The sequence below is a fragment of the Eumetopias jubatus genome, unplaced genomic scaffold, assembly GCF_037043125.1.
Source record: "Eumetopias jubatus isolate StellerSeaLion01/CBP00866 unplaced genomic scaffold, mEumJub1_p1.0 scaffold_7, whole genome shotgun sequence".
In the NCBI taxonomy this organism is placed as follows: Eukaryota; Metazoa; Chordata; class Mammalia; order Carnivora; family Otariidae; genus Eumetopias; species Eumetopias jubatus.
Window position 1 is genome coordinate 35,460,239 of NW_028274813.1, and position 142,648 is coordinate 35,602,886.

Sequence of the window (142,648 nt, forward strand, 5' to 3'; positions counted from 1 at the left end):
TACTTCTTTTAAATTTCATCTCTAGTATCCAGAGAAGCAGAGTATTTTAATTAGTCCTTTCTAGTTATGTGCCTCTTTTTTTCAATTTATCCCCTAGTAATGACATCCTAATAAGTTCCCTTCAGCAGAAATGGGAAACAGCATCTGAAGCAGCCTTGCAGCCAGGGTTGCAAGCCCCCATTGCTAGGTACTCTCATTCTTGCTACAGAAGCTGACTGACTCCAGAAACACACCTGGCTCAGTCTAACGTGTGTGCATATGTGTGTGCATGTGCACGCGCGTGCACACACAGAGCCAGGGCCGTGCCTGGCACGCAGTAGGTAATCGCTCCAGCCAAAAGCCATCCTTGCTGTGGCCTTTCTAATCTGTACTGCTCAAGTTACACTTGTCGGGGCTGCCCTGTGATTTGTCTGGGTACAGATATATTTATCTCCTCAGCTAGATAGTAAGTAAGTTTCTGGGCCAAAGAAGCCATGACTAATACATTTTGTTTCCCCACAGTGTCTGCTCAGTACCTTGCACATAATTTGCCACAGATAAAAAGGATTAAATATGAACAATTTCCTTTTGAGGAAATTGCCTTAAGCATACTATATAAGAGGAAAGCCTGGAAGTTCTGGTACTTGTGAGGAGTGGTGAATAAATCCAGGCCTTGCAAATTTCCCTGATCAACAGCCCAGCCAGAGGTATATAAATTGAGATTGTCAGGATTTAATACAAGTGGATTTAGTTTTGCTAGCCTGAGTGTAGATGTCTTCTTTGCCATTTTCCCCTGTTGTGTTCTGGTTGTTTAGGACCCGCTAGGATTGTAACACCGAACTGTCTGGTGCTGCCCTACCCTGAGCAAGAAGCTTTGCCACTACACTCAACTCCTAGAATTCCCTGCACTGGGTGTCAGTCCTCTGAGCTTTGTACCATTCCACCAGTTTGGCCGGTTAGCCTCCTGGCTATGAGTAACTCTGGCCATGTTTGCAACCTGGAGGAACTTCTTTTCAGGCATGTTGGACCTCCAGGGGCGTGGTAACCTGACATCCATTTTAATGGCTTATCAACTTGTTCCTCTAACAGGGCAGTGCTTAGGCTGCCCATGGCCATGGTCAAGGTGTGGTTGCTTCCTGAAATGGCCCAATCTCCTGCCCTTCCTGTGTTGACATCAAGCTCGGACAGCTTTCACTAAGGTCTCTGCAGCCAGGAAGGCTGAAATAATGACACAGCAGCATGTCTCAGTTGGAAATGTTAATGCAGTCAGGGTTTGTCTGAAATCTAGGGACCTGGATGAAAAGCTTTACACCTACTGCAGTTCCAAGCTGGCTCCCCCTAGATCTTGCTCTTGTCTCTCTGGCCCAGCTGCCTGTATCACTCCCTAGCAGCGAGTGGGCAGCATAAGCTCTCGGTTAAGCACTATTTTAATGTTTTCAGACATAGCCAGGCTGAAGACTCGAAAGCAGCCTAAAGAACCAAAGGGGATGGGAGGAGTACAAGTTCAGGAGTCCTATGGATCCGAGTTTGAATCCCGGCTCGGCCATATGTAGCTGGTGACTTTGAATAAACCAGTAAGGTTCTCTGAGCCCCGGGTTCCTGGTGGAGTTGCCCCGGAGTGCGCTGCTGTGAGGAGAGCCACGAAGAGCCCTCGGCACCTGGGCCGGTGCCGTTCAGAAGGCTCCCAGCAGCAGTTACTGTTTCCTCAGCCCTGTCCCGCCTCACCCTCCTGCTTCCATTCCCCCGGGCTGCTCTTGCAGAAAGGCGTGGTTTCCTCACTGCTTGGACTAGGTCTTTATTTTGTTCCCTTTGCTTTTTCTCCTATTGCAACAGGCATCCCGGGCCCAAATCCTAGACAAAGCCACAGAGTATATCCAGTATATGCGAAGGAAAAACCACACACACCAGCAAGACATTGATGACCTCAAGCGGCAGAACGCCCTTCTGGAGCAGCAAGGTGAGCCCCTGAGCTGGTGGGGCCGCTGGCCCTGCTGTGCTCCGGCCAGGTCAGCGCTTCGCACCTGGGCCTGCAGAGTCAGAACCAGTTACGGAGCGTGTGCTCATAAGCAGCTGCAGCCCTGCTTCTGGGGCCTGAATAGTTGAGTGTTAGAACCAGCCTGAGGAAGGACCTGAGCCGCCAGTGAGGGAACAGTGGAGTCTAGGGGTTGGACATTTGGAGACTTTTTTCTGACCTGATCTCTCCCCTTCTTGGGGCTCAGGTGCTCTGCCTGCATAGGGGTCACACCTGGCATCAGGTGTCTCAAAAGAGCTTTGAGGTCCTTGGATTGGAGTGTGCTTTGTAAGTACCAGAAACTCCAGGTTTTCAGGGACAGTGAGCCCTCCCCGTTGTCAATGGTAGTCCAATCAGGGCAGCCTGTGGGCCAGGCCCATGCTGTTCTCCAATGCTCACACCCGCCTTTTCCTACAACCACAGGGGAAAGCGAGAGCTGATCAAGTTCTTTGTTCCTGGGGAATTCACTTCTCTTCCTCCCTCATGGAAGATGCAAGTAAAAGGAAATGCAAGTAACCACCTGGGTTAGAACACCTCAAATAAAATAAAATAAAATAAAATAAGCTAAAATAAACGGGTTGACCTTCCAGGCTCACAATGAGCTGAACCCCAGGGGATGGGCAGCGGGAGGTGGCAACGGGTTGGTTACTGGGCCGAGCAGCCTGCATGTAGGGGCTGTGTGTAGAAAGGCCCAGGTATTCTGTGTGTATTGGTGACTTGCTTCCAAGTGTCCAGCTTGTCTTTCCAAGTGGATCTTGTACAAGAGAGCTAAGCCAAAACTTTTCTTTGGCTGACACATCCTATGTCATCCTTTCCTACTGTTGTGTGGCCTTCACACCCTTTGTGGAGCCTGGCATGGCCAGGCCAGCTTCCCCTCTGTCACTGCACTGCTGGGTCCCACAGGGAGCTTAGGCTCCTGTCTCTACACTTGGCTTCTGTGGCAGGATGGTGACATCACAAGCCTTCTCTTGAGGGTTGGGTGGCATTGCAGAGCGGCTGGCCATGTCCACTGGGCCCCTGGGTCTGGCTGGGAAAGGAGGAGGGAAATGAAGCGTGTGGGTGGAACAGCCACCAGAAGGGTGTTACTTCTGAGCCTCGGGGGCCAGCAAGCCCTTCGGAAGAACAGGCTGGACCCTGAGCTGAGACTTGGTTACTCCCCCAGTCTCCAGAAGGCTGTAACCCGCTCGCTTGGTTGCCTTTCAGTCCGTGCACTGGAGAAGGCGAGGTCGAGTGCCCAACTGCAGACCAACTACCCCTCCTCAGACAACAGCCTCTACACCAACGCCAAGGGCAGCACCATCTCTGCCTTCGATGGAGGCTCAGACTCCAGCTCGGAGTCGGAGCCCGAAGAGCCCCAAAGCAGGAAGAAGCTCCGGATGGAGGCCAGCTAAGCTCCGCGGGGCAGGCCAGCAATACAAACTGTCTGTCTCCTCCATCGTCCCATCCTCCTTTCAGTTCATCCCTAGAACCCTCACAAACATTTAAGAGACTTTTTTTTTCCTCTTTCAATTTTTTTTTTTAATTTTATTTTTACGTAGAAGCTCTTGGATAACAGCTCTCGTTCTCCTTCCCCATTTCCACAGTTTTTTGTTTTTGTTTCTGTTTTTGTTTTTTTAACATTTCCCTTCAGGGATTCCCTGTCCCCACCAGGAATTTTTAAACCAAAACACCCCAACTTGGCAGCTTTTTCTGTGGAGGACAGACGGCCGGCCGGCCCTCCGAGCACATGGTGTCCTGACCAGCCACCAGCTCCTCCAGCCCTGCCGGGCACTTGCCCGGGGGACTCCTGCCCCTCCCAGGCCTTTCCTCCCAGGCCACCCTCACCTCTGTTTGATAGACTTTGTGAATCTGTGAACTGCTCTACTTTAAGAAGATGACCGGTTTGGAATAATCAGAATTAATCCCCTTCTTTTAAAGGATTTTTTTTTTCTAAAAAGCTATTTATCGCTCCTATTAAAAGACCAGATCCTTGAAGAAGTCTGTGGTATAAAAACAAGTGGGGACAGAGTTGAAGCACAGTCTTTGGCCTGTTTCACTCCTGCTTCTCTCAGCCAGCCTTAGGGAGGGCCGTGTGACACTCGTGCGGTACGTGCGGGGGGCAGTGGGCAGCGGTGAAGTGGTAGCCGCCGAGGGGTGGTGGGGGTGGGACGAGGGAGGATCGGGTCGGGGAGAGGTTTTGTATTGAGGGCCAGTGATGATGTTTTGATATTTATTTCCTGCTACTGAAATTTGAATCTGAGTGAATTGTCCCTATTTCTGATGATGTTGGTATGGCAAAGCGGCAGATTCATAAAGTAATGATCAAATCTTCCTTTCTTTCCGTGTGTATTTCTAAGAAATAGAGCCAACTGATTTTGTATGTAAATACCAAGAGCAATTGACCTGGTACTAAACCCACCCCCACCCCCCACCCCCACCCCCCGTGCGGACCCTTCCCCGCCCCCACCCTGCTCCCGTCCCACGTGTCCTGGAACGCGTTCCCGTCGTGTGGTCCAGCCCTGGTCCTGGCTGCGGTCAGCAGATCCCAGTGAAGGGGTTTGTGTGTTTAGGCCTCATTTCTTTGTCTTTTTCCTACTCCGTTCCTGGCATTTGCTGATTTCTAGTGTGTACTCTGTAGTCTCAGTCCGTGTTTGATTCCATTCCATGGAAATAAAAAGTATGTTGTACATACTGCCCAAGAATTGTCTTGCAAGTTAAGGCTTTCCCCTTTACTATAAGACTATAAATAAAAACTTATTTTATCCTTCTTGGTGGTGGTGTCTTCTTGCCCTTGCAGAGACCAAAATGGTTAAGGGAAGAGCCCTCTGGAGGCCACGGGGCCTGTGGGGAAAGCTGAGAGAAGGCAGAGGCCACTTACGTGGGCTTGCAGAATCTGGAGCTCCTGGAAGTCACAGCAACCCCCTTCTTGTTGTAAGGGCTCAGCTCAGCTGGTCAGGCCAGGGGCTGGGTAGAACAGTGGTGGTGACTTGGCTCATTGGAGAGTAGCTTTTAAAGTTCCAGCAGGGATGGGGTTATCCAGAGCAACATCTCTAGAGACTGTTCCTGTTAAATAAATGACCCTTGGGGAATTGGTAGTCCAGAGCTGTGGGTTTGGGTTTCTCTTGGTAATGAATGCCCAGTTCAGGGGTGACTGGTAGTCTCTAGCTCCTTTGTGTTTCTAGAGAGTTCCACCATGGTAAGGGGAGGCAGCAGAGCTGCCAAGGGCTGGAAGTACAGGAGGCTCGTTCACAGCAACACGTTAGCTCCACTCGGCCTAGGGATCAACACTGGCCTGAACTTGTTTCACCTTGAAAAGAAGAGAATTTATGGCCAGAGCACAGCTCAGCTTTGGTTTTCCTGTCTGGCTGACAGGAAACATTGCTGTTCCTAGACCAAGGGAGGGAGTGAAGTTAAATCAGTTCTTTGATTTGTCCCTCTCTTTAGAATGGTAGTGCTCGGGCTCCCGTCAACTGGATGTCGAGTTCAGAGGATCTCTTTGGTTAATGGGAGTTGATAGGTAGGCCGTGTTTCTACAACAGGCAGTTGGGAACATGATCAGACCAAACCCCCAAAACCATGATTGCAATTAGGAAATCAAGGATGCTGGGAGAACAGCATCCCATTTATTAAAGGCACTCCTTTCCAAGACAGGAATAGAAACAAGAATAAGAAAATGAGAATGAAGTTAGGTGATTTAATAAAGCCCTCAAAGTTCTCATGCTTTCCTCTTTTTGTTGCCGTTTATTATACCTCTTTGTATATCTGGCCTTAATTATAAATCTCCTACACAATTGGCTCAGAAGGGAAGGGGTGGGCCTCAGGAGCAAGCTGGGGGTGAAGCTGTGTTGTTGAGGTGGAAGGAGTGTGCAGCTGGGCCCGCAGGAGGTGGGGAGCAGGGAGAAGGGCAGCTGAGCCGACACAAGGATGGGCGATGGCCCCGAGAGCCAGCCCTGGCTCCAGGATATTGGCTGGACAAGGGCTTGAGTTTTCGGCTCCTCAAAATTTCAACAAACCAGTTGGAAGAAAAGGGCTGGGATGGGAGGCTACTAGTTCCTAGGAAGATCTGAACCACCTGACTCTACATGCTGTGATGGAAGAAAGCAGCTTTCCGGAAAGGAAAACAAGGTAGGAGACCCAAGCTGGAGGTTGTGCTCGCTGAAGGGGACAAATGAGAGTCCTGGCTAGGTTCCTTCAGTCTGTCTAGGATGCCAAGGTATGCATCTCCCAGCACATCGAAGGCTGACCCTGGGGTGCTCGCATAGCGAGTCACTGCGCTGTGGCAGGCGGCTCAAAGCTGGGGAACCTGGTGATGTGCCTGGTCACTGCAGCACCGAAGGTACTGTAGAAAGCCACCGGTTTCTCTTTCACAATGGTAAGCTTGGTATTCTCCTACCTTTACGATTGTTCCAAGTACGAGGGTATTTTAAATGGCCCGGTTTTTAAAAATTGATATGTGGACCCCATATGTAGAGTAGCTACAAGTTCAGCAAAGAATTAGCTCATGGAGCTATCATCTTAGCTGGGAAAGGTTTGAGAAACAAGACTGAGTAGATGAGATGGAGCCCTGACCTAGGACTGAAGAAAGCAGAATTCTGTTTCTAATAATAGAGCGTTCTATGCTCGGGTTCTGAAATCAGACTGCCTGAGTTCAAAATCCTGGCTCTGTCAGTGGCTGCTCATCTCGAGGGAGCCACTTCTCCCAGCCTCAGTGTCCTCATCCATAAAACGAGGATAATCATAGTACTAGCCTCATCAGGTGAAATAATGCTTATAATGTGCTCGACCTCAGGCCCTGGTGAGCACCCAGGTGCCAGCTCATGAGCTACACAAAGCACGTGACCAGGACTGACCAAAAGATGGAAAAATCCCACTCCTGCAACCAGCCTTCCCTGCAGTATGTGAGGGTGGACATGCCGGTGTCCCACAAACGTTTCCCACCCCTTCCAAGGCAAGGTGAACAAAGAGACAGCAAGGGGACCCCAGGAGCGGACTGACACACTCTTTAAAACCAAAGAGGCACCTGTGGGTTCCTTAGGTCTGCTGTCAGCCCAAGCGAGGCGCTGCCGTTCCCTCCTCCCGCTATTCTTCAGAGCCTCTGAGCTTTGGACACTGGTGGCGTGCCCATGGGGGTGGTACGCAGAGTAGGGTCCTTGAGCCACGCCCAGGGGGGCTTGTTAAAAGCATTTCTGGGCTCCTGCCTCTCTGACCTAAAGCATACTGTGGCCCGACAGCCAGAGCCCGTCTGTTCAACAGGCTCTCCCACATGGTCCTCATGCACTTAGGTTTGACTCCCAAAAGTAAAATAATCCAGAGAACAAAAAGAAGCTGTTGGAGGAAGTGTGAGGCACAGCTGAGCCGAATTAGCGAAGTGGGTTTGAGGTCAGGCCCTCTAAGGCTGCACTTGGGAGAAAGGTGGGGGAAAAGAGGGGGGCTTGGGAAGCCATCCGCTTGATAGGACTGCCTTGATGGTGTTTTCCCTTTTCCCAGTGGCGCTCTCACACTCTTGAGGGCTGCCTAGCGCCTGCTTGTGAAGCCCCCAGCAAGGGTGATGGCATGGGGCCACCCCCATTTTTATACCACACACTGGCTGTCCTCTGGTTGCCAGGCAGGTCTATAGGCCAGTCGGAGCAAGGCTGTCTCTCAGGCCTGTTGGCCAGGCTCCGCCCTGGACAGCCTCCGGAAACATGAAACCAGAGCCTTTCTTTGTTCCCAACAGTTTCTCTAGCCTGAGGAGGAAACGCAGGGTAGGGAGAAAGTTTGCCGGCCTCTGCATTAGCCATACAATGGAAACACCACGGGCCCTTTGGAAGCACTGCTAGGTCAGGAATGGGCAAAGACAGAATGCCCTTCACTGTGTGGGGTTATTAAGGCATGGACTAATTTAATTAATACAGTGCCAGGCTTTCCTTGGGAAGGGGATAAACAAAAAATATTTTCTACTTAATTCCTGAGATGGAAATCAAAGTGGCCAAACACCCCATTCCTGGACGAGTTTGGATAAGCAGTCTTAGTTGTACGCTGGGCTGGAGTGACGGCATCGGGCAGGCCCCCACTGGAGTTTCGGAGGCTCTCCCGGCAAACAATCACCAGCTGGTGAGTGTCCTCATCGCTTCGTCAGGGTCCGGGCGGGGCCAGGAGCCCGGCAGCTCCCGGCCTAGTGCCTGATGGGTCAGGCCCCCGGCTCCCCGTGCCTCCTGGATTCGCTCTGGGTGACACTGCCCTGGTCTCCTGAGGCAGAACAGGAGGACAGAGATAGCACCAAGTGCCGTGGTGAGGCGTAAGGGTGTAAGTGTGGAAGTCCTTCATCTGTGCCTGGCACTTGGTAAGTACTCAGATGTTAGCCAGTCCTAGGTCTGTCTGCCATCGTGGGCCCTGGGCTGTGCAACCATTTCTGTTTGAGTTTTGTTGAAACACAGAGTGAATAAAACCCATCCTTCAGTGCATTTCATTTTAATCATTAAAAGAAAGGAAGTAAATGCATGTTGAATACCAGAGGGTGGTAACAAATAGGCTTTCCTTGATTTCTGATGGAACTCAAGCAAGACCACAAATCTTACTACCTTTTGAAAAACTCTGGACATGGAAACGAAATACACCCTTGCTAGCTGGATCGGAGCCATGAACCATTACCGTACTGGTTCCTTCGCCCTGTTCTCCACCCTGGTTTTACTTTGGATTTCTGCATCTCCTGGTGGCCCGCGCTGGGCCACGCACAGAGATCCTGCAAGCCCATCTTGTGGCTGCTCGCTCTTTCCTGTCCGGGCCTGCTTCCGATAGTGGCTGAGTCCTTATTCAGCCTTCCCTCTCGGGGGCCCCTTGAGCTAAGCTGCCTGGAGAGGTGAGGTGGGGACAGACTAACCTGTTTGTCTCCATGTGGACTAGACCCCAGGGCCCGCACCCTCCAGCTCACGCTGACCGACGTGTGTGTACCTTGTGCACGCACACACACCCAGCGGGATGGGCGTGTCTAGAAGAGAGCCCAACAGGTGGCCCTGGACAGTTCCCAACCAGCTGGGCAGGCTCCCTCCTGTCCCCCGCGCTGGATGCCAAGTGCACCAGCAGGCCTGTTCTGACTGCCAGGCCCCATTTAGGATTGTTTTCCTCCGATGTCCATGGCAGAAGAGAGGCCCTTGTATACCGATAGCCTTCTCTGGGCAAAACTGTCCAGCACAGTCTCTGTTAATTTTTCCCAGTAAATTAAAGGCCAGAGGGGCAGCGGGGAAGAAAAATAAAGGATCCAATGTTAAGAAATCTGTGCCAGAACCTTCCACTCCAGTGCTGAACGTGATGAGGGTCTGAGTGTCCTGCCAAGAGAAACAGAAACCTGACAGCTACCATAGCAGGCCAGTTGAGAAAGGTACATACTTCAATAAGCTGGCTCCTGCCAGGGCCCAATGAGCCACGCAGGGTCTGGGCCAAGAAATAACCCAATGGGCGTGCGGAGCTGCCCCCCACCGCCTCAGTCACCCCCAGCCAGAGGAGCCGGCAGTGGGGCTCCCGCATACATGCTTGAGAGCTTCCTTGTTTCCTATCTCCCGTGCCATCGACAGCTCACAGGTGGCAGGGGCGGGTCTGGGGCTAAAGGACAGTGGCCGATGGCTTTGGGCCAAAGGCCACAGCAAGGCCAGCCAGCCAAGAGAAGGAATGTCACGTCCACAGCAAACAGCTACCACAAGGCCAGTGGGAGACTTCAGGGAGAGGAACTCTGGTTCAAAGAGCTCGGCTAGGTTTCCCACCCAGGAGATGAGTCCAGGACTGGCCACTCTGCGCAGAGCTGCTGGAAGCGCTCCGGCAGGCATTTCCGGCTGGAAGCTCCCCCGAGGCCAGGGCCTGGTCTCCGTGCTTTCTGCTTCCTGGCTATCACAGAGCCTGGCCTACCGCGGGGTGCCCCCACCCTCCCACACACACAGGTGTGCATGCCAAGCGACTCCAGCCTCCAGCGCACGTGCGTTTCTGTGCGCTTGCGGGCCAGTTCTGGGGTTGCCTCTAGTGGAGTTCGGCCCCAGGTCTGTGAACAGCACGGATCTTGAACCGAGCACTATGGCAGGCGCTGGGGAGATTCAGGGCAGCTGAGGAAGTGCAGAGGAGGCAGAGCCCAGACTCGAGCCCACGGCCCAGAGGTGCACGTCTGCACTCCAGAAGTCAAAGGAATTCTGAAGCCCGGCCCTCCACGAGATGGACTTGGCATGTGGAGGGGCAAGGAACAGGGCCAGGCCCTCGCTTTCCAAGCTCTGGTGTGCTCACCTTCCTCCCTCCCCACAAGCGCCCAGTGGAGGCTTTGGGTGAAGGGAAGGTGGGCCAGAGCCTCCGCTGCCCATTCTACCAGAGTCACTGGCTGCCTTGGTATATCCAGGCCGGCCGAGGCGGCCACTGCTCCCGAGAGAGAGGGGAGGGACTGGATCAGCCCTCCTGGGAGTGCAGCATAGCTCTCCTGGGTATTGTCACCCCCCTCCACAGCTGCCTCTTGCCAGACCCTCACCGCTATCCTGCCAGGCACTGGTCAGCCTGCCTGGGGGACAGAGCCCCCTGCAGTCCCAGGGTCCCCTGGCCCTGCCCTCGACAAGGCTGTGACATTTAGCCTTCTCTGACTTGGGAGCCGACATCCTCAGCTCCTGTCACCACCTTTGTCCCATCTGCCCAGGCCGTCACAGGTACGCAGAGGACAACATGAAGTCTCACATCCAAGATCACTGGCATGCAGTACTTTTTATTCTGGAAAGAACTGAATGTTATGAATGATTGAGAGAGTAGTGTACTGAACCCTGATGTACCCATTATCCAGTGTCAACGATTATCAACATGCCATATTTCTTGAAAGAAAAGGGATGACAAAATGCATGATTATTATTTTTTTATTATTTTCTAAGTAAGGAAGTGTGGCGATGTCAAAGGGACATAGGAACCAACTGGAAGAGTTAATGGCCAAAGCCAGAACAATCTGAGCAACATAGTATGGAACATAACCCAAAGTATAAAATCAATACTCAGGAGTCCATACCGATATAAACACGATTGAATAAATAAATGGAGAAAAGACAAACCTCCCACAGAAAAATTCCAAATAATTTATGTAGATACTCCACCTTTAAGGATGTGGGGCATAACTCTCCATTCCCGCGGTGTGGACCATGCACATGGACTTCCTACTAAGGGGGACAGACAGTCTGGAAAGGGGAAGAAAGAGGAATCTCACAGTGAGGTAACCAAACACACACTGTTCAGCCAGGTGACCAAGGTTAACGGCCCCAGGGTTAAGCCATGTGGACACATGGCCCCTTGAGAGGATGTGAAGAGAGGGTGCTTGGCCTCTGGGGCCTGCCTTCCAAAACCCACAGCCCCAGTCTAATGGTTTTCACACAAATCCCAATTGAGGGACACTACAAAATGTCTGACCGGTACTCCTCAAAACTGTCAAGGTCACTCAAAACAAGCAAAGTCTAAGAGAAACTGTCACAGCCAAGAGCAGCCTAAGGAGCGACTTGACGCCTGAATGTAATGAGGTATCCTGGATGGGGTCCCGGAACGGAAAAGGGGCATTAGGTCAAAACTAAGTTATTTAACTGAACTATGGCCTTTAGTTAGTAGTAATGTGTCGACATCGGTTCATTCGTTGTGACAAAGGTTCCATCCCAATGTAAGATGCTTACACTAGGGAAACTGGCTTAAGGGGCCTATGGGAACTCTGTCTACGATCCTGGCAATTTTTTGGTCAATCCAAAACTGTCCTAAAATAAAAAGGTTGTTTTTTAAAATGTGTTCCTATTGTTGTTATTTTGCAGGAGTTGTGTTTATGCAGGAGGGGCAGGGCAAGTTTTCCACTAAGCTGGGCTGGCACCGCCTGCCTGGTTCTTGGATGTGCCCAAGAAGTGGGAGGGAGGCATCCGGCACCTGGCGCCGTTCTCTGGCCCCCCCTGCACCAGCTGGTGGAAAGCAGAGGCGAGGTTATTGCCGGGAAGTGAAAGAGGGTGTCCAGGAACCAGCTAGGCAGGCCGGGCCAGGCTGCGGAGGGCGGGCTGTTTTCAGGGCCATGATCTGCTCCCAGAAAGACTGACTCACCACGACCTTGCTTGGGAGTCACGCGGTGTCACACTCCGCACTTGGGGGGGCACCCATTTGGGGCGGGGAGCGTCGCTCTACGCTGAGGACTTGGCAGAGTGGGAGGTGGCTTAGAGGGGTGAGGTGAGCCTGCACCTGCTGTTGGCTGTCACCGTCCTTGTCCTGGTAAAAGATGGGGACAAGCATTTGCGGTCTCAGCCGTCCAGCCCTGGAGGTAACCCATGCGTGTTTAGGTCCTGCCCCCATTCCTGAGACCACCCATCTCACCTTCCTTTAGACACCTGGGGGGATGGGAACACATGGGCTTGGAGGCAGCGGATCTGGGGTCAGGTTCAGACTCCACCACTCAAGAGCTCAGAAACGTGGGTGATTCACTGAAGCTCTCTGCCCTGTTTCTACAGCTGTAAGATGCAGATAATACACCTGCCTCACCCGCCTCATGAGGCTGAGTCAAGGATCAAATGAGACAAGGCAGTAGGTCAGGAGGAACTCTCTTAGTGGTTATTCTTTGGGTGGATGTGGCAAGAGGGGGGTCAGTGTCCTTCAGGCAGCAGGTAAGGACTTTGATGGCCAAGAGGCTAATACGGGACCAGGTTTTGTATGTATTAGGATGCTTTTGGTTGCAAGTAATAGTAAATCCAACTCAGGTTGGCTCACATAGCTGAAAAATCCAGAGACCAGGCAAGCTGCAGGAGCGGTGTGATCAGGGTTCTGGCCATGTTTCTCAGTAATTCAGGGAGTCTGTGTGTACTGCTTTTAAGACCGGCTTCCTTCTAGGTAGGAAAATGGTTGTAAGGAGCCCCAGGCCACACGTTCCACCATCCCTCACAGGAGAGAGGTGCTTTATATATAATGTCCATCATATAATGTCCAGGGCTTCTCTCTCTCTCTGGTCTGTTTTAGGCCACGTGCTTGGCCCCCCATCCATCGGTGAGGCTGGCCCAAGCCATTTGACTGGCTTTGGCTTGGGTTATTGCCAAACCTGAACAAATTACTGAAGCGAAGATGGACGGATTAAGATGATTGGCTTAGGCCAGTCAGGGCCTAGACCTGGAAAAAGGAAGGGGATCAAATCCACACAAGCCTATTGGCCGCCACAGTTGGGGAGGGGAGGAATGGATGCCAACAATGTCCACCACAGGTTTCCATCTCAGTCATAATCCACTGTTGTAGAGAGCAATGGTGATTTGTCTTGCTAGCATCCATGTCCTCCCTTATGCTACAACCCTAATTTGCATTTGCGGCTTCATTCCTTCCCAATTCTTAGACTGTGTGTTTCTGATGGAACCCCATTGCCCACTCATGGGAGAAGCATGTGATCCAAACTTAGGTCAATTGGTGCACTCTCATCTCCTGGCCACTGGGCTGCTTCTCAGAAAGGTCCTTGGCTTGATCAAAACCAATGACACACAGTGACGGAAGACCGGGACAGTGCCAGTTGCTCGTCTGCTGAACTTCACCCTGAGAGGCTGTAAGGTCTGGAGCTATTGCTGCTGACATTTTACACCCACGTGGAGAGAGCCCGAGGTTGGAGCTGATAGAGAAAGATGGAGAAACCTACCGAAGCCATGCTGCCAAGCTAATTCCTGGACGTCTGTTTGTGAGTCAACATGTTGTTTCCTCTTTGCATGGAGCAAGTTGTAACCATGTCTTAAATCGCACAGTTCTCCTTCCTGTTCAAAGGCAGTGAATGCCCTGAACGGCGCGTGTGGGTGGCTGGAATATTTGATACAAACTTTACCAAGCCCATTTGTCATTTGAGACTAGTATGACATGGAAAGCATCTCAGCCATGAAAGATGTGGAAGAATGCTGAATGAATACGGGTGGGATATAGTCTAGATCAGGGGTAAGCGAACTACAGCCCACTGGGTCAAATCTAGCCCGCCACCTGTTTTCATAAAGTTTTATGGGAACACAGCCACACTTCGTCTATGGCTGTTTGTACTACAATGGCAGACTGAAGTGGAGTAGTGGTTTGCAAAGCTTAAAATATTTAGTATTTGGCCCTTTACAGAGAAAATTTGCTGCCCCCTGGTGTAGATGGTAGACTAATAAAATATTAGCAAATACTTCCCCCTCAACTGAATACCTGTGTCCCCAACTGGAAGCAACAGTGAGTAACCCTCCATGATAGACCTCTGTATCATTTACCTCAGGTCTGATTATCAGCATTAGGAAAGCAAACTTTCATTGAACTGAACTTAGCCCAGGAAATGAGAGACATCCTACATCTTTGTTAATATTTGGTCTCTGCAGTATTTGTATTTTAGTAGTCCTGGCCACAGAGAGCCTAGGATAGCCTGCAGACATAAAGAACATTTACTTCCCTGTCCCAGACCATGACCCTTCCCTTGGAGTTGGGATGCTGAAGCTACTAGGAACTCTCCTGCAGGTAGCCCAACTTATATGGGGCTCAAGGTGGATCTGAAATGGATCCAAGGGGGAAGCCGGGGCCCATCTGGATATAGAAATCTGTGGTAGTTTTGTATTTCTTTATTGATGGGGAAATATTTGGGGTAACCCACCTTAAATGCTACATAAATGCCTTCTACTTAAGGATCCACATGATAAATCTGAGAATTCATCTCTAGCACTCACTTGAATGCTGTAAAATCAGGAAATCCTCCAGACCCAACTGGGAGCAGGAAGGGAGTCTCATGATTATGCCAGTGGAAAGCCCTGAGATAAGAATGCCAGCAAAGGACCCTCTCTCCTCTGCCGAGGCACACTTCACCTACCCCTGGGGCCGGCTCACACCCTGCGGCTGGGGTGTAATAAAGCCAGCTCATACCAGAGCAATCCCTTCTGTCTCTTAACCACACCCATTACTGTAACCCATCCCCTACCACTGTGGGAGGCTCCCGGGGTGCGAGGGCTTGACCTTTTGTTACAGTGACGGCAAGGATGCCTCTGACCATGCTGCTCTATAGCCCAAGCTTTGTTGTCAGGGCACTGGGAGCCCAGGGGCAGGGATTGTAGTCCAAAAAGACGACACTCTCTTCTCATCCCTCCACGAAAGCCAGGTGCCTGCGGGATTCTGGCCTGTTCCTATTCCGGTGACAGCCCCCTGCCTCTGGTCAGGATGACTGCCCCCACCTGTTGCTGAATGCTTGCCTTAGGACTCAGGAGCACAGTCCCTGCTCAGAGTCAGCTGGAGGAGACAGACACACAGACGGACCATGAGAAACGGTGTAGAGTGCTGGGGAGTCAACCGAATTGCTCTGGGGAGCTGGGGAGAAACAGCTTCTCCCGCTGGTAGGCCCACTGTGGCCTCGGCTGGAGCGGGTGTCTGAAGATGGGGCCCAAGCCAGAGCCCTGTAACTGCTAACGCACAGGGTCCGGAACCTTGCACGCAGGAGACTGGCGATCCGGGAACGATATTCAATAACGCCAAACACTGGACATCCGGAGGGAATTTTCTCGGTACCAATCACAAATGAGAGACATCATAGAAAATGTTATTCTTTTTTATTTCAAGGAGGTAATACATAGCCCCATCCACCAAAGCAATAGGGAATTAGAGGCTGCGAAGGGCAGAGTTTTGGAGAAGAGCCTCTGCTGCATCTCTGCGCTCCTGTTGGCTGCTTACGTGAAGGCCAGGTCAGCCACGCAGACAGGTGGCCCGACTCAACCCCCCATTGACCAAAAAGGGGTCCCTGCGTGCAGCTGAGGCCCCGACAGTCTGAGCACACTGGGCGGCCCCCAGCCTATCTAGCACTTGATTTTATTTCTGTGAGCCTAGAGTGGGCAGGACGTGAATAAATCCTGAGTCAAATTAAGGTGAAAGACTTAGTAGCGTTAGTACTTGGGATGAGAGAAGACAACACTACCTTTGAGGGGGCCGGGAGTCCGACGGGAGGTGGAAACACGCAGAATGGCCACAGGCCGCCAGTGCTGCATTGCAGACACGAGAGGGGTTTTTTCACGGTACATGATGGGGTCGGGGAGCGGTGGGCACTGGGGCTGCTTCCTCGGGCGCAGAACTGAACTAGAGGTTCATTTGCCACTCGTAATTGGCTTCCTGGGTCGAAGTCACCACACGGGGTGGGTGAAGCAACTCCGCTGGCACACCCATCGGGGCCCTGGGGAGAGGTGTGGCTCAGTTCTCGGATGCGGAGGGGGAGGAGCTCACAACCCAAGACCTTTCTCCCCCTCCCCCAGCTCCTTTCCCTTGCAAATGACCGTGGTGGGAGGTGACAGCCTTGGGCATCTCCTAGTGAAGTCCCACCATGATTTTTTCTAGAGAATTCATTTTGATGGGACCAAAGCCCCCCCTCCCCCTTGGCACAGAGCAGACTTATTTTCACCCATGCGAGGGCACCTTCCTGGCGACTTGAGGGTGGCGTGCAAGCGGGAGTCGCAGCAGTAACTTATAGACACCACTCATTTCAATACGACTGCCCGGGCCGGAGAGCTGGCGGCGAGGGGCTGCTTCTGCCCAGCATGCACTGTTCCCCAGCAACCCTGGCCGGGCCAGAGCTGGGTTCAGGTGCCGCGCGGGCTGACAGATTTTTGGTTTGACAGAAGTGGAAAGAATTTTTAAAAAACCACGCCACTATGTTCTCCAAACCCAGAGACATCAGTTTTGTTTTGTTTGACAAGAAAGGACAAAGGACCACAGCTCCATAGTGGCCAAGGCTTGTGCAGCACAGAGTGCAGTAGGTATCGAAATGTATACACCTTGGTCTGACCGGGGAGGTGGGTGAGCACAGAGCCACGGACCCTTGTCTTCTAGGTGCTGGCGGTCTCTGCTGGTGCCTCAGCCTCGTGCTCTTCAAAGCCTGGGACTGGCTTCTGCAGAAAGTGCATGGTGGCCTGGATCACCTTATCTGGTCCAATATTGTACACAGGGTGAGTGGGGTGCTGCAAAGAGAAGGGCAGATGCCAGTTAATCGCCCCGGTGGTCCTTGGGAATGTGCACAGCCTTGAAGCAGTTAAATGCACCTGTAAGAATTTAGCAGAAGAAGGACTCATCAGAGACACCCAGGGAGATCCGTCCCACAAAGCCCTGATGTCCACCAACAAGGTATTAGTAAAAACATCTAATAGTACATGGGACACAAAGGAATATTATGTAGCCACTTAAAAACATGCTTTCAAAATATTTAATGATACGGGCAAATGCTTATAAGGTATTAAGTGAGGAAAATGGTATGCACAACGTTATCCCAAACTTTTTGAAAATGTGTTTATAGATGTGATTTACAGGCAGAAATTGGACATACACCCAAACAGGAACAGTGATAGGCTTGTTTTAAATTTTCTTAATTATACTTTTATATATATTCCAATTATTAAAACAAACACCATGTATTTACATTTGTAATCAGGAAAAAGGACCACAACCTTATGACGCAGTAAAGGTATCAGGCCATGTTTAAATTCTTTTCTATTATTCCACTACATCGCAGAAACCCAAAAGAAACTTTTGGTCTAAGAGCACAACTGGAGGCCAGTATTCACGACTCTTCCATTTGGGGAGAATGAAGAAGGGGACAGAATTGCAGGAGAGGTTTTAAAACTTTTTTTTTTTTTAACATATTATTTATTTATTTTAGAAAAAGAGCACAAGCAAACCGGGAGGGACGAGGAGGGAAAGGGAAAGAATCCCAAGCAGACTCCACCTTGAGGGCAGACCCTGTCACAGGGCTCGATCTCATGACCCCGAGATCATGACCTGAGCCAAAATCAAGAGTCGGATGCTCAGCTGACTGAGCCACCCAGGTGCCCCTAAGTTTTAAAACTTTTAGGAGAGAATACTATGAGCGACTTAATGCCAAAACATATAAAAGTACAGATAAACTAAGTAACTCTATAGAGCAATATAAATTTTCAAAATTTACTCAAGAAGTTCTTTAAAATGTACATGAATAAATTAAATCAATAATGTAATTGGTTATTCTGCTTCCATCATTCCTGCCCCAGGATACCAGGCCTAGAGGGCTTCTCAAGCAAGTGCTATCAAACCTACAAGAAACAGATAATCTCTAACCTGTACAAATGTTCTCAAAGACTTAAAAAAAGAAAGGCGGGGGGGGGGGGGGGCAGCGCAGCAGGGAGAGAAAATACCCATCTAATTTTATGAGGCTAAGATATTATCCTGAAATTTAAACTGGAAACAGCAATACAATAAAACAAAAATTTTAGATCAGTTTTTCTTATGAATATCATGCAAAAAATCCTAAATAAAAATACTAGCCAAAAAATACTAGCGAACTGAATCCAGCAATGTATTAAATAAACACACACACAGTGTCCTATAACCAAGAAGGGCTGATCCCGAGAATGTAAGGTTAACATCAGAACATTTATTAACAAAATAATAGCATATTCGATTAAAGGAGGAAAATCAGGTGTAGAAAAAACACTCAATAAAATATAATATTAGATTATGATTGAAACAAAACAAACAACCTAGCAAACCAGGAAGAGAGGGCAAGTAACAGCCTTAACCAGATCAGAAATATTTATCAAAATCCCCCTGGGGCACCTGGGTGGCTCAGTCGGTTAAAGTCCGCCTTCAGCTCAGGTGGAGCCCCACATCAGGCTGCCTGCTCAGCGGGAAGCCTGCTTCTCCCTCTCCCTCTGCCCCTCCCTCTCCTTCTGCCCCTCCCTCTGCTTGTGCACTCTCTCACTCATATAAATAAATAAATAAAATCTTAAACAAACAGTAAGGATCCTACATAATGGTGAAATTATAGACGCCTTCCCATTACAACCAGAAGCAAGATAAGGAGCGCCCCCCCCATGACTATCTCCAGTCAGCACTCTCTGTAGGTCTTAGCCAATGTCCCAAGGCAGGAAAAAGAAATAAAACTCTTAAGAATCAGAAAGAAAGGGGTGCCTGAGTGGCTCAGTTGGTTGAGTGTCCAACTTTTGGTTTCAGCTCAGGTTGTGATCTCAGGATCATGAGATTGAGCCCCTAGGTCTGCTTGAGGATTTTCTCTCTTCCTCACCTTCTGCCCTTCCCCCCACTTATACTCTCTCTAAATAAATAAATATCTTTAAAAAAAAAAAAAGAATCAGAAAGAAAAAGGCAAAACTGTCCTCATTTTAAAATAACATCACATTCTAAATAGAAAATCCAAGAGATTCTACAAACTATTGCAACTATTAAGCAAGTTCAGCAAGGTGGCTGGATACAAAATTAAAATATAAATATCATTTCTGTACATTAGTAACAACCAGTTACAAAATATAATGGAAAAAATATTGCAATCACAACAGACACAAAAACTATAAATTTCCTAGGTACAAGTCTAACAAAAGATGTGATAGTCTTTTGTGGAGAAAATGATAAAAGACCACTGAAGGATGTGTAAGATAATCTGAAAAACTGTTCACAAACGGAAAGCCTCAGAAGTCAGTTCTCTCCCATTAATCTTAAATCCAGTGCAAATTCCCATAAAAATTCCATTATAGCTTTTTGTGGAACTTGATAAGCTGATCCCAAAATCCATAGGAAAAAGCAAAAAGCAGAGACTAGCAAGGCAATTTTGAATAAAAAGATCAAGGTGGATGGGACTTGCCTACCTGCATTTAAGATTTGCTTAACATAGTGCAGACAGGTGAACAGACCAAAGGAACAGAAAAGAGTCACCTCAGATATAGAAACTTGAGTATGTGATGTATATGGGACACACATCAGAAGGAAAGTTGTAAACTTCCATTAGTGGTAGTGCTGGTGAACTGGGCATCCAAATGGAAAAAAGATAAAATTATATCCACCCCTCACCACAGACAAAAATCAATTCCAGGAGAATTAAAAATCCAGATGCGAAGAGCAAAACTTTAAACTGTTGGGAAGAAAATATATGTATGACCTCAGGGTAAGAAAAGATTTCTTAAGTACCCCTCCACACCCTCAAAAACCAAAAAGGCAGTAAAATTTTTCACTATAAAATTTAAAATCTCCTATTCAACAACAACAAAAAAACCCCACGAAAAGTGAAAAGACAAGTCACGAACTGGAAGAGATTCACTACACACACACCACCAACACAGGATTACTATCAAGAACACACAGAGAACTCCAACAAATGTACAAGAAAAGGGCAAACAATTAAATTGTTTGATGGCAAGCAGATGGCAGCCAATTCAAGGAAGCCATAACACAAATGGTCAATGAGCTTCTGAAAAGATGCTCAAGCTTACTAGAATCAGGGAAATGCAAAAATAAAACTGAGGTACCACTTCCCATGTATCAAATGGCAGAAAGGAAAGGTCGGACTACGGAGCAGCACCCTGAGTACTGCGTGAGCGTCAAATAACACAACCACGTGGGGGATGGGTAGGCGCTGTCTAGTGAAGATCAAGTGTTTCTCTTCAACCAGCGAGTCTCTCCTAGACAAACTACCACAAAGGACACTACAAGTCTGTCTGCAACAGCACGAACCAAAACCACCTCGATGTTAACCGAGAATTTGGGGTACACTTACACATGGGAATGCCGTATAGTTGTTAAAATGGGTAAACCAGAGCAACACATGAACACAGATAAACATCAGAAGTACATGGTCAGCAAGAAAAGCAACGCACGGTGGATCGTGCTCTAACAGGCATGAGAGCCTACCCTGTCTGTGTTGCTGACGGACACACACACAGTGACAGCACAAAGACACCTGCAGCCATGGCGAGTGTCAGACTTAGGACAAGGTGATGCTGGGGACAGGGGGAGCGAGACAGGGAGAAGGGTTGCGTGGGAGGCAAATATGGAAAATGTTAAGACTTGAAAAAGCTGAGTGGTGGTTACTCCGATTTTCCCTGCTTATCAGTGAGGCTGAGCATCTTTTCATCCATCTACTGGCCATCTGTGTTCTTCTATTGGAACTATTTCGTGACAGTCTGCACAGGCCCCATTATTTGTTGGCTGTGGACAGTGTTGGATGGATTCGTGTCCCAGGCTCACGTCTGGGCTCAGGGGTGTTTCCTGCGGCTGGGCTGCTCTAGGGCTGGAGGCGGGCTGAACACGCTGCCCTCGCGGAGCTGACAGTTTTGGGGGGCAGCAGACAAAAACAAGTTAAACACACACATTACAAACTGCGCTGAGTGCTAGGGAGGGCACACACAGGGCGCCATGGCGGCGCATTTTGGGGGGACCTCACAGAAGCTCCTCTGGAGAGCTGCTACACCAGCTGAGGGCTCCCACAGACATGCGGTGGGGGCTGCGTGACTGCAGATTCCAGAAACGTACTGCCTCTGAGTACGCTGCCCCGGACAAACTAATGGCAAGAGGTCTGGGTCCTGAGGCAGGGGGTAAAGGCACAGAACTTCCATCACAGATGGATCCCCCCACCTGGAAGCCGGAGTTTGCCTTGAGGCAGTTCCCTCATCAGTCACCAGCTCCTCCCGGAAGGCTGCAGATCCAGGACAGGGGGGCAGCGCGCTCACAGGCCTGCGCACAGTCCTGGGGACCCTGTGGAGAAGGGGTGTCAAGCCCCCCATCCCGTCTTACCAGAGCATTTTCCGGCACACCCAGGACCACATCGTGCACCATGGCCCCACTGCCGAAGTGCTGGGCTATGGACAGGCCACTCAGGCAGTAGCAGGTGTGGTAGAAGTCCCGAGACCTGCACGGACAAGGTGGCTCTGAGCAGGGGCTCCTCCACTGCCCACAGATCCTCACAGGCACAGCCTCCAACAAGAGATCCGGGCCCAGGATGCACCCCCACATCCCATTGCCACCCGGCAGCATTTCTCAAAGCCCCATCCTTCCGTCCTGCCCCACAGCAGGAACTGGCATTGTGGAGTCGGCCCCTCCAGGGGCCCTCCAGCTGTCTTCTGGAAAGGGCTCTCCAGGGTGGTGCTGGTGTTAAATTAGTATACTTCTCCAAAAGACTACCAAAATGTTTAGAAATGGGTCAAATTCTTCCTGATCAACTGCTGGGGACTAGCCTTGAGCTGGGCCCTCCCCTGGATGTTGACAGGGGCAGGGTGTGCGCATGCCCAATAGCGAGGGGGACAGGATTTATCTGATGTCCCTTTTCTTTGACTGTGGCACCTAAAGATATTTAATCTACGTGGCAATAGCTGTGACTGTAATTTCTGTTTACGACACTCAAGCGTTTTAAAATCCTGTATCCTATTCTATTTAGATCAGTTTGATTTAAAAAAAAAAAAAAAAAGGAGGAAAGAAAAGCTACACCCCGGCAATCTGTATACCTACCTGGAGAGGCGAGTGCATGTAAGCTCGGAGGTGCCAGGATGGAACTAGAAGGGGTGCCCCCATGGGGGTGCTTCACCCTAGTACTAAGCAGCTGGATAGAAAGGGACCCCCCCCCCCCCACCCACACACACCTCTGCAGAGGTAGGCCTGAGTGGCCCACCCTCTCTCCCTTCCCCGTCCCTCCCTCTCCTGAGAGAAGGCACTCACTTGCCAGGTTTATCCAGAAGCCCCCCGGCGGGGCACTGGCAGCACATAAGGATGTACTCCTGCAGGGCCTGCTGATGAAACATCCAGTGGCTCATGCTGAGAGCAGGGTCGCCTGCAGGAAGGCAGAGGATCAGGGCGGGCCCACGCCAGGGAAACAGCCAACACGGTATCAATGATATCTTTATATCTTATTACCCACTGGGGACAGTTAAGGTTTCCCTCTATTCTTCCTGGACTAATTTTGAAAATTACATTCTCAGGACACTTAACACCTTCACACAAGTCCCATGATATGTCCCTCTCCTGACCTTCGACTCGAGTCAGAGCAGCGGTGCAGAGTGGGTGCCCATCCGAAACCACATCCCTGAAGGTGGCTCGGTAGCTCCGCCTTCCAGATCGACCCTGTTACTACCCCTGACTCAGTCCACAAGTCCCTACTCCTCTTCTTTTTTTTTTTTTTTTTAAGATTTTCTTTATTTGAGGGGCGGGAAAGGGGCAGAGGGAGAGGGAGAGAAAGTCCCAAGCAGACTCCGTGCTGAGCTTGGAGCCCGACACGGGGCTCGATCCCACAACCCTGAGATCATGACCTGAGCCAAAACCAAGAGTCAGACACTTAACCAACTGCGCCAGCCAGGCGCCCTATACTGCTCTGGGCTTCCTAAGACACTTCGTCTAGCATATGTCTCACTCCAATTGGCTAAGGGAACTCGCAACAGGAGTGATGTCTGTTCCTTCTGTTTTCTAAGCCTGAACTTAATCTATCTCCAAAGGGTGTCCTCCAACTTTTCTCTTGGCTCAAAAACTTTTCCTAAGAAGCATTACTAGTAACTGCCAGGATTCTTGCATCATCTAATATGGTAGCAGCAGAAACTGGCAATTGTGGTAATAATACTAAAGTAGGGACAAGCAACTGGGCTTCTACACTCTGAAGCTGAATCCGTACGGTCAGAGAATTCTGTGTACTGTACAGTTATCAAGTGGGGAGGAGAGACAGACTGCCAACAGATGGATGTTTGCAGAAGCACTTACATGGTAACTGGTTTTTAAAAACTATACACATGAGGGCGTCTGGGTGGCTCAGTCGTTAAGCATCTGCCTTCGGCTCAGGTCATGGTCCCAGGGTCCTGGGATCGAGCCCCGCATCGGGCTCCCTGCTCAGCGGGAAGCCTGCTTCTCCCTCTCCCATTCCCCCTGCTTGTGTTCCTGCTCTCGCTGTCTCTCTCTGTCAAATAAATAAATAAAATCTTTGAAAAAAAAAAGAATTTAAAAACAAAAAACTACACACGTGCATTCAGTCCTTGATTAATTTTATACTTTGATCCCTGGGCTACTACAAAGATAGCAAACAATTTGTAAATAGCAATTAAAAGCTAATTTTTTTCCAGTCTTTTTTCGTTTCTATGCATTTTTCTATATAGTTATTATAATTTTGTATTTTGTGTTTTCCATTTAATGCTACAGGCATACATTTTTCTCTGCTGTAATCAATCAATCCTTTGTGATTTCTTCTTTAAAGAAGCCTATTTAATAGGTACAGGGACTTTGGGGAGGTGAGGAAAATTCTAAAATTGATTATGGTCATGGTTGCCCAAATCTGTGACGACACTAAAAGCCAATGAATTGTATATCTTAAATAAGTGAATTGTACGGTTATGTGAATTATATCTCAAGGAAGCTGTTTTTTTTTAAAGCAAATGTCTTAAACTGCATTAAACATCTGTACAAAATATACCTTTATTCTATATCTTATAAGAAATAAAAGACTATTATTTTAAGGTAAGTGCTCACCTATCACTAAAATCAGAATGTGAAAAGCAACGGCTACGTTTACTATTAGACAGATTACAGAGTGGGTCAGTGACGTGCTGTATTACGGAAGTCTGCAAGCTCAAAGTTCACAAACCCAACAAGGAGCTTCCTGGGATCTTGGAATTTGCGCAGCACCACACAAATCACAGATGAAGGTAGATGGGATTACAGGGTGCTGCTGACGGCCCTGGGATCAGCCTTCTAAATCCTTCATGCCTCTCCCTCACCTTACAAATCCCCATCATGTCATTTTGCATCTCAAAGATTCTCTTAGAAAAGTGTTCCCAAACAGTAACGGACAGGTACAGTGACATGTAGCTCAACTTTGGTGGACAAAAACAGGCCTGCAGTATGCCTCCGAGAACATTCGAGCCTCCGGTAACTGCCAATCCAAACACACGCTCACAGGCCTGCTGCTTTCCTACGGCTCCAAGGAAACCAAAGAACTCTCTCATTTAGTCAGCATTTTATAGTTTAAAAATCTAAGTAATTTGTTCTTCTCTTCAACCACTGTGTTCTACACCCACACACCAGCGACCTATGTGGAGGTGGCCAGTGAGGTCCTACTGGGTGTGTGTGCTGCGAGGGGTTGGCCCCTTGTTATCTCTTTAACTAGTAATAGGATCATCGCCTTTAAAAAGTGTATTGTGTCGCTTACTGAGATAAAAGTAGGAATGCACACGGTTAAGAAAAAAGCAGAGTATGGTCCAGAAGGAAAAAAAAATTCAACATATGTCTCCCTCCCTTCAACTCCCATCCTTCTGCCAAAGGTGCCCATTGTTAAAGGGGTTTTACTCGCTTCCAGGAAAAGCTGTGGGGCTGTCAGCCTGTGTGCACACAGACCACACTTTTTACACTTTATGTTGGGTTCCGGAGAGTTTTCCATAGTAGCCCATTGCATGTAACCATGGTATGGAGAAATCGTAATATATTTAACTATTAACCTTTTTTTTTTTTAAAGATTTTATTTGTTTATTTGAGAGACAGAGCACGAGCGGCGAGGAGGGGCAGAGGGAGAGGGAGAAGCACACCCCCCACTGAGCGGGGAGCCCGATGCGGGGCTTGATCCCAGGACCCGAGATCATGACCTGAGCCAAAGGCAGATGCTTAACCGCTTAACCCGTATTAACCTTTCCATGAGCAGTTCGGTTGTTCGCCATTAAACTCCACCTCAATACACATCCTTTGCTAATATCTCTGCAGGTAAATTCCCCTGACCATGCACTAGCCTGATTTAAGTAATTAAACAAGTCTCCAAACTACCCTCCGAAAACCAAAACAGCTGTTTACACCCACACTGACAGTACAAGAGTGCCTGTTTTCCCACACTCTTCCCAACGTTGGGCACCACGTTTCCTCATCTCTGGCAATCTGACAGTAAAAACGACCAGTGTCCCACTGATTTTATTTGCATGTCTTTCACTGTCATCTTTTTGTTCCATTTATGCCATCTGCGGCGGTTACACCGGCTTAGGTGGCGATCGGGTATCATAGAGCAGGTCACTGAGCCTTGCTGTTCTTCGTTTCCTCATCTACAAAATGGGGGTAACAAGAGTACCTGTTTCATGACATTGTTCTGAGGCTCAAATGAGAAAATACGAGTGAAGGACTCCGCTGAGTCCCAGGCTGAGGCTGAGCGCCCAGGAGGAGGGGCAATGGTAGCAGAAGTAACACCACCAGGAGTTCTTTCCCTGCCTGTTCGGAATCTCCCCGTTCAGATCCTCTGCCTGGGTTTCAGGGGGGTTGTTTAGCTATTTCTTAGTGATTTGTAGGAGTCTCTCAAATTAAAGAAATTAGCCCTTTGTCATTTGTCACAAATAATTTTTCCCACCTTGCTACTTGTTTTGTTTATAGAATTTCTCTTCTTTTGTAAAATAACATTTATTTTTCTTTATACAAGAAATACAAATTAATTGTAGAAAATCAGAAGATAAAAATAACATGAAAGAAAACAAATATCACCTGTCATTTCACAACCCAGATACCTTCTAGTAATTTTTTGGAGTCAACTCTTCACTAAAAAATGGAATTATAGGGGCACCTGGCTGGCTCAGTCAGCTAAGCATCAGACTCTTGATTTCGGCTCAGGTCACCATTTCAGGGTTGTGAGATCGAGCACTGTCAGGCTCCTCGCTGGGCGTGGAACCTGCTTAAGATTCTCTCTCTCCTTCTCCCTCTGCCCTGCCCCCAATGCTTGCACTCTCTCTCTCTCTAAAAAAACGGAATTATATACATACTGCTTTGAAACCTTTGATCGTAGTATATTACGAGCAGCTTTCTACACATCGTCTCCTTTTGACTCCCAGTGTCAGTATTATGCCCACTGCTTAAGACATTTCCCTTTTTCCTTTATCACTGTTGCTGAGAGGTGGGTGAGCTTCAAGCCCAACCCAGGGCTTCTCCCAAGCACTGAAAAAAGCTGCAAGGCCCAAGATTCACAGGCAACCTTTTCCTCAGGCAAAGCTTTGCATGCGATTAGGCCTCCAGAGCGTGTGCTACAATAAACAAAATGTCAGCCCCCCGTCATCCCACCCCCCGCCGAAGACACTGGCCGGTGCCGCTCCTGTAACAGCTCTCTCCGGGATGCTCCTGGCGACAGCACCAGGACTGCATCGCATCCCCCCCAGGGGCAGGCTTGTGAAAGGCTGACCATTTTACCAGGGGCTTCACCTCACCAGTTCCAGATAAAGAAATCACTAAAACTCCAAGCTATTTTTGCTTTGAAAACATTGGACTCTTGGGGAGTTCTTGACTTCTCTATTACAATGGTCAAGCCAGAGACAGTGCAGGCTCCAGAGTCAGGGGAATGATATATCTTAACGCCCTGAAACCGAAAGCTCTGCAGCCCCAGGCAAGGAATCTCAGGACAGACTACGACTGGGAGAATGGGAAGATAGGCAGAGGTTCTGTTTACTTCAAGTCCGTATCCAAAGTGGCCACAACTCACATGAAATGAAGAAACCAAAGAAAGGGGCTCAGAAAGAACAACCAAAGAAGAAGAAAAGGCATGTGGGGATGGCAAGGCAGTAGGGAGGAATCTCATCTTCCACATTTGAGCAAGTAATTACCCAACTACTAAGTCCAAAGAAAACCTTCCCTCTGGGCCAAGGGATCTCACTCCAAGAACAGATCAGGACCCACGGGGGCAGCCATGACTCCCCCTCTCCCACTGGTTTCCTCAGGGACACCCTGCTCTCACATAAAATAAATTAGGATGATTTGGGAGTCCGCAGGCAACCTGAGATTTCAAGAGATAACAAAGGAAGGCTCCCAGAAATTTTGCTTGCTCTCTAAGTGCTTTGGTTTGGAATTCCCATTTGAGACTCCACAGAAATGAACACAGGTCTCTCCACTCCAGGCGTGGGGGGGAACAAACTTGCATTTAGGACTCTCCAATGAACTTAAGATGTTTCTAATGGCCGCAACTACATTTCTAATGGGGGCAACTACAAAGTCTGTCAGACATGGTGGATCTTTTCCGCATGGGTTCTGTTTCTCTGCCCCTTTCTGAAAGTGCCTCTGTGGTCACTATTGTGACCGTGACGTGCAGAGCGCGGGTTCTCAGTTCTGATATGACTGGTACGGAACTCTGCACTGGAAACTGTGGCTTCACACCCAGCTAAGGCGACACTCACCCCGGGGCCCAGGACGCACACCCACCTCCTGCCGGCCACAGCCAGTTTGAAGCAGTACCCGTAACGCGACTGAACCACTGGAGTTAAATCCTGGTCTGCGCATGCATGCCCAAGGCAGGAGGTTCCACACCGGGCACTCGAAATCCAGGACAGACAGAGCTCATTTCTGCCCCCCTAAAAAAGCACTCTGGCTTCCTGACTTGGTGAGCAGCCGCGGGACATGGCCAGGCCCCCGCCAGCCACCCCCCGGCCCCGCCACCCCTCGGGCTCACCTTGAGCATGCAGTGCGCGGTGCAGCAAGGGCAGGAGCCCCGCCTGCCAGAAGGAGTAGCAGCCATCCACCAGCTTGTTGCAGCGGCCCTGAAAGCCACCTTCGAAGCGCATCTGCCGGCTGGTCACCCATTGCTGAGAATGACACAGACAAGGGAGAGGCAGTTGTAGGCGAAGGTCCTGTCCCCTGGCTTCTTGGCACCGGCAGTCCCCGTGTGGGGGCTGTTTTTCCTCCCCCTCACTGCTGCAAACGCAGCGTGGAGCACTTCAGCTGGACCCCTTCAGGGCAATGCATCTCGGCTCCGTGCCTAACAGACAATGGACCACCTCTTCCTGGGTTCCAGATGGGTTCTGGTGCTGACAGGATGAAGAGGCCGGGCTGGCCTGTAAGGAGACCTGCAAGTGTCTCTCCATAAACAAGGCTGAACTAGGAAATGTAAAGCAAGACCACCAGGGGCTTGTTTCTAACCACTTTCCCTGCTCAGGGAAGTTTATTAAAAGCAGCTAAGTGGACTTTTGTGCTACGTCTCGTCAGATGATCTCAAACCGTTCCTGACTTTGACTTGGCACCTGAAGAAATCCATCCAAGGTTTCTTAGCAAGTCACTTGCAGGACTGGAAGCAGAAGCCGTTACCCTAACCACCAATGACGGCTCTGTCCAGTCTAGACCCTCTGCTTCTCCAGGGGAACCTGGCTGCCTAACAGAAGAAAATCTTTCACTCTGACCCTGGAAAATGGCTCCTGATGTCACTTAGCAGTCACCCATGATGCCGCCCTTCCCACTTATCTCCAAGTCTCCTAAACACGTGCTGCTACCAAAATCAAGATAGCCGTGGGTTTGGCCTCCAGGAATCAGCAGAACCAACTGGCTCAGCAGATAATGACAGCTCCATTTGCCTCCCAGGCAGTTCCAGCCACCAGCCACCGACTTTCAGAACTGAACGATGCAGAATAGGGCATCTCCTTGTCCCTAGGTTCTTGCTAGACTGAGTTCCCAAAAGGAGCCACCAAGGGCCCTTTTTAGAATGGGGGGGGGGTGGTGTCCAGCCTGCTTTTAGTTAGTAGTTGTGGAGTTTAGATTATATCCCTGTTCAAGGCAACACTCACCCATAAGGGTCAAGTCCCAAATTCTCAGAAGACAGACATAAAAACTAGACTGCAGGTGCAGGTACTGATATGTCCCCGGTGAGGTTTCAATGAGCCAGTGCTTTAGGGATGATGCCATTTAATGAAAGTAGGTGAAGTAACACTCAAGGAAAGAGAAAACAGGTACTACGGTGGGGAGTCCATTCTTCATTTTTTACTTACCCTACAGACTAAGGGTTTTTTTTTTTTCCCCAGACTAATGGTTTTTAAGTCAGACTAAATAATTTTTTCCAATGTCTAAGCCCATGGGTTTATTCTGTTTCCCTTGGCTATATGAATTCATAAAATCCTTCAGGGATGGGTCCTAGGTCTCCTGGGTAAACAGAAGGGAGAGAGTAGTTTGGGTGAGAAGGACACTGGCATTTAGTGAGCACCTACTATATGCCGGGCTGGTTTATAGATTTTTTTCTCCTTTAACTTTCAGAGACCGAACTGCTAATCTCTCCTTTAAGCTTCAAAAAACTGTTATCTCTGCCTTATAGAGGAGAAAAAAATGGAAGCTAAAACAGACATATTTCCTAAGGTCACATGGTTAGGAAGTGGTAGAGACAGGGCTCCAATCTAGAATACTGCCATTGTAACTGAGGCTTCTGCTAATTATATTCCTTATTTCTGCCTGGGAAATGGGACTTTCATATTTCATGCCTTATTGGTGATCAGACTTTTAAATGTCTAACAAACTCTAAGTCCAGTGCACAAAGTTGGCTATTTCAGCATGAACCTTCAAGGAAAGTATACTATAGGAGGCTTCCTGAAGATGAGGACAAAATACTGCTGGTCATGTATCTACAGAGATTACCAGAAACTTTCTTGCAAGCTCATGATGGGTCTCACGACAGTTCCTATGATGAGAGGCTGACATCTGAACTTAGGGAGAGGAGGTGAATGTCAGTTGCAGCTGGTTTGCTTTGAGGTCATGGTTGGGAGTAAATGCTTCCCTGAAGATGGTGGCACTGGGTGTGTGTGTGTTTGTACACTAGGCCTCTGATAATTTCAGTACAATCTAGTGACTCCCTGAAGCTGACTGCTTCCTGAATTCCTCTCAATATTTGTCAGGAGCCTAGCTAGAGTCCAGACACACATGCCAGGGCTCCCTGCTCAATGCAGCCACCCTGCTCTGCCCAGCTCATTTAAATGTAGTTACTACATGTTCACATATTGCAGTCAGTAACAAAAGCTTGGCTTCAAAAGGCCTGAGAGACCTTCTCATGACGTTTTCTCTTAGGAGATTAGTTCTAAGACACACAAATTTAAGAGATTGAAGCTACAGTCTTGAAGTATGAGCAAAGTACTCTGGCTCATGCCAGATGTGTGAGGGACTCAAGACGACTATGGAGTTGGCCTAACACACCACAGAAAGGTTAGGGCAGGAAGATGGAAAGACAGGAAGAAAGGAGCCAAGGCCGAGAGCAGACGTTCACCCCTCCCGCTTTCTTGGAAAAGTACTAAGCGCCCCAACAACTGCGTTGAAAAGCTTCATTACAGGTCATTTAGTTCATGGGCTCAGGGCAGGAACTCTAGGCCCTTCCCACAGCCGAACCGTCCCCAAGCCTGTGAGGCTGAGCAGTCACATCACCAGGGGCCTAGGGCCTGAGAGGAAGAGGGGTCAACAGACACTTACCAATAAGCTCTTCAAGTTCAAGGAACGTTCCTTCTTGAGGATGACCAGTGCAGCCAGGCCACAGAAAGTATAGCCACCGTGGGCTTCCATCCCCGGCACCCCACCAATTCCACCTTCCCAATTCTGACACCTAGGAGGAGATCAAGAAGAGCAGGCTGAGTGGTCAGTGTCAACCAACGAGCGGCCAGCCGGAGTGGGCCAGGCGGCGGGGGGGGGCGGTGCGGTGCAAGTGCGGAACCGCCCTGGACAGCAAAGAACAAGTTTGCTCAGGTCACCACATGAACCGTCACAGCTAGGAATGGAAAGATGCCAGCTAATTAACTTTTGCAAATGCCTGTCCCTCCAAAAAAAGGGGGGGGGCTCAGAAATAGTCTAGTTATGTAACATAGTATCTCAAATCTTTACTTTTAAGGAAAAAGTTATAAAATCATACATAGTATGACAACTGGTATTTAAATGCTGTATCTATTGCTGGTATTTTTCCTCTTTTCTGTATTTTCAGCAAGTTCCTATAATGAACATAAATACCCATATTACTATCAAAATAAACTTTTTTATTTTATTTATTTGTCAGAGATAGAGAGAGTGCATGAGCAGGGGAAGTGGCAGTCAGAGGGAGAAGCAGGCTCCTCGCTGAGCAAGGAGCCTGATGTGGAACTCAAACCCAGGACCCGAGCCGAAGGCAGACACTTAACCGACTGAGCCACCCCGGCATCCCAAAATAAACTTATTTTTAAAATAATAACTTCCTATATATTTAAATTACTAATTTATTATCATAATTGTTATTATTTGGGGTTACACTGTATATTAATAGTGTTTCTCTAGTCATAAAAACATGCCTGATCTTTGGACCAGCAATAGAAGGTCATTTCTAGGAATTAATCCTACAAAATAAGCAAAAATGTATTCAAATAGCAGATTATAAGAATGTTTACCATTCCCATTTATAACAGTGAAATATTAGAAACTCAGGAGCTCAACAGTAAGGGACCAGTTATATAAATTATGGCATATTGTACAATAGAAAACCACTCATTTAAAAACGATGCTATGAAGTATATTTAAAGATGTTCCAAATATATCACATGCAAAAAGTTACAAAGTAATAATGTACTATATAATTTTTCTGGAATTCTAGAAAGATATACACCAACAGAGTGGTTGATGGTAGATTCCAAGTGGTTTGGATGTTCTTCTTTTTGCTTGCCTGTAATAAATGTTTTATCTGTGAAATAAAGAAATTTTCTTAGTGTAGTTTCCTATAACAGTGCAGGACTTTACTTCCCGTGATCTCCATGTATGAACACGGGCTCGTACTCTGCAGGTGTGTCCGCATCCCAGTCCCAGCTAGAGAACAGGTGCACAGGGGGAGGAGCGCTTACTCCAAAACTTGGCAGAACTTCTGGACGGAAGTGAAAAGAAGCAGTAATCCTGCCCGTCTTCCAGGCACCTCTCCCTAGAGGCCTGGCATCTCGGGAACTCACAGGCCTTTTTCAGAGCAGTCCCCAGGCCCAGGGACATCACAGTGTAGAGTGCCAAGCCAAAAACAGGCTACTGTTCCCTGCACTGACTCCTCAGCACCTCTGTCCCAGGACCCTGGCGCTTGCCCCCCACCCCCCCACCCCCCAGCGGCGAATGTTCCTTCTCTCACGTTTGGCCGCATGTAGTGTAGTAATAGTTGTGAAGAGTCTGATGAGTGAGGGACATGCTGGGGACCTCTTAGCATTTTTCTTAACATAACTTATCTTTCAAAAACCGTTTTGAATTAAAAAAAACAGATAGTGTTAAAGAACAAATAATGAGAAGTAAATCTCCTGCCCACCCTAGCCCCCAGTCCCTGTCACCAGCAATGACCGCTGTTGGTTTCTGCACCTCTGCCTCTCTCTCTCTCCAAACACACACACACACACACACACACACACACACACACACACACACACGAACGCACATGGCTTACATTCTGCTTTTCCTCCCTTTATATGCATGGGAGCAATTTTAATCATTGTAAATTAGTAAATTTAGTAAAATTCTTCAGGAGTGTCTTCTAGTTAAATCTAACAGATTGAGCACAAGAGCCCAGTAAAAGGAAAGGAAAGGAATTTCAAAAGGGATAAACCCACAAGGGTAAAAAGCATAGGAGAAGATATGAACACAGACAGGAGATAACAAAATTTCAAAAGCCAGGAAAGGAGAGAGAGAAGAATTAATGGACCTAACAGATTAGAGAGACCTGCCCTCCAGCCCAGGGCAGGCGGCAACAGAAAGCAGGGTGATGTGCTCTGTGGAAGGACCAGGACCTACTGGAGGCACAGGACACCTCGAGAAGCCGCATGAGGTGGAAACAAGTTAACTGGCTGCAAATGTATGTAAGAATCATTTAGACCCCCAGGTACCCAGCAGAAGATCGGGGTTTCAGGGGTTTAATCAAGAGGGTCTGAACTCCAGAATATCCAGCACAGCTGAGAGCAGGAGGGAGGCACCACACTGAGCAGGGGATTGCATGAGAATCTATAATCGGAACACAAACACCCCCCACCCTGTTTCCTCCTAGTATTTCACAAAGTTGGCTGCCAACTCCTACCCCAACCAGGAATCTGGAAGATCCTCCTCAATGGAAGCTGATGAACCCAAGGGAAAAACCCCAATGGGGTGAAAGGCTGAATCCTGGCACACATAGCTCTCCATCAGCTTTTTAGCACTTGGCTCCTAAATACGAACACCAGACATTTCAGCAGTCTCTAATACTAAAGAGAGAGACCAGAACAGACACACAAAAATAAGTTGGAGAAATAACATAGGGAACAGAAGGAAACTTTTTAGATAAAATATTATATGAGATAAAAATACTTCAAGAATAAAATACGCCTGAAACAAGAACAGGAGAGTATATAAAAAAGTGTTTCTTTTATAAATGAGAATAAAATAAGCTCTGGAAAATTTAAAATAGAATTGCAGAAATAAAAACTCAACAGAAGGTTTAGAAAATAAAAGGTAAGGGAATCTCTCAGAAAGTACAATAAGAAAGGGAGTGGGGGGGATGGGTTAGCCTGGTGATGGGTATTAAGGAGGGCACGTTCTGTGTGGAGCACTGGGTGTTATACACAAACAATGAATCATGGAACACTACATCAAAAACTAATGATGTAATGTATGGTGATTAACATAACAATAAAAAATTTTAAAAAAAGAAAGATTAAGAGTCTTGATAGGCAAAATAATTTGAAAAATTAAAAGACCAACCCTACTTATAGGAGATTATAAAAACAGCAAACACAGAAAATGGAGGGAAAGAAATTATCAAAGAAATAATATAATGAAGATTCTTGGAACTAAAGTATATGCAATTCCAGATTGAATATACCTGCTGAGTGCCAAAAGAAATTAAAAAAAAAAAATCCATATCATGGTTCATCAGCATGAAGTTTCTAAACAGCAAGAATAAAGATTCCAAAAAACTTCTAGGGAGGGGGATAAAGTGGGACAGAGAAAAAGAGAAACAAAACATAAGCATCTGCCTTCGGCTCAGGTCATGATCCCACGGTCCTGGGATCGAGCCCCGCATCAGGCTCCCTGCTCAATGGGGAGCCTGCTTCTCCCTCTCCCTCTGCCTGTCGCTCCCCCTGCTTGTGCACGCTCTGTCTCTCCCCGTCAAATAAATAAAATCTTAAACACATCACACACAATGCATTGGGAATACAATGGCACTGGGAGGCAGTGGTTACCATAACAGGTTTTGGCCACTTAAATTCCTTGCATTTCAGGGTGCCTGGGTGGCTTAGTTGGTTAAGCAACTGCTTTCGACTCAGGTCATGATCCTGGAGTCCTGGGATCGAGTCCCGCATCGGGCTCCCCGCTCAGCGGGGAGTCTGCTTCTCCCTCTGACCCTCCCCTTCTCATTCTCTCTCTCTCTCTCAATCTCTCTTTCTCAAATAAATAAATAAAATCTTTAAAAAAAATTCCTTGCATTTCAGCTTAACATCAAATTCAATATCCCACCATTTGACATCCAAGGAAACTATGGCATGGAGAAGAGAAATAACTTGTCCAAAGCTACTAAAAGTGACAAAACTGGGATTCAAACCCAGGTAGTCAGAGTTCCGTGTCTAGTAAGTGCCTAACAAACCAAACCTCCTGCAAATACTAGCTACGCACTCTGGACAAAACACACAGAAACAACTTTTCCCGAGGTCTCAGTAGACTGAAAAGAGGCAGGCGGTTTCTGGTGGGGAATTAACGTTTGGAGCAGACAACAGCAGGCAGGCAGGCTCCTCCCTCCCCCACCCTATTCTTTTCTTCCCAGCTAGCCCTGAGGATGGCCGCGGTCAGCCAGCAGTGGAAGCACCAGGTCCGCCGGGTCAGTGGAGGGCAGCCGAAACAAATAGACAGCCCACCATTTTTCTGGTAAGAAGAACCAGGCTGACAGAAATGGGGGAGGAATACCAAAAAGAGGAGAGCCAGAGAAGGAAAACTCCAAATTCCGTGTTTAAACGTCACTGACGTTTCTACCTGACTCCGGAGCACACATGCACTGGGCAAACTGAAAGCAGCCTGTGACCCAAGAACTGATCAAATTGCTGAACCGATGCCCAGTGCACGTGCGACAATCCACACTTTGGGTCTAACTGAGTTGCTGCTAAAACCAAGCCATCAACACTCTTTAGAGCAATCTAACAGAATCCAGTCTCTACAATATAACACCACCATGTCTAAGATACAACCAAAAATTACTTGACATATGCAGAATCAGGAAAATGTGACATGCCAACTCCAAGATATCCAGATGTTGAAATTACCACACAAGAATTTTAAAGCAGATTTTATAACTATATATTTACCTCAGGAAGATTGAAAAAAAATACACTTGTAATGAATAAAAAGATGGGAATTCTTAACTGAGACAGAGAAAGTATAATAAAGATCCAAACCCAAGCAGGTTAGCTCAAAAACCTATACTCTCAATCTCTAAACTATAGCTACCTTACCAGTGAGAATTACATGCCAGGTCTTCAGTAAATGTTGGTTATTATTATTGTTAGCCTTTTCCACAATGACACTGGAAGCCAAAAGATAATGGAGGAATGCTAAAAAATGCCAAAGGAATACAGTTTATACAGTTTCCAATTTAGAAATCTCTAACCAAATAAAATCTCAATCAAATGTGAGACTAGAATAACTATAATGCACAATCTTAAAAATTCACCTCCTAAGTGCTCTCTTTTGGGATCTACTGGAGTGTGTGCTTCATTAAAACATGTAAGTAAGCCAAGAAAAAGGAGGGCAGAGGCTTCAACAAAGGAGAGAAGTGAAGTGAATTTCAGGCTGAAAGGAAGCTTCTGGATGCCTGCAGTGCAGCAAGCTGAGAGCAATCTGTCCAGACTGAAGCAGGAGGGCAGGGGGCTCCAGGAAGGAAAACCCAAAATACACACACACACGAGAACTGATACATTACCTAAAGTGTTTGACTGTTTTGAAAGTGATTTTATAGCTCTGGCAGAAAATTTGGGAATAAATTCATGATGTATACATTTTAAAAAAGAGGTGATGATTAATTCCAGGGAAATAAAAATTATATAGGAAAGTAAATATGATCATAGTTTACCATCTGATTTACCTGTAAATTATATTTTCATAGTAATAGGTACTACTTTGGTAAGAATAAAAATGTAAAAAACAAAATAATAAAGCTCAGATATCATTCCGTAATAGTACAAAGGTATCTACTATACCTTTCCTTTTCGTTTTTTTAAGTCACAAGATACTTGAAGCATCTAGGAAAGTATAGCAAATAATATACAGAACGTACATGTACGTTAACACCTAGCTTTAATTGAGTCATAAACACTTCGGGTCTTTCTTTTATTTTAAAGAAATGAACCATTACAGATACAGCTGAAGTCTCCTATGGAGATGGATAGACATCTCCTGATTTCATTTTCTCTGCTCTCCCCGAGAAGTTACCACTATCCTGAATTTGGTGCTTGTTCTTTCCATGCATGTTTTTATATCACCACATGTGATTCTTTCCATAAACAATATAGAATTGTTGTGCATGTTTTCAAATTTTAAGTAAATGTGCTAATCTGCATGTTTTAACACCCTTTATTTTAACTCAGTGTTGTTTTTGAGATTTATCCATCTTGATACATACAGCTCTGGTTCGTTCATTTTAACTGCTATTTTATACTACAATGTGACTATACCACAACTTGCTTCTCCATCTTGTGCTTATGAACATTTAACCTGTTTCTGGGTTTTTGCCATTACAAACAAGTCGTATGTTTGTCTCTTCCATGCAGGTGTGTGAGCTTCTGTAGGTGTGGGGTTACTGGGTCATTAGCAAGGGCATCTTCAAGGTATTACCAAGTTGCTCTCCAAACTGGTTAAATCCATTTAGATACCAACAAGTACTGTTGGAGGAAGGTTTTGATCCTTGCCAATCTACACAATACAACGCTGAAGAAAGTTTGGAAAAAAAAAGAAATCTTTTGAAGTATTTTTGAAATGCACAATGCTACAATCCCAATCCATCTTCTCTTGTAATTTTTATATTCCCTTCCACTCCTTCTTCATTTTCTTTATTTTCAGAATCTTGACCACCTGCTTTCTAAGAGGCCAGGACAAATCCCGGCAGCTCTCACCTTGCTATCCATTCGGCAGTGCCCTCAAAGAGGTCTGGAGTGATGATGTTGGTCAGAGAAGCTACGGAGGCGGCACAGTATGCACTTCTGGAAGGACAGAAACAGAGGTGGGTAGTGTTAAACTTTAAGGAAGGGCTGAAATAAGGTTTACTGAACTCGGGCAGACTGCTCTCTCTCTGCCTGGTAAGCTGTAATCCCTTCTTGGCACTTGGTCAGTGCTCCTGGGTCTCCGACTGAGAGCTTTGACATTCTGTTTGGATAGAGTTGCTCACAGCGTGACTTCAGTGAAAGAACATGACATTCTAGTCTCCCTACCTCCACATGGTCAAATCTACATCAGAAGAAATAACAGCCACATCAATTCATGTCCAAAGTGAATTTAGCTCTTCTTTCAAAGACCTATCATGGTTCCCAAACTTCTGCAGTGTCATTTGGCTATTTCTGATATGCTCATTCATTCGATGTCAGTAATGTTTCAGATCCAGGATTTCTGTTTATAGCATGGACACATTAAAGGTCAACTATATATTTTTTTCTGCAACAAACACTCCAAAGCAGAGCACTAGACCCTAATGGCTGCTTAGTCCAGAAGAGAGGAACAGGAATCAATGAGTCCACTTAGACACTTTCCTTAGGCCTTTATAGGGAGAAAAGAGCTTTGATTTCCAGCACCCCACCAGTACGTGTACACACACACACACACACATACACTTTTAAATGAAAAAGAAAGAGAACTTTTTTTTTTTTTTTAACCTTATCCTACTTGATTTGGTACAATTCTTGCCATTCCATCCTGCCAGCCCTAATTCTTCTCAGGACACATTTTATTTCAGCTTCTCCCTCTATTACAGAATATACCTACAAACTGTGTTTTCTTTCCTTCTACACCCTTTTCAAATATCCAGCATCTCAGCTCCATTTTACGATGAAGACAAAAACTGTTTGTTCTAATTCTGCTTACAGATCCCTTTTCTAAGGGCTCCTAAGGAATATAAAAGGGAGGAAAGAGGAGGGCCTAGTTTCCACGTCGTTCAATATGGACATAATTACAAAGCCAAACTTACGAGGTATTCCAAAGAAATCTCCACAGAAGCTGCGAGCGTTGTTATGCTCCAGCAGCCTTTTTATCAGCCTGCTCACACTGGACACGGAACGGCAGATGCTGAGTTATTCCAGCAGGCATCAGAAGCATGCAAGAGTCTTGCGTGCCAAACATTATCACTGACCATAAGCTAACCTCAGAGGTTTGATCTCATTTCTTTCAGATTTTGAGCCTCTCAGAGGGGTTCCCCAGTATTTGCTCTTGAACCTTAACGTAATTTCTGAGGTAGGGAGGCGGCCAACCATGTAGTTTGCCTCTCACAAACGGAAGAACTGAGAGGTGAGGCCAGAAGCCACTAGTCCTAGATCTCACGGGGCGGGGGGGGGGGGACACAAAACACATCTTTTTTGTGCAGTTTCTTCCTCTCTCCTACTATTTGCTCATCACATCTCTCAGATTTGTTCACTACTCTCCATCCTCTCTGCTGTCCCCCAAATCCAAGTCACCATTACCTGGATCAAGCTCTTGCCTGGTCTTCCTCCCTCCGGCCCTGAAGTCAGAGGACTTTGACTAAAACACCACAATCTATTCACTGCAACTAGGAGAAGTTCTAATAAAATGCAGATCAAATCACATCATTCCCTACTTAAAACTGGTCAGTGGCTTCCCATTGCTCTTAAACTCCCACTTCTTAAGATTTCAGGACCCCTCAGTCTGGTCCCAGCCCGTCCTTCCAGCTTCACTTCTACTGCCCACGAGGCCCTCTATACTTTAGCAACACAAAACTGCTTTCCTGAACACACTCTATGCCCTGTCACCTCAATTTCTGCAAATGCTGGGTCTCTGTCTCCCCCCTACCCTCACAGAATGCTCCAGATTCTATAACCTAGATTAGGAGGTCAGTAATAAATAACCTCCTTTCTTGAGAACTGAGAAAGGATGGCACTTGCTAGGAGTTCACTGCGGTCTGATCACCTGTGCCATAAACCCCTGAACAAGCTCATCCCAGAAACTATCAGGAATCGTGACACACAGGAAAGATCAAGAGGCCACTCTGTCTAACCCAGAATGAGACCTGCTAGCCTCCAGATGCCCAAATGCACTCCCCCAGACACACACCCCACCTGTCACTGCTGCTTCTCTCCTGGTCAAACCCACTCAATAAGCACTCTGGAGTCCTGGCTGACACTTTCCGGCAAAGGACAATTAAATACCAAGCAAGAAATGATGGAACTGGGATACTAGAAACCAGGCAAAGCAAGGAGGCGTTGTGATCCTATGCAAATCAGAAGCATGGCTGAAAGGAAGCACATTACCAGAGGAGCTTATAGGTGAGATACAGGTGAGTACAGGTGCGATGTGGCTGCAGGGCTCTTGGGTGGTACAGATCGATTTTACTGGAGAAGTTTACTAGCATTTGTCTAGCAGATATAAATAAGAACACAGAAAAAACTCATGCTGGAACTAATAAGCTAGAGAATAATCACATCTGAAAAAGGTATGTGATACAATGCCAAAGCAACCTGCCTTTGCCTCATAATGTCAGAAGTTTTAAAAAGCTAAATTTTGAGGTTGTGCATATTCAGTTGGACTATCTGTAGAAGAGAAATGAAAATCTAGTGTCTGTGAGGGGGGGAAAAACTTTTAACTTTTTCCTTAAGAAGAGTGAACACAATACTGCTTTTCTTCATTAGTTATATTGGCTTTGTTGGCATTTACAGGGTTAAACACAAAACAACAGGCCCCAAATGGAGTCACTTATGCTAAGCCCCACCTCACCAAACTGAAACTTAGTAATAGTTTCAGCTCTCCAGAAATGAAGTCTTAAACCAGTTAATCAGGAAGCACCTGATCAGCACTGGTTAGGTCATCTGCCTGATAGAACCCCGCTGTCCCCTAAAGGAAAGTAACCTCGCAATAACCCACCTGTTTGCCTAGTATAACTTCCTTGTTCTTGGTCCCTTCTGCCTATAAAAGTTTCTATTTTGTGTAGCTCCTTGGAGCACCTTTCTATCTCCTGGGTTAGATGCTGCCAGTTTGAATAGATTTTTGCTCAAATGCTTACATTTTTTTAAATATGCCTCATTTTATGTTTTAACACCAGATACTGGGGTAGTATGATATAATAAAAATATATATTTGGTCTTCTCCCAGATTCCTGGTACAGCGCTCCTAAAACCCTTGGAATTTCCTGTGTGACAGGGGTGACAGGAGAGTCTCTAGTTATTCAGAACAAGCCCTGGTGAAGCACACCCGCATTATGCTAATGAGGTGACTCCTGGAGGGCGGGTTGCTTGCCAAAGGAACTGACCACATGGTTAGAGGGTTGGAACTTTCAGCCCCACTCCCCTGAGGAGAGGGGCTGCAGATCAAGTTAATCACCAATGGCCAACGATTTCATCAATCATGCCTACACAAGATAATTTCCATAAAAACCCTAAATGACGAGATTTGGGGAGCTTCCGGGTTGGTGAATGCATCCAGGTGACTGCCCGGAGGGTGTCATACCCCAACTTCATGGGGACAGAAGTTCCTGCCCTCTGGACCTTTCCAGACCTTGCCCTATATACCTCTTCATCTGGCTGGCCATTTATATCCTTTATAATATCCTTTGTAATCAAACAGTAAGTAAAGTGTTTCCCTGAGTTCTGTGAGCCCTCCTCGCAAATTGTTGAACCTGAAGAGGGGTCATGGGAACCTCTGATTTGTAGCCAAGTCAGACAGAAGTGTGGGTAACATGGGGAAGCATCTGAAGTGGGGGTGATCTTGTGGGACTGAGCCCTTAACCTGTGAAATCTGAGCTAAATCTGGTTAGTTGGTGTCAGAATTGTTTAACATGAGGAAAAAAAAACACACGTTTGGTGTTGGAAGTGTTGTTAAGAAACCATTTTTCCAGTGGAGAACAGATTTTTGGTTTGAATAGACACGTTACATGATTTTTTTCTCCCCCTTTACTTTCAAACCAATAGTTAAGCCAGAAAATTAACCAACTTGTGTAGAAGCTAAACACATTTACAAACAAGGTAATAGATGGCTTTGCTATAGAAAGCTCGAAAAAACATATTTCTCTGACTAAATAATCAGAATTTGGTATAAAATTTCAATGATCCACAACCTTTGAGAAATGACTTAGTCAGTGAATTCCCCATATGCTTCAGTAATCTCCTGCCAGATGAGTGAGCTACTTGCTAGGTACATTAGATCATTCTAGAGTGAAATAATAATTTTGAGCCAACCGGTTCTAATCAGTTATTGAAATTCTATTTCCCTGCACTCTACTGGCCCCCAAGGGTTTTTGTACCTCCTAAAGCAACTCTCATACAGGTGATAGACATTCTCATGATTTCACCAAATTCATTCAGAAAATATTTACTAGGTCCCTACTGGGCTTCCTTCTCCCTTCCTATCCCAGAGAGATGAAAGATTATATTACACTATACAGTTATTGTATGTTATGGTATGTCATTTTCTACCAACCAAATAAGTTTTTGATTCTTAAAAGCATTTGATTTTGTTCCTGTCTTATATTTTGACATTTACAAAGAAGTCAAGGGACAGTGACACCTGAGGACATCTGTCTCATGTTTGCCATGATTATGAACTGTGTCCCTGACATGTCATTCTATGTGTCATTCTGTGAGACAAAGCAACAGATTTTCCGTGTTGTTCCTTGGGTTTGGCATCTCCAATGGCAGATAAACTCCAGAATCTACTAATGGGGCAGCCTGAGAAAAACCCTACTCACCTCACATCCACCTCACCTCCAACATGCATGAGAAAAGAGCCATCGGGTTGCTTCAGTGAGTACAAATACTGAAGAAGCTTCTCTCTAAGGAACAAACAGGTGGGAGGCAGGAGACAGCAATGGTCAGTGCAGTGTCAGCAGGCGGGGGCCCTCTGGGTGTCCTGTACTGATGCTTTGGCTGTACCTGTTAATGACGTCATAGGCCTCCTCAGTACCAATGATGCAGAGCGCATTGACTGCTGCATACGTGGGTGCAAGATGCGGGTACTGGCCAGGACCCCCTCCAAAGCCACCTTCTGGACTTTGACACAGCTCCAGGAACTGACACACGCTAGGTACACAGCCAAAGGGAAAACCAAAGTCAGAGAGCATTCATTTCAAAACATCAAATTTCACCAGAGTCCATGACTTTCCCTCAAAAGAGAAAAAAAAAAAAAACCTCTCCTCCCAACTACTGAACATATATTGAATATAACCTCTGAAAAGGGCATCTCTACCCTGCTATTTTGAATGCCCTTCTTTCTGAGTTTTGCATTTAAGGACCCACCTAGCTGTGAAGCAAGGAGAAATCCGGGCAGAGACCAACAGCTTTTCATAGAATTGGGAGTAAGCCTCATGCCTCTTGACAGAATCTTTCCCATATTTTCCCCTCAGCTTGCCATGCTAGATCTGTGGACCCAGCCCCTTCTCCTTGCCTCTGAGGTCCCTAAATTGAGTTTTGTCTAAGTTGTGATGGTGTCCAACCTCTGCCCATGCTAACCACTCTGGTCTGGAGCCACCACCTAGGCCTACCCAGGATATTTAAAGAGATGTCTTCTTACTCCTGTTGTCACCTAAGCCCCAGGGGTTTCTGACTTTTATTCCTACTACCACCAAGAAAGAAGCTTCTACAATTGCACTACTGGGTATTTACCCCAAAGATACAAATGTAGGGATCCGAAGGGGCACGTGCACCCCAATGTTTATAGCAGCAATGTCCACAATAGCCAAACTGTGGAAAGAGCCTGGCTGTCCGTCAACACATGAATGGATAAAGAAGATGTGGTGTATATATATACAATGGAATATTATGCAGCCATCAAAAAAATGAAATCTTGCCATTTTGCAGTGATGTGGATGGAACTAGAGGGTATTATGCTAAGTGAAATAAGTCAATCAGAGAAAGACAATTATCATATGATCTCACTGATATGTGGAATTTGAGAAACAGGCAGAGGATCATAGGGGAAGGGAGGGAAAAATGAAACAAGACGAAACCAGAGAAGGAGACAAACCACAAGAGACTTAATCTCAGGAAACAAACTGAGGGTTGCTGGAGTGCAGGGGGGTGACGGATAGGTGGCTGGGTGATGGACATTAGTGAGGGTATGTGCTATGGTGAGCACTGTGAATTGTGTAAGACTGATGAACCACAGACCTGTACCCCTGAAACAAATAATACATTATATGTTAATTTAAAAAAAAAAAAAAAGAAGCTTCTAATGAAGTCTGCCTCCATGGTTAGGAGAACAAAAGAGAAGTGGACTTCTATCACGCTCACCTCAGTTGTGGCAAACGTCAGCACTGCTAACTCACATCACAAAAATGCATCGCAGCCTGTAGGCTTTTGGAGAATTTTTCACACTAATCCACAGAGGCTCCAGGTCCCCCACTGAGGGAAACCTCCAAGCATGGCATCAGGTTGCCCAGAAGTTACATTCTTGTCTGAGGTCAAACCAAGGGAGCCCCTATTTATCCAAGGTCCTCTGAAGTTCACCAGGAAGGGGTGCCCCAGGAAAGTCCTGGTTATTGAGCTCTTTCCCCACAACTCAACCGGGATCACAGGCTTCCAATTCGGACAAGCCTCCGTTTAAGAGAACAAGCTGCAAATCTCTGCCCTGGTGCTCAGGCAGCCTTCTTCCCCTGGACTCTTTGATCTCATTCTTTCTTATCTACCGCTGACAGAGAAACCACATAGAGTCTAGCTCATCTCCCCTAGGGCACAAGCTTATTATTGCTTTTCCACATAATATCTGATGGCTTTTGATTTCAGACCTTCCATTATCTCGCAGGGATAGCAATAGAAAACACTGCTGACTCGCTACTGGAGCTCTGAAGTCTTCACAGGTTAAAAAAAAAAACAAAAACACACACACACACTCCCTTCAATCTGCACCTCTGATTTTACTGCAGGAAACACGAGGATTGAAGTGGAAGTTGATCAGCAGAGAAGGAAGACGGTACTGTGTCATATTTGTAATAGCAATTAATTTTCACTGAGAAAATGAGTTTGTTCCTAACATATTTTCCAAACCTTCATCAATTCATAGCCTATGTCCTGGAAACAAATAGCTAATAAATTCATGTCCTGACAAAGGCTGGCCGCACTGGCATTTTTCTGTATCACAAAAACAAAAGTTTTAGTTGATACAGAACTTAACAGCACATTAAAAAAAAAAAATGAAAAGAAAAAGAGCCACCTAGCTATCCATTCTCTTTCCCAACTCCCAAGATAGAATCGTGCCAAATACAACACCCCTGACCCTGTAGCCTCATGTCTGGAGAGCCGGGATCTGAATGTACCAGACACCTTTAAATCATCCCTCCATGCCAACCTCCCTCAGCTGACATGCAGCATCTGACTGGCCATGGGGCTATGCTGGGGAGCAGGGCTGGGCTTTTCTGGACTCTCAGACGCTTCCATTTTACAGAACATTCTGCTCCAAAGGCTTTCCAACTCACACCTTAAGGAACTGGCAAACTGATCATGAAGCTATGAGCCGTCATTAGCAGAGTTCTTAGCAATTCTGAAAAGCAAAATGTGAATTGAGACTTCTATCTATAAAAAGGGGGAGGAAAAACTTATCTTAAAGACCAGAAATTTACCAACTAGTTAAAAAAAAAATCACAAGCAGGAAACATGGTGCAAATACCAAGAGTGCCAGACTTTGTGAAGAACAAGTTCTCGTGCATCATTCGTTTAGTCATATGACTGAAAGGGCGAGGAGACCTGTTTGCTTTCAAGTCAGCAAGGCGTTTCATTCTAGCTGACGTGACAGCTGCCAACAAAGTGGGGGACTATCTTTACGATTAGGGATTTTCAAACCCAAAATGTGTGTATCACAATCACCGGAGAGCGAGTAGAGACAACAGAGATGCAAGAAATAAGCCTGGGCCTCCATATTTTTACCAAATTCCCAGATGATGTGAACACACACAAAGTTTGAGAATCACAAGTCTTAGCTGAGCAATCACTTAAGGGATGTTTTTTTAAAAACCCAACACCCAGGCCACATCTAATACCAATGAAACCAGAATCACTGAGGCTGGGACCCAAGTGGCCATATTTTTTAAAATTCCCATGTGGCTCCAATATACAGCCAAGTATCGGTGCCTCTCAAACTTGAGTGCACGTGGAAATCACCTCAGAATCTTGTTAAAAATGCAACTCTGATTCGGAAGAGCTAGATGGGCTTGAGTCTGCCCTTTCAGCAAACTCCAGGTGATGGTAATGCCACTGGTCTGGGGAACCACATTTTGGGGAGCAATGAGAAAGATCTGTGCTGTCCGATAGGTAGTGACTAGCCACATGAGGCTATTTAAATTTTAAACTAAATTAATTACATTAATGTAAACTTTAGCTCCTCAGTCACAGAAGTCACACTGCAACTGTTCAATGCTACATGTCCCCAGTGGCTCTCACAAAATAGAGAACATTTCCATTATTGTGGAAAGTTCTATTGAACATCAACGCTCTCTCATTCAACTATTAAAAAGTATGTGAGACCTGTAAGAAGATCAAGTTCAAAGCAAGAGTATTAATGATTTACCGTCAGCCTCATAAGGGATTTACTTGGACTTTGAGGTGATGGTTGAGGACTGACCTAAAGTGGCTGATTCTGGGCATCTCTGTCACCAACTTGGATGAAGTACTCTAAAGCATGTACAGTGAACAAACTAGTAATTCCAAAGGAGCAGAGAAACACCTCCAAGGTGAGAATTAAAAGTCCAGAATATTAAAGAAATCAGAAGCACATAAGAATAGAACAAATAAAACACAGACAAGTAACAGATAATACACTTAGGGATGGCAGGAGTGGGGGATGAGTAAAGCATATAAATATATGATGGGAAAGGACTGGGAATATAGGAGAAAAAGAACCAGAGGGTAGAGCCCGTGAGCTGTGAACAAAAATGAGAACACTTGTTAAGAGCATCATAAATGCAGTGCTGGGGGCGCCTGGGTGGCTCAGTCAGTTAAGCGTCTGCCTTCGGCTCAGGTCATGATCCCCGGGTCCTGGGATTGAGCCCTGCTTTGGGCTCCCTGCTCAGTAGGGAGCCTGCTTCTCTCTTACCCCCTGCCCCTCCACGCCGCTTGTGCTCTTCCCCTCTCACTCCTCTCTCTCTCAAATAAACCAATAAAATCTTCAAAAATAAATTAATTATTTAATACAATAAAATTAACTAACTAAATAAATAAAATAAACACAGTGCTGGTCACAACGGTATCTGGCTCAAGCCTCCATTTTCTAACTCAAAGGAAGTTTAGGTTAGAGTTGTAAAATTGGCTAAATATTAAAAATATTAAAAGGCTTAATATTATAGGCAAGCACAGTGAGGAAGCTACCCAGAAAAATACCTCAAGCACGCAAAGAGTAACTGTACAAACTTTCTGGTAAAGAAATGAACACGGAAGCTGAACCACAGCAGCAGAATTTAGGTCAGATTTAAGAAAACCTTCAGCACCAGAACAGGTTACTGTGGACAGACTGACGGCCTAGAAGTTACAAAGATAAAGCTTTAGAAATAGCAACAGTCATCCTTGAGCAGGATGGCTTGGGAGGGGAGGCCAATACAAGACGGATGTGTGGACACTGGGCTTCCTCTAGGACGAAGTCTTTCCAATTTCATACCATAAAACAACTTGAGCTTAGCGCCAAGGAGAGAAAGTGCTCCCCGAGCGGAGTCCGGCAGCGAACGGGTGAAAGGCAGGTGGGCTCTGCAACCAACCCCAGGAGGCCAGTGCTGCCTGGAGAGTCTGACACGTTGTTTGACTTCACCAAGCGCAGCCATCCGCTGGATGCTGCTGTTCTGGAACTATGGTCAAAGCTGAAGTTGGTCATTTTAAAGCAGGGCTTCTCCACCTTGGCACTACTGACATTTGGACTGCGTAGCTGTTCGTTGTGAGAACTGTCCTATGGAGGGTATCTGGCAGCACCCCAACTTCTACCCACTGCCCAGCGGTGCCTGGCCAAAAAATGCCTAGGACACAAAGGACAAGATGAGGTATCTTCATAGAAAGGCAAGGAAACAGACAAATTATATTTAAAAATTAAAAGGAAAAATATTTAAAGAGCTACCCAGGGGATCAGCTACTAATAACCTTTTGAAAGGGAAATAGTAAAACACTGACACACGAAAATTGAAATTTAATACTTTGAAAAACTTGGTAAGCAAAGAAGTCCTAAAACAATTAAGTGAAAGACCATTTTTAGATCTTACAGAAGCTAAAAACCTAACTTTAACAGTGCAGTGGTCCCCCTAAGACTTCACTTTACTTTGTGTGCTACGTTCAAGTAGTTTTCAATAACAAAACATGGGACTGTCATTGAAGGATGCTTCCTTCCGGGCTTAGATCATCAACAAATGTACTTAGTCCAGTTCCAAGATATTAACTTATTTCGGGTAAACACGCGCAAATTTGTGGATACGGTCTCTCAAGAGTAGCAAGCTAAATTCCTACCTATGAATATACTATTCTTGAAAGGTCTGAGACTAGCAGTAAAAACCTGGCCTTGCTGGCTTCAGTAGGCAGTCACAGCAGCTGAAAAAGTGATTTTGTCCACTAGAGGGAACTCAGCCTGCCATACTGTTCCCTAAACAAATAGAAGCACAACACTGAACAAAATAGGAAAGAGAAACGTGTGTGTGCGTGTGTGCGTGTATGCGTGTGTGTGTGTGTGTGTGTGTGTGTGTGTGTGTGTGTGTCACCTGCACTAGGTGGCGGAGTGGGAAAAGAAAGGGGCAGGAAAATAATAATACTCCAGACCTAAATTCTGCACCTTAATGAAGAAGTGAACAGAAACATGACCACATTTTCTTTGTGCAAAATAAACAAAAAGGCAATAACCTATATCAGATTGTCTTTTTAAAAAATCCCACATTTTTACAGAAGTCATTAAGATTTCTCTGTATCTTACCAAAAATAATTTATTTCCTTATTTGTCAAAGCTACTAAGCTCGTTGATAACAGATATTACCTGCACCTAGAATTAACTGTTTGCTAGGCACAAAACAAAATTCATTATTGGAAAGTCTAAGTAATTCTTTAAAAGTCTGTTAAATCAATGCTCAGAAGAACCACAAGTAAAGATTTTAAGGCAGCTGGGAAGCAGAAATTCTCATTCACTATCACGTGGTTCTTGAAATTAGAACAACTAGCTTTTTAGTTCTAAAGCATTCTTTTAAATACAAAACAATAAAATAAATAACATTTTAAAACATGCAAATACCCCACCATCCAGAGAAAACTACTACCAGGTGGGCATATCTTCCGGTTTTCTCTATGCATGTAACTGGCTATATTTTTAATCTACAGAAGTTGAATTTTTTTAACTACCTTTCTTCACTTAAATCATGAACACCTTTCTACATAAATGTATGCATTTTTAAAGATTTTATTTATTTATTTGAGGCGGGGGCATGAGCAGGGGGAGCGGCAGAGGGAGAGGGAGAAGCAGGCTCTCCGCTGGGCAGGGAGTCCGTATGCATTTTTACAAACAAATATGCACTTCCTATGTATCCATTTTTATTTAAGTATAATTGATACATAGCATTTTATTAGTTTCAGGTGTACGACACAGTCGTTCGGTATTTGTATATATTGCAAAATGATCACAGCAAATCTAGTTAACATCTGTTAACTGCAATTTTTAAATGGCTGCGCAGTATTTCACCGTATGCACTGCACCATGTTTTACTTCAGCTGCAAACACACTTTAACACATCCCTCCTGTGGATAGTGGGGTCGGGTCCAGGTGTTCACTGCGAAAAGCCCTTTAAAGGGGGTCCTCTCTTCCTGTCTGACGTTGCCATGGAAGCCACTCCGACACTCCTTTCCTCAGCAAAGCCTTACCTATACCACACCAAGTCTACAACCTAGAACAAACCCCAGACCGAAGCCGACCCAAGTCTGACCTGCGGTCTTCCTCTTCAGGAACTACGTCCTCCTAGGGCACACCTGCTCCTCCCCGCCCCCAAATCCTCCATTTCTTGTTTTCTTCTCTCATGTGCACCTCTCCCATTCCCCTGCTGTACATCCTGATAGTGTATCTGTGGGGGAGAAATTTCCCAAACACTCCACAACCCCCAACTGGTATTTCAAAAACACATGGGCCTTTGACAATTAAATTCCTGTTATTGCAGAAACTGGGTCCAATTCTACTTCCAGAGCTAGAAGCAATTAGGCTTGCAGCAGCGTTGTAATAAGGACAATGCATATTTTTCCTCTCCCTCAGAAAGCAACGTACACATCACAAGGGTTAACTGCCTAATTCTTTATTATCTTCCCCATCCACAGTCATCACAAGACACCCTGCCCAGGAAGGCAAGAATGAGAGGTTATTGTTAAGACAGAATGAATGAGACAATGTGTGGTTCTGTTCTTCTGACCTGACAGTGTGACCCAGGCAGGGGCACTGGGACCGGGGTGGGGCCCAGGCCAGCCTCCAGCATCCTCATGGGGCCGGCGCTGTGTGCTTCGGGAAGATGACCCCGGCTCACGGGCGTTCCCTCCCGGACTCCTCTCCCTCAGGAGGACCAGGGGAGCAGATGAACTCCAGATGTTTCCAAGGGAATGTGCTCTCTCTCTCCGTCTCCGTGAGAACTGGGGCATCGGATCTGTCCCTGGCTGCCCTTCCCTACCCCAGGTATCCCTAAGACTGAAGTGAGGATAAGGGGGTAAGGTTCTGCTTTAAAATATAAATTGTGATGAGCTTCTAAGGATGAGGTGCCACAGTCATCCCCAGAACACCATCTGTACCAGCAGTCCGGGGAGAATCTCATTTGCTTAGATTTCTACTCATAAATCAGAAGTTTAAGAAAATTGTGGGTCAAAGTATCTGCACACCAAGAGTGTAACACATCTAATACCATCAAGAGCTACACTGTCCCCCAGGCATTGGTGGGGAGGGAGGTCTATGGAGGTGTTTAGGGAAGGAAAAGGCGTTTTTGTTCATTGGGTTGGCACATGCTTCCCCACAGAAGCTATTCAAATTCATACTGTACTTTCTGGCAAAATCATGTCTCTCAGAATTGATGATGAAGAATTTTCTCAAAGACCAGAGCAAGAGCCAAAAGAAAAGGCCATAGAAGAAACCAGAATCCTTCTCTTGGGAGTTCAAAGTCTTGTTCTACCCACGAGCTCACAATAGGCTTCTAAAGTGGAGGAGTTTCAGGAAGTTACTGGGGTCAAGGGGAGGGCAAGGGTATCTTTGTAGCCTGATGTGTTTTTCATTCAAAATCAATATAACAGAAACAAAACAAAAAGAACCCCCGACTCAAAATGGAATTTCAAAGAACAGCCCAGATTCCCTGAAGCTGGACTCACTCTGTGGCCACCATCTGGGGGACGGGTTCATCTAGCAGTTCCAAGCTGTGGAGGATCCAGTAGCAGAGCCACGGGCGGCTGGCATCCAAACACTGCGAAAGGCACAGGGAGAGAACACACCCCTTATTCAGAATCATCCCAAGATGCTGCTGACAAGGCGACATCTGGCTCACCCCAGATGCCTGGAAAGGGGGAGGAGGGCACCCTATGAACAGTAAGTGAATGAAGGACGCTTTGCTTTGTGGCCCCAGTCAGCAGCTGAAGTGACCATATGTGCAGAAAGGACAATGGGACAAAGAAGTTCACCTTGAGCCCACTAGGTCCTCCCCTGATAGGCGCCTCAGGAAGGCTCAGCAGAGGGGTACCCACACGCCAGGAAGCTAAGTGATGCTGCTTTCTCAGTGTAGACCCAAGGAGATCTAGGCTCTCAGACAGCGATTTCCTGGATTAACTCATCCACCGATTCAACAAATATTTGGTACCTTCTTGTGTGTGCCAAGCATTGTATTAGATACGGGGGGCACAATAATGAATACAATTTAGTTCTTACTCTTGAGATGCCTGGGATATAGAATGTGTGTGTTTATCTGTAGAGGAAGAAGGCTCTAGACAGGTGCAGTTAAACACGAGTCACCTTACGGCTTTCTGGAACAAGATGGCACATAACACACGCATGCATGAACCCGAATAACAATATGCGCTACAATGGGCAGGAGCAGAGTCCAGACAGAGCACATGAAGAGCCTAATTCTGCCTCAGGGGCTGGGAAAGGCTTCCCAAGGTGACGCATGAGGTGCTTGGGATCCCAATTCAACCCATAAACATGGATAGAGCATCCAAGGCAGGCAGGCAGGTAGTCGTCCTGCTCCCGTTTTCCAGAGTAAAAGTATATAAATGAGATCCAGGGAGATTAACTTTTTCCAGACGACAAAGACCATCAAATGTCAGAGCCGAGACAAGAAGCCAGGTTTCTGGACTCGCACTCCAGCGCTCCTTCCATTGGCCCAAGCTGCCCTCTTCATGAATGTGCTGACCGTCCCGAGCTGCGGCTAGGCCACCACCTGGGGAGCTGTGCATGTGGATCCCGCCATGCGCTTCCGAGATGACTTAATCCTGCGACTGACCTCCGTCAAGTAGTAGGTGAGATAAGTAGGGGAGAGAGGGCATAGCAAGCTGCAGCACTCCATTCAACTGTTAGCTGGTACAGTATTAACCATATCGGGGCTCACTGCAGCCTAATCAGTGAGGACCCCCGTCAACGGTTGAAAATTTTGACCCCAAAGCCAAGTCTAGCCCGTAGGCATGTTCTACCTGTTCCCTGTAGTGTTTTGTTTTTTAAATTAGAATTAGTTGCAACGTGTAGGCATTGGGAGAGTCACACAGGAACCTGGATTTCTGGCTTAATTTGAAAAAAGCGAGCGAGAGAGAGATCTGGCCAGCCTGGGTCTGCTGGAACAGAGGGAAAGCACAGGGCCTCGGGTGTGCCTCCGTCTCCCTCCCACCTGCCCACTTCTCTTATTTACGCTACCTGCTTGGGTCTACAGGCGTTTCAGCTGGCCAATCCCTGCTGTAAATAATCAAATGCAGACCCCCAAATAAAAAGCAAATTAAAAGCAGGGCTGCTGTGTATAAGGTGAGGCAGGAAGATTGGAGCCCTCCTGTTCACATGCATCCCCGGCCTGCCACCTTCCCAACACCGTACCCCCTCCTCCACCACCACTGCCCTCCCTGAGGCCCCTCTGTGGAAGCCCAGGGCTCTGAGGAATGTGATTTAAAATGCACTCTAAATGTGGGCATTTTTACAGTGTTCAACTGTGGAAGTCCTCACTGGGATTTATACACTGATCCTTTGGCCGGCATAGGAGTTAGATCCGCTTACAGGGCAAAGGATTAGGGATGGACAGGAACTGCCTTTTAGCCAGGTGACAAGCAGTGGCCAGGAGAAAGCACGTGAACCCCTCACCACAATCTAAGGTACAAGAAAGCCCCACCCCATGTAGGGTGTCCCAGGGGAGGACACGACTAGCGAGCTGGTTCTGCCCTTTCAAGAGTGGGAGCGCCGGCTCCTGCGTACCTGGCTCCTGCCGCAGCCACAGGGATCAAAGAGTGACTCTGCAGCAGGTCTGGCCCCTGAGTGTTTCACATTCTAACAGAAAAAAAGGACCATCTGGCTGACCATCCGACTGAGCTCCTGGCAGCATGCTTACCTCATAGGCGTCTGTCAGCTGTCGAAGCCCTCTTTTCAGATAATGGAAGTGCTTCTCCCTCTGCAAAATCAGCCTGGAGAGACAAAGAGCTTGAAAACCCAGTCTTATGCTTCTGCTTCAGCCCCACTAGAGAACACACGTGTGCACGTGCACACACTCTCAGCTTCAGGACAACCCCCCCCCACCCTCCATGGTCAACAAGTAGATAACCAGCATCTTCTTTAGCTCCCAAGGGCAGCTAAACCAGACAGAAAAGGCCAGCACCTGACTGTCCCTAAAGTGTCTGAAAAATGTGCTGGCCAATGCTTTGGGTGAGTTCCTCTCCTTCGTAGTAGGTGACTTTGGGCTAAGCAAAAAGCCACAATGAACACACACAGCCAGGCAATGACAAACCATCCAGAAAGCTCCTCCAGGGTCTAACTGTGAACAGACACCTTGTGGCTCCCCATCCTGTGAGTTTAATTCCAATCTGAGCCTCACCACTTCCCTGACTTGGTGAGCCTCTGTCATTCCAGTCATTTCTTCTAGGGTTACTTCTCCGAGGTGGGTCGTTTGTACCCTGCCTGCTCCTCAGTTGTGTGTCTGTGACTCCCTCCCTGAAATTCCACCTCCTACGTGCTGACCTACTGCCCTGGCCGCAGGATCTTATTTGTATGCTGCAGCCAGTTGGTCTCCTTGGCACTCATGTCTGTAATTTGGCTGTAAGATGGAATGTGCCGCCCATGGCCACCTGCACGGGCAAGGCCAAGGACAGGGGCTGCACTTCTTGCTGGGTCTCACAGCAGAGGCCTGTGTGATTGTGGGAGGAAGGCAAAAAGAGTGGCCAGACAGTCCCCGTGCTTAACTAATTCCACAAATTAAAAGAGAACCATTCTCTTTTCTAGGTGATCAGTTCAAAAACGATTTATTGAACTCCCTCTGTATTATGCTCAGAGTAAGATCATTCACGTAGTCTTTACCTCAAAGAGTCTCCCAGTTCAGTACTGGAAATGAGTTAAAGACACAAGTGGCTACAATGTGAAAAACAAATGGGTAGGTTTCATAAAGGAAACACAGATAAAATACTACCCAGACTCTAAAGGGAAGGAGTGGGGGGATCTCATGAAGAAAGGAATGATCAGGAAAGGCTGTGCGGGAGAGGGGGATACGAGGTGGGTGGCCCTGGTAGAGGGAGAAAATGTTCACAGGTAGAGATGGTGAGTAGGGAGGAGACGGTAGCCAGAAGGAACAAAAACAAAAAGGTTCAGACCAGCGCTGTCCAAAAGAACTTTCCTCGATGATGGAAATGGATCTGTGCTGTCCAGTAGGCAGACACCAGCCATGAGTGGTTACTGAGCATGTGAAATGTGCTAGTGTGACCGAGGAACTAAATTTCAAATTGTATTTAATTTGAATTAATTTCAGTTTAAATAGCTACAGGAGACACATGGCCACGGTATTGTGCAGTGCAAGTATTAAGTGTGCAAAAGAGGTGGGGATCTGGCCTTTCATTCATTAGGAATGAAAGAAGAGTGGTCAAAAAGGCAACCTAAGCCCTTTTATAGGAGTCTGGAATGCCACCTGAGGATTTCCTACTCAATTTAGTAGGCAAAGGTAGACCCTGAAGTTTCTCGGGTTTTTTTCCACTTAAGCTGTGTTGTTGTTGTTGTTTTATTGAAGTAGAGTTGACACACAATGTTAACATTAGTTTCAACCTAGTCATTCAACAAGTTTATGCATTAAGCTATGCTCACTCAAGTGTAGCTACCACCTATCACCATATGATGCAATTACAATACCATTAACAATATTCCTTTTGCTGAGACTTATTCATTCCAGAACTAGAAGCCTGAATCTCCCACTTCCCTTCACCCATTTTGCCTTCCCTCCATCCTTTCCCTCTGCAACCACCAGTTTATTCTGTGTATTTATGGGTCTGTTTCTGCTTTTTGTCTGTTCATTTGTGTTTTAGATTCCACATGTACCTGAAATCATATAGTATTTGTCTTTCTCTGTCTGACTTATTTCACTTAGCATAATACTCTCTAGGTCCATCAATGTTGTTGCAAATGGCAAGATCTCATTCTTTTTTATGGCTAGGTATATTCCACTGTATATATCTACAACACATCTTTATCCATTCATCTACCATATGCTTCCATATATTGGCTATTATAAGTAATGCTGCAATAAACACAGGGGTGCATGTGTCCTTTCAAATTAGTGTTTTTGTTTTCTCCGGGGAAATACCCAGTAGTGGAATTACTGAATCATATGGTGATTCTATCTGTAATGTTTTGAGGCACCTCCACACCGTTTCCACAGCAGCTACGACAGTCTGCGTGCCCACCAACAGTGCATGAGGGGTCCTTTACTCCCAAATCCTCACCAACACTTGTTATTTCTTGTCTTTCTGGTTCTAGCCATTCTGACGGGTGGAAGGTGAAATTCTGAAGGTTTTGAGCTGAGAAAAAAGGTGACCCAAATTGCGCTTTAGAAAGATTATCTGGCAGCAGTAGGTATTCAATATGTGTTTACAAACTGGGCCAAGGGAAAACACTAAGTGTGGAGAGAGGGGAGGTGGGAAGACGGGGAAGGCGGTGCTCACAGTCAACCAGGGCAGAAGTACTTCGAGTACTTAGGGCTCAAATTAGCACGGTGACCCATGGGCAGGTGGGCTGTATGGCACAGGAAGTATACTGAGGTGATGATGTCAGTCGCACCTCTGGAAACACATGTTAAGACTCAGGAGAGGGCCCCAAGCGACACAGACGGACTAGGAGTCATTTATCTGCACAGATGAAGGTGACGGATGAAGCTGCAAGAGTAGAGGACAAAGCAGAGAGAAGAGCTTGAATGCTGGGCTGGGGGAAGACCCATCCTTCCGGGCTCAGAGGACAAGGAACCAAAGGAGAGAATTAAAGAATGTCACGTAAGTGGGAGAAGGACAAAGGCAATACCGTGTCACAGGCAAAACAGCCAGAGAGAACTCCACGGAGGTATTTAACCATCGCAAATGCTGTAGCAAGACTGAGGAAAAAGAGAACAAATGACAAAGTGGCTGGTGACCTTCGAGAGAGTTCAGGGAGCCGTGAGCAGACTCCAGAGCATAAAGAAGAGACGGCCAGACTCGATGTCTCTTTCAAGGAGGTCCAAGGGCTGGGACTCTGAGCGCCCCCTGTGTGCAGGCTGAGTGTCCCGCAGTGGGGTGGATGCTGACTCCGCTCCCTAGAGCTGCGGCCCAGAGGCGGACACAGACAAGTCCATGGCAGCGACAGCCTCAGCCGAGAGAGAAGCGTGGTGGCTCTGGGAGCACACGGCAAGGCACGCAGGATCAGAACAAACTTCCCAGAGGACATAGCATTGCGTCAAGGAATGAAGGAGACCGGAAGGACACGAGTTAGCCAGCCAAAAAGGAGGGGATGGGGTGGGTGTTTCAGGAAGGGAACGACGCGGCACATTTGTGTAGGTTTAGTTCAGCCAGAGCAGAAGCACAAGGTAGTGAGCCGTGAGAAGTCAGCCTGGAGAGGCAGAGAGGTACCAGATCACGCGGGACTTCTAAATGCATCAGTAGTCACTGTGCTATCAACATCAGATGACCCTTGCAAAGTCTATACTAAGTAAAAGAAGCTGTCACAGAAAGACCACATGTTGTATGATTCCACTTACATGAAATGTCCAGAAGAGGCAAATCCACAGAGACAGGAAGTAGCTGAAGTGGGTGCCAGGGGCTGGGTAGGAATGGAGGAATGGGAGGGTGATGGCTAAAGGGGACAGGGTTTCTCTGTGACGTGATGAAAATGCTCTAAAATTAACTGTGGTGGTGGTTGCATAACTCTGTCCATATACTAAAAATCACTAAATTGTACACTTTAAATGGGTGAATTGTATGATATCTGAATTGTATCTCAAAGCTGTTACCAAAAAAAAAAAAAAAAGGCAAGTAAAAAAAAATTTTTGAGGCAGCCGCTGAAGTATTTTAGGCATGGGAAAGACATGGTCAGATCTGCATTTTCCAGATCCCAGGAGCTGCAGCACGCTGACTAGGTTGGGGCGGGGATAAGACTAGTGGCAGGAGACCAAACCCACAACCCAAGCGTGTCTGTGATGTGTGTGAGGGAAGAAAGACAACAGACCGGCAGCCTGAGGGGGCACCGGGGGGAAGGCAGAGGACAGGTAAAAACTGCCTGAGAGCAAAGACGCTGAAAATACAAGTGCCCAGAGAAAATCCACCAAGAACGGTCCCTAAAGAAGAGGGAAGAAGGGGGCTGGGGTGGAGAGTTCAGTAGGAGAGATGAGTCTGGCAATAAGGATGGATGCTCCATTCTCAGAGATGGAACCAGTGGGAGAAAGTGTGAAGTTAGACAAACATAGGACTTGGAAGTGGGGAAGAAGGAAGCTCACATGGGACAGCCTGGAGTTTCTCAGGAGGTAGGGGGCAAGACGGGTCACGGGGGCGAGTGTGTTAGGGAATCTACAAGAGATGAGGAAGGGGAGCACAGAGCAGTAGTGAAGGCCCAGATAAAGCTTGTAGTATAACTTCTGGTGTAGCCACTCAGCGGGCAACGTCACATGGCTTTTCTCCTCGGAAATCTTGCTGGGATCCTTCAGCAGAAGCAGGGATAGGGATGCCATGTTAAGGACTGGGAGGAGAGGAAGAGCAGAAGGGCGGAGGCGGGAGCGACCTGAATGAGAACCGGGAACTGGTGACAAATAGCTGGTGAACCATGGGGGCGCAGGCTGAGAAGCTGGGGGCGGCCAGGATGGGAGTGCAGACGAGGAGAACCAGGGGTGTCCACGAGACCGTCAGTGAGGGCAGGCTGAGAAACCCAAGCCAGGTGAGGGCAAGTACAGAATCTGGAGGCAGATCGCCTGACTTCTAACTCTGAAAGGACCCATTCACAGTGCGGTTTTCTATAGGTCAATTCTTTCCTATCGAAGAAACAATCAAAGGAATTTGAATACACCAAATACCTTGAGAGGCTAAGCCACAGAGCAGAGAAGGGAGAAACAGAAGAGAACACTAGCCACCTCATTTGGAAATATGAGGCAAGACAGTGGTTAAGGGGTCCTGTAAATAAGAATTTGTGATCCTTAGTACAATGCTAGGGAAAGGGACCAGGTGAGAAGGGGGGTGCACTTGTTGCAACCGCCTGGCCAGTCTGCCTCCCTAGTCCACTACCTTGCCACTCTGAGGAGAGCTCCTGCCTGGCTTCCACATCTGTGCCCCACACAGAGCAGGCTCTTGACATCTATTCGTCAAATGAACAGAAGGAAGAAAAAAGGAACACAAAGTCAGGCCAGTTTCTGACCAACCTAACGAGACTGTTCTCCCTGGATATATGTTCCTTCGATTTAAATGAATGACAAACCTCCAGGGGAGTTCAGGTTCACTTGGAGAGGGCATGGGGAGGGGTGACTGGACTAGCTCAGAGGTCTGCTCCTCCAGCTCTCACGCACGTGCTCACACCCTCCATGCTGAGGAGACCCGCCCGCCACAGGCTGCCCTCCCCTATGGGACTGAGAATTCTGCGAGACCCCAATTACACACCTAAGCAAACCTTGCCTCTTACTGGGAAAACAGAAACAAGAAACCTGGAGAAGAAACCCTTTTCCTTGTCTTCTCCACAGTCCTCTCACTTGACAGGCAAGGGGCTTTTCAGTCACTGCAAAGTGACTGACCTCAGGGGCAAATGCTTTTCTGCCTCGAGGTGGGTAAGAGATCTTGCCTCAGGATACCTGGCACCTCACCTGTCCAGAAACAAACCCCTAACTGAAGGGGGCCTCAGTCACCTTTGCTGCAGCTCTGGCTTGGGCCCTATGGGCAGGCTCCCCCATAGCGCCCTCCTGGATGAACCTCACTCACAGCCAGGCCCTAGCAGCCCTGCCGGGAGGGAACTAATAAGTTCCTCTAGCTAGTTTCATCTGAAGACCAGCCATAGGCAAGAAAACAGAAATTCTACACAGACAGCATTTCCACAAGGGAAACTATTAGCTTTCATTTTTGCCCACTTAATCAAACACACACACACACACACACACACACACACACACACACACACTCTCTCTCTCTCTCTCTCTCTCTCTCTCTCTCTCTCTCTATATATATATATATGCATATTAGCATTAGGTTATTCTAAAATCTCGCAAAAGGTCTCTTTGTTTATGTAGAGCTTCAAGGACCACAATGCTGACTGAATTTTAACTTCTCCTCTGAGGTTTATGATTCTTTTAAATTGAAGGGACAAATATCCAGTTTCTTTTGGTTAGCAGAAACTGCACTAAGAGCCTTACTGATATGGAATGAACCGTGTCCCCCCAAACTCATACATTCAATCTCTAATCCCCCAGTGTGACTGTATTTGGAGACAGAGTCTTTAAAGAGTTATTTAAGGTTAAACAAGGTCTGGTGACCTTATAAGAAGAGGAAGAGACACCAGGAAGGAGCATACACAGGAAAGGCCATGTGAGGACACAATGAGGAGGACGCCATCTACAAGCGAAGGAGAGAGACCGCAGGAGAAACCAACCCTGCAAGCACCTGGATCTTGGACTTCCAGCCTCCAAGATTGGGAGAAAATAAATTTCTGTGGTTTCAGCCACCTAACCTGTGGTATTTCATTACAGCAGCCCTAACAAACTAATACCCTTACTATTCCTTTATTCTCAATGCACCTCTGTCCAAAAATCTTTTCTGTGTAAGAGTTAAAATAGAAATGCTAGAGCTCTTTCCCTTTCTTTGCTGAACAATGCAGCCCTACAGCCATGCCATTAGGTGAAGCAGAACAACATAGGCTCTGTGCAGGAGCGGGGCGGTGGGGCGGGGAGTGCAGGGTATCAGTGCTCGAGTGGATGAGAGGACATCTATGTGGCTGTGCAGAGGGGGATGGAAGATGGGGAGTCATAAGAGAAAGGATCAAGTAAGTAAATATGTTAAGGATACTGGGAGTCCACCTCCACTATCTGAAAAGGAACTTTGAAATATATGTGTACTAGGGGCGCCTGGGTGGCTCAGTCGTTAAGCGTCTGCCTTCGGCTCAGGTCATGATCCCAGGGTCCTGGGATCGAGCCCCGCATCGGGCTCCCTGCTCGGCAAGAGGCCTGCTTCTCCCTCTCCCACTCCCCCTGCTTGTGTTCCCTATCTCGCTGTGTCTCTCTGTCAAATAAATAAATAAAATCTTAAAAATATATATATATGTACTAGGCAGCAATGTAAATTATAAATACAATGTAATTTCTTACTGTGACTTGAATCCCTTTGGGTTTCAAGACCCTTTGTGATGTGCCTCTACCTACTTCTCTCCAACCTCATCTCATGCCCTCACTAAACTCCAGTCACACTGCCTTCTTTGTGGTCTGTTCTTTTCAGTCTCAAGACTTGAGCTCATGCTGTTCCCTCTGGAACACTGTGACCAACTCCTACTCACCCCCTAGGTTTCAGCCTGAGAGCCACTTTCTCCGAGAGGCCTTCTGCTAGAGACTGAATGCTCATGTCCCTTCAAAATTCATGTTGAGATCCTAATCCCCAGTGTGATGGTATTAGGAAGTGGGGACTTTGGGAGGTGATTAGGTCACGAAGGGACTAGTGACCTTATAAAAGAGGCTCCAGAGAACTCCCTCGATGCTTCTACCATGTGAAGACACAGTGGGAAGATGGCCATTTAGGAACCAGGGAGTGGGCCCTCATCAAACACCGTATCTGCTGGTGCCTTGATCTTGGACTTCCCAGCCTCCAAAACTGTGAGAAATAAATGTTTCCTATTTAAACCACCCAGTCGATGGTAATTTGTTGTAGCGGCCAGAACAGACTGAGACATATTTCCTAAGTTCCCAACCTAAATTACATCCTCCCTATTATTCTCTCAGAGCACCCCATTCCCTTCCTTGACACCCATCCCATTGGTAACTATGTATTTGCATTTGTTTGTCTAATGGCTACCTCCCCCATGAGACTAAGAGTCCAGGAGGGGCAGGACCTGGGTTAGCCTTGATCACTCTGCTTCCCAAGAGGAAAACGACATGGGAGTATGTGAGAGTGAGAGAGAGAGAGAGGGAGTGAGTGAGTTTAGTTTATGCATCTCAGATTTCTTACTAAAGCTAATGTAATAAATGGAAAAGGGTAAATTCCTAAGTGTGTGGAATAACCACAGGGAAGGGAAAATTAGCTTTCACGGGAAAGCAGGCTACTGACAAAACTGTTAAAATCACGGTCAAACAGGTCCTTTGGGAGGGACTACCTTACTCCAGGAAAGGATGCAGGTTTCACGGTCTTAGAGAGAGAGGAAATCATTTCTGGAATGGGGAATAATTGTAGAAGGTACTGACATTCAGCTTCAGCCGTGAGTTTCAGCTAAATCTGGTATTTGGCTGTGGCACTGGAAGGTTCAAGAGGCAAATGCCTCCCTCAGCATCATTCCTGGCATCCCTGGACCTATGCGCGGTTAGTGGTCCTGGGCGTGTGTGTGATACTATCACACTGATCAGCATCATAACCTCAAAAACAAACACGCCATGTTATTTAGATTTATTGCTAGTATCTGAATATTCACTTTAGCTAAAAATGAAGGTTTGCTCCTCCATTACGTCAGACTTTTAAGATTTGACTTTTAAAATGTTAAATATTGAAATTGTGATAATAATTTAAACTTTGATAAATTTTCAGGTTTATTCTTCTATCCTAGAAGTTAGTTCTATGATGGTGATATTTGGCTTCAGCCTTACATTGATATGTTGATTTATATCAGCCACTCACTCAGCCTTTCTGCCAAAATGTGTAATATCTCTAATATTAATTAGCATGCTGTGACATAATGAGATGCTTATTAGCATCCTTTAAAACACTCACTTTCAATAGGCAACAATGATAAAATGGGAAATGTCAGATTCCTGAAATAAACCCAGAGCCCTGATATATTCTACTTCCAGAAGGATCCAAACCCAAGAGGAACATTTTTGTCTTCCACCTACACCTGACCTAAGACCTACGAATTCAAGGGATTTAATTTTTTTATTGTCCTCTACCACCACTGTCAAAACACCACTTCTTCCTCCCAGACTATGTAAACTCCCACTCTCCCTCACATCTCAGTAAGAATAAAAGAAAGGTCCAAGGGTCTATTCTGATGGTGGGTGAAAAGGAATGTCAAATGATCGAAGGTCCCTTTGGAAACACAGGGAACATGTGTCCACAGAGCCCCAGACAGCAGACAGTGACTCAGAGCCCAGTCAGGTGAGTCACCGGGGATGCAACTTCTACGCACAAAGGCCCTCCTAAAGCAATCATACCCCTCACTACCACCAGGTCCCGCCAGGTCTGGAGAAGCCTCGCCTGTACTGGGCAGAGGTGGTGCCCACCCAACCCCCTCAGCTGTTTGTTGACTGATTTGTAAAAACATTCTGCTTTATCTTTAGCACAATTGGCAGAGTATGACATATTTTTCCGTATTTTTATTTTTCCATTTAATATATCTTGGGGATTATTCTAAGATATAAACCATGTTTAAATAAAAACCTGGAAGAAAATAAATATTTTTAAAAACCTATTTTGTAGAAATGTTATTTAAGTAGAGCTGACATACACTATTATGTTAGTTTCAGCCCCCGAGCTGTTGAAACAAATGGCTTCAGCTCCTAATCTCCAGCTGTGGTTCCTGACAAGCAATAATTCATTTATTGAAGACTGAGCTTTAGGTTAATACAGACATTTAGTTCAGCAGTTTGGAGAAAGACTCCTCTAGTTAGTTCATATTTTCCCTCTTTCCTTTCCCAGGGAAGAAACATGAAGATGACCTTCCCACCTGCCTTTTCCTTTTTCCAATTGTTTTCTGCCTTGGCTAATCAGAATTTTCAGAAGAAAATTTCTTTTTCAAGGAAATAGTGGCAAAATATAATGGTGGTAAAAAAGACACAAAGTGAACTCAGGCTAAAACCATGTGTGATGTTTCAGTAAATCAGAGCACCCAGAGCCTGACTGGCCTGGGGTTTTCTGTTCAGTCTCTGAAGCACGGGGCTCAGGGCTCAGGCAGGACCTCAGGGCCCCCCCCCCACCCCGCCGCTTCTCAGCCAGAGCAAATCAGCCAGCAGCCCAACGGCCCTTGGTCCAGAGGGGGTCAAGGCAGAGTGCTGTATCACTAAGATAAAACCATGACCACACACGGTTTTGGACTCCTAATCCATTCTGATGGCTGGAAATATGACACAGGATGGTTCTGGAGAAACAACTTGGGACTGGGAGAAACATGCTAATAGAGGGATGAAATATCCTCTTGAAATCCTAGTGTGATACATTATAAACTACAAAATAAAGATAAAATAAAGGTTCAACTTAAATAATAAGTTTCTGCTTATAGTCCCCTTTATGGAATTTCTGACATCAAATCACTTAGAAACTTCAACTTGCTAAGTGCCAGGGAAAATAAAAGGCACTGTATTCTCTCCCTGGAGACTTCATCCTTGGGAGCGGCTCCACAGTTACCAAACAAGGGAGGGCCAGGCTGGGAGAAGCTCAAATTCGTCACCTCTTCCCAGTCAAATTACAATATATACCAAAAGAATCCATCCTTTGCCACCCCCGGATGCTACATCTGTTTCAAAGTGTCATATGACAAAGAAAACCTTGAGAGTTCTGATCTGAACACCAGAGCAGCAGGTCACAACTAAGCAACAGAAACTTCCTCTCCCCATCTTCAGACCTCAGAGTTCAGGCCTTGAGGGGTCTCCCCATGTACCACCTGATGGTTCAGTTTGAGGAGAGCATCTCCTCTAAACATCTTTCTAATAGAGGAAGGAGTTGGGGTCATAAGCTTACTTGGTGGCCACAAGGTCAAGAAACCCTTCTCCAAACAGACTTATCCCTTGAGGTGAATAGGTTCAAGGAGGAAAGAAGAAGGGCTCGCACAGGATGTGGTGTCTCCCAGATCCCCCCAAACTCCTAACCACAGCTTACCTTGGTACAAGGTGGTTGAACTTGTAAGAACTGAAGACGTCTTGGATCTTTTCTTCTACTTTTGCCTGGTAAGAATGCAGGAGATGGGAGAGAGAAAACAAATACAGATGAGTCTTCTGTCAACTTTTTCTTTCTGTTGTCACAAATGCCCACTGGCTACAGTTGCTTGGTGTGGTTTTGTACTTCATGGGACTGTAAGACTCAATCCAGGGGCTCTGCAGGATGGCAGGCTCAGGACAGACGAAAAAGAGAGAAGGTCCTGTACCATGCTGGCATTATAATCTACTCCTCCAGTAAACTATCCATATCCAAACTAATGGCAGTCCTGGAGTTTGGCTCACTGAAACCAGTTACTTAGGGGGCAAACAAGGCATTTTGCTTGAGAGATTTATTCTTGCTTGCTCTATGAAGTTGTTTAGGTGTTCACTTAGCTGGCCATTCACAAATACAAAATTAATTCCTGCTAAGGGTCAGACTTCTTATTGTCAGACTGAATCGTTTAAATATAGATTGAACAGTATTAAAATTCCCTAAGGGATTTACAAGAACATCAATCATTGAAACACCTATGAAATAGCACATCTGGTCATTGGTCCTATGTCACACATAGGACTCCATCATCCCGTAATACAAAGGATCTCAGAAAGCCAGGTCACAAAAAAATCCAGACCACCTGTTTCCTCTGAAGACCTACCACAATGTGGTCACACAGTTCAGCTTCTGTAAGGAAAGGATACAGCAAGGCAGAAGTGGATTGGTTAACAGGAGACAGGGTTTCTCCTTCACTGGCATCCCTGTTTTGTAGTGAGGTATGTCCTCATTGAGATTTCAAGATACATAATAATGTCCTCTTTGGGAATTTCAAAATGCATTCTTTATTTCTGAATCACCCACTGAGTTAGAGTGTCTAGGGCCCTTGACGTATGTGCAAGAATTATTTGTGATGATGAGGGGAGCAATGATGTGAATCATCCAAAATGGCAGCCAATCTAAAATTCATTTATACTTGGTTTCAGAATATACTCTGGTATTTGCCTCTGAACATGAGTTTGAGGGATAGTCTGGCTAAGAATTCATAATACTTCAAAAAACAGACTGAAGTCACTGTCAGAATCTGACTCAGGAGGAATTAAGGAAGTTGTCCCGATTCTTCACAATTCTTTTCCTTTCCAGACTCTCACACAAGACTAACATAAAGCACCAGCCTAAATGGAAGACAGATTGAATTTCTCAGTTACACCTTCCTCAGCTGTAAGCTGAAAGGGACAGAAAAATATACAAGAAACATACGTCAGTAAGATCATGCAATAAAGATTTGCCTACAATATTCTGTTAGAGCTAAGTGAATTGATGAATTCTGAATGAAACAAAATCAAGTGGGAGGAAAACTCACTTCCTTTACCCAAATACAAGCTGATTCAAATCCACACAACTTAATAATATTCCAAGGCTGATGGAGGAGCCCATCACCTCCTTAGCATTCTGACACTGAGACCCCTAGAGAAAAAAGGGTCCAGCCAAGAACTCCTTCATGAGGAGACCCACCTTCAGCTCCCCCTCGGACAACATAAGCAGCCAAGTACTAGATGAGGAAAATGGAGTTTTACTGCTAAACTAGGATACCTGACAGACAGAAGGCAGAAAGTGCTTAAAATAGTCCCAACACTGTGTCATTTCTCTTCGGATTTCCTAATCACTCTTCTGCACAATGAACAAGCGATATTCCAATGCAGTTAGTAATGGACTCATGTCTGAAAATCTGTTATGAATTCTAATAAATACCTGAGTGTCATAGGTCAGCTGTTCATAAAAATGGACAAATAACAATTCCCTTTATCTTCTCTTAAGAACTGGTATATTTTTCGAATAGATTCATTGAGATATCATTCACACACTAGTCAATTCATCCATTTAAAGTGTATGATTCAATGGCTTTTAGTACATTCAAAGAGTCGTGCATCCATTACCACAATCAATTTTAGAACATTTTCACTACCCCCAAAAGAAATCCTGCACCCCTTAGCAGTCAGCCCCAACCCTCCATCTTCCCCAGCCCCTGTCAACTACTCATCAACTTTCTATCTTCATAGATTTGCCTATTCTGGATATTTCATATAAATGTAATCACACAACATGCGGTCCTTTGTGACTATCTTCTTTCACTTAGCATAATCTTTTCAACTTCATACATGTTGTGGCATGAACCATTATTTCATTTCTTTTTATTGCCAAGTAATATTCCATTTTATAGATATATCACATTTTTAATCTATTTTTCATCTGTTGATGGGCATTTGGGTTGTCCCCAAATGGGGGCTATTATGAATAAAGTCGCTATGAACATTCTTGTATAAGTTTTTGGATGGACATATGTTTTCATTTCTACTTAAGTATAGGTATATACCTAGGAGAGGAACTGCTGGACCATATGGTAACTCTATGTTTAACTCTTTAAGGTATATCAGACTGTTTTCCAAAGCAGTCATAGCATTTTACATTCTCACCAGCAATGTATGAGCATTCTAACTTCTTCACACCCTCACCAACACATGTTACTCTCTGTGGTTTTGATTACATCCATCCTAGTGGGAGTGAAGCAATATTTCATTGTAGTTTTGACTGCAATTCCCTGATGGCTAATGATGTTGAGCATCTTTCTATGGGCTTATTGGCCATTTGTATATCTTCTTTAGAGAAATGTCTAGTCAGATACTTCTTTTTAATTGGGTTGTCTTTTTATTATTGAATTGTAGTAACTTCTTATACATTCTAGATACAAGTCCCTTATCTAATACATGATTTACAAAAATTTATTCCCATTTATGGGGCACCTGGGTGGCTCAGTTGGTTGAGCTACCGACTCTTGGTTTCGACTCAGGTCATGATCTCGGGGTCATGGGATCGGGCCCACGGTCAGGCTCCCCACTCAGCGGGGAATCTGCTTGAGATTCTTTACCTCTGCCCCTCCCCCCACTCTCACTCTCTCTTTGAAAATGGATGCGTGAACCTTTAAAAAAAAATTTTACTCCCATTCTATGTGTTGTCTTTAGGAACTGGTATATTTTAGAAAAAGATCACCTTAGAGAATGGTTTCTAGAGTACAACTTTAAAAATAATACTTAGCAATAAGCCTGCAATTTTTTTGACAAATAGTAATGGATTAATATAGAAATTAAAAAGAACTCATCTGGCAAAGAGAAAATCCAAGTCATCTTCAAAACATGCAACATCCTTTTTTGCCTTCCCTTCTCCCCATATGGACTGCCAAATGTTATATAAAATCTGAGTAAATTTGTTACTGAGAAGACACAAGCATTCTTTGCTCCGATTTGTATAGCAGAAGGAAAGGAAAAAAGCTAGTTGTATACAAAGGAGTCACCATACCAAGTGTGAGACTGCTGTCCTTAGAAAGGCCAGCTTGAACGGTTGACCCTTGGCTGGTGTCTAGAAACCTGAATTTGGGGAGGGTCCCCACCATTCCAAGAACTGATGCGTGGCTCACTGTGCTGAAACTGCATAAAGAACCTTGTTTACGCTAAACGGTTTTTTTTCTGGGAGTCTGGAATTTTGAGACATGCTAGGCAGAAGGTGCGTATGTGACCAACCCCAGTAAAAACCATGAGCACCAAGTCTCTAAGGAGCATCTCTGGTAGACAACACTTTGCATGTGTTATCACAATTTGATGTCTGAGAAATTAAGTATGTCCTATGTTGATTCCACTGGGAGAGGACTCTTGGAAGCTTGCATCTGGTTTCCGCCAGACTATACCATGAGCCTTTCACTTGCTGATTTTGCTTTGTAGCCTCTTGCTGTAATAAATTATAACCATGAGTACAACTACAAGCTGAGTTCTCTGAATCCCTGTAATGAATCAACTAGAGGTGGTCTTGGGGATCTAATACATTAGTAGACTTAGAAATTTAACCTTTGGGATAGAATTAAGAGAAACAGTCATAACAACTGCTTAATATCTATAGGCAAGATCTATAGCTAAATTCCTTTTTAAAAATTTATCAAAACCCTCACTTTAAATATAAGAACTGATACTAAGTATTAAAAAAACAAAGTTACCTCAGTCAGGAAAACTCTGAACACTATATAGCTCTCAAATCAGAATTTTTTAAAAAAATCAGCTTCAATACTGCATAGGGATGGTAAACAATGCCCACTTTCCCTGAGCTCTCATTTTATCTTGGATTTCCATGCTTCCTTTCCATCCCAAAGGAACGGACTATTATTCTAGTCAATCTCTCCTTTCAGCATGAGAACCCCAAGGCAAGGCAGTCATCAACCGGGTACAATACAAAGGCTGATTAACAGCCCCATAACAACAGATAATTTTCTTTTGTATAAATACCAAAGGGTCCATAGGTTCATTTCCCTTGGGTACAGGGCACACAGCTCATGACCATGTTAACAAAATGATATGACTCTTTTGGGAGGAAGATGACAGCCTAAAGCATCTGATCTGTTTCAGAAACATTGCTATATGAAATGTTATAAGAAAGGCAACCAGGATTAGTCACCAGAAGATTTAGTCCCAAGAGATTAGCTCTTCAGAATTCTTAAACAGCCTGGAAAAAAAAGTAACTTTGACTAGTTCAAAACACACACACACACACACACACACACACATACACACACACACAAAGAGACAGAAAGATTCTTGGGACAATTGGGGAAAACAAAAAATTTAAAATGGGATATTAGATGATATTATAGAATTATTTTTTTATTTTCTTAGGTGTGATGCTATTGTCCTTATGTAGAATAATGTTATTCTTTAGAGATGAATGCTTATTATCTTATTGTCAAAGATTCAGAAAAAAATATTAGTCATATACATATATACACATGTGTACACACACACACACACACACACACACAGAAAAAATTATATCCTGGCTAGATGATCCATTGGCTTATCTCCTTTTTTGCCCTTAACTAGGCTGTTTCACACTCTGTAGATGTAGAAGTTAATTTGTAGAAAACTGATAGTTATGCAAATAATTTCTACCCATAGATATGAATATGATATCTGGTAAAATGCAATTAATGATCACTGTATGTATACTGACCAGTTTTGCATGCATTTGTAAATTCACCTCAGCATTCCTTACCAGACTGTGAATGTGTGGCACTTTGAGTTCTCCTCTGAATTAGTTATATCCTATCAGTTCCGTGAGTTAAATAAAATCTTTGATGTGTTCATTTTATATTTGTATGAGTCTTGATTTTATCCTCTTGTAAAATTTATCCTTTAACAGTTTATATTTATACGAAGGATAAAGATTAGGTGAAAGGTAAACAGATGCTGTCGACTGTTTGGTATATTTGAAATTTTTTTATAATAAAATGTTGGAGGGAATTATTAAGAAATCAAATCAAAACAAAACACTTAATACCCAAATTTCACCATGACTACTGTATCTAGGCATAAGAAAGATTTCTGAAAAGCCAAATCATTTGCAGATACACGTACAAGGCATCCATATCCCAACTAAGCCTTGACTTTTGTACTTCTGTGGCCATGTTTGCATCACCCAATTTTAGCAAGAATCTCCCTACCAAATTGGCTTAGCTAGAATCCCCCATCCTTAGTATCTGATCATCCTCAGTATCTGACTGGGTTCCTCATCCTCCATCATCCCCCAGTGATGTCTGCTCACACTGGCCTGCCTTTAGGAGGAAGCCTGTTAAATTGGCTTAGCCAGAATTCCTCCTTTCCTCTGACCCTTCCTCTTAGTAAGTTTCCATCCAACAATCCCTCCACCTTGCTATAAATTCTCACTTTCCCTTGTCGTATTCAGAGTTCAGCCCAATCTCTCTCCCCTATTGCAAACGTCACTGTAGTAATAAAGTCTTGAATAGAGACTTCCTTTGACAAATGTCACAAATAACTTTTCCTTAACAATACCACCCACAACCGCCAGCAGAGTGACTAAAGTTGAAAAAACCAACAACACCAAATGTTGGCGAGGATGTAGAGCAACCAGAACTCTTAATATACAATGCAAGTGAGGGTATAAAATGTACAACCACTCTGGAAAAGGATAGCAGTTTCTTATAAAACTCAGCATACACCCACCCTATGATCCAACAATTCTGCTTTTAGGTCTTCGCTCAACAGAAATGAAAACATATGCTCATAAAAAGACTTCTACAAGAATGTAGCATTTACAGCCGTTAATATCCAAAATCTAGAAATAGCTCAGTTGTCCATCAAGAGGAGAAGGGATTAAAAAAATCAACAACAGTGTTAAAAAGAAAACCACAGGCCCATAATAAAATCACTTATGCTAGGTCACCAAACTGGAGCTTAATACCTAACCCTAACTGCATTTTCAACCTCCCCTGGAAATGTAATCTTAACCAGTCAAGAATTTTCTGGTCAGTGCCAATAAGGTAACCTGTCCCATGGGCCCTCTCTATGGACATGATCATGGGAAGGGGTAACTCACCCAAAATAAACCTTTTCTTCTATGTGCCTTTAAAAACCTTTCCCTTTCTGTACCCCTTTGGAGTTCCTTTCTACTTGCTAGATGGGATGCTGCCTGATTAATGAATTGTTTAATAAAGCCAATTAGATCTTCAAATTTATTCAGTTGAATTTTGGTCTTTAACAGATTAGGTGGCAGCACTGGGATCCAAAGCAAACTTGTGGTGGCATCTGGAGACAACAAGAAACACATGTGGTGCCCTGTAAACCCCTCTGAGTTCACGGTCTTTCTCGCCATTTCTGAGGGCCGCTGGTGAGCTCCTCTCGGTGGAGCTCCCCATCTGACTGGTCTTCCAGTCTAGGGTTACTGGTCGGTCTAGCCCCAGTCCTTAGCTCTTGGTTGAATCTACAATTCCCCGTTGGAATCCCTTCCCCAGTTCCAGCCCACAGTCCCCATTAACGGAGTCTGCCAGTTTAATCCACACTGGAAATTGCCGGTGGTGCACACAGGGCCTTCTATTAGCCAATCTGAAATAACTTCTAAACACCAGCCCTCAGTTCTGTCTTCAGATTCCATGCTGGGAACTGCAGCTGCAGTTCTCCCTTTGTTTGGAATCAATCCACGGTCCCCCTTCTTTGAGGTCTGCTGGTTCAATCTTTTCCCCAGTCCCTAGTTCTTTGGTTCCTGCTGGTGTCTACATTTCCATTTCCTCAGTACTGTTGGTTTCTGTTAATGTGCACATGAAGTAAAGGCTTAACTAAAAGAAAAATAATAAATTAATAACAATAGAATGGCTTCCTTAAAATCCAAAGAATTAAGTTGGCACATCTGCTTATTTTATACCTAAGAACTATGGTCCCAGAAGCTATAAATGTCTACGAGCCTGTAAAAGAATCATTAGTAGATTAAATGTAAGGCAAGGATTTCCCTTTAAAAAAAAAAAAAATACCCTTAGGAAAAACAAGTCACTTTATAAGCAATCCTTACAATGTGCCTCTTCCTATACGGGAGTTCTTTCAATCCTTTATTTTAAATATAAAATGCCAGTTGGGGTTGACACAATCAGCCGAAAACAAACTCAGTCAAGTTTGTTTTGGCTGCTTATAGAGGTAAGCTGATGGAACCAAGGAAAGATGACAAATTAAGCACAGATTTAGCAATTATTCCTGAGGATATGAACTCACACTTCTACAGGTTAAGCTGCCCTGTAAACCCTTTTAAAGATCACTTAAAAAAGTAAATAGTAGTTAAGTTGTGGTGATCACAGATATACACCAACTGGACATGTTGTAAAAGGATCCTAATGTTACACAAGTGGGTATCTGTAACTTGGGATAAAATATTCTTACCCATATTGAAAAGGGATTTATCTCAAAAACTGAAAATGTGATCTGGAAAAATATACTGGTTGACCCAAAATGTGGCTCCAGCGAGATGAAAATACTAAGGTCAAAGTTGTACGTGAAGATTTTGGAGAAAATTTTTTTATAAACAAAGAGGAAAAACAATATTTCTAAATTAGTGTGATTTTATGAAGTGTGTGATTCTAAACAGGTACATGTACCTAAATTTAAAATGTAAATTTTGTAAGTAGGGATTTGATTTGTTCACCTATGTACTTAAAAGTATATGTATGTTCAAGTTGACCAAAAAACGGGTTTTTTTGGACTTTTTAATAGGGAAATTGGGTGAAATTTGATATTTGGAATTGTCTTAGAGTTGAGCAACACGATACATGCTGAATTTCAATAAAGCAAAACTGATTCACCATAGCTAGCCTGTTGACCATGTAACCAAGCAGAGCTCTGGTCTCTTTTATCAGAGCGCAAAAAAACCAGTAAGTTTGATCATATATAGTGACTTGTTTCACCTCCATTTAATAATCTTTCAGAGATTATAACTTGAAGCAAGTCAACCGCAGGTGTCCAGGATTCATTCCTGGACCCCTGATGTTCCCTCGGTCAGGAGCTGCAGTGGCACAATGCTCAACGCTTGAAGCCAGCTCCTCAGCCTGTCTCCATCCCGCTCCCCGCCCCACCCCGAATCCCACTGGCTTCACCCGTCCAGCTGACCTAATTTCCTAGCACAGCCCACGGGCCTCCTCCATGCCCGGGAGGGTGGAGTCTTCCCTCCTAACAGCTCCTCTGACTGGAATGGCTACCCCCCAACTCCATCCTTTATAACCCGACACTCTCCCTGAAGTTGCCCTGACCACCTCAGTCCACAACATATGGCTTCTGCTCCCCCAAACCCTCGAGCAATGCAGTCATAATTTAGCACTTCCATGCTCTTGTAAATTATTCTGTGGTTGCTTCAGGCATGTTCTTTTTTCTAAGAGAAAAGAATTTTGAGGGCAGGAACTAAGACTGATAATCCTTCCAGATCCTCCCCACAGGTGACTGTCACTTGACTGAACGCTGTCTAATGACCTCATGCCATTTCAAGTGGAGGATGCTTTTGCCCCTGTTTCTAAGGGCAAACTAAAAGAAAAACAGGAGGAGTACCTTCTGTAAACAACAGTTTTTGGCAAACCTGCCTCTTCTGAGACTGTGCTGGTATTAACCTACTGGCCTGAATCAAAGCGCATTTGTAAAGGGGTGAGTGCAGATGGCACAAAAAAGGAAGACAACCACATCTTGTTTTCTAGAGTTGTAAAAGGTTCTCCATGCACCAACCCATCAGGGAAACAGCTTGTCAAGGCAGAAATCTTTACAAATACCCAGAACTTGACCACTGCTTATCACCTCCACCACCACAGCCCTGAGCTATGCTGCCATCATCCATCACCTGCAGTGATGGATGCAAAGGCCTCCTACAGGTCCCCCTGCACCCCTCCTCACCTCCCCACAATCCCAACACTCACCCACACGGGCCTGCTAGAATGCTAGTCAGATTGGGTCCAAACTCTCGGATCATGGATCAGTCTGACTCCTGGCAGGAAACAGATGGCACATTCCAAGTGGGGGATTTGAGGAGAGTTTCTAAAGGAACTAGTTACAGAGGTGTAGGTAGATGTAGGGAAACCACAAGAGAGAGTACAGAACTCTAGGGCAGGCAACATGGGTGTGCTCGATCTCCTCCTGGGCCTGAAAAGTGTGAAGAGAAGGAGTGGAGAGGGTGCCAAAGAACCCCAGTGAAAGGCACCTGAGAAGACTTGTGACCTCAAGTCTAGAGACCCTCCAGACCACGCAATCTGTCAGGAAAGGAGTAAACGTGCTGATCTCATTCTCCCTCTCTCTCATGCCCTATCAGTACGCCCCATGGCCAAATACACCTAGAAGCCATAAGGCAAGGGAGCCTTGTCCACCTCTTATGGCACATCGGCAGAGCGGCATGGAAAAGGATACTGCGGGTCTGGGGAGGTAAAAAGAAGCCATCCAGCCAAATGGCTCCCCATCTCAATCAGGGCAACTGAAAGTATACTTACAATGGTCTGTAAGGGCCTACATGATCCGACTTCATCTCCTATTCTCCTGTTTACTAACCTCTCTCCTCACAGTGACCCTTCACTTGCACTAGGGACGCCTCAGGTCCTTTACACTTGCCACTTTCTCTGCCCAAAATGCTTCTCCCCCAGACACACCCATGGCTTGTTCCCTCACTTACTTCGGGTCTCAGCTCAAGCGGCAGGCATATCATCAGACGTTTTCCCTTACCACCTGATATAAAAACCCTTCCTGCTCCGACCCCACCCATTCCTGGCATACTTCATCTCTCTTATCCTGTTTTTCTCCACAGCACTTCTCATTAAAATTAGACAGACAGACAGATGGATATTTAGATAGATATTCAGATAGACAGCTTTTCCCCCCTTTTTTGTTGACTGTCTCCCTGGCCTAGAAGAAAAGTTTCATAAAGGCACCAACTTGGCCTCTTTTGCTTATTGCCTTATATCCAGTGCCTTGAACAGAGCCTGGCACATAGAAGACCCTCAAGTATTTGTTGAACGAATAAAAATGTGAATGAATAGAACAGAAGAATCCATAGCTAAGGGCTCTTTCCACTGTTTATAGGTTTAATTCCTATTATCAAATTGTTGCTTAACAAATAAATAAGGTTTCCTGATAATCAGACAGGAAACAGGAGATAAGCATTTGTTCTTATTGGCAATGGCACAAAACTAAACCCTGTCAGTAAATCCCTATGAATAAATGGACAGAACCAAAAGAATAACTAGTATCTTCTGTAGACAACTCCTCCTAACAAGGTTGGTATTTTTTACGCATATATATCCTTATTAACCTACCCACCTAGTACCTCTAAGCCTCAGTTTTCTCGTCTGTGAAATGGAAAAGGATTGAGTGATACAATGTATGGAGAGCATTTAGCACAGAACTGGGACTCAGTAAATGGACACTACTATGATTATTAGTAGTGTTGACACTGAGGTAACCATCTGTATGAGATACTACATCATCTTCCTACTCTCTGGAACTGTTTATCCCAGACTTTTAAAATGTGAACTGGAAGAATGACATGGAAAAGACAAACAAGATGCTTTACTATCTATCTACATAGTTGGGTCTACAATTGAAAGACACCCTATAATAACAGTGTTCCATATCAGCGCCTAGCCTTGGCCCTGGCTGACCTTCTGGCAGCCCAGAATCTTGTTGCCTCCATTTTTGCATCACTTATTATGCCTAGACATTTAAAATATAAGTGCTAGTATTTCCTGGCAGGAACTAAGCAGGGGCATTCGACTGAAAAAAATAAAGTAGTACAGGAAAAAGAGAGCAGATCAGCAAAACTCCTGATAATGTTCCTGTTTTTGACTTGCCCCTTTAACCATGGAAGTCTCTGTCCTGGTCTCTAAATTAACAGACCAGCTTCTGATCCCCTTTTCTCCACTAGTATTCTGTCCATATCCTTATCTGCTGGGTCAGTCAATTACATAAAAAGGAAAAAGGAAAAGGCTTCACCTGAATAAACTCTACAGTCCGTCACTTAGGAATACTACAAAGATCCTGTAGGTTTTTCATTGATGGGAGATTTCTTTGCAATCTTTTGCAAAAGACTTCTGTAGAAAGACACAGTGGTGGGCTAACTAAGCTGGGGAGCTAGATTCAAAAGGTAAGGGCTAAAACCCATGTAGCATAAATCTCCAGTTATAATATTCTTTCTGCTACTATGTGTATAACTGTGTATTCAAGTCCTTGTTTTTTGTTATACATTTATAATTATATTCATAGTCATAAATATAAAATATGATAACTATCACTACTAATTTTGCCTAAATGGCAGGCTTTCAAGTTCAGGTATGAAAGTCAAAGCAAGTCCCTCCAATGTTAAGCCTGGGAACTGATCTTACTACTAAGAGATCTTATTTTATTTGTTAGTACTAAAGCCTGATGCTAATTTGTTAGTACCAAAAAGAATCATCTCAACCACCTCTAGTGACGGATGGGCAAACATTTCCACAATAACTTGGGAACAATTCCAAATGGAGAATGAAAAGAAAAACAAAACTAGAGTTCACTACTCATTCCTCAAGCACTTTTCAAAGTGATAGGTTCGAAGCCTCAGTGAATTAAGGATAAGTCATCTAAAAATGTATAATTTTATTATAGCGCTTTCCAGACAGTATTGCTTTCCTCAACTTGGCTGTGCCATGCTCTTAGTCAGAAACTGGTTTATTTCTTTGTATTTCCAGCGTTTAACATTGTGTCCAATACTTTGCTGGTGCTCAAATGATTGCATGACTACTAAAATGCCCACCCACGAGGCAGGCCCTACACCTAGCACTGTAGGTCAGAAATTAAACAGATCCTGGAATGGCATGAACGCCGTCTGGCCGCTTCTCTTCCCCTCTATGTCCCAAAACTACGAGCAGGGTGAGGAAAGTGCACTATCCATCTGAAAACCTCCCGATGTCCCGGCAGAATGAAACCGGCTGTCTGACCCGCCCAGGCTGCTTCAGTCGTCCAGGCACAGAACACGATTCTCTTCGCTTCCTTAGGCGGAGAGGACCCGGGTACTGTCTTCCCCTCCAAACCCAGCCCTGACAACGACCCCTCCCCAACCTGGCCCCACAAATGAAATGCTCCATTCCCCAACCCAACCAAGCCTGGGCGCCCAGAGCTTCCCAGAGGAAAGGTGCCGCGGTGCACTGTGGGAGTAGTAGTTCCCCGGTAAGTTCCGCACGCCTACGGCCCTGCGGACAGAACTCCCGCTCCCAGAAGCCCCCGCGTGGGCGCCTCGCTCAGTCCGGCCACCTCACCTGTTCTATGGACGTGACTGTTTCCACCGAGTCGTCCTGCAACCGCTCCCGCGCGTGCTCGGGCCTCAGACTGTACAGCGGCTCTGACCAGATAGGGGCGGAAGATGGAGGGCAATAGTAGGTGAAGGAACTCGGAGAAGCCATAATCAGGAGAGCAGCAGGCGGTGTATAGGACTCCCTTCGTCAAACAACAACGCGCATTGAAACTCAAGCGGGCTAAGTAGCTACGGAGAGCGGGTAGAGTCAAAAAGACTTTGAACGCGAGTGTCTCTCCACCCGCCTACACATCTTCAGGGAGCGAGTTACTAGGATGCTGCCGCCCCCCATTGGGCATAGGAGCTGCTGCAGGAGGCTCGGCTTCCTGGCGCGCAAGGAAGGAAGGAAGGAAGGAAGGAAGGAAGGACGAAGGAAGGATGTGTCTCTCCATCTGGGTTTCATTTCAGAGAGATGGTGTAGGACGCCTCGGTTCGTTATGCAAATTAACGCACGCACGCACACTTCAACATTGTGCTAATTGTCACCTAATTGTAATGGCAGTAGTTCGCAGTTTCGGGTCCCCAAGAACCGTGAGTGGAACTGTAAAAACCTTTTTGACAGTTCTCCTGACTCACACGCTGTCGCTAATAGAATTACTGTGCACCTTTGGGTGCTGCGTGACCGCCGCCCAGGAGAAGCCTTTGGCTTCTCAACAAGGGAATTGCCTTCTCGGTACTCCCTGATGGAGGGAAGGGGCATTGTAGCTGTCTCCTATCCCCCAGGGAGTTAGCATGCAGTAGCAGGAACTAAAGTGCAGCAGAAGGAAGAAGTGTAAGGGCAACGACAAAGGGAAAAGTCGTTTATTCAGCAGTTGTTTAGGGAGCCCCCTACTGTACGTCACACGCTGTGCTAGGCTCCAGAAATACAAAAGTGAACAAAACAAACAAGGTCCCTGCCCTTGGGAACCTTACCGTCCAGTGGAATAGACAGAATTAATGAACGAACACAATGAATATGTGAAGACTTGCGATAAACGGTATGAAAGAAAATAACAGGGTCTACGAGAGAGTGGAAAGGAGGAAGGGACTCATTAGATTGGGTGGTCAGGCCAAGCCTCTCCGAGGCCTCTCGGAGACCCAAAGGACGACAAGGAGCCGTCCACACGAACGATGTGGGGAAGAGCTCCACGAGAAGAAGGAACAGCAAGTTTGAGAGAATACTGCTACAGATATACGTATGTATGTGTATTAATTCTGATGATTTAATCTGAAGGTGTTCAGAATAAGTAAACGCATTGAGCAGGGTTAACCATCACATATGCCTACATAAAAATGTTAAAGTTGTGATTTTCGGAAAATCCTGTCTTTGGACAAGAAATAGAAGAGAATCTCTTCCAGGGTCCTGAAAGGACTACATCAAAATTGTATACCAAAAATTGGGGCAGAGGGACAGAAGATACCATAATAACGGGCTTCCCGGAGAGACTTGGACAACTTCCTGCTCAGAGTATTTTACTCTGTTCCCACTCAATTCCAAGGCACATGTCTTGAACCCAAGGAACTGTGCTGTGGTATTTCACAACCAACCATTATCCTCTTACGCATCTCTGGTGTTAAATAGAAGCTCTCAGATTCTAAAGATGAGGCTGGGATGCCCTAAAGGCAGGTAAACACTATCACCATGTCCATTTTAGTGGTCCTGTTGCTGAGTTAAGTCCTGTAGGTGGCTGAATGTTTCTGAATCTGAGAATAAGTGACACTGTGGGTTAGGGTCATGGATATGACTGCACTGTACTTCCCTCTCTATTTGCATCTTATTGTCTTTCCCTTGGTTCTGTTTTGGGGAAAAAAAGGTCTGATAAGGTCTGAGTCACATCTAAGGATTCTTTGTAAAGAGTTGCTTTGCTGGCTAGAAATTTAAGTTGAGCTACTGAAAGAGTAGCTGGAACAGTTTTGTAACAAGTTGTTATATCTGTTACAGGTGCACCTAAAGCAATTGCAAATTGTATTCAAGAAATGGAAATCCATTTCTGAAATGCAGTCTCTTCTGCGTTGGGATCTAAAAGGAGCATGGCAAGAGTCCCCTGCAGGATACCGTCTGTTCATTCAATAGGCATTTATTGAGTCCCCATTATGTACTGAGCACTGAGCTAAGTGCTGAGGAGACATTGGTGAAAAAGCCAGACACAGTCTCAACCCTTAGAGGGCTCATGATTTACCAGAAGAAACAAGACATTAAACAATCGTTACAAAATTGACTATTTCATTACAGTTGGGGGAAATGGCAGACCCATAGGCCATTGTGAGATTATATAACAGGGAAATTTACGGTATGGAAGATCAGGAAGGACTCACATAAGGAAATGAGTTAATTAATTCAGGGTGAGGAAACCCAGGCAGAGGAAACCCAATGACAACCAAAGGTCAAGGGAAACAAGGAATGAAAAATATGAGGAGTTTGTACTCTGTGTAGCATTAGAGAGGACTGCTTAGTCTTGGATCAGCAATGGCCCACCAATTGTCCTTCCTCTGGGTTTGATAAAACCACTGGTTCAAGAAGCAGAATGAACATAAATATTGGCAGTATGGCAAAGAACGATATACTTACAGGAGAAAATAATAGCAACTGCAGCTTGGACTGCAGATGGTTTGGGTTTATTTTACTCAAATGTCTGGTATTTTTCTAAATTGAGCTGTGAGTCGTAATTGTTTCTTTAAAAATAATACAAAATGTAGAGAGTACTATTTTGTATGTTGAAGAGCAAGAAAACAAGAAAAAAAATTAGTGACCTAAATGAACCACTAGAGGTCGCTCCTGACCCCAGAGTAAGCTTACAGAGTAGGCCTTTTTTAAAACCGCTCTCACTGCATTACTCACAGAAGCCCATATGTCGGCATGAATTGTTTCTTTTAATATCTTCTGAAAGTATATAATATACAAGTACACATCTTGTAAATATTAGAAAATGGAAAGAACTCATCCATTATCCTGCTAGATAATTAATTTCCTGCCCACATTTATGCGTCTACCCACAGCTGTGGCCTCCGATCCTGGCTTCCCTGTCCCTCCTCTTTCTCTGGACAGAATGACTGCCCTTACTGAGGGCCAGCCCCACCCCCTCCCCTCATGCCCAACCCGTGGATGTTACTCCAGCAATTCTCCCTTGTCTCTCTTAAAACGTCAAGTACATTATCCCTGTACTTGGTTATGCCCATCACCCTCAAACAGGCTACTTCTCCACTCTTGGGGGAAAAAAGACATTGTTAACCCTCTTGATTCCACCCTCTTTCAGCACCTTCCCATCACTCATTTCCTCCCAGTGTCTCCAATTCCTCTCCTCCAAATACCTCTTGAACCCATTCCCATCTGGCTTCCCCATCAGTTCTTGTCAAGTCCCTGTTCAACTCCATGTTGCTAAATCCAAGGGCCAGTTCTCAGTCCCCATCTGTCTTCCTGCTTGACTTCCTAGCAATATTTCTTATTAGCAGTTCCCTTCTCTAGAAATATTTTCTTGTAGTGTCCAGTACTAGCCTTTGCTACTTCTTCATCTTCCTGACACCTTCACTTTGGAGGGCTCTGTCTACACTCATCACCTGTGAGCTCATTTAGTCTTGATGTTTTAAATACTACCGTTGGGTTGAAAACTCCTTCATTTATATCTCCAGCCTGGATCCCCTGAACTCTGAGTTCATATCTAATATCTAATATCCTGTTTGCATTTCCACTTACATGTCTAACAGGCATCTCCACACCAGAGCTGCTGGCCTTCCCTTCCAAGCCTCTGCACTCAGTCTTCCCCATCTCAGTTGTGCTAACTCCATCTCTCCACTTGGAGTCCATCCCTGATGCCTCTCTTTCTCTCATTCCCCATAAATCTTGTTGAAGACATACACAGAATCAGACCAGTGCTTATTGATTCCACCGCTAGTGTCCTGGTCCAAGCCACCACCATGTTGCTTGGATTCTTACACTCATCTCTTAACTCCCTGTTTTCCATGTTTCGGCTCTTGCCTCTGCAGCCAAATACAAGCTCAAAAGCCAGAATGAACCTTTTCAGTATAAGCAAAGTTACCCTTTTGCTCAAAGCCTTCTTCTCATCTCACTCAAAGTCAAAATCAAGGTCCTTAACCATGGCCTAGAAGGCCCCAACAACATGGCCTTTACTCCTTGTACTCTCCCGCTCGCTCACACTGTCCCCCCGCCCCGCCCCCGCACTGGCCCCATGCTGGCCTCAGAGTGCTTATGCTTGCTACCCCCTCCCTGCGATGCTCTGCCCTCAGGTACAGGCAAGCCTTGTCCACCCACTTCTTCAAGTCTGACTCAAGTTTTTAGCTTAACTCAAATTCCTTTCCCTTCAGGCCTTTCCTAAGCTCCCCCTACAAAGCTGAAATGCCACCATCTCACACCAACACACTGTCTTTACTTTTCTCCATTGCACTTATCACCAGCTAACAGACCTTACCTTTAATGTATTTATTTTATTTACCAAAATGTAAGCTCTCAGGGCAGAGATTTTTGTACTGGTCATTGCTTATTCTTTGGCACATAACAGGCATTGAGTCGGTTAAATGATGTGAGTGATTTCCAGTCATTGTAATACACATTTTGAGGACTCGTTTCTAGAACGCGCTGTAGAAGATAAAGACAATGAACATAATACTGGCCTTACTCATCCGGAGTTCACTAGCTAATAAAAACAGACACTGTATACATACAAAATAAATAAATGTATTTGAGTAAATATACAATAAAATATTTAAATACATACAAACAAAATAAGACATATATGCAAAATGCAGTGGGAGAACAGGAAAGGAGTAATTAATTTTAATCTATTTAATGAGGATAGCACCTTAATATGTAATATTTGTGCTTAGCAATACTTTCTTTTTTTTAAAAGATTTCTTTATTTCACAGAGGGAGAGAGCAGGGGACTGGGGGGAGGGGCAAAGAGAGAGGGAGAGAGAGAATCTCAAGCAGACACAGGGCTAATTCCCACGACCCTGAGATCATGACCTGAGCCGAAACCAAGAGTCAGATGGTCAACTGACACCACCACCCAGGCGCCCATTTAGTAATACTTTCAACAGAATAAATATTCTCTGGTAATATTTTTAAATGACTACATTTAGAATTTGGAAATTGTGAAATTTTATTTTTTATTCTTATTTCCTGTAGCACACAAAAGGAAATATAAAGTCTCAAATCATTCAAAGAATAGTTTTCTGAATACAGTGATTTTATGGCACAGGGAAAAACTGTACTCAGAAATCAACAAATCATCAATCACACATACCTGCATTATTTTATTGTGTCATATGTTGATATAAAATTTATCAAATTATGTATTATTCATTACAGATACTCCATTACTGTAAACCTGTCCAAAGTATTGACTCTTAGTCCCCTTTGATCATGGCAAGAACTATTTTACCAGCAGATACAAAATAGAAGCCAATTAAAGAGCACTGTTCCCAATGAGAAGGCTGAGAAATTAGTTTAAAACCTGTTGAGAGACAATGTCAGGGGTACACACTCCAGAGCATCCCCGAGACTCTCAACCCAGTCTGTGCCTTTGAAAATACAGATTCTCCCAGGCACCAGCCCCGGCCCACCAAGTCAGAATCCCTGGGGCCAGAGACCCGGCACCCGCGTTTTTTTAAAGCACCACACGTGATGCTCATACACAGGGTTGAGAGCTGCCAGGAATCTTTCTGCACAGCAGAAATGCTGGCTGTCCACCAGAGTTCTGTTCCCCTTCCAGAGCAGGGAGTCGCAGCTGGGCGCTGATTGCCCAGCAGTGCCCCTTGCATTTAGGCAGGGCCTGGTGACTGAGCTCTGACCAGTGGACCGTGGGCAAAAGTGATATCTACCAAATCCAGGCCTGGCCCCTCAAAACCTTCTTGATTCTCTATTTCCTCTCTCCCCCAGCAGGATGTCAGTGCCCAGGGCAGCCCTCCGTATTCAAAAGGACTTCATGCCCCGCGTTCTAAAAGTTCAAAGTCTCAAGTGACAAAGAGATCTTCAGTGTTTTCTTCCACTGGACAAATGGCCATAATCCCTTTAGAGATTCCCAATTATTTTCCGGGCAAATATTGTGATCTCTTTCAAATGTGTATTATTACTACTTCAAATAGCCTTTTCGAAGTTTGCTAACTTGTTTTTTTTTTAAGATTTTATTTATTTATTTGACAGAGAAAGAGAGAGCGCGCGCCCACAAGCAGGGGGAGCAGCAGAGGGAGAGAGAGAGAGAGAGAAGCAGGCTTCCCACTGAGCAGGGAGCCCATAGGGCTTGATCCCAGGATCCTGAGATCATGACCTGAGCTGAAGGCAGATGCTTAACTGACTGAGCCACCCAGGCGCCCTGGAAGTTTGCTAACTTAAGACTACAGGGTAAACCTTCCCCTCCCCTGTTCAGTGTCCCAAAATTTCATCTTCCCTAGAGAGTGTCACAGGCCCCCTTCCCCCTCCCCCCCGCTGTGTACAAGGCAGTCTTAGAGGGGGGGCTCAGGGGTATAGTTAGAAAAAGAAAGCCTGTAACCTTGAAGTGTGAGGGACTGGAGGGTTGTATTTCCCAATCCTTGCTTGGCGGGCACTTTCCTCGATCCTTCCTGCAAAGCAGAGCCTATAAAGAGCATCTCTTTTAAATTGAGTCCCACAGTGGGAGTCCTTATTGAAGACAGCAGAGCCTCTGCCACCCTGGGTGCCTTAATGACTTTGTAGCACAGAACCACCCCCATTCCCACCTCCTTGCTGCCCAACACACTTCACATGAGAGGGAAGTCTTTATATGTGAGTGCCTGAGACTGAAGTGTTTATCTGTTACAGTATCTAACATTGCCTTAACTAATACATATAATGAATGATTTTATTCCTACATAGATTCCTAAGTATGGGGTCCCCACTATCCTAATCTTTGTAGGAATGATTTTATTCCTACATAGATTCCTAAGTATGGGGTCCCCACCCCACCCCCCCAAACATAACTTTGACAGTAAAAGTCTGACATGACATACATTGCCTGGTTGGTGGTTACTAGTTATGTCTTCTCAACTCTAGTCTCATAAAGGGAAGAATCTTCTGAGGTTTTCCCATCATGAAATCCTCCCATCGACAGTCTAGACCACCTATTAGGAAGCCACAGGAAAGGTTTAACTTTTACTTCCTATTCCAAGATAGTGAAATCATTCCTAAAAACTATCTGTGCACAGGAAATATCTGATGAGGCTCCTGGATTTGTTCTTCATCACGGGTTGAATTGTGTCTCTCCCCACCCCCCAATTCATATGTTGAAGTCCTAACCTCTAAAACCTCAGAATGTGACTATGTGGGGAGATAGGAGCTCTAAAGAAGTAATTAAGGTAAAATGAGGTCATATGTTTGGGCCCTAATCCAATCTGACTGATGTCGTTGTAAGAAGAGGAGTTGGACACAGGAAGGCACAGAATGTGAATAGGAAGATGGCCAGCTGGAAGGAGAGAGGCTTCAGAAGAAACCAACCCTGCCAACACTTTGACCTTGGACTAATAGCCTTGAGAACGGGGAGAAAATAAACTTCTCTTGTTTAAGCCACCCAGTATGTGGTACTTTGTGATGGCAGCCCAAGCTAATCCAGTCCTGAAGGTGGTGGCCAGGATACCAAGGACAACCTGAAGTGGTACTGGGGGTCCTTTTGTGTTAGCTTGACTTACCATCAGGATTGTTTCCTTTGGTCCCCAACCCCAAAATGCATGTGTCTCTGAGAACTTGCCTTCCCCCCTTCTTCCCTTGTCATTTCAGTCTTTCTTCCCCCCTTTCTCTGTTTATTAGAGATAGAAAGGAAAAAGGATGGGGGCACCTGGCTGGCTCAGTAGGTAGAGCATGCAACTCTTGATCTCGGGGTGGTTAAGTTCAAGCCCCATGTTGGGTATAGAGATTACTTAAAAATAAAATCTTAAAAAAAAAAAAGAAAGGAAAGAGGATACTGAGATGATGGGGAAGGGGGTTCTGTCCTGTTTAGTCTAGTCCTGAGATAAGGTGGGACTCCTTCTACAAGGTGAGCATATCACTTAATGTCAGTCAAGATTGGAAACACGGGTATGAATCTGGAAGACACCTGGAGTTTTGCTAACGAGGAGCCCCATGGTCCAGCTATGTTGGTCTCAGCAGTGGGATGTCCTATCAGGACATCTCTCCCATTATTCAGCTCTGGCGATGGCAGATCCTGCTGGCTGCTTAAACAGGGAGGATGCTCAGTGTGTTTGGGCTGGGGGTGGCAGGAAGCAGGGGCAGGCCCTTGTCTCCCTGGTAAAAGAATGGGCATAACATAACTGAGAAACTGATTCTTGGAGGCTTCTTGTGGGAGAGACATCCAGCAACCATTCTTAGATGTCTCCCAGCTCTACTGAAACCTGTCCCAGTCCAAGTTGACCTCAACTGGGGAGGATGCCAGAATGTCCCACTGAGTGCTGATGTAAGGAGGTGGAATTAGGTATTTCAGTTATAAAGTCCCTGGTTAAAGCAAACTTGTTGTCTTCACTAGTTTATATAGTTCTTTTGCTAACACTGTCCCCAAATCATAGCTTCATAGCTCTTCCATCTCATAGTGTGTGAAACACACACACACACACACACACACACACACACACACATTTCTGAAAGCAGCTGAGCCAGGATGTGAATGGACAATCCAGATGTCTAGCTTGGACTTCTAGATGATTCCTTTTTGCTTTTCTGCTTTTAAAACAATATAAGCTACTGAATAAAGCATAATGAGATATCCTTAATTTTTTTATGAGTATGAGTATTTATTTCCCCAGAGTCATTTAGGAAACCTCACTTCCTTTTCTGTCTTGCCTAGGGAAAGCCATTTCCTTCAAAGTGAAGTTTCTTCTTGGACTAGGCACTTACCTCCGGTTGCATCTTCTTTCCTATTTCTTGGACAGAAGCAAACAGAGAGCCACTAATGGTCCCACTAAGCAGGCCTGCAGAGAATATTTATCACTAAGATGCCAATCAATGGGAAGGCAGCTGGCTGTGCCCAGAGGGGGTCAGGCTGAGTTGAACCTGCACTCCATACTGTGTGTAGTAGTGTGGATAAGAATCACAGCAGGATGGCTCGAGTTCCTGGAAAACATCCCTGACCATCTGTGGGATACACTTACCACCCATGTATGCATAGGGAAAACATTACGTGGTTTCTGTCCCTCAGCACTTATTGAGTACTGTCAAGTGCTGTGCTAAGTCCTCTCCACACATTATATCATCTTTCCAACAATCCTGTGAAGATATCCCTATTTTACAGATGAGGAAACTGAGGCATGGAGGCATACAGTAACATGCTCAAGGTTGCACAGCCAGTGAGTGGAGGAGCTGTGGCTGGAACCCAGTGTGCCCAACTCCAGAGACCCCAGCACACACCGGAAGCCCAGTTGAATCCAGTGAAGAAAAATACACCTGGAAATCTTAAAAATGTTAATGGAATTCACAGGGTCCATTTTCTCAACTTTTCATGTCATCAAAGTAGCTATCAGGTTCAGGAGTTTTTCTTTATTATAAATTTAGACACGTTGCCTAAAATACAACTCTTCAAGCCAAGAAGATGGACTTACTGCTTTCCTTAACCTACTACTGAAAAATATATTCTCTATCCAGTACTCAGATACACACTTTTCACCACTTTTTAAAGATCTAATGAGCTGGGCTTGTTCACCCCTAATACTGTTTTTAGGAATACACAATTTTCTAGACTCCAGAAAACATGCATTTGCCTCTCTCTGGTGCTAACACATTCAGTGGTAGTAAATTAAGTCTTGAAAGAGGCCCATGCGTTCTTTGGTGTCACGGGCGTATACCGGCAGAAATACTTAGTGGTCTGAAATAATGTAATGGCATCCTGAGCATCCTGGCATCTAAGCCGCTTAGACCCAAAACAGATACTTTTGCCTGTCTGAAGGATGGTGCATTCGTAAATGTTTTTACGATCACTATGCTCTCACCCTAGTGGAGGAGGTCAGCAGAAATTTTACCCGTTTAAATTAAAATTGGGATGAGGGGTTGGAGGAGGGCAGACACAGTCACACAGGGTTACAGGCAAGCCAGATGGCAGAGAGAGAATTCTAGCAACACTCTCGAGTGTTCCTGGAGACAGCGACTTCAAGAATAGATGGGAGTTTGAAAGCAGACCCCGATCAAGGCCTTCCGACCCGGGGTGAGCCCAAGTGAGGACCAACTCTGGGAGGCCCGACCCGGCTCCAGCAGGGGAGAAGTGATGAGACCCGAAAGCCGAGTTTGGTAGAGGTGGGCCGGGTGGGAGCTCACCTCAACTCCCGCATTCAGAACGTCCGCACCGTTTCCCCGGGCTCGCGGGTCCTGCACACGGGGATTGGGAGGGCCCGGGTTCCAGCCCCGGCGGCGCACCCTCGGGCCGGGGAGCGCGCCCGCCTCGCCCCCGCCCGGCCCCCGCCGTGGGGTCGCCGCGCTCCGGCGCGCGCTCCCCGCCCCCTCTCCCGGGACGCGGGCGGGCGGGCTGGCGGCGACGGCGGCGCAGGGGAAGGGGCGGGCGGGGGCCGCCGGCGCTCTCTCCTCCCACCCGCGCTCCCGCCGCGCCGCGCTCCCCGGCCCCGAGCGAGCTGGCCGGCCCGGCTTCCTCCTCGCAGCCCGCGGCGTCCCCCCGGCGGAGGCGCGCCGCGATGGCAGCGGCCGAGCGGGGCTGAGCCCGCCGCCCGCCCGCAGCCCCCAGGCCCGCGCCGGCCCCAGCCATGGCGAAGCAGTACGATGTGCTGTTCCGGCTGCTGCTGATCGGGGACTCCGGGGTGGGCAAGACCTGCCTGCTGTGCCGCTTCACCGACAACGAGTTCCACTCCTCGCACATCTCCACCATCGGTAAGGGGCGGTGGCCGGAGGGGCACCCCACCCTCCCCACCGCCACAGCTGGCCCGCGTCGTCCCCCCCCCGCCACCTCACCCCCGGCCCCCGGCCCCTGCCCCAGCCCGGGAGAACTGCCCGCCTCTCCGGCTGGAGGCGTTGGCGCGGGAGGCCAGGACCAGGGGAGAAATCCCGGTGAGGGGCCGCCGCCTAGGGACTTGAGCCGCGGGTCCTGGAGGTGGGGGCGTCCCTGCTGTGGTCCCTGATTAGGGATAGGTTCTCCGGCCTCGCACTGGGGGAGCATGCCCATCGGAGCCGAGACCACCGGGGCGAGTGTAGGCCTGGGTACCCCGAGCTGGGGCAGCGAGAATCCTAGCCACCCAAATGACTTCCCCACACCCCCAGGTGGAGAGGGGGAGGGGAAGTAAAGCCTGTGCTCTGGAAGAGGGGTTCAGGGTGGGGAGCCGCGTCACTGAGGCACTGGGTACGCTCAGTTCAGGGGTGACCCAGTGTGGAGCCAGGAGGGGGAAGACAGGAGGAAGGGAGGGGCCAAAGGGACTGAGTTTGCAGAGCACAGTTGTGAAGGTAAGCCACAAGGTGGGACACCTGGAGGAGGGCAGAGACTCGGTGAGCGTGTTTGCGTGGGAAAGGGACACTTATTAACCAGCTCCAGAAAAACAGCTGGCAAAAGGTTCGTTTTGAAGGAAGCTGAGGAGGATGGGGAAGGTCAGGCCTTACTGTCCACGCCTTGGGTCAGATGGCTGATAGGACCCACCTTCCAGTAAATCGCTTTGAGCTGGCAATGCTGGAGCCTGTGCTTTAGAGGGACAAGATCTCGTGGCTTCCCAGACTGGACTGTGATGCCATCTCTTGTTCTGGGAGGGCGTGGGTGGCCCCCCTCTGAGGGGGGGTTCTCCCCCTTGAGCCCTGAGGGGCCTCCTCCTCTGGGAGGCCTGAGCTGAGGGAATTCCACCACATCTAACAGCTTCCCCTGCTGTTGCCCTGGAGGAGCCTCAGCACCGCCCAGGTTCCCCCCACCCCACCGCCCCCAGCACTAAGCTCCCACTCGAGGCTTCCACCCTCCCTCCCAACGCACCTTCCCTGCCAAGAGAGAAGAGGGAGCAGGTAGAGCCAGGAGGGACAGAGACCCGTGGTTAAGAGGCAGTCTGTGTGGTCACATAGACCTGGAGACCTCACTTTGGGACAGTGTGACCTTGAATACCACTTAAGCTTTGGAGCTTGCGTTTCTCATCTGTAGAATGGGAATAATAACAGTACTTACCTTGTGAGGTTCTGTAAGGATTAAATGAGATTATGTTTGTAAAAGCACTTAACACAAAGTTGGACACGTGTGAAGCTGGATAAACGCTAGTTATTACTGTTGCCATTGTCTTTGAGTTCCCAGGGTCTCATTCTCTCTTTGCTTCATTATCTTCAAGGGACTTAAGGTGAGAGAACAGACACATCCATTCATACAGGCTACGAGGAGTTCTGGAGCTCAGGCTGGGCCGCTGCCTGGTCGTGGGCTATCTCTCTGGGAGGGATGGGCAGGGGACCGGAAGCCAAGGGAGGACTGCATGCCTCTCGCGAAGGCTCAGGGAAGAGGAGGCATTGGGGAAAGGCCTGGGAGCGAGCAGGGGAGGGGCTGAGGAACCAGATGGCATATGGGGACAGGTTGCTGGCTTGGGGACGAAGGGCAGCAGGTTAGCACTTAAGGAAACTTTCAGTGGCTATTTTATGGACGGGCTTGGTGCCAGGAACTGCTGAGGTATCACAGAGGGCTGTGGGCTGCTGCTGGTCCCCAGACTTTGGCTGATGAGCAGTTGTTTGCACCCTGGTGTTCTGCCCACATTTCAAGTCCAAGGAGTGACCTAGGTTTTTTCCCTGGAGCACTTTATTCATCCACCTCATTTCAGAGGCTCTTGGGCTCCTGCTCAGTGTTGTTAGGGGAGCTAGCCTCCCCTAGGAAATGTGTCTCCTCTCCCACAGACGAATGAGGGAAGCGATGTTTCTGAAATCCCAAGATGGCCCTTCTGAGGCTTGTGTTTTCCTTAAGTCCCATGCCCTCAAATTGCTAACCACCAGCCCTTCTCCTTTTGTCTCTTCCACCTCTTCTCCCTTTTTGGACACCTCCTTCCTGCCAAAGGGGCAAATGTGCAGTTTCCCCTCACAGGTCACAGGGACGTCCTCAGGGTCCCCCTGGGGCCGACCACTTTAGAGGTGGTGAGTCAGCGAACTGAGTGGGGGTCTCTCAGTAGCACACTCCCCAGCCCATCCCCTCAACGCCCTTGGTGTATTGACCTAAAACCTGAGCAAGGGCTTCCTCTGCTTCTGATGGTTGGGTCCACCTTTTCCCAGGACGCAGAGGACTGTTTAGGAGTTTGGGTTCCATGGGAAAGAAAGAAACCTGTCTTTCTTCCCACTGGCCTTTTCAAATCTGCCCACTGGGCTTCTTGACTGCATTCTATTCGACACTACCTAAGGCACTTGTGATTCTACCTGGTCTTGGGCATGTTTTTCAGTAAGAACTACGACGTAGGGACAGAGCTGGATGGTCAAGGAAAGCTTTCCCTGCAGGGTTCCAGAGAGTGTCCCACAGAGTTGGAAAGGGCAGCCAGAAGGCAAATCAAGGAGCCAAGAAAATGGGTACTACCAATTCATAGTCATTAATTTATCCATTCAGAAAAAAATGCACAGGTGCTGTAGCCGGGCTCAGGGCTGAGACCTGGAGACTGCAAGATGAATAAGACACGTCGTCACCTCTCTCAAGCTGCTCCATGTCTCAGACACATTCTTTTACCATGCTGGACACTGATCTAGGCACCTTTCTCCGGAGTGACTTTGGTGAAATGGGGAAAACAAGGCATTTCACTAGTTATTGCCAAGACGGAGTTCAGATCCTTGGATCATGTTGATGTGACCCAGGCTGGCACCTTTGTGACTTACTGATGATGCCCTTTAGTCTAAGAGCCCGTGACGTTCCGGAGAAGGGCCTGCCAGGAGCAGTGAGGAGACCTCCCAGGTCGGCTGAGGCACTGACTGCCCCTCTTGTTTTTAGTCCGCAGGTAGAGAGGTGGCCGTGGGCTGGATCTGTGCCACGCGGCTGTGCCGACCCGGACAGGGGTCGTGTGCAGGTGGGCAGCCCGTGCCTTAATGGCCTTTGCTGCCTCCTCACCTGTTAAGCTAATTAATTAAGGATTCACTACAAAGCACTGTGCCAGGCATTTTAGCAACCTATTCAGGCCACCTTTTCCTGCACACAGGCAAAAAGAGCTAAGGCCACAACGAGATCTGGAAGCACTTGGTGAAGCACTCCTCACGTGTGGGGGATCAATCCGGATCATTGTTACTGTTCCGGAGCTCTTGGGGGGCGTTACCAGCAGCTAGATAAGGATGTCCGGGTGCAGGAGGCAGCCAGTGACTGGGGAGGGGACCGAGAGTGCTGTTGCTGTGACAAAAGGCTAGAGGAGGCCAGCCAAGAGGAGGCCCCGCTGACTAGAAGTGGCAGGGAAGGCTCTAGAAGGAAGGGAGGCTGAGCGGAGGCCTCGCAGTGTGGGCTGCTTTTCCGTTCCTGGAGGGGAAGGAGCAGATGGGATAACAGGAGCAGAGATGACAGAGGTGGGAATCCAGGGGGCGTTCCTGGGATTCTGGGCAGTCTGGCTAGAACAGAAGGGAGTTTTTAGGGGAAGAGTGAGAACATTCCTCTGTTTCTCTCTCTCTGTCTCCCAGACTCTACTTTAAGGGCATGAAGGTGAAACCAAATCTTAGTCCTCTTCGTTTTCATCGTCCTGGTATGAGGCCAGGCTCGAGCTTCATACATGTTGTTGAATTAATGGATGAACGAGGGCAGAGGACATTGAGGGCCTGGCTAAGGAGGTGGGCCTTGGGCCTCCGCAGTGGAATAGAAGGTTCCTGGGCCGGGGAATGACATGGTGACAGCGGCACTTAGGGTCCTGGCTGGGAGTGGGGGTTAAGACCCTCAGCGGGGAGACAGGTCAAGGGCTGCGGTAGCAGCTCAGTTCTTCTCTCTGCCATACACCCCTCCTGTGGCCGCCACACCAAACTCCACAGCGGCCCCAATTCTCCTTTCCCTCCGGAAGTGGAGAGCCGTTCGAACCAGTCAAGCTGGCAACTTCTGAAAGGGCCTCATGTGTCCTGGGCTGCCTGCCCTGGCAGGGAGACTGTGTCCCAGCCTACTGGACATCTACGTGCAGGGGGCCTTTGGTTCCCTTTCTGCACGGTGGCCAGGAATGTCATGTGAGCCACTCACGAAGCTGAAGGAACACCATCCTTGCTCTTCCTGGAGTACATGTGTCACATGGCCTCCAGACCTTCTTGTTTTAGAGGCCACCTGGGTTCCAAGGTGGCTGCCTGGTGATTTTCTGGTTTGACCGGTTGAACCACCGCTGTAGCTTCAGGGCTGCTTCCTTGGGCTGGCTTTGCTGCTGCCGGATCCCCTTTCTCCGGAAAGTTCAGTCTGAGCTAGCTTGGGCTGCCTGGGGCTAGGGCCTCGGGCCTCGGGTGACTGAGGGGCAGGGCCAGAGCCAGGGAAGGCCCCAGGGGCATGGATCCACCTGCTTGGGCACTGGGCGCCGCCCCCCTGCAGCTTGGGGAGCTGTGCACGCTGCGGGCCCAGGGGCGCCTCACTGCAGGAAGGGGAGAAGCCATGGGGAGAATGGAAAGAGAGCAGACTTGCAGGAGATCCCCCATGGCCTTACCCGGCTCTGCCACCCTCAGACGCTTATTAACAGCTCTTTCCTTAGTCTCCACATCTGTAAACTGAAGAGAGTAACAGACTCTTTCTTAAAGGTCCTTGTGAAGATTACAGAGGCTAATGGAGCGCTTGGCCGAGCCCTCAAATGAAATGGTAGCCGCTGTGATTCTATTACTATGACCATTCTTGTTCTTATTATTTGTTATTCCTAGCTCATAAGAAAGTTGTAGAGATTAATATACTGTCAGTAACACGTTTTGAGACCAATCACTCATGCATCCAGGGATTTGGGCACTATTTACTGAACACCCCCTGCGCTAGGTGCCTGTGAGGAGCCGGGGACCAGCGGTGGACCGACAGGAGTCAGGGCACCAGCTCCCCTCCGGGGGTCACAGGAGTAGACTGCGGGTTTCATGTCCGATTCCGTGCCAGGTCCCCACCCTTGCCCGAGCAGTGCGAGGCTCTGGGACGGGAGGGTGAGGTGGGGAGGAGCGGGGAGGAGCGGGGAGGAGCGGGGAGACAGGTGGCCTGGGAGGATAGGACAGGGGGCGCTGTCTGGTGTCACCCTGCCTCAGGCCCCCGTTTGGCACACCCCGCGCCCCAAGGATGTGATCCCTGAGAACAGCTCTGAAACCCTCCGACGCTTTTATTTCAGCTGCTCTGCGCACCCGTACCACCTTCCCGGCCTTCCCGGCTCCCCACAGCCGCCCCCCCCGCCCCCCGCCCCCCGGGCTTGGAGGGCCCAGATGCCTGCCCCTTCCCCGCTCCCATTCTCCTCCTGTTCTCCTCCCATCCTCCCCCGCTCCCCAGACATCTTGGTGATGAGCTTTATAGCACAAAAGTCGATATTTGGCCATTACCCTTCTACCCTGATTGCCAGTTCTTCTCAGAGGGCCTTCTTCTGTAATCTAATATTTGTGCCCGTTTCCTTGTAAAACTGCCAATTTTCTGCACAGGCGTGTGACCTCTCCTTGGCTCTCCTGCCTGGGCAGTGTGCTTTGTCGGGGGCCATGGAGCTTCCTGGACATTTTCATTCCTCCCACTGAGGAAGAGAGGATTGATCATCAGCCTGGTTTTATAACAGGGGAAACAAAGGCCCCAAGAACACTGATGGCTCACATCTTGCGTGCAAGTGGCCCAAACTTGAACCACTTCCTCTGCAGTTTCTCCAGACCAGCTTGGGGCATGCCCTTGCTCATCCCAGAAGACCCTTCCACAGGCTGCCAAGCAAACTTCTCTCCAGTGCACCAAGGGCTCTGGGACGGAGGAACATTTGTGCCTCTGCTGTCAGCCAAGTCTGCCTCCTTGACATGACCCACTGGGGAACTGTCAGGGGCTAGGATTGGGGAGTCTGGCTGGGGGACCTTGGAGGGTGAGATCTGAGTGTTGCCCTCCCATATTACTATTTTGAGAACATATTTACTGAGAACTCAGTGACTAGGGCCCCGTAATCTGTAGAGAAGGCTGACAGTTGGCTTCAAAATGTGGGTCATCCCCCGATCACTCTCAAAAGTTTTTCTCACTGATCTTTTCTCCTGGGATGTACTGACTTCATTCATTCACTCATTTATTCTCTCACTCACCCACACATCCATTTTTTCTTTCCTTTATTCCATTTTATTGAATAATATGTATTATTATATCCGCCTTCTGCCAGGCAATGGGAAAGTGAAATGAGTAAGAGGCTATTTTGCCCTCTGGGAGCTCATAGTGCAGACAGTTGGGAAGTCAGGCATCCAAACAGACAAGCAGAGCAGTATGCAAAAGCAACGTCAGGACGCTTGGGAATCACAGAGAGGTGATAAACTCCTCCTGGGTTGGTTGGTGAAGGCTTCACAGAAGAAGTGGCATTGGGGTGGTTCCTCAGGGGGCAAAGGGTGGGGGAGGAGGTGCTGTGGAGAACACCTCATAATTTGGGGCTTCTACTCTTCTGCCTGGCTGGGCCAGTTGGTAGTGGCGGGCCATGGTCGTACCAGCTTTTGTTCAACTAGATCCTTGCTAAGAGTTAGCTTTGTTGGCTCTGTGTGAAGGCAGACACATCTGGAGGCCCTGCCCCCTACAAGACGCTTGCTCCTGAGGCTCCCAACCCCAGTCTTTTTCTCTGGGGACCTTCTACTGCCTGTCAACGTGGCCCTGCCTAGGAAGAGGCTCAGGAGGAGGGCGGAAGGGTGAGTGGTCCGTAGCTTGGCAGGTCTTGGCTGCCTCGGTGGTGCCCACTGACCACTCAGGAGCAGGCTCAGGGAGGCAAGGCCCAGGTCAGGGGTCTGCCAGAGGGGAGCAGGCCAGGGTTAGCTGGAGTACATGGCATGTGTCCCAGAGGCCCTATGTAGGTTTGTGCACGTGGCAGTGGGAAGGGAACTGGCTTGCCCTGAGTACCTATTCAGTGTACCTACTATGTGCACAGGAACAGATGTGCTTTACATATATGAGCGATTCAATATAGAGATCCCATCATAAAGTGGGGAGCAAGGAGTCCCCAAGTTGGCCCCAAGTTTGAGAAGTTTCTTGGTACATTCTTCAGGTTAGATCCTCCAAACAAGTGTATGTGTATGTGTATATGTATATGTATGTGTACATGTAGGTGTAGGTGTACATGTAGGTGTATGTGTGTATGTAGGTGTATGTGTACATGTAGGTGTATGTGTACACATATATGTAGGTGTATATGTACATGTAGGTGTATGTATATGTGTAGGTGTATGTGTAGGTTTATATGGATGTGTATATGTATGTGTATTTGTATGTGTAGGTGTATATGTAGGTGTATATGTATATGTAGGTGTAGGTGTGTAAGTATGTGTATTTGTATGTGTACATGTAGGTGTATGTGTACATGTAGGTGTATGTGTACATGTAGGTGTATGTGTAGGTTTATATGTATGTGTATATGTATGTGTATTTGTATGTGTAGGTGTATATGTAGGTGTATATGTATATGTAGGTGTAGGTGTGTAAGTATGTGTATTTGTATGTGTACATGTAGGTGTATGTGTACATGTAGGTGTATGTGTACATGTAGGTGTATGTGTATATGTAGGTGTATGTGTAGGTTTATATGTATGTGTATATGTATGTGTATTTGTATGTGTATGTGTATGTGTAGGTGTATATGTAGGTGTATATGTATATGTAGGTGTAGGTGTGTATGTGTATATGTAGGTGTAGGTGTATATGTATATGTAGGTGTAGGTGTGTATGTGTATATGTAGGTGTAGGTGTATATGTATGTGCATTTGTATGTGTATATGCAGGTATATGTGTATATGTAGGTATATGTGTATATGTAGGTGTATGTGTATATGTATGTGCATTTGTATGTGTATATGCAGGTATATGTGTATATGTAGGCGTAGGTGTATATGTATGTTTATGTGTGTATATGTGTGTGTGCGTGCACACACATGTGCACACATGAGGCTGGATCCCTCTGAGATCCCAGAGAAGGGAAGGGTCTTGCTGTGCTTCTCCCCCCACCCCCCTTGCCCCCCCCCCCCGCCCCAGGCTTTATAACAAAGGAAAGAGTAATGTGAATCCCTCTTCCTTTTCTCTTCTGAGGAACTTCAATTTTGACTGAAATATGTTCCTGCCTGAGGGATATTTGCTGTTTTTCCTGCCTGGGGCCCTTGTCTCTCAGATCTTTGTGATAGCACCTTCTTGTCACTCAGGTCTCAGCTCAGATGTCACCTACTTTAAAAGGTCTTCGCTGACCAGCCAATCTAAAGCAGCTTTCACATGGATCTCCTCAGTCTCTATTCCATTATTCTGCTTTTGCCCCTTAACATCACTCTGAAAGTATTGATTAATTTGCTTATTATCTGTCCTCCCTACTAGAATGGAAGCTCTCTGAAGACAAGGATCTTTCTGTATTCTTCATGGCTGTGCCTTCTAGTACCTAGCTCAGTTCCTGGCACATCGTAGGCATTCAATAACAGCGTGTTTGAATGAAGGCATAAATGAATGAATGAATGCACGCATGCATTTTCCTTGAGGACTTTTGCTCTTCCCGAGGGCAGCTGCAGCTAGTACTGGTGTCTTGGAACTCAGAGACAACGAGAAACTCACTATGCTACCCGTGTGTTTGGGACTGAGAAGAGGGGGAGAATTCTGCAAAGGGCAAGCAGTTTCCAGTAGCGTCTAGCTCTTCTGCTCAGATAAATGTCCTATGGGGAAGCTCAGACATAGCAGGCAGCCAGAAAGCATGAGCGGGGTACTCTTTGATGAATGCAGAGATGAGGGGGCCGGGGCTTAGACTAAGGTCAGTATTGTCTGTCGCTCGGAGTCACTGGGGGTGTTAGACAATTCCCATCAGCTCAGCCTGGCTGCTGGAGTGACTTCCAGGACCACTCCACTGCCAGGGGCTCTGGAGTGGAAAGCACCTAGGGCTCAGGCACTGGGGACAAGCATTCCTTCCAGCCTCATGGGACTCCGTGTTCGACTGGAAAATCCTTCTCCGTGATAATAGCCCCTGGGTTTCTGGGCCCTGGGTTTCCAAAGACTGGCCCTTCAAGATTTTATTGCAGGTGGTAATCTCTAGAGTTGTCCTGGTCCCCATGTCACCTCTGATCACATTGAGAGAGAGAGAGTGTGTGTGTGTGCATGCTTTTGTTTGCATCTTAAAAAAGAAAGGAGGGTTAGAGTATCACTCTGAAATCTGCAGTCTTTCTTGTGGGTGGCATCCAAATCAGAGCCACTGACTCAGGGTCCTGGAGGTTAAAACACGGCCTTGGAGCTCGAGGATCAGGATTCTGTCTGCCAAACACCAGGGCTGCTGCTTTTACTGCTGCCTCCCACCCCTCCCAGAGCGAGCGGGTGCAAATGCTGACTAATGCATTTGCTGAGAGAACCTGGTGCCTCTCCTCCCCAGAGCGAGGCCAGTGTGAGGGACAGTCAGTCTGCAAGTGGCTAAGAGGAGGGAGTCAGGTGGCAGCGTGCAGCCCAGCAGAGAGTGAGGCGGTTGTCCCCGGACAGAAGGAAGAGGAACACAGCAAGTAGCAGGTCTGGGGCAACGACGCTCTCCCCTCTCCGCGCGCCTACGTGGTAGGAGGGACTTTGGTGTGCCGGGAGCCTTTGTCTTGAATCTTCTCATGAGATTTGTCTCTTAGCTCACCTTCTGTGTTGTTCTTGTCTCCCTTCCTCCCCTCATCTGGCCCTCAGTTAGGGGGATGATGGTGTCATTGGTCTCTTGGTGTTACGGGTTTTCTCCCCTGCCGAGGGAAGTGGGTTTTGAAATGGGGATCACTCTGATGCCTTGTTTGGGGTGGCATCTCCCCACAGGGTCTGCCTTTCCCCAAAGCTTGTTTTGGGGTTGCTCAGGGTGACCTCTTTGGAGGTGACCTCCTGCCACAGCCCGCGTGAGCCCCACATGTCCAGCACATGCTGGTTGCCTGCCAGCAAGGGGCAGGGGGCCTTCCTGGGCCCTGGGCTTGGTAACTGGAGCCAGCACAGCTCCAGGGATCAGGTGTCTGCCTTGAGTTTCAGGTGTATTAAGTTGTTCTTGTTGTGGTGTCTCATTGCTAATGAAAAGGCTCGAGTCTCCCTGCTGGTCCTTTGGGCTGTGGTTGATCACAGTGATAACATTTGGCACCCAGAAAGAAACTTATTTCCACTTGAAACATGTAGCACTTGGCAGACAGGCAAGCTGGCACCTGACGTTAACCCATTAGGTGCTGGCCTGCCAGTGGGCACACCCGAACGTTGCCAGAACTTTGTAGGAAGGGGGACATCTGGGCTCCACGGTGGGTGGCATTCTCTCTTTTTGTTGGAACACTGTGGCTGAGCGCTGGCCCCTTGTGTCACCTCCCTGCCCTCCTCCCCCTCTTCCCTCCCCAGTGTGAGCCCCTCCTCCTTCCCAGAGCTCTGTCTGTCTGTGCCCCGCACTGTGACCCTGGGCTGCCTGATCTCCTCATCCCCTCAGGAGCTGACAGCTTCTTCAGCTAACATTTCATAAAACTCTGTGTGTCAGGCCCTGTGTCATGGGCTTTGCACCTTCTCCCACAACTGGGATTGTCACTCCCATTTTACAGGTGAAGAAACAGCCAAGAGGGAGTAAGAAGACCCCACGGGCAATGTGTGGGAAAGGGGGGATGGGAAGCGAACTCTGACCACACGGTTGTGTTCTTACCCTCCCCCTCCATGCTCCCCAGGGCTCTCTCTGGAGGCACACGGTGATGGGAAGGGCTGTTCTTTCCCCCTGAATGTGCCCCGTTCCCTTCTTCCCAGTCGTCTCAGCCCCTCACCGCCAGGCTGAGGGCGCGGTAAGGGAGCTGCGGTGTTACCGCCCCCGGTGAGCCATCCCCGCTGTCCTGTGCCTCTGTCCTGCTCCAGCCCCCAGGACCCGCAGGCCAACCTCGGCCCCTCCTCCTGCTCTCTGCCAGCGGCCCCGTCACCGCGCTCCACGCTCTGCTCGCGGCCTCGTGGTCTCCGGGGGTGGCTGCTGGAGAGGCAGAGGCTGTCCGCACCGAGCCAGGAAGAGCCAGAGGCCGCCAGTGCAGCGAGGGCAGCGCGTCCACAGTCCTAGCGGGAGGCACTGGCGCTGAGGAGCTTTCCTTGCCGATGCCTGTGAGGCGTTCATGTGGCAGGACGCGCGTCCCTGCACCCGGGCCACGGGCGCCCACCCTCCTCGTGCTCTGGGCCCGGCGCTCTGCTGGGTTGGAGGCAGAGCTTTTCAAAACAAAAAATATTGTCAAATACAAAATATACTCTCTGGCCCTTAGCTACTTTACACCTGGTTGGGGCTAGAAGACAAAAACTAGGAGGCAGCAACAAGCAGGGAATTTGGGGGTGTTTCCCTCCCAGCCCCAAAGTTGAAACCCCTTGCCCGCCGGCCTTGGTGCAGCTGGGCAGACACAGGCTGTGGATCTTCAGGCAATCCTGAGGTGCCTTCGGGCTTCCCTAGGGAAGGCAGGTGTGCTCTGAGGATACCCAGGGGCTGGAAGGTGGGGTCTGTGCCAGGATCCAGCGCCCCCAGCCCCCACTCTGGCCACCGTGTTCTGTCTTTCGGCATCTGTGCTTCTCTGCACATCTGCCTCATGTTCTTCTTGTTACCAGCTGACCAATCCCCTCAGCACCGTCTGGAGGGAGCTGGTCTGATCGGCTTAGCTAGATCCCCTTGCCCATGTTGGCCAGGTCCCCTTGGGGGTCCCCAGCAAGCCCACTGATGGACCAGCCTTCTGTGGTCAGATATCCACCTCTGGTCCAGTTAGGAGCTGCTTTGCCACAGAGAACACACTGTACCCAGCCCTGCTTCCCTGAGCAGCTTTGCGCCCGGCAGTTGCAGCCGGAAGAGACACCATGACTGGCACATCCAAGGTGCTGAGAAAAATGGTGAGCGGCCCACTGTGCTTTCAGTACTTGGTTGGCAGAGGGCCCCCTCTTCCTGACTTTCTCCGCCAGGGCCCCCCGTGTCCTCAGGAATGTCTGCTGGAGCGGTGTGGAGGCGGTGAGGCTGTTTCTTCACACCACAGTGTTCCCTGTGCCTGGGGACAGTGATGTGGCTCTCTGCAGGGTGATGCATCCGGGCTGAGTGCAATCATGACCTGTCTCAGAGAGCCAGGGGTCCCCTGAAACTAGCCTATGGTGGGCTTGCTCCCCCAGTGCCCAGGGCCTCGCTTCTAGATGCCTTATCAGAGCAGAACAGGTATGGGGCATGCCAGGGCAAGACAGGAAAGGCGGTAAGATTCCGCAGCCGCTGGTCGAGGGAGCGGCACCCACATGGCTGTCAGGAGGCCAGTCCTCCTCTGGTTCTGGCTCAGCCACTGGGTGTGGGAGCAGGAGGGAGTTGCCCGGCCTCCCTGTGCCTCCAGTGGTTATCACCACTCTTCCCTGCTTCACAGGGCTGGCACGAGGACTGAGGCCTCTGGATTCCTTAGCTGAGGGGTGCGAGGCAAGTATAATTAAGAGGATCATAGATTGGGTGTGGTTCTGCCTCGAGATGGGCTAGACAGTGCTTCTCAAACTAGTCTGGGTGGACCTGGAGAGTGGCTTTTCTGACATGCTCCCTGATGATGTTGATGCCACCGGTCCCTGGACCAGCAAGGGCGTTTGGGTAACCCTTTCCACAACCAAGGTTCTCTGGGTTGGTTTGCCTGGCCGCTCGCTGGGAAGCGGTTATTCAGCAGAGGGAAGGTAGGAAGGAGAGGAGTGCTTCCTACTGTGCACAGGTGCTTCACATCCATGGCCTAATCCACATCACACAACAGCCCCAAGGAGGCCAGTGGTATTCTCATTCCACAGGAAGAAAACTGAGGCTCAGAGAAGTTGAAAGTTGCCCAAAGTCACACAGCAAGTGCCAGAATCTGGATTCAGACCCAGGTCTTTCTGATTCCAAGGCTGACGGATAGCTCTTTCACTATATCATAGCTCAAACTTTCTTCTAAAAATCCCCTGCCACCCTGTTAAAAATATAGGTCTCTGGCCCTTGCCCTCAGATTCTGATTCAGTGGGTCTAGGCCAGTCAAGGTAGCAGCATTTAAAAAACAATCAGCCCAGGGGATTCTAAAGCTGAGCACCTGCAAAGCACGCTGGGAGAATGGCGGGAGAATGGGAGCGCGCCCATGCCGCCTCAGCTGGCACTTCCGGTGCAAAGCTTCAGCCCACATCTCAAACTGCAGCATGCATTAGAATCACCTGGAGAGCTTGTTAAAATGCAGATTCCCGGGCCCCGCCCCCAGAGTTTCTGATTCCATCGGTCTGAGGTGGGACTCAAGAATTTGCATTTCTACCAATCCCCGGCTGATGTTGATGCTGCAGGTCGGGGGACCACACTTTGAGAACCACTTTCTAGAAGCTGCATCTTAACACAGTCCCCGAGTGGTCTGCGTGCACTTTGGCGTTTGAGGAGGGCTACCCTGGAGGAGCCGGAGGGAGAACACACAGGGGTTGGAGGTGGGGGGAGTGTATCTCTCCTCCTCAGCAGAAAGGGGCCGGACCGTTAGGACGAGCACCCAGAGGGGGCTGATGAGGAGCTGAGAGCTGAGGCTTGAGAAGGATAGAGGTCTCTTCCCCAAGGAAGGTGGAGAGAACAGAGGCCCACTCTGAGGAAGTGAGGTGGGCCTCAGGACCGGCTTCATCAGGCCGCATTCGGCTCACCCCTGGAGCGTGGAGAAGGAGCCCTGTTGAGTGAGTGGCCCTGAGGAGGGGGGCGCACGAGGGCTGAGGCCTTCAGCGAGGGGACGGTGGCTGTGGGGAGGGGTATGGGCACTCCCTTATAAACGGGGAACCAGCAGCTACAAGGGCCCCACTGCGGTGAGAACGCAGGAGTCTGTGGGCGACCATCCAGGCCAGCATCTTGACTGACCTGCAGTGCTCAACAGCAGGAGAAGACTAACAGCCACGCAGATGGAGGGGCCACGGGTGGGCAAAGGCATGGTGGGCTGTGGACTGGTAGGTGGACACAGTGGGAGATCCAGGCTATGGGACCAGGGAGGGTAGAAAGAATAGAGTCCACTAGAAGATCACTGGGCTGTTCATCTTTTTTTTATTAGAGAAAAGTGGGGGCGCCTGGTGGCTCAGTCGTTATGCGTCTGCCTTCGGCTCAGCTCATACATAATCTTGGGGTCCTGGGATCGAGCCCTGCATCGGGCTCCCTGCTCCATGGGGAGTCTGGTTCTCCCTCTGCCTCTGCTGCCTCCACTGCTTGTGTGCGCTCTCTCTCTCTCTGTCAAATAAATAAATAAAATCTTAAAAAAAAAAAGGTGGGTGGGAGAAAGAAAATCCCTCAAAAGGCCTAGACTTACCCTGTTTCTTGCTTCGTACCTGTGAATAGCCAAAATGGAAGCACTTTCTTCAAGCTCCACAGATTTTACTGGGTGGTCAGTCAGGAAGACCTAAGTTGTGAGAGGATGGGTGTGGGGGTGCTGTGGGCCCCCCAAATCCCTCAGCCTCAGTCCCTGGCCACACCGGTAAGAAGTGAGGGAAGCAGGAGAAGGAATCCAAGCCCAGCGCTCACTCCCAGGGTAGCTGCCTCTTCTAACACCTGCTTACATTCTCCGGTGGAGTCCCCTAGTGGTGGGAGCTCCTCCCTGGCTGAGCCTCAGGACCTACAGAGAAATCAGCATAGATAAGTCTCCGCGTCTCATTAATACACAGCTCTCATTGCCCTGAGAAGCAGTGCTGGGGGTCGCACGGGCTCTGGGACCTAACAGGCCTGTGTTCGAATCTCTGCCGCCTGCTGTGCTGACCTTGGGTTAGTTATCTTACCTCTCTGGGCCTTTGTCTCCTTCCCACTCAGCTCTGTAAGGTCAGGGATCCTATGTCCTTTCTACCACTCTGCACCTAGTCCTGTGCAGGGCACATAGTAAGTTCCCATAGAAGTGTATGGAATAAAGGGAAGGTAGAACCTTCTGTCTCCCTCCCTGCCACCTTGTGACCCCTCTGCATAAGGCACTGTCCTGGACCAGGCCTGCTGGACTAGTATGATAATGAGCTAGGTTGATTGTAAGATGAACCAAATTGCTGGTTCTCACTGTCCATGAAAGAACAAGAATTTCCTGATTCCCTTCTATGCCGGGGAGGGCAAGAAGCAAATTCTTGACAACTGTCTATCTGAGGAGAGGGTGAGCACGCCCCTGCCCCCACCAAGGCCCGGTGCTCCTCACCCTCGCTTTCTCAGCACACTCAGAAGAATGGTGGCCAGACATTGCCCATTTGGAAGAGTGCAGCTCAACAGCCATGAGTCAGCTCGGGCAGGCGGAAAATGATTCCTGTCTGACCACCCTGGTCCAGTTTGGGTTGCCCGTTCGGAATCTTTCTCTCCCCTCCGGTTAAACGATGGTTGGTCCTGACGGGGAGAGGGAAGAGCCTGAATTGGATCCGTCTGTATTTGTGGAAGCCAGAGAAGGGGAGAAGCACCCCCAGTGGTGAAGAACTAATGCTGAGGGGGACAGTGGGGTGGTGGGGACTCTGGTACCTGGGGGGGGCCCTTTGGGGCTGGGCCGTGCAGCCTGGTGACTACGTCCATCTGGAACTCTGCCTTGACTGTGTTCTCCACCTGAAAACGGGTTAATGCTGCCCATTCCTGACCTGTCTCCAGGGAGTACACTGAGACTTAAGCTTAATTAAGCTACTCGATAGAGCTCCTGCCTCACTGGGCACAGTGCCCGGGCACAGTTGGAGCTGGGAAGAGGCGTGGTGATGAAAATGTCTCCCCTCCTCTCTGTCATCACTCAGATTAAAGCTTGCCTGCTGCAGCTGCTGCTGACTCGTCCTGCAAGTTTCCCCAAATACGTTTCTGCCTTGGGCCGCTTTACCAAATGCCTTATGTTTCCTGGGTCTTGCGGCAGCTGAGTTCCTTGAGCCTTGGGCCCATGAGCCTGAGAAGCCTGTCTGTCCTCCCCTCTCTCCCCCAGCAGCATGCTGCGTCACTGCCTGGTCCTCCGGTCGCTGGTCGTCACTTACAAGCACCCACAACAGACCAGGACTGTACTAGGGTATAGTGGTAACTGGCAGTCAACGGAGTGTCTCCCAGGTCCTGGGCCCTGTATCTCATCTGGTCTTCTTATCCACCCTCTGAAATGATTGGTGATTTCCCCATTTTGCAGATGAGGAAGTGGAGGCTCAGAGAAGCAAGGTGCCCGAAGTCATAGCTATGACCAAAGTGGCAAGAGTCAGGATTCAAGCTCAGGCCTGGCTTCAAAGCCCATCTCCTTCTAAATAAAGGAGTACAGTGCCTCCTCCAGTAAGTGGGGGCTAGTTAACAGCAGAGCCACCAGGCCTTCTTGGTGGGCCTCTGCTAGGGTCCCTGCGCCTTACCCACATTCACGACAGCACCACATCCCCTCCTGGTTATTAATAAGGCAGAGAAAGAAAAAAAAAAAGACAAAACAGGCCAACTAGGTAGGTTGCTATTCCTAGGGGTTTGAGTTCCAGGGGGAGATAGATAAATACCCGCAGTTCCCTCCAGAAGTGTAAATAGGAAGACCTCACACTGAGGAGAGGGAGACACATCTGGGGGTTGAGTGAGGCAGTAGATGGAGTGGATTCCCCCGTACTCACTCTGCCCTCCTCCTGTACCCGCTCCCCCTCCCACCCCTGCCCTTTACTGGCGGCAACTCTCAGGCCAAGGAGGAAGGGAAGCCCCCTTCAAAGCCCCAGATACTTCCTTAGGGTCAATCTTTGGCTCAAGAAGGCCTTTACCTCATGCCATCTTTCTGCCATATTAAGCCATAGGGAATCCCTTCCAGTACGAGTGCCCTGGGCCTTTACTATTCAGTCTCAGCAGTACTGTTCCTAACCTCCTTGCTGTCTTCCTTTCCCCAGGCGTGGATTTTAAGATGAAGACCATAGAGGTAGATGGCATCAAAGTACGAATACAGATTTGGTGAGTCGGGGAGGAGGAGAGACATGGGGCTGCTCCCCTGGCCACCACTGCCATGTGTGAAAATCCCGAGGCTGCATCTGGGATAACAGGCCGCCTCTTCTACCGAGAGAAGCAGATGTCTCAAAGCCCACCTCATGCTCCTATGAGCCTTAATCTCTTTTTCTTAGGAAACTGCATGGGATTGGCCACAAGTCACCCAAAGGCAGGAATTAGAAGGAATTGGCAAACTAACGAGTGTGGGTTTGTTTTAGGATGAGACTTTGCCCCTGGGCCATGCCACAGTGCATGGGAGGGAGAGTTACACCCCACACTGAGGATGGACCCTGGGGAGAGATCCCCAGGACGGCATGGTACACTTCCCACCAGTAGCCACAGGGGGCCGCTGTGGCTCTCTAAGCCTGAGGTTTCTGCAAGCGCAGCCTTCGCCAGCCTTTGGAGCTGCTTCCAGTTTGGAGAATGCTATGGGCGTTGCCTTGAGAGGCCCCAGAGGCCCCACAGGGACGGGAGGTGGAGCAGTCCAACCTGTCTGAACACAATGGCCCAATTCTAAAGAGAGTTGCCCAAGGCCCAGTTTTGTTTGGGGCTCCTGGCCCTGATAGAGTTGACAAGGCCCCCGTAAGCCCTGTCAGCACCAGATAATCAGGCCTCTCTCCTGCAGAGTCGGGTATGTTCAGACCCCTTTGGGGATCAAAGCTCCTGATTTTTCACACTGTAGCTCCCCAGTCTTTCCTGCAAGGGCACAGGGTCTCCCAGCTCCTGTTCACCCCTTCCCCTCCGGCTCCATGGTCCCTGCTCTTCTGATGGCCTGGCTTTCTACGGCAGGGACACAGCGGGGCAGGAGAGATATCAGACCATCACAAAGCAGTACTACCGACGGGCCCAGGTGAGCCACCATTTTCAGGGTTGGAGGTGGGACGCTGGCATCCACACTCCCAGCTCTGGGCGTTTGAGATATTTGTGCCACCAACTCCCAGAGTAGGGCCCTCGGAGTGCCTGCTGGGGAGGGCCGCCATCACGCACTCATCAGTTACTCTCTGAGCACACACCGCAGGCAAGTCCCCCAGCCTCATCCCCACCCTCCACCCTGGGCCAAAGACCCCAGTCCGAAGATTTGGTGCCTTCCTACCTCAGAGAGTTCTGTGATAGGCCTAGGGCACAATAGCTTTGGGGGTATGAGAGAGAAGGAGAAGTTTCTGGGTGCCGAAGGATCCTCATTATGCTAAGCAGGGAGAAGGGAGAGTGGGACCCAGCATTTAAGGTACCACACGTGCTTCTGGACCCATGCCTGTACACTGTCTCTGTGTGCAACTACCTCCCCCATCTCTCGCTCCTTCTCTCCCTCGCAGGGAATATTTTTAGTCTACGACATTAGCAGCGAGCGCTCTTACCAGCACATCATGAAGTGGGTCAGTGATGTGGATGAGGTAGGAGATGCTGCCTCACCGTTGGGGGTGGGGGAAGGGTGCCTCAGAGGGGAAGGCGAAGTGAGGGCCAGATGGGAAGGGCCGAAGCTCTCGGGGTTGGTGAGCAAACACTCCCAGGAGACCTTGCCTTTCCCAGCCCTGGATGAAGACCTCTGGGTGAGTAAGACATGGGGAAGAAGCCCAAGCTGCCACGCCATCCATGCCCTGCGCCCAGCCAGGCCTCCATGGCTGCTGCTTCCTTGGAAATAAGTTAGGTCAGAACCTACCCTGTGACCATTGTCCTTCCTGAAATCTCAGGAGCAGGAGGAATCGTGAGACTGGGGTTCTAGTCCTGGCTCTGGAGCCTTGGGCAAGCCATATGAATTTGCGGAGTCCCCAGTTTTTCACCTGTAGAATGAGGGGGTGGACTTAAGTGCAACGTCCTTGCCAGTTCAGATACCAGCTATCTAACCCCAGGAAGTACCAGGAATAGCCAGAGTGTCTCCCACCCTAAGCTGTCCCGTGACAGCCCTCTGGGCCCCCTGGGGTTAGCCTCGTGCCTGCACCCAGTCAGCCTGCTCTGTCCCTAGGGCTCTGGATCTTGGTGCTGGTGTGGAGGCCAGAAGCCTCTATGGTGGAGGCCGGCGGGGGGGGGGGGGGGAAACGCAGCACTCACTGGTGGTTCTGCCTGTCCTCTGTCCCCAGTATGCACCAGAAGGTGTCCAGAAGATCCTTATAGGGAATAAGGCTGATGAAGAGCAGAAGCGGCAGGTGGGAAGGGAGCAAGGGCAGCAGGTAAGTGGAGCAAGCTGGCCTTGCCCGTCGCTCACGTCTCCTGCGGCCAGGGCCAGTCCTGAGAGCTGGGAGCCAGGATTCTGTCCCCGTCCTCAGGAACCCTGCACCTCCCACAGTTCCCCGAGGCTCCGGGCCAGTTGCCATCCTTGAGAGTTTGCTTTCTGTCCTTTGGGACAGTGATTTGGGGCCCATCCTAAAACAAAGACCTCTCGGGCAGCCCCTCTCCCAACTCTAAGGGCCCCAGAGAAGGATTATCCTCTGCTAAAGAGGTCATTCCAGTGTTCATGGGGAGGAAGGGCTCCGAGTCGCTGGCTTCCCCAGCAGCATCCTGGCACGGCTGCTATCTACAGGTACCCCACCCCTGTCCTGATACTGGGAAGGGGTAGGGAGGAAAAGCTCACGGTCGGAGAAGCCACGGAGAAGGGAGGGTAGCAAGGTGGTGCCGAGGGACCCAGCCCTCCCAGAGGCCAGAAGGATGGATACCATGGAGACGGGAGTCATCCACCCACTCTGAGGGCCTCGAGAGCTTTTTTCTCCCTCTTTCTGTCCATAGCGCTTAAAATAAAATGGATTTTTTGGTATACAAAAATAATGCAGGATCACTGAAAAATCTGAAAGTAGAGGCAAACCCTACTAGAATAAACCCTCCTAGAATAGTATTTATCGAGCACTGTATGGATGGCCGGCACTAAGCAAATGCTTTGAGACGCATGACCTCTTTCAGTCATTCCGTGACTTTGGTTGATAGACACCCTCATCCCCCTTTAACAGATGGCAGCGCCGGGCTTAGAGTCTGTGACTTGTCCAAGGTCGTCCGACTGCTGAGTGGCGGCACTGGCCTCTTAAGACTGGGTCTCTTTGACCCCAAAGCCCGGGTTTGTCATTAATTCCACATCCTGCACAAGATTGGGGGATCTTTGCCTCCCAATGTATGTGTGTGCGCCGGGAGGTGGCTGGGGGTGTGGGTGGGGCTTTGTGGAGTGTCCTCTCATTCTCGGCTGGCCTGTGTCTTGGAAGGAGCTCCCGCCTGGTCTGAGAAGTGACAGCTCAGCATGGGCCGTGAGGGCTGTGGCACAAGTGTGTGCCAGATGCTGTGGGCACCTCCCTTCCCTCACTGACTCCCTTTCAGGAATGTTCTTTTCTTGCAGCTAGCTAAGGAGTATGGCATGGACTTCTATGAAACAAGTGCCTGCACCAACCTCAACATTAAAGAGGTGAGAGCCCCGAAGCCCCGCAGCCCTGCCTCTGTGGCCCAGTCCCGAGGAGTAGCACAGAGCGGGGAGGCGGCGGGTCAGAGGACGAGCCCCACCCCCCACCCCCCGGGGCAGCCACCGGGCTGCAGGGGAAAGAGGAGGCAGCACCCCACTCACCCGCCGCCCTTGGTTTCCCAGTCTTTCACGCGGCTGACGGAGCTGGTGCTGCAGGCCCACAGGAAGGAGCTGGATGGTCTCCGGACACGCGCCAGCAACGAGTTGGCATTGGCCGAGCTGGAGGAGGAAGAGGGCAAACCTGAGGGCCCAGCGAACTCTTCGAAAGCCTGCTGGTGCTGAGGGTCCTGCGTGGAGCACCCACCAACCCCCCTCCCCTCGGGAGGCCTGTGGCAGACAGGGAGTCCAGGCTTTGCCCTGCTTCTCCTCTCACTCGGGTGACCCTGTGGAATACCAGTAGCTGCTACTCCCCTGCCTGGCCCTGAGAGCAGCCCCGCTGTCATCTCAGAACAGCCTCTGCCCCCGCCCTCCAGCCTGGAGGGGCTCCCTCCTGCCTGTTTGCCCGCCACAGGCCTGCCACGAGCCCCCCCGGTATGCTGCGGGCGCGGTCTCACCGCCCCAGGCGCCCGGACAGTGGCCCCGTCTGGAGTGAGGCCACTCCAAGGTTCCTTCTTTCTCAGTGCATCCTGTCTCCTCGCTGCTTTTCCTCTCTTCCTCCCACCTCTCTTTCTCGTCCCCTTCCCCCTTCCAGTGTGTTCTGTATCAAAGCCCCTCACACCTCTTTCCCTCACCGTACTGCTGTGTGGCTGCCGGGGCAGCTTCTTCCTTTCCTTTCTTCCTAACCCTGTCCAAGGGAATGGACTCAGGCTCATGGGGATGTTCCACACGCTTCTTCTGGGAGAACCCCCCACCCTGCTTTGTGAAGGGGCCAAAGCCTACGGGGTGCTTCTTCCTATCTTCCCCACCCCACCGCCCCTTCCCATGCTGTGGGCCTGCCTCACCAGTGATCGGGGAAAATGGAACATCAAGGTAGGAAGGAAACACCAAACTGGTGGTTCTCAAGACTGGGGCTGTCCCACCTTTCCCTGCCTGCCCCCCAAGTCCCCCCTCCCAGCTTTGGCCTTGCTTGGCCGCCTGCCCACCTGCTTCTTGCGGAAAGTGAGCTCAGAAGCAAGTGCTTCAGAAAAGAAAAAAAAAATGTCGAGAGGAGGCAGGGATAAAGGTCACCTCCATTCTCTACCTCCCGTGCAGTGTGTACACAATTTCTCTCCACCTGGGCTCCTGAGTTTAAAGATGTGTACCAAGGCCTCAGGGCACTGCAGGAAAGGCAAGGAAGGAAAGAGGGGGCAAGGCCAGTGATGTTGATGCTGACGAGCCAACCACACACCCCAGAAAGGGGAGAGTTTGGACCTAAAGTACTAGCCCCTGTATATCAGGTGAAAGTGAGGGAGAGGAGGCCAGAGGGGAATATGGCAGCAACTTCCATTTCTGTGTAAGAAGGGCGTTTCCCCACGACCCCTCGGCACATGAGAGGTGATGTAACCACTGAACCCAGCCTTCCGTGCTCAAGGTTTTCCTGAGACTCAAAGTCTGTGGGAGAAGGGCAGGGGCTTCCTGGGGAGAGAGAAGGAAGGCCCCGGGTAGAAATGCTTGGTGCTGTTCTCTTCAGCCTTCTAGACAAAGTGCTCATCTTGCCCCTCTAGCTCCCTGAAGAGGAGCCACCTGCACTGTGGCTGCAGGGGGAGGGAAGTGGACTCCTTCCTCCAGAGCTCTTTGTTCAGGAAGAAGTTTCTTTAACCCCACATGGCCCAAAGGTGGCTTGAAGGAGGCGCTTTAAAGAAGGGGCAAGTCAGTGACGGGCCCTGGTGGGGTTCTTCCCCACCTTCCCAGGGTTGGAGGCTCCTTCTTAAGCTACATATTAGCTGCATCACATGGCTCGGGCTGGAGCTAAAACAAGGACTTGAGCACTGAACGTTCACCGACGAAGGGCCGAAGTCCAGGGCCCATGTGTGTGAAGGATTAAGAGCCCTGCTTCCTTATTCCTCAAAAAAAAAAAAAAAAAAAAAAAAGGTGGGGAAGAAATCACCAAGCCTTTCCTCCTGACTCTTAGAGTAGGAGAGGGTAGCTCAGGATGTAGGACCAGGGATAGGCTAACATAGTGGAAGGAAGAGGAGGGCAGGGATAGTTATAAATTGTTAGCTGATGAGAAACTTAGATAGCAGACTCTTTTGGATGAAGTCATGATATGGCTGGGATGCTTCCTTGAGGACTGACTCCTCGGTGTCAAGACACAGCATCGCACCAGGGGTGGGGCGACGGTAACGCCAGCCCTCGGGGTGCCGGCAGCCAGGGGCTTCAGAGAGCAGATGTTTTGCTGGGCACTGGCTCCAACCTGTGGACCCATATCGCAGTGTTCCCTGAAGGTCAGGCAGAACATGTGTCTTTCTCTTCCAGCCCCCTCGGGACAGAGGGACTAATTTTTACTATACCTAGGGGTTCTGGAAGGGAAAACACAGAGTGGAGATTTTATGAACCAATGAGCCCCATCCACCAGGGCCACAGCTGGGGAGAGGTATGGGAGCAGCAGGGTTGGAGCTTTAGGGTCAGCTACGCCCACCGGGTATCGGAGTCAGCCTCTCACCCCTAAACTTCTCCAGTCCGGGAGGTGGCCTGGGATCTGGCCTTAGGCCCAGACTGTTGAGCAGGCGCTCCTGCCTGTTTACTCCTCACCACCTCTGCACCTGCTGTCTTGAGACTCAGCACAGCCCCAGGCATTCCACATGCTCCCAGGCCCCCACCATCTCCCTGTGATGGGTGAACTTCGTGTACCGTGTCTTGGGTCCAATATATGAATTGTGAGCAGGGTTCATCTATTTTAAACACAGATGTTTACAAAATAAAAAATATTTCAAACCACAGGTGTGGCTGCCTATATGAGCTCCCAGGAGGAGTTCTCACTTGGACCTTGACAGTTAAGGAGGGAGGGAGAGGCAGTGCTGGGAGAGGAGGCTCCAAAACCTTATAAAGCAACAGCAGAAGGATGACAATGGAAGCAGCAAAGCGTCATCCTCCTTACTGTACCTTTCCCAACACCACCTGCAGGGGAGCCCCAGCAAAGCCCCCAGTGCTCTGCGGTGGGCCTACAAGTGCAGGAAGAAGCCTGTGTCGCTGGGAGAATGCTGAATACCTATGTCTGAGGGAGTCTGTAAAGCCAAGAAGGTTGTCCTCTATGTGGGATGGAACAGGAACAGGTCTCCCTGAAGTCATGAGGAGGGATTAAATCTTTCAGAAGTTTGTCCTAGCCCCGTGATCAGGTACTCCAGGGAAGCAAGGCAGACTGTAATCTCAGGGGCCTGGGGGATGCCAAATACTATACTTTGGGGCACAGAGTTGATGGAAGAGGCAGAAAATGGAAGTCAGGATAAAGGAAGGAGTCAAACAAGATGGGGCAATGGTAGCCTAAGATCTTAACCTGCACTTTACAGTTTATGGAGAACTTGCAATACTTTACCTCTTCCACCCTAACACTCATATCTGTGCGAGATAAGGAGGGTGATTACACAAATTCAGCTGGCAAGGAAATGTGCCTAAGGGCCTCAAGTAACAGTGGCAGGGTCATGGCCAGAAACATCAGAACTGAAATCTCTGGAGGGAAAAGCTTTAGTGTCTGTACTTTTTAAAAAAAATCTCCATAAGCAATTCTCCTTTGTAGCAAGAGTTGAGAACCACCTACCTAGACTTTCTGCCTATTAAGCCAGTGCAGTTTCCAGAACAACTGTCCCTATGGAAAGCCACGGGAATCCCATACCTGTTAGTGCATGTCCAAAGTAATAAGGTTCTGGAAAGTGGGCTAGTTTGAGGTCAAGTTGGAGACAGAGGTATTTTAAGAGAGCCCATCAGTTTTTTTCAATCGTGAAAGGCGAGAGCCTGCATCACAGAGGGTCCTAAGTTGTTCTTAGAGAAAAGGGATGGTGTGGCCCTGAGGAAGAGGGAACCCCCACTTGGTCCCCCAGCTCAGGAACTTCCATGGTCTTCCTGGACAGAGGCCCCAGAAGGGCAGCCAATAAGAGGTGTCCAGATGCCTGAGAGTCCTGGGGAAGCTCTCACCATGCAGGTGAGTCTGGCAAGTTCGCGCTGAAGTTCAGCCCACTGTCAGGGCCAAGTTCTTCTGACTCAGTGGCCTGGTAGGGACATTTATTGGCTGTTTCTAGGAACTCTACCCAGTCCAATTGGGGGACACACTTCATTTGCATTTCCCACCACCTCTTTTAATGGCCAAAGATTCTATTCACTCTCAAGTAATGGAGGCTTGTTTTGAGGGAGCGGCCAGTGGGGACATGGGTTCCCACGTGCTATGAACAGCCACAGAACAGGCCACAAAAGACAGAAAAGCTGGGCACTCTCTGGTGAGTAGTTCCTCCATCTTCTCAGCAAATCAGATTTTTCAATACCAGCTGCTCCCAAGCCTTGCTTATTCTTTGTTCTAGAAGACAGTTCCCAGTGGACTCGAACCTGTGAAAACACTCTCTAGTAAACAGTTGCATTGTTATTGAAATAACACCAAAAATCCCCAAGCCAGGTCAAGCCTGATTGCCAGTCTTCCTAATGGAGAAATTCTGCCATTTTTTTTTTTTAAATCGGATTTATTGAGCTGGTGGCGTTTGGAATAATGAAGTGAAGCACTAGGCCTTTCCTTAGGTCCTCAGATGTCCCGCAGTACGTTCCATGGCTGGTGCTGAAAACCTGGGCAGCTCGGCTGGGTTTAGAACCATAGCAGCTTTGACTCCCTGCACACTGCCTTCGGCGGGGCGGGGCGGGGCGCGGAATGAGCAGCACAAGCCTGCTGGGAGAAGTCTCTGGGACTGAGCCTTTGTCTGAGAGGAGGCAGGTGTAGCTCATGCCCTGGGAGTTACTCCCCTGCTCTGTGACTCCTCACCATCACCCTGTCCCCGACTGACGGCATCCTCCTGAGCCTGTGGAGGCAGAGTGGAGGACCCATAGTATTGGAGTCGGTGCCATGCAAGGGCACCTTGGGGGGCAAGGGCAAAGGTGCTCTCCAAAAGAAGTAACATCACTTACCGAAAGACTGTTCACGACAAACTTCATCTCTGCAGCCTGGGGCACGCTGAGCCACCGAAAGCCATTATTTCTAGAAAAATCACACTGTCCTCCTAAGGATCCCTTTGATTGTATACTTGTGGAAAACAACAGCCAAAGAAAACTATGTGCACAGTCATATGTATATTTCGGTTATGGTCTGAGTTAAGGGGACATGCCCCCCGATTCTCTTCCTCATCCTTCAGATCTTGGCAGACCCTGACCTCTCAATGGCACAGATCAGAGCTTGGCCTTCAGCCAACAATACACGTTTGTGCCAAGTGAGAACGACTTGCTGGGGCAGGTCGGAGTCAATCCTGCATCCCTCCCTCCCTTTTTTCCTCCCCATTTGACCTTTGGGGCTCTAGTTTCCTGCAAGTAGTGAATTATTCATGTTTGTACATAGATATCAAATTGGCCCTTCCCAGGTTGCCAGCAGGGTGGGGCAGGTAGGTGGCTTTGTTAGAGTCTGTAAATAGGAGGAGCCACCTCCCTGTTGAAACAGCACCTACAGGTGGGTGACTGTTTTTTGCTAAGTCATCCTGGGGATGCTCAAAGCCCCACTGTGAAATCCTTCCTGTCCTTCCAGGCTCCTCCTTCCTCCCCACCCCTATAACAGACCCAGCGTGGGTTCCCGCCACTCTGCAGGCCTCGCTGTGCCCCTTCACCATGGCTTACATAGCCAAGTCCTTCTATGACCTCAGTGCCATCAGCCTGGACGGGGAGAAGGTAGATTTCAACACGTTCCGAGGCAGGGCCGTGCTGATTGAGAACGTGGCCTCGCTCTGAGGCACGACCAGCCGGGACTTCACCCAGCTCAACGAGCTGCAATGCCGCTTTCCCAGGCGCCTGGTGGTTCTTGGCTTCCCTTGCAACCAATTTGGACATCAGGTGAGGGGTGCCTTGTAGTGTGCCCAAGGAGTTGGGTTGCCGAAGCTTTGGTCGGCTAAGGGGAGGGGGAGAGGGACTGTGTGTGTCAGAGCGTCTGGAATCGTAGGTATGTTTTTTTAATCTAGGTCTTGGGTACACGTGAATCCCAAGAGGAAGGACGTACGGTTCTAACTGTCTGGGCTTCAGCACCAAGGGTGGGGTTTTGTTGTCTATTGTCTTCCCATTATGCTCCATGAGGGCTGGTACCCGGTCTGCTTTTCTCTCCACTGTGGAGAAAGTGCTTGTTAAATATCCGCTGAGTGGATGAGTGGAGGAAATAGAAGATCACCAATCAAACTAGGATGGAACTGACCCGGGAGACCTTAGTTCCAGCTAGACGTGGTTCTGCTATTCCGTGGCTCTGTGCCCTCAGAAGAGTCCCTTGATTTCTCTGTTTTAGTTTCCTTATCTGTAAATGGGGGGACAATGCCAGTTATGGGATAATTGTGAGGTTCAGAGGGTAAGATACACAAAAATAACTTGAAAAATATAAAGTAATATGCAAGTGAAAGCAAAAGCAACTGTATTATTTAGGTTGAAGGACTTTGTTTTAAATCAGCTGAGGGGAGAGTGATTTTGGTGGAAGGCTCAGGGTTTACAATGTGCTCGGATCTCCTCCGGGCCTCAAACGCACCGCTCTGTCTCTGATTTTTTCCTTTTTTGGGTGTGTGTATGTGTGTGTGTGTGGCCCATATGGGGATCAAATCTCTGTCTCTGATTACTGGGTCAAGTTCTAGATCTTCAGCCCACACACCTCAAGTTGTCTTTTAGGGATTCTTCTGTTTTCACTTATTATTTTAACAGCACCAGCAGACAGAATGTCCTCAAGTGAACCCTCTAATTATAACGCCCTCAGTTCAATTCACAGTGGCATGAAGGCAAGGAATTGGTTAGCAGAGAGACAGCAGGAAGGCTGAAGTGTCATTGGCTGTGACAAACGTGAGCCCAGACCATCCCTGCTGTCACCGTCAGTCTGTTTCTAGGTTTGGCCAGGGCAGGCGAGATAAGAGGCGAAACCCCAGAGGTGCCTCCACCCTTACACCATCAGGGTAGTTAGTGGCTGGAGGGAATCCATTACCAGTAGCTGGCCGGCCATTTGCATTGAGAGATAAGGAGTCTAATAGAGATCACCTTTGGGCTCAAGATGTCATGATGGCCTGGAACTGACTGTACTGATTGGTTCTAGTAGGTCAGAGGCAAGAACTTTCTCCCACAGGGAGATATCTGACTCTTAGACCCCGGGGGAGGGATGGAAAATAAGGGTTTCCGTGGGCCTTTGGGGGTTGTCAGGGGTGGAGAATGCCAAGAGGGGATAGGACAGGGATGGCAGGGGGGAGGGAAAGACCGCTAACAGGCTCAGAGCTAAAGCCTTCACAGCTGAGTCCAGTGAGTGAGTGTGAGGAATCTTGGGAGAGCAGTCTGGAAGTAAACGGAATGCTAACTACACATTCACAACCTTTAGCATGCACTTAACTTTCCTTCCCCTGGCCTGTTCCAGAACCCTAAACACTATCCTGTTTAATCCATCCCTGTTGGTCACTGAGCAATTCCATTTAGAGTAGATCCACTGTCGTCTCTAACTCACTTTGCCTTTGTGGCACCTGAAAGCCAGGCTTCCTTGGATGGCGTCTTCCTTCTTCAACGCTTCCTCCTACTTACACTTCAGATCTAGGACGAGGCAAGACGACAGCAAGAGCTGTCAATCCTATCTCTCCAGTCCTCGATTTCACCCTTAGCTTGAGGAAGTGAGCGGAACAGAGACAGAGGCTATACGCAACATTTACGTGTAATCGGAAGCAATGGAGGCAAAATCAGGGCAGAGGGAAAAGAAGGTTGTGGCTGGACATGTGTGAGTGTGCGTGTGGGCAATGGAAGGGAGAGTTCTAGGTGGCATCACCTGAGCCGCCTTTCCCTTTCTTTCTACTGTCCTGAACTCAAGGTTCCTTGAAGTTTCAGACAGATACCTCAAGAACTGTCCAGGGCAGTTTAGAGAGAGAAGCAGCAGGTCGAAAGTGCTAAATCATCCACTGTAAGAACAGCCACGCTAGGAACTACAAGAATTTTCAGGAATGGCCTAGCAAACCATTAAACAATAGCTGTGAGTGGGGAATCTCCAAGTCAAGAGTGAGGCAAAGCTGGTGAAGAAGGAAAGAGAAAGAACAGAGTCAGGGGAGGGGGGAGGCTACACAGAAAAGAATGATCCTGGGAAGGGAGGGTGAAAGATTTTTGTGGATCCTTCATTTCCCCCTTCCCTCTTCCATGCTCTTTGTCTTCTTCCTCCCCCAGGAGAACTGTCAGAATGAGGAGATCCTGAACAGTCTCAAGTATGTCCGCCCTGGGGGTGGATTCCAGCCCACCTTTACCCTTGTCCAAAAGTGTGAGGTGAATGGTCAGAACGAGCATCCTGTCTTCGCCTACCTGAAGGACAAGCTCCCCTACCCTGATGATGACCCATTTTCCCTCATGACCGATCCCAAGTTCATCATTTGGAGCCCGGTGCGCCGCTCAGATGTGGCCTGGAACTTTGAGAAGTTCCTTATTGGGCCCGAGGGGGAGCCCTTCCGCCGCTACAGCCGCACCTTCCCTACCATCAACATTGAGCCTGACATCAAACGCCTCCTCAAAGTTGCCATATAGACACAAGCTGCTCAGCATGCATATCTACTCCATCCCACCCCTGGTATCTTTCCTTAGGGTCAGTGTCTCCCGCAGGAGACACTGCTGGACCAAAGCTTCCCCTTGAAGAGCCTTGCCCTTCCAGTCCCCCTGTCTCCCTTCCTTCCCCCAACCTTCCGGTTGGTGATTCTACTTGGAGCTCCAAGACTTGGGTGGCTCTGGGCCTTCACGGAATGATGGCACCTTCCTAAACCGTATGGGCGGTGTCTGAGAAATGTGAAGGGCTTAGAGCCAGCCTGCTAGATGTGTCCAATAAAGGGCAGGTATGCAAATGGCCAGGCTCTCTGTGTCTTCTTCCTTGATGGAGGGTAGAGGGATGGTACAAAACCACAGGTGGGACAGAGAGCTGGCAGCACACAAAGGCTTGATAGAGGGAGGCTGTGATCGGGGGACACCCTAATGACTGTTGAGAGCAGGCTCTGGCTAGGGTCTGTGGTGGCGGGTGGAGCTGCAGGAAGTGTGAATTGTATTATTACTTGATGGCTCCTCCAGAACGGAGGATGGGGGGGGGGGGTTGCTCGGAGGTGGTAATGTGAGGTAAAGGAGGGAACAGACAGCGGGCCTTTCAGTGGAGAGTACTGGGAGGTTCGTTAGAGGACTCCAACCAGGAAGATGTCACTATCACTGCAGGTACTGGGCCAGCCAAGCATTAACTGCATTTTGAGTTATTGCTGGGACATAAATTTGGTCAACTTCAACTGACAGCAAGGGCATGGAGGATGCAGTTCCTGGAAACACAAAGAGTACTTATTTTCCTGGTCACCTTGCTGAGTCACATTTGTTTTTGATCCTTTGCTAGACTGACTCCCTCCTTTTCACAGTTCACATGCTACCCTTATCTTTCCCAAACTCACATATTCACAGATCCAGGCACAAGACAAATCAGTGTAGGCATGAACGATTGATTTCATTTTTTCTTCCATGAGGGTGGGAATGGAAGAGGGCCTCCCTTTAGACAGTCCGACTATTCATAACCTGCCAACAGGACAGCCCTTCTCTGTGAGAACAGGGTTCTGCCAAACGGCTTTGTAAGGACGGTGACCCAGATTCCTCAGCAAGTACAGGCAGACTCCAAAGGCACCAACACCACCAAGGCCAGGTCCTATCATGTTCTGGAAAAGACACCTACTGAGAGGCCACTGCCCTGTCACTTCGCCTCATAAACTCTTCCTGGAAACTGCTCACTTCACCTTTCCTTTTTTGACCATTAGTTGGAACATTTTAACTTTCCTTACTGAAGCCCTGAAGGGACAGTTCTCCAAACTGGACACACTGATTACGAACCCCAATGCTGAGGGGGAGATCCCTTTCCTGTGGTGTTCCTATAACTATTTTCCAAGCACCTGCATCATCTGAGAAGTCAATGTGGAATAGGCTGTCTGACCTTCAACTAAAGCTATGCTTTCCATGGTGCTTTATTTCAAAAGGAGTAACCTGAGCGTTACAGTGGGAATCCCCTGGCACCCTTTTGCAGGGCCTTCCGCTAAATTAAGGCTACCCTTCACTTGACTCTCACAAACTCAAGCCTTTCAAGATTCCTGCTCTTAAAGCCAACAGCTGGGGTATGGGTTTTTGGAGGGCAGGACCAAGCACTGATTTTAGAGCAGTAACTGCAGACAAATCACTTCTCTAAAGAAATGAAATACAGAATTCATACTGGATGCTAGCATGATTTGTTCATCATCTCCATAGTGCTAAAGGCTGTTGCTATGTCTAATAACAGAGCAGCTGTCCTGGATGTTGGCATTATGCCACAGGCAATTTAGGGCTGATATGCCAGTACGATGTGTTAGGTCTTTCCCATGAGGCTCAAGATGAAGGAATTATTTAAAGATTCCCAAAGAATCAGGAATTAACAGTCTAAGTGATTTTGCAGAGAGTCAATAAGGGTCATAATGCTAGGAAAAGGGCTCCTCACTTGGGCAGGGAAAATGCTACATGCTTCAGAAGGGACCTGACCAGTCTGGCTCAGGGGGGAACAGGGAAGACAGGGCTGGAGGAACTTCTTTTACAAGGACATTCATTTTTACTAAATCTTTGGTTGTGCTGTTGTTAAAATGAAGAGAAGTGAGAAATGTTTCCTTTATTCCTCATCTCGTTTGTCTCCCTTTACATCCTCAGCAGTATCAGCTTATGGTCATAAACAGACTCGGCAAAGCTTAATATAATCACCCACTTTCAATCTTTTAATCAAATTTCCCTAGGGCACTCACGAAGTAGGAAGGTGTCTCATCAACAAGCTTTTCCAGAGAGCTGAGAATGCCACTCGATTTAGAGGAGGGACAGAGACAATCACTTCTGTGAGGGTTCTAACTAAAAATAAAGCTTGGGGTTGGGGCACCTGAGTGGCTCAGTGGTTAAGCGTCTGCCTTCAGCTCAGGTCATGATCCCAGGGTCCTGGGATCGAACCCCGTATCGAGCCCCGTATCGAGCCCCACATTGAGGTCCCTGCTCGGCGGGGAACCTGCTTCTCCCTCTCACACTCGCCCTGCTTGTGTTCCCTCTCTTGCTGTCTCTCTGTCAGATAAGTAAATAAAATCTTTAAAAAAAATAATAAAGCTTGGGGTAAATGATTTTAGGGAACCAAGGTACACAGACTGAAATTTATTATTTCTATGACTATGTTCCCACAGCTATACCTCCTTAGTTTCAGAAGCACTGAGCCAAAATCTAATTGGTGATTTCAAATCTGATTTCTTATAATCACCATCACAACTGTCATCCAAACTATCATTTATTATTTACTACACTCACACACTGCATAAGTACTTTATATATATTAGGTTACTTAATTCTCATACTGACCCTATGAAGAATTTTTCTCTCTGTTTAAAGGTAAGTGAACAAGACATCTGCCAAGGACAAAGGGCTCCAAGTAGCAGAGTTGAAAGTTAAACCCAGGTCAGTCGACTATAAAGCCTGTACTTTTTTTAAGACTTATTTATTTATTTGGGGGGGTGGGTAAGGCAGAGGGAGAGGGAGAGACTCTCCAGCAGACGCCCCACTGAGCACAGAGCCCAACATGGGGCTTGATCCCACAACCCTGAGATGATGATCCGAGCTGAAATAGAGAGTCAGACGCGTAAGTGACTGAGCCAGCCAGGCGCCCCAAAGTCTGTACTCTTAAATAAAACACAATAGTTCCTTCAGAAAGACCACTGATAGCTGCCTGTACACAGCACTGCACAACTTAAAAACATTTTCACTTACGTTATATCATTTGATTTAAAAACTGTGCAGGAGGCATGATTATTTCTATTTTTCCACTGAAGAGCCGAGGTGCATATAAGTTACCTGCTCAATGTCCCAACATGAGCAGGTGGCAAAGCTCATTTCAGACCTAGGTCTGTTGGTTTTCCTTCTATACAACCATACTGTACCTCAAAATAGAGACTGTACTATAGTCAAGAAACACACAACCTAAAAGGGAGAACCTCAAATTCAGTGAAGTAACTTAACCTTGCTCACAAAAAAAAAAAAAAATGAAACAAAGAATTCTTGATAAAGAGCAGCGAACATACATTTCTTAGTAATTCCTTGTAAGTAACGAACCATATCTGGTTGTGCCCCCAATATATCATATATCAATTAATTAGTACTGGGAGAAGCCAAGACCATTTGAGAAAGACTGGGCCAGCTAAAACAACAAAACAAACATGCTGAGCTTTAACTCCAAGAGCCTAAGTATGCAGACTCCAGATCTATACATCATGGAGCAAGTAGACAAAGAACGAGGAGCCAGGACAAGCCCCCTTTCCCAATTACATCTATCGATGATTCCTTTTCTTTCTTGTATCCCAGGAAGGAAAGTAAACTGATATTTTTGCCTGGCTCCCCTTTATTTGAAAAGAAAAATTTGGATTCAGTAGAACTGGGTTCAAGAGGTCTTTATTTGATTAGATCCATAGAAGAATTCTAAAAAATAAAGTGTCATAAAATACTGCATAAAGTTGGTTTAATAATGACAAATGTAGATAGGATCTTATCTTTTAAGTTTTGTAATATATAGTCCAAAACAGATAATTATACAGTCTATAATAGACAAAGGTATCAGTTGGGGCTTATAAAATCATACTCTTGAGCTCCAAATGACTAAGTTGGAAGCATTAGCAAACTCCAAGAAGGGACAATTCAGAGGCTATAATTGGCTTGGTGCTGCTATTTAAAGTAATGAAGCATTTTCTCTGCTTTCTGGATCCATTTCACCAAACGATTTCCTCAGCAGGTCAGATATAGATTTGCAGAAAAGTGGAAAACATTTTCCAGGAATAACACAACCGATCCCTAAGGAGCAGATGACTTAACTTTTCTGAATAATAAATCTTGGTCTGACATGCCTAGATTCCTGAGTGTTGTCGCTGACATTCTCAACTTCTTCCTCACCTTGCCAGACCCTTATACTTCATATGTTGTGAACAACAGTGTTGAGACGGAGTCACTGTACTAGTTGTGTGACCTTAAGTTCCTTAACTTCTTTGTGCTTTAGTTTCTTTGGCTCTAAAATTGGGATAACAATAGTACCTACTTTCTGGAGTTGTTAATGAGGATAAAGTAAGTGTTTAAAAAGGCCTTGGCACGTAGTAAGTACTCAATAAACCTCAGCATTATTTTTTTTTTAATTTATTTATTTGACAGAGAGAGACACAGCAAGAGAGCGAACACAAGCAGGGGGAGTGGGAGAGGGAGAAGCAGGCTTCCCACTGAGCAGGTAGCCCAATGCGGGGCTCGATCCCAGAACCCTGGGATCATGACCCGTGCCAAAGGCAGACACTTAACAACTGAGCCACCCAGGAGCCCTAAACCTCAGCATTATTATTATTCCTGTTATATAACAAAACTTCCCTGGTATCAACAATGGACATTTTACTCACTTTTTTCCCTTATAAGCAAAGCTTTAGTTTAGAATTTCCAAATTTCTTAGATATAAAGAGGAAATAATTTTGTTTCTAATGTCTGACCCTTTAAGTTTTGGTCTTAGAAGAACTAACTAAAGCCATCTCATTGCATATAGTACTTTATATGCTTTCTAAAGCATTTTACATTCATTATTCATTTGATCTTTGAACAATACAGTGAATTTTTATCAGCCCAATCTAATAGAAATGGGACAATAAAGACCAGAGTTATGCTTTGCTTAATGGTTATACTGCTACCAAGTGGAAGAGAGACCTAAATGCCAGGGTTTCCGATACCCAAGCCAGTGTTCTTTCAACTATACAAGGTGAGATAGTCTAAGATTTCTTTGGAGCAGTTGAAATCATTCTATTTACATATATTAATTAAAGCCCATATTCAGATTTTGCTAGTTTTAACCAAATGTCCTTTTTCTGTCCCAGGACACTTCATTACATTTAGTTGTCACATCTCTTTACACTCTTTTTGGCTGTGCGAGTTTCCCAAACTTGTCTTTATGGCCTTGACAATTTTGAGGAGTACTTGTCAGTTATTTTGTAAGCTGGCCCTCAAGTGGGATTTCTCTGATGTTTCTCTCATGATTAGATTGGGGTTATGGGTTTGGGGGAGGAAGACCACAAAGGTAAAGTACCCTTTCATCACATCTTATCAAGGGTACATGCTATTATTGATAGGGTTATCATTGAGGATGTTAATCTTGGTCATTTGGTGGAGCTAGTGCTTGTCAGATTTTTCCACTGTAAAGTCACTTTTCTCCCTTGGCATACCCTACTCTACTCTTTGGAAGGAAGCTGCTATGCATAACCCACCCTTAAGGAGTGGGAAGTATCTACATATATTATTTGAAATTCTTCTGCATGTCTATTCTTCCAATCTTTGTATTTATTTTTTCAATCATTTATTTTTATCAGTAATGACTAATGAATATTTAGTGTTTAGGTTATAATTCAATACTACTTTATTTTGTTGCTGAAACTATTCCAACTTCAGTCACTGGGAGCTCCTTCAGTTGGGTCTTTTGTCCTTTTGACATACTTCCAATCATTGTGTTTTATGGGTTTTTTGTTTTGTTTTGGTTTGGTTTTTTGGGGGGGTTTTTTGGCACTTTCCTTGTGGCACAAAATGCTCCAAGCTCATCGTGTATATTTACTGCCCCAGTCCTAGAATCAATCATTTCTCCAAGGAGCCCTGGTTCCTTTTATTGGGACTAAGACCTGGGCATTAGGTATGCTCCCATTCTAGTTTTATTTTCTAGCCACATAACTTCTAATAGAGAGTCTTCATTTTGATGTGAACTGGGAACTTTAGCAGAAGAGCTCAGCAGAAGAATATAATCCCCTAAATTACTTTTTCTTTCAAAGGATAGTTAAGTCTAAGCAGAAAAAAATATGCAAAATAGTTTCCATTATAAACAAAGTAAGACAAACCATGAGGCTTGCTGTATTGTAAACCAATACAACATAGTTACTACAGAACTGCAGAAAGATCCTAGAATAACAGAGTCATTTGTTGAGGGTCATCAGGGAGAATACTGATAGTATCTTCAGCTTTGCCACATAACAGACACAGCATGGTGTACTCCTAGAATAAGATAAAGTGCATAATTACACTGAGGAACAGGAGAAAGACACTTCATAACTTACTCTGGTAAAGCTATTCTCTATAAAATGGAACGGATATTCCTTCTGCACATTAGATCCATTTCTTCAACACCTATCAGGGATGTCTTAGGTTTATTCTGTGTATCCTGGAGTCTTTTGTTCATGTAAACTGAATACACGCTGATACTCTATTTACTAGGTACACAAGAATGTCATCTTGGAAATGCATGGCTATTTCTTGGACTTAAAACACATATTGGGCTAGGGGAACCTGGGTGGCTCGGTCAGTTAAGGGTCCAACTCTTGATTTCGGCTCAGGTCATGATCTTGGGGTCGTGAGATAGAGCCACACATCAGGTTCAGTGCTTGGCGTGGAGCCTGCTTAGGATTCTCTCTCTCCCTCTCCCTCTGCCCCTTCCCACCTTCCTTCTCTTAAAAAAAAAAAAAAATCCAAACACATACTGGGCTTGATTAGTGCTATTAATTATTTGAGAGAGGGTGTGCATGTGCACATTAATGGGGGTGGGGGGAGGGGCAAAGGGAGAGGGAAAATTTTTTTTTTAAGATTTTATTTTATTTATTTGAGAGAGAGAGCAAGAGCACAAGAGGGAGTAGGGTTAGAGGAAGAAGCAGACTCCCTGCCGAGCACGAAGCCCAATGCGGGACTCGACCCCAGGACTCCAGGATCATGACCTGAGCCAAAGGCAGTCGCTTAACCAACTGAGCCACCCAGGCGCCCCAGGAGAGGGAAAACCTTAAGCAGGCTCCACACTCAGCATGGAGCCCCATGCGGTGGGGTGGGGTGTGCTCGATCTCACCACCCTGAGGTCATGATCTGAGCCGAAACCAAGAGCCAGATGCTCAACTGACAGCCACCCAGGTGCCCCTAGTGCTGCTATTTAAAGTAGTGAAGCAGGGCACCTGGGTGGCTCAGTCAATTAAGCATCTACCTTCAGCTCAGGTCATGATCCCAGGGTCCTGAGATCGAGCCCCGTATCGGGGTCCCCGCTCAATAGGGAGCCTGCTTCTCCCTCTCCCACTCCCCCTGCTTGTGCTAGCTCTCTCTCTCTCTCAAACAAATAAAATCTTTAAAAAATAATAAAATATGGGGCGCCTGGGTGGCTCAGTTGGTTAAGCGTCTGCTTTCAGAAGCTCAGGTCATGATCCCACGGTCCTGGGATTGAGCCCCGTGTCGGGCTTCTTGCTCAGTGGGGAACCTGCTTCTCCCTCTCCCTCTGCCTCTCCCCGTGCTTGTGCTCTCTCTCTGTCAAATAAATAAATAAATTTTTTTTTAAAGATTTTATTTATTTGAGAGAGACAAAGAATGAGAGATAGAAAGCACGAGAGGGAAGAGGGTCAGAGGGAGAAGCAGACTCCCTGCTGAGCAGGAAGCCCGATGTGGGACTCGATCCTGGGACTCCAGGATCATGACCTGAGCCGAAGGCAGTCGCCCAACCAACTGAGCCACCCAGGCGCCCTAAATAAATAATTTTTTAAAATAAAATAAAGTAGTGAAGCAATGAGTGTGGGTCCCTAAGGACAAATTCCTATTCTTAGAGTTGCTCCTTTCTAGATTATTTAAGACTACTAAGCAACAGAAATGATTTTTTAAAATGAAAGAAAGATCCCAAACTAAAACAACTATTTTTATCTACTCCAGGAAAATAAACAATTAAGTCAAATCTACTTGTATGTCATGCCTCATATTTAGATAGCTAGCTGTCTGGATTTGATCTATTTCGGGAATTTATGTTTCTTGGGATTAACAAATGTCCAGGCTGATAAAAAAAAAAAAAAGAATGAAATCTCGTCATCTGCAATGACACAGATAGACCTAGAGTATATCATGCTAAGTGAAGTCAGTCAGTCAAAGAAAGACAAATACCATATGATTTCACTCATATGTGGAATTTAAGAAACAAATGAGCAAAGGAAAAGAGGGAGAGACACAAACCAAGAAAAGAGACCCTTAACTACAGAGAAGAAACTGATGGCTACCAGAGGGGAGGTGGGTGGGGGAAAGGGGGATGGGGAAAATTGGAATAGGGGATTAATGAGTGCACTTGTTCTGATGAGCACCGGGTGTTGTATGGAAGGGTTGAGTCACTATCTTGTACACCTGAAACTACTCTAACACTGCATGTTAATGATACTGGAATTAAGATTTTTAAAAATGTCCAGGCTGGTGATGGAAGAGATTTTGTTTTAGGGAAAACTCCTATGGCAAAGTTCTGTTTTTATAGTTACCCTTTCTAGAATATTTAATATGGGTCATAAACTATACACACATATTTCAAGATTTGCTTTAAAATTTTCTTATCTTCTTTAGGAAAACAAACTTAATGCTAAATCTATTAGTATTTCACACTTCAAACTGAGATTGTTAGCTGTCTGGGAGTTGGTGAGTCAAGGCAGTTTGTGTTTCATGAGTCTGGATAGTCACTAGACAGAGGGTCACAGAGATAAACAATGACTATGGTTCAAAGACTCAGAACCCAGACAAGTGCATTTCTGTTTCCTACAAGTGAGTTCAGTGGGGGAGCTTAGTTGTGGCAAGAGAGAGATTGTTTCTTTAAGACCACACTTAATTTCAAGGTCTCCTCTACACACACAATAGAGATATTTTAGTATATGTGCTGCTGAAGTGAACACTACACACACAATAGAGATAAATAGGGGCTAAAGCTCAGAGAACAAATACAGGTTTCATAAATTAAAAAATGAAATAGGGGCGCCTGGGTGACTCAATCAGTTGAGTGTCCAACTCTTGGTTTCGGCTCAGGTCATGGTCTCAGGGTCATGAGATCGAGGCCCACAACAGGGTCTGCACTCAGCAGGGAATCTGCTTGAAAATTCTCTCCCTCTGCCCCTCCCCCCCAAAATAAAGAAATCTTTCTAAAACAATGAAATAAAAATCCACCCTCTAAAAGACCTCTACAAGGTCTTTTACTGCTCTCAAATACTTCTGCTTTCACCTGCCAGACATTACTAGTAGGATGTGAACCTCTCACTGGCAATGAAGAAGAAAACAATAATGAAGTCAAAACGGGAAAACGTGTGAAGCTAGACAAACATCTGAGTTTTCACCCAATCTATCCATCGACAAGTTTTTATTCAGTGCCTAAATGCTTTGCAATGCGCTAGGTGCACTGGCAGACATGAGAGAAGGCAAGGACAAGGTCTGACCTTGCAAAATTTACAATCTAACTTGAGAGTAAGAAAAAACCTAACACATGGTATAATCTGAAAAGGTTATTAAATAAGTAAGACTTATTACACTTGAAATCTTTATAGTTGGTCTGGAATCCAAATTTCACTGTAGGTCAATTATGTGTAATTCAAAAGCAGTCTCCCATAGAAGCAATGTTGTACACAGCAGTTAGGTTTCCCCAGGAAATTCCAGGGAGTCTTTCAAACTCATACTGTACAAGTACTATAGAATCTAACCATACATCGCAGTGCTTCTGTGGGAAAACAAGTCTAGAATTCTAACTTGGAATGTCAGGAACACATCCTCCTGTGCCGCCAAGATCAGGACACCTTTTATCAAAACTGGCCAAGTTGGGACAGTAAGAATTCCCCCCCAGGGCGCCTGGGTGGCTCAGTCGTTGGGTGTCTGCCTTCGGTTCAGGTCATGATCCCAGGGTCCTGGGATCAAGCCCCGCATCAGGCTCCCTGCTCCGCGGGAAGCCTGCTTCTCCCTCTCCCACTCCCCCTGCTTGTGTTCCCTCTCTCGCTGTGTCTCTCTCTGTCAAATAAATAAATAAAATCTTTAAAAAAAATAATAAAAAAAAAGATCCCCCCCCCTAGTCATTCATGTAAAACCTCAAAGGCTCCATGGGCAAAGCACAGGGATAGAGATTTGGAAGGAAGGGTGGAGTGTGTGGAATCACCTTTGGGAAGACCAGATCCTCTGCTTTGTTCTGAAGGGCCCACAGCCTTTTTCTTCTATTACTACCTATTAATTCTGACCCCAAGTCCTCTCCTTCCCTAGTCCACAGAGGAAATGAAGGCAGTCTCACAGTTCCCCTTTGGTTTCCTGAGGCAAATACATAGTCCTTTCAGTGGCTTTTAGGGTGATACAAAAAATAAAGGATATCTATAATCATTTATAATGTATTTTCTGTTTAAACTCTGTACTTCTATCTCCCCCCCGCCGACTTATGCCATCAGAAAATCTCACTTTAACAATAATATTGTGGTTATTTTTTTTTTAGTTTTTATTTTTTTAAAGATTTTATTTATTTGACAGAGAGAGACACAGCGAGAGAGGGAACACAAGCAGGGGGAGTGGGAGAGGGAGAAGCAGGCTTCCCGCAGAGCAGGGAGCCCGATGAGGGGCTCGATCCCAGGACCCTGGGATCATGACCTGAGCCGAAGGCAGACGCTTAACGACTGAGCCACCCAGGCACCCCGATATTGTGGTTATCTTAAAAACAGAATTCTTATCTTTTAGAGATATGTACTGAAATATTTACAGAAGTAGTGAGTGATATATTTGGGATTTGACTCAAAATAATCCTGTAGGGAGACATGGGAATGGTGAGATACCAAATAAAGCAAACTGAAGCTGGGTGGTAGAGGTTAAAACACTATTCTGCCTACTTCTGCCCATAAGACGTTTAAAACAAAACATTACCAATGTGGGGAATTCCACCTTGAACCTGAACTACTGCTAAAGTGAAACAGGTGCTGGGGTAGGGTGGGGACGAGGAAGTAGGTTGTCCAAGCTGAGAACAAAGAGTTCTTGTGCCCATCAGGTTGAGAAGGAAGTTCCCAAGGGGCTATTCACATGAGTCAGGGGCCGCTGTAGGTACAAGGAAAGGGGGAAAGCAGTATGGGCTGGACTATCAAGAGCAAGGAGGAGGGGTGCCTGGGTGGCTCAGTCCTTAAGGGTCTGATCCTTTGGCTCAGGTCATGATCCCAGGGTGCTGGGATCGAGCCCCGCATCGGGCTCCCTGCTCCGCGGGAAGCCTGCTTCTCCCTCTCCCACGCCCCCTGCTTGTGTTTCCTCTCTCGCTGTCTGTCAAAGAAATAAAATCTTAAAAAAAAAGAAAAAAAGAGCAAGGAGGAGACAGAATTTAAGTTCTGCTTCAAAGAGGTAAGATTTAGTTGACTTGAAGGTAGAGAAAGGGACTAGTCAAGTCAGGGAAAAAGCACGAATAAGGACAGGGATAGGGAGAGAGCAAGCGTATCCCATTTGGAGTAGCGAGAGTAGCAGTATGACATATCTGAGCAAGATTCATTTGACGGCAGTGTATAGAACTAGAGTCTGGGGGCTGCTGCAGTAATTTAGGTTTGAGTGGGTATGGTCCTTGCCATGAGGTGTGGCAGCAAGGCCAAAAAAGGCAAGAGAAACAAAGGAAGAAAGGAGGGCAGGCAGAGTGTTAGTGTTAAAGAAGGACACTTGGGAGACAGCTGATAGGTTTCAAGTGAGCCTGAGTGTGTGTGTGCTCACTATCTGAGAAAGTAAAGAGAAGGTTCCGGACCAGAGACCAAAGCTCAGGGGAAATCAGTTAGGGAACAATAGTAAAGGAAACCAGGGAGAAGGCAAAAGAGGACTCAAAATGACTTAAAAAGAAAGAAGAAAGTCTGGCACTATGGACCTCAAGGGAAGAAATCCTTCAAAATCCACAATGGTTGACACAACCAGACCCACGAGAGATGTTAAAAGAGCTAAAAACTGAGGCAAGATCATGGCATTCGGTTACATGATAGGAGACCTCTGAGAGAATAGTTTCAGTAAAGTGAAAATGAAAAGCAGTTTGCAGGTGGTTAAGAGCAGCACAGGGAAATAAGGAGAACAGGGTAAAGACTTATTCAAGTAAAGAAGCAAAAGGAAGGACAGAGATGATTAGAAGATGAATCACAGAGGTAGCTGAGTGAAATGAAAGGATTTTTAACTTATTTTTTAACAAAAGAAGACTCGAGTATATTTACTGTAAGAAATATTTTAAATCCCAGGGACACAAAGAAGATGCTGGGTAGAGAGGAGATTGGTGAGGAAAGGCAGAAAGGGTAGCCTTAGAGAGGAAGGAATAAAAGTCTTCCTCTCTACTGGGACGGAGAGAAGTCTGAGGTTGGACAATGCTATCTGTGGTGAGCCAAAGAGACTAGTGGGAAAGAAGAGAAAGGGAAGGTGGCCAGCCCCGTGATAACCCCGAAATGAGGTCAGATATTACACTGTAGCTAAAATGAGCTATGGAAAGGCCAAAGCAGTGGTCTAAAGCATCACTTCCAGGAAATGAATCTGATGGAGGGATATAGAATACAGGTGGAGGGAAGCAGATGTTGAGAGAGAAGATGAAGTGTAGAGCCCGGTTTAAGAGTTGGGTTTTTTTCCAAGAGAATTTCACTAACTAGGCATCGTGAATACAAGCCATCTTCCTTTATCTTCTTCTTCCTACCCCAGAGTCATTTCTGGGGCAGCTTTGAAAATGGCTGTATTCAGTCATAAAGGAAAACCAGCTAGACTTGGCTCACCCAGCAGTAAGAGACGATGGCTTCATTACGGCAACCTTAATACCCATTTAGGGCTCTGAAAAACTCACGGTGGCTTCAGGAGCTTCTGCAAAATGGCTCTAAGCCCCCCTTTCCTCTCATGGAAGGACAGAGCTGCTCCTTTAAGTCCATGATATGCTCCCTCCCCTATTTAGCCACTACTCATTCACTGAGATCTTGATTTTTGCCCTAAGTTACACATAACATATAAACATTTTCCGAGGCATAATTTTTGGATGCTAAGAAGATGTGGTCAAGATGTTGTACAGATTAACCACAACGTATCAGACCAGATTTTGACAGGTGAATAAGTGCTTTCTTCTACACTAAAATATGAATGAATGAGAGTGGTTACACTGTAAGATTCTGTTATGGAAGATTATAATTTTTTTCTCATTAAAATCCTACCCAAATTTGAAGGACTTAAAAAAATTCCCATCTGTTAAAAGCTCTAACATGATATTTATATCCTATAGATGAATACACAGTTCACTCTAAGTAAGTAACTCAATCTGAAAGCTTGAAAATGGGGGCAGTAAGGGACAGACACAGGTTCCAGTGTGTCCTTATGGTTTCCAGTTTACCCTTGGCTCTGCCCCACTGTCCAGCTTTTCTTCCCGACCACCAGATCTGTGAATCTTCAACAACTCAGGCATACAGTAGCCTTCTGTACAATTCTTCATGTGCTCTCACGATTGTACAAGGCCTCATCCTTACAATACTTATTCTCTACCCTTATGGTGGTCCAGCTTCTTTCCTCCAACCTTGATACATCCATCCTGTCATTTCACTTAATGAATTATATTAAAACGTCTTACCACAACTGAGACTACAGAGTTGCTCGAGTCTATATATCTGCGGGGGAAGACAAAGATAACCTCCTTATCAGAATTTCCATGCTCAGCAAGTATGGGGGCAGTGGGCAGGCCAACACTTATAAAACCAAAAACTGTGCAATTACATAACTGGGCAGGGAAAAAAACCTCATAAGAGCTCACAATGTGCTGTTCTTCATAAACAAACAGGACAGGCCTGAGATATCATTTGTAAGGCATGCATCTTGACTTGTGACTCTTATGGAGACAGGTTTGAACAGATACACTCAGGTCTAAAGTGTCTCTCTTAACGTACACAAGTAGAAGAGAAGGATGGTCTCCTTTAATATTTACTAGTACTTCATTTATTAAAACTATATGTAGATTTACAAAAGTATTTTTATTATTCCCCCTCCCCCACAATAACATACCACATTTATACATTTACCTGAAATTCATCCATGATACTGAATGTGTACTCATGCCTGGCTATTACGTGATGACAATTCTTACACAGATCTGCCGAAACACAGAGAGACTTAAGTTATTAAGTCTTGGAAGGTGTCTTAAGACAGTAAAATTTCTATTTTAGCATGGTATTGCTTTAAAAGAATCTTAACTGATTTATTTAACGCAGCAGTGGGAAACCCATTATAATATCTACCTGGATAAGAAATCCAAAATCCATCACATAGCAACACTACATAATGAAGGGCCTCAACTCAGAGATTTAACAGACATATATTAATTCCCATTCTCAGGACTTATAGAAACTGTGCTACTAAAAACAATTATAAATAAAAAAGCAATGCTAGACATTAAAGTGAATTTAATAGTAACAAAAGACTATAGTAAAAACATATAATAACTATGATTTATTGAGTGCTTACTGTGTGCCAGATACCTTTTAAATACTTTTTATCTGTTTACTTAATCTTCTGAAAACCCAAAGAGGTAGATACTATTGTTACCACCTTTTTAAGATAAAGAAACAAAGCCACACACCGTTAAGTAATTAGCACGACTACTGAGGTAGGAAGTGTTGGAAACAGAATTCAAACCCATGCATTCTGGCTCCAGAGCTCTTGCTCTTAACCGCTATGTCCTACTACCTCTTTAAACTAGAGTTTAAAGGGTTATGCCTAAAATAAAGAAAAAGGATTATTCTACTTTAGAACATTTTCAATAGTCTGACTCAATTCTAAAGGCTTAGTATCTTTCATATTCCTTTTTAAAATATCATTATTTGCACATTTATTCCTCATATTTCAGAACATACCAACATACTCAAACCAGGAGACAAGCAAAAAGGGGATGTGAACAGTTTAATTTCTGGTCACCGTACCTGGGGACTAAAATGTACATATACTTAATTTACTCATAGAAATTCTTAGAGTGCCAACCTCAGAACAAATTCATTTTTATTATACCTAGTTTATTTGGTTCCCCAGTACTGAGGATGAGGAGCAGCAGATGAAGGTAGCACAGCAAAAGACACAACAGGCGGATGATGAGACAGGAGACAAAGAAGGTTACGAGAGCAGAAACAAAACTAAAACACCATAACAGCCCAGGGTCATGTAGTATGGCAGCGAACAACCCTAAACACTTCAGGAGCTGTTGGAGAACAACACTGTACTAGACTACGGTCAAAAAAGAAAACTAACATGAACGATCCTAAGGTTAAAAAAAAAAGTCTCTCTTGTTTCAGAAGGCATAAAGACTTTTAAAATAAACAAAAAATGGTCCCTGAATCATTAGCTTCAGTTATCTACAGAAGTCACTTATGCAGTCTGATGATGTCAGCATCATCTTTATTTTCCTCTTAAAAACCAAACTAGCAACTCTGTTGCAATACAATATGGAAATGGCCTTATAAAACACAACGTATCAGTAGGTACAACCTATTAGCTTTCAAAAGCTGGTATCTGCTCCCAGACTTGCACGAAAATAAAAAGTCTACTTACGATCATAGGTAACTATTTCTTCTCCATCTTCCTCTGTCAAAGATTTGTTTGTGATCAGCATAAAATCCCGCTTACTGCACACTGCACAGCCTGTAAAGTTCAGCAAGAAAGATCCATTCTCCAGGCAGATGTTACCCTAAAATATTAAAAATAGGAATTTAATTTTCTTCTATTTCAAAACCCTTAGTGAAAATAATTAATAGACTAAAAATTTCTAAAGGCAAAAAAACATGGCCAGAATTTACTTGCTTGAAGTCTGTACCAAGTAATTTTTGAAATTACTAGCTTTCCTCTAGAAGGCTATTTATGGCAAATAAAACTGAAGCAGTGTTAAGCTGTAAGTCTCTGAGGATTGCAACTGTGTTTGAGAGGACTAAATGCAAATGGATATTGAGAAACTTAATGAAGCTTTAATAATGTAAAATGTGAAAAGGAAAAATTAGAAAAATCTAATAGCCAATAATATTAAATGAGGCATAGCATAAAACTAGAATTAAAATTCAATCAAAATGGAAATACTGAACTAATGATAAAAATGATCTTTTACAATGTGATGCTCAGTTGACTGTTGAAATAGCATTTTCTGATGCCTTAAAAAATAACACAAAATAAGCAAACAAGAATAAACTCTCATCTCTACAGATGCCAATCCTCAAGGGTATGTGTGATTCAGGCAGAGAAGATAAGCTCTGCAATTCATCAGACTGACACCATGGCATTCAAAAGAGAAAGGGATTTGCTTCATCACTAAGAAACTGTAAACAACTTATGCTCCTAGCTCAAGGGAGGTCTTTGCAAAGGCTTACTAATAATTGTTCAGAAAATCATTTTATAAATAATCTAATTCAACCTCATTTCTGACCAATACATAGTGTATTTTTAACAGTTGATGTGACTAAAAACCAATCAAATCAACATTTCTCCAATGCAGCTATGTGCCTGATACTGTGCAAAAGCACTGTGAAGGATCAGAGGATGAGTCACCTCTTTCCTCCTCCGAGGAGCTTATGAACTATCAGGAAGACCAGCTTTAAGTGATGCCACAGTGAAGTCTTCCTGGATTCCCAGCACCACAGTTAACCTCTCCCTTTTGAGTGGCTCCTTGATGCTATATATTAAGGAAGAGATTAACTCTGTAGGGGCGGGGTGGGTGGAAGCGAAGAAATCAAACTAACTATATAGTTGGGAGATACTAAATCACAAGCACATCAACTTAACTACTAAAGGGGAAAAAGGGCCTTGGGGTTAAAGTATAAATTTCCAGCTATTGAGAACAGGTGCTTGGCTTTGATTTTCTTAAAAATAAACATCACTGAAGTGCAGTTTCTATATAGTAAAATACAATGTAAGGGTATAGGTGAATGACTTTTTTAAGATATATGTATCAATGTAACCACTATCCCAACCAAGATATAAAAATTTCTGTCTTCCTAGGACATCCTTCAGGCTTTGCAGTCTATCTCCAACCCCTATCTCACCTTAGGCACCCCTTGATCCGATTCCTATAAAATTTTATATAAATGGAACCATGCAGTATACTCTTCTGCATCCAGTTTCTTTTGTTCTGTCCATATTAATCATCTTGTTGTATTGGTAGCTCATTGCTTTTCATTGCCAAACAGCAATTGTAAGAGTTGTAAGAGTCATTGAGTTGGAAGAGTTCTTGATCTATCTTAGATATAAATCCTCTGTCAGATTTGTATTACAAATATATCTCCCTATTATCGGTGTGCCATTTCTTAAATAATGTCTTTTGAAGAGCAGATAGTTTTGATTCTTGTTAAGTCCAATTTATCAAACTTTTTCTTTCACTATTTGTGTTTGTCTTCTAAGACTAGTATTCCTCATCTGTGAAAAATATCTACCACAAATCTCCAGAAAATTTTATGAAACCAAAGGTAATTATTTATTACCTACTCATTCCACACTTAGAACTTGTTGATATGCTAATTCATTATTTTTCTCTGACAATTTTTTGGATGAATACACTATACCTGCTACCATCATCTTACTGTCCTTTCCTTTGCTAAGCTCCAAGTGGCTTCTGTTCTTACTGCCCTCAGAAATATCACGACTTCGAAAACTCCCAGAGTTGGAAGGACCTTTCAGATTTCAAACGGTCAGTCTCTACTGAACAACGGGAAGAGAGTTCAATTTCTCCAAGGGTTGCCCATTCCACTTTTGAAAATCTGTTAGAAAGTTCTTTGTTCTGATTCAAAGCCTACAACCCAATAACATCCACCCACCAATGATTTCTAAATCTGCCTTCTGAAATTCCAGAATGACAGCCCTTTAATTATTTTAGAACAGAATAAAGTCAGAAAGAAGTGCCAATGGAAGGCACTTTTCTGGTTTCCCAATCACCTCAATCCTTTTCTAACTCATCTGTCTGAATTTCACACCTAAACTGCAATCTTGTATTTTCACTTGACTCCCTAGATGTTACATTCTCAATCTTGGATGAAACATGATAAAAACAATCTGACCATGTGCACCCCAATTTTCGTTCTCTCTCCCATATGCCTCCAATTTCTGTAATGATACTTCCAATTTCCCAATTACGTAGATTGAAAACCCTAAGGTCACCTATAGCTCCTCCCTCCATTAAATTGGCTGAGTTCTAGTAATTCTTTCCTTGAGATAAGGTATTCATTATCTCATGCCTACACTACTGTTGCCATGGCTCCCCAAATATTCTGTAGGGCTCTCCCTTTTACATTTCCCCCCTACCATAACCTAAATATACAGTCATAAGATTCATTCTCCTAAATAACAGATTTCAGAATTATTTCCCTATTTGATTTTCTTGATGGATGCCCAATGCCTGAAGTGTAGAATCTAAACTTGATACAATTTTTAAGTCTTTTGATTAGCTCAATTCTTAAGAATCCAACCTAATCCCTTTAATACTCTTCACTACAAACACCTCCCACGTGTGGTTTCTGGAAAGTGCAGTGTTCATTACTGGATTCATAAAAATTTTTTACACTTTTAAAAAAGTATGAAATAGAACATAATAAAGTATATGAAACATAAATACACAGTGTAATGCCTCTACCTACTAGATGTCAGTAGTACCCCCAGGGTGACAACTAAAAACGTCTACAGATAGTGCCAAGTGTCCCTTGGGAGGCAAAATCTCACCTAGTTGAGAACCACTGCTCTAATTAATTCACTTTCATTATTTATTCATGGTGTTCCATTCTGTGACAGTATCACACTTTTCCAGTGTACAACTACAAAAATTGCTGTTATGAGCATTCTTATACAAGTCTCCAGGAACATATGTAACGCATTTACTTCTCTAGAATGGGAAATGCTGGGTCATTCAGTATGCGTATCTTCATTTGATACTGCTAATCCTTTTTCCAAGGAGGTTGTACCATGAGTGTTCTTGTTATATATCCTTCCCCAAAGACTACTTACTACTCAGGATATTAAGAGACAGAAACAACTAGAGATTTTCTACCTTCCAATTACAAGAATTCTTGTTCTTGTTATATTCCCCAAGCCTCTGGCTCCTCCTTTCCTTCTTTTCTACCCTAGTCACAGCGAGCCTTCAAGTCCCAAAGGAAGTTCACCTTCCTTTTGGGAGAACAGCGCTATTTCTCTCCCCTTTCTCAGAATTCGAACAGAATTTATGAACTGTACTACTCATCTTTTGTTAATCACATACTCCGCAGGAGGCAACGAAAGCTGCCTATTTCCTCTTTGGTATCCCTTTCTGGCCTAGCAAAGTAATCTAGCTACACACATAAATGTTCAGTAAGCATACCTTCAATGCATGAGAGTAAACAAGCTTCGGCAACCTCCCGAGCTTGAGAGGAGCCGAGATTTTTCAAAAAGTAACTGCCACGAAACCTGAATTCTGGCCTTGGCTCTCCTGTTAAGAGAATGTGACCTTGGGCAAGTGATTTCCCCTCTGGGCATTAGTTTCATCTGCAAAACTGGGTTATAACATATGGCCTCAGATGTCCCTGCCAGCGCTAGAGTTCAGTAAGAAAAGTGAATTTCACCAAATCAAGCTTGAGAATGAGACCGGGGGGGGGGGGTGTCCCTTTGTCGTCGGACTGGATTGGTGGGGGGGGTCTCCCTTGTTGTCCCCCCGGAGCTCAAGAGAAGCGGGGTGACGGCTGACGTCAGCCGCCAGGGCGGGGACCGGCGGGACCTACGGCCACAGGCCGCCCCCGCCGTCAAGCGCCTAACTACAGCTACGGGGTCACTGGAATGGGCAGAGCGGCTGGGTCGGCCCGCGGCCAGCCTCTCAGGGAAGGCCAGCCGAGGGCTACAAGAAGCCCCAGGGGCTGGCCCCGAGCCAAGGGAGCGAGAAGTTCTCGGCGCCCACTCGCTCACCCGGTTGGGATACTCCTTCTCCACACATCCCCCACACATGCCGACGCCGTTCACGAAGACTGTCCTCCAGGGCTTCCGGGAAGACGAAACCTCGCGACAGCGAAGGGGAGGTTGCCGCATGCGCCCGAAGCAGTCGGCCCTGGAGTATTCGCTCTCGGGAGCCGACGCGAAGTCTCCGCCCCTTAGCCACTGTTGTTAGGGCAGGGCCTGGTCTCCTAGGCAACAACGCCGGGGCGCAGAGTGGGACGCCGGAAACCTATGGAGGAAGAAGGGCGGGACAGTGGACCCTGCGGCGGGAACGCGAAAGGGGGCTCCCACTGAGCAGAGTTCTTATAGGCGCCCTCCTGAGTCTAGGCTGACAGAAGGGCGAGTCACAACACACACGAAAGGGAACTGTTTCGCGCTGCCTCGGCTCACCCCGTACATAAAACTGAAGTTATAATAATTTATATACCTTTCCATATCAGTGAGAGTGATAAATCAGCTCTCGGCAGGTGAATAAGCAATAACCGAAGCGTTGGGGAAGAGGCACTTACAGCTCTGCAGAAAATCTCCTAAAACTCCTCAAAAGAACACTTAAAATGTTAATAATAAATGACCATTATTTATCCCATTAGCGGTGGGAAACGTGTTTCTGTTTCACAGAAGCCCCTCCGGGGCATGCACACACTATGCAAACGGAAAATGGCGGGTCGATTCTGCAGAGCTGAGATGCTTTTGACTGGAGCCCCTGCCTTTTCCTTTTCCTCCGTATTGAAAGCAACTTACTTTTCACCATCACATAATTAACCTGAATACGAATATCCAAAATCTGTCTTTGTGTTTCTGAACAACCTGTCTTCATCATACCCAGCTACTCCAATGAAGATATTCAATAGGAGCGACAGCATCCTCCCTTAACCCTGCCTAATAGGGAGTCAAGTCAGTGAAGAAATCAGGGAGCATAGGAGACTGTGGGATCCAGATTCTTTAAAGAAGAGATTAATAACTATTTCGAAGTTCACTCTATTCTTGGAATAATTACAATGCCTTCCACTTGTATGACATTTTCAACCTCCCAAAGTGTCCTCATTTCAGCTTCTAATTTTATGCCTTTACAACCCTAGAAGAATGGTAAGAAAAATGTCTCCCCTTTTCGGGTGAGGAAACCAAGAAATAAACAGTGGAAAAGGTCTTATCTGTGGTAACAAAACTGCTAACAGTCACCCAGGACTAGGACTTGGTTCCTATCCCGGACTCAACTTCTTTTTAATACAGTAGCCAGTAGCCACATGTGGCTATAAAGCACTTTTACATGTGGCAAATTTGAACCGAGATGTATCGTCAGTACGCGCTAGATTTAGAAGACGGGGTAAAAAAAAATGTAAAAAATTGTAAAATGTAAAATATTTCATCAGTAATTTTTATATTGATTACATGTTAAAATAATTGGGCTAAAATATATTATTAAAGTTAATTTCATCGATTTTTAAAATCTGGCTACTAGAAAATTTTAAATTACTCAAGTAGTTTGTATTGTATTTCTGCTGGACAAGGCTGATCTATACAATTCTCTCTCTTGATCCATTTTTAAATGTGTCCTCTGTTTTTAAAACTTAATGCTCTCCTACACTGTTGGTGGGAATGCAAGCTGGTGCAACCCCTCTGGAAAACAGTATGGAGGTTCCTCAAATAGTTGAAATTAGAGCTACCATTCGATCCAGCAATTGCACTACTGGGTATTTACCCCAAAGATACAAATGTAGGGACCCGAAGGGGTACGTGCACCCCAATGTTTATAGCAGCAATGTCCACAATAGCCAAACTGTGGAAAGAGCCAAGATGTCCATCGACAGATGAATGGATAAAGAAGATGTGGTATATATACACAATGGAATATTATGCAGCCATCAAAAGGAATGAGATCTTGCCATTTGCAACGACGTGGATGAAACTGGAGGGTGTTATGCTGAGTGAAATAAGTCAATCAGAGAAAGACATGTATCATATGACCTCACTGATATGAGGAATTCTTAATCTCAGGAACAAACTGAGGGTTGCTGGAGTGGTCGGGGGTGGGAGGGATGGGGTGGCTGGGTGATGGACATTGGGGAAGATATGTGCTACGGTGAGCGCTGTGAATTGTGTAAGACTGTTGAATCACAGATCTGTACTTCTGAAACAAATAATGCAACATATTTTAAGAAAAAAGAAAAAGAAGAAGATAGCAGGAGAGGAAGAATGAAGGGGAGTAAATCAGAGGGGGAGACGAACCAGGAGAGATGATGGACTCTGAAAAACAAACTGAGGTTTCTGGAGGGGAGGAAGGTGGGGGGATGGGTTAGCCTGGTGATGGGTATTGAGGAGGGCACATTCTGCATGGAGCACTGGGTGTTATGAACAAACAATGAATCATGGAACACTACACCAAAACAAATTATGTAATATATGGTGATTAACATAACAATAAAAAAATTTTAAAAAAAAGAATAACAAAAAAAACTTAATGCTGACTTTTAATTTTACTAACAGCTGTATCTACTTTATTCAATTCTATAGACATTTGTTGAGGCCTTTGCTCAAGGAACTGTGTGGACAACAGGAAGATGAAAAAGACATTGTCCCTTCCTGTTCTCCAGAAACTCACAATAGAGTGTGAGAGATAAGATGGGCATAAATACCTATAATTACTGGCAGTTGTGGTTTAAGAGCACAAAATGGAGAGACTGCTTCTAGGTGGGGATTGGGGAAGAGGAATTTGGGCCTTGAAGAATGTACAGGATTTCAAAAAGCAGATAATTTTAATATAGGGATTTCAGGTGGACCATGGCAAGGAGTTTGGATTTTATCCTGCAGGTGATAGTGAGCCACTGGAAGTTTGAGCAGGAGGGTGATATCAGAGTTGTGGTTTAGGAAGATCATTTTAACAGTGTTTTATTGGGAATGACTGGAACTAGAAGAAATTGGACACTGAAAGGCAAACACTAACAGAAACCACAAGGGGGAGATGTATAGCTTTCTGCCTCATCACTGATAGGGAACAATAATGATTTTAAAAATTAAATAAATTAAAAATACAGTGCAATCAAAGATCTCAAAGAGTAGGTTCTTTGGCATGAAAGACAATCTACATGTTTACTTTTTTTTTTAACTTCGCAGAGTGATATGGTATCTTTTTATTAAAAGGAGCACCTGAATTAAAAGGTCATCTATGCTTAGGTATGAACTTTCAAGAGCTAATGGCTATTCACCCAATGAAATTCTCCATTCAAATCTAAAAATATCCAGGGCAGAGAGGCAGCAAATGAGATGAGAGGAGGTGGGCAGCATCAGAAATTGAAGTGTGATTCTTCTTCTTTATTTTTTTAAGATTTTATTTATTTGACAGAGAGAGAGAGAAACACAGTGAGAGAAGGAACACAAGCAGGGGGAGGGGGAGAGGGAGAAGCAGGCTTCCCGCCAAACCGAGAGCCTGATGTGGGGCTCAATTCCAGGACCCTGGGATCGTGACCTGAGCTGAAGGCAGGTGCTTAACGAATAAGCCACCCAGGCGCCACAAAGTGTGATTATTCCTTAAGGGAATATGAAGGTTTCTGAGTTTGACAGGTGGAAGAAAGGAAAATAGAGGCTACAAAGCAGGAGATTAGCACTGGAAAGGAATGACCAAGTAGTGGTGTAAAATAAGTAAAAAAAAGGTTACCAAAAAATCTATTTTCTTTTCTCTTATAGGTAATTATTTAAAAATAAAGTTTGTAGGAATCATTTAAGGATTACCTTCTAACAGAATTTTCTCTGGGACAGTACCCATAGGAATCTTTAGTAAACATATGATGTCAATAATGTATATGAAGTATGCCGTGTGTTGCAGTTTATGCATGAGTTTGTTTCTTGGTAAAAAGAATCCGTTTAAGAAACTAGATGTTAAAACGGTTCGATTACATATGCTAAACTACATCCCTGGGGCAGGATTACAGTTTTCCCTTAAGAGTGCAGTTTGAATCTTCTTTTAACACCCTCTTTCTAGTACCTTTTGTCTTTTATGATGCCTGAAGCCAAGAGGCTGGAAGGATGCAGTGCCTAGAGCATACCTATCATTTTCATCCTTTGTTTAAAGGGGTAAGGAAGCACCCTGGAGCCTTTATGGTACCACCGTCAGACCAGTTTTCACAGATAGTGGGAAACTTATCTCCAAAGAGAAGTTCATCTGCCTTGTGAAGGTATGTGTTATTTTTTCCATTATCTCAAGGGAAGTGTGAAACAGGAGTGGTTGTCTTTACCTGGTTTCACCTGCCTGGGGAGAAATGAATTAGCAGCAATTCTGGTGTTTCACTGTGAACACAGGTGAGCCTGATTTGGGGTAGGTACACCAAAGCACCTAAGAGGTCAGAGCCAGCTTTTTTTCTTTTTTTCTCTTTTTTTCTTTTAGTTCAGTGGCCAAGTTGGACTTTCTTTTATTCAGGGTTCTCATGGCTATTCAGATATTAAGCTCCAACTTCCAAATACATGACATTTAAAAAAAAGAGAATTGCTACTGTTCCCCTTTGCCTCTGATTCCTCCAGCTAAAATCCAGCTGAAATATACAGATGATTATTTCCATATACGATTTTCATAACATATATGAAAATCTCTGATTTTCTTTGGGGGAAATGTTATCCTTCAAATCTTATATGGATCGGGATAGATTTAATCCAAATATAACTGGGTTTTAGATATACTTTTACTTTATTTTATTCCATGTCTAATGTGTGCTCTAAAGGATATAGTAAAACTCAGAGCAGCCTTTGTTTTCTACTGTCTATATCAACTCTGAAAGGTGAAGGAGTTTGGAATTTTCAGAGAAGCCAACAACAGAGTGAGGAAATGGAAGTTAAGAAGCTCCTGTTTTGTCCTAGAGAATGGCCAGCAGAGGGAGGTTTACTTCAAGGAAATTCAGGCACAAAATCCATAGGAATCAAGAAGGTTGGGTAGTTTTGAAAAGAGTAGTATGACTTGGAATGGAGAAAGGTTACCTAGAAGCTGCAAGGAATATTTGGGAAATAGTATGGTGATTTAAAGTTAAAATTTTAAATTCCGGGGCACCTGGGTGACTCAGTTGGTTAAGCCTCCAACCCTTGTTTTCAGCTCAAGTCATGATCTCATGGGTCGTGGGATCGAGCCCCGGGCGTCAGGCTCCGCACTCAGTGGGGCGTCTGCTTGAGGTTCACTCTCCCTCTCCCTCTACCCCTCCTCCCCCTCTCAAATAAATAAATAAATCTTTAAAAATTTTTTTTAAAAATTCCATCCTAATTGTATCTTAGTAACAGGAGGAGGACCATAAACAAGTCACTTATTGGCTGGGCTTCAATTTTCTCATCTGTAAAGTAATGACAATAATAAATATACCTATCTCTCAGGGTTGCTTTATGAAATAATACCCAATGTTTTAGATATATGAGTATATACATATGACTCAAGGATGCTAAGAAAAATAATTCTGGCCATAAGCATGAGGTTACCACCGAAGGGTAGAAAATAAATTAGGAAAAGGGGATTGGTAATAATGGCTAATAGCCTGCCCAGGGTGGGAATCTGTGTCTACTGAACTGGATATTTTGAGACTGTGTTCCTTAATTTGTATAAGGTGGTTTTGTGCATTTGAAAAGACTGAGTGAGCATGCTGTCGTAGAGAGAACACCATGGGGAAAGAGTTGTGTTAGGGAGGGAAAGCATGAGGTAGAGAGAGAGCAAAAAACCAGGCTCTTCTAGGAAGCTGACTTGGAAAATATCCCAAAGGCACCAAGAGGCAGGGACCCCTACTTTGGGCTCCTACTGAATTGCAGGTTCCCAGTCCTTTTTTTTTTTTTAATTTCATTTTAAAAAAAAGATTTTAT

General features: G+C 46.6%; 5 protein-coding genes across 6 annotated transcripts in view; 3 read left to right on the plus strand and 2 right to left on the minus strand.

Moving 5' to 3' along the window:
• MAX (MYC associated transcriptional regulator X) overlaps positions 1–4,301 on the plus strand; it is a 24,706-nt gene extending 20,405 nt beyond the window's left edge. For both annotated transcript variants that reach the window (XM_028116943.2, XM_028117052.2), the window contains 2 exons: positions 1,813–1,936; positions 3,194–4,301. In XM_028116943.2, coding sequence (XP_027972744.1) covers positions 1,813–1,936; positions 3,194–3,381 — 312 coding nt within the window. In that variant the 3' untranslated portion in view covers positions 3,382–4,301. The remainder of the gene's footprint in view (positions 1–1,812; positions 1,937–3,193) is intronic.
• Positions 4,302–15,478: 11,177 nt separating this feature from the next.
• FNTB (farnesyltransferase, CAAX box, subunit beta) lies at positions 15,479–77,088 on the minus strand. The gene is made up of 12 exons (XM_028116363.2): positions 76,688–77,088; positions 64,027–64,091; positions 53,103–53,175; positions 50,896–50,987; positions 42,493–42,639; positions 42,309–42,392; positions 37,522–37,608; positions 30,881–31,010; positions 28,116–28,248; positions 22,400–22,511; positions 21,482–21,596; positions 15,479–16,890 (listed from the first exon to the last, which is right to left on the minus strand). The coding sequence occupies exons 1-12, from the start codon at positions 76,829–76,831 to the stop codon at positions 16,759–16,761; spliced, it is 1,314 nt and encodes a 437-aa protein (XP_027972164.1). The 5' UTR covers positions 76,832–77,088; the 3' UTR covers positions 15,479–16,758.
• Positions 77,089–87,402: 10,314 nt separating this feature from the next.
• On the plus strand, positions 87,403–108,286 carry RAB15 (RAB15, member RAS oncogene family). The gene is made up of 7 exons (XM_028116590.2): positions 87,403–87,526; positions 104,478–104,538; positions 105,361–105,421; positions 105,885–105,962; positions 106,647–106,736; positions 107,885–107,950; positions 108,128–108,286. Exons 1-7 carry the CDS (start codon positions 87,403–87,405, stop codon positions 108,284–108,286), a joined length of 639 nt encoding a protein of 212 aa, XP_027972391.1.
• A 5,424-nt stretch (positions 108,287–113,710) lies between these two features.
• GPX2 (glutathione peroxidase 2) lies at positions 113,711–116,608 on the plus strand. The gene is made up of 2 exons (XM_028116472.2): positions 113,711–113,932; positions 116,258–116,608. The coding sequence occupies exons 1-2, from the start codon at positions 113,711–113,713 to the stop codon at positions 116,606–116,608; spliced, it is 573 nt and encodes a 190-aa protein (XP_027972273.1).
• Positions 116,609–120,597: 3,989 nt separating this feature from the next.
• On the minus strand, positions 120,598–136,922 carry CHURC1 (churchill domain containing 1). The gene is made up of 4 exons (XM_028116702.2): positions 136,799–136,922; positions 132,446–132,581; positions 130,927–130,997; positions 120,598–123,142 (listed from the first exon to the last, which is right to left on the minus strand). Exons 1-4 carry the CDS (start codon positions 136,916–136,918, stop codon positions 123,050–123,052), a joined length of 420 nt encoding a protein of 139 aa, XP_027972503.2. The 5' UTR covers positions 136,919–136,922; the 3' UTR covers positions 120,598–123,049.
• Between the last annotated feature and the right edge of the window lie 5,726 nt (positions 136,923–142,648).

What these genes read in the sequence shown, in the direction of transcription:
- FNTB (XM_028116363.2), bottom strand. Translation starts at nt 76,831, where the DNA reads ATGGCTTCTCCGAGTTCCTTCACCTACTATTGCCCTCCATCTTCCGCC. An exon ending in GGAGGTGAGGTGGATGTGAG is followed by an intron (nt 37,609 to 42,308) that starts GTGAGTAGGGTT and finishes CTGTCCTTCCAG; the next exon opens with AAGTGCATACTGTGCCGCCT. An exon ending in TGAACTTGAAGAGCTTATTG is followed by an intron (nt 28,249 to 30,880) that starts GTAAGTGTCTGT and finishes TGTCATTCTCAG; the next exon opens with CAATGGGTGACCAGCCGGCA.
- RAB15 (XM_028116590.2), top strand. Translation starts at nt 87,403, where the DNA reads ATGGCGAAGCAGTACGATGTGCTGTTCCGGCTGCTGCTGATCGGGGAC. An exon ending in CTCGCACATCTCCACCATCG is followed by an intron (nt 87,527 to 104,477) that starts GTAAGGGGCGGT and finishes TCCTTTCCCCAG; the next exon opens with GCGTGGATTTTAAGATGAAG. An exon ending in CCAACCTCAACATTAAAGAG is followed by an intron (nt 107,951 to 108,127) that starts GTGAGAGCCCCG and finishes TTGGTTTCCCAG; the next exon opens with TCTTTCACGCGGCTGACGGA.
- CHURC1 (XM_028116702.2), bottom strand. Translation starts at nt 136,918, where the DNA reads ATGCGGCAACCTCCCCTTCGCTGTCGCGAGGTTTCGTCTTCCCGGAAG. An exon ending in AGAAATAGTTACCTATGATC is followed by an intron (nt 130,998 to 132,445) that starts GTAAGTAGACTT and finishes GTGTTTCGGCAG; the next exon opens with ATCTGTGTAAGAATTGTCAT. An exon ending in GTATCATGGATGAATTTCAG is followed by an intron (nt 123,143 to 130,926) that starts GTAAATGTATAA and finishes ATCTTATTCTAG; the next exon opens with GAGTACACCATGCTGTGTCT.